This window comes from Poromitra crassiceps, assembly GCF_964638095.1.
Source record: "Poromitra crassiceps genome assembly, chromosome: 6".
Classification (NCBI taxonomy): Eukaryota; Metazoa; Chordata; class Actinopteri; order Beryciformes; family Melamphaidae; genus Poromitra; species Poromitra crassiceps.
In genome coordinates, this window is record NC_139627.1 from 27,844,352 (window position 1) to 27,972,603 (window position 128,252).

The 128,252-nt window shown below is 43.6% G+C and overlaps 5 protein-coding genes across 10 annotated transcripts in view; 4 read left to right on the forward strand and 1 right to left on the reverse strand.

Moving 5' to 3' along the window:
* Positions 1 to 2,759, forward strand: part of ankrd50l (ankyrin repeat domain 50-like) — a 20,368-nt gene extending 17,609 nt beyond the window's left edge. For all 3 annotated transcript variants that reach the window (XM_083638716.1, XM_083638717.1, XM_083638718.1), the window contains 2 exons: positions 1 to 519; positions 889 to 2,759. The exon at positions 1 to 519 is cut by the window's left edge and continues 3,085 nt beyond it. In XM_083638716.1, coding sequence (XP_083494842.1) covers positions 1 to 508 — 508 coding nt within the window. In that variant the 3' untranslated portion in view covers positions 509 to 519; positions 889 to 2,759. The remainder of the gene's footprint in view (positions 520 to 888) is intronic.
* A 22,222-nt stretch (positions 2,760 to 24,981) lies between these two features.
* On the reverse strand, positions 24,982 to 43,841 carry fhip1b (FHF complex subunit HOOK interacting protein 1B; the record flags this gene model as incomplete). Its single annotated transcript, XM_083638564.1, has 11 exons — positions 24,982 to 25,298; positions 29,445 to 29,607; positions 30,068 to 30,246; positions 31,048 to 32,478; positions 33,026 to 33,195; positions 33,415 to 33,494; positions 33,916 to 34,083; positions 35,410 to 35,655; positions 40,698 to 40,928; positions 41,690 to 42,094; positions 43,713 to 43,841. 11 exons carry the CDS (start codon positions 43,839 to 43,841, stop codon positions 24,982 to 24,984), a joined length of 3,519 nt encoding a protein of 1,172 aa, XP_083494690.1.
* A 6,774-nt stretch (positions 43,842 to 50,615) lies between these two features.
* cnga4 (cyclic nucleotide gated channel subunit alpha 4) lies at positions 50,616 to 64,564 on the forward strand (the record flags this gene model as incomplete). Its single annotated transcript, XM_083638180.1, has 9 exons — positions 50,616 to 51,159; positions 58,618 to 58,735; positions 58,982 to 59,092; positions 59,805 to 59,924; positions 60,117 to 60,223; positions 60,781 to 61,364; positions 61,947 to 62,192; positions 62,761 to 62,926; positions 63,831 to 64,564. The coding sequence occupies 9 exons, from the start codon at positions 50,616 to 50,618 to the stop codon at positions 64,562 to 64,564; spliced, it is 2,730 nt and encodes a 909-aa protein (XP_083494306.1).
* Positions 64,565 to 66,841: 2,277 nt separating this feature from the next.
* Positions 66,842 to 99,372, forward strand: trappc10 (trafficking protein particle complex subunit 10). 4 transcript variants are annotated; one of them, XM_083638355.1, is made up of 23 exons: positions 66,842 to 66,937; positions 71,608 to 71,689; positions 72,117 to 72,252; positions 75,517 to 75,716; positions 76,901 to 77,096; positions 77,226 to 77,337; positions 80,556 to 80,836; positions 81,021 to 81,167; positions 81,469 to 81,583; positions 83,771 to 83,847; positions 84,165 to 84,256; positions 85,509 to 85,661; positions 87,008 to 87,117; positions 88,038 to 88,567; positions 89,734 to 89,875; positions 91,061 to 91,219; positions 92,910 to 93,139; positions 94,286 to 94,386; positions 94,951 to 95,074; positions 95,685 to 95,849; positions 95,997 to 96,177; positions 96,711 to 96,905; positions 97,552 to 99,372. In XM_083638355.1, exons 1-23 carry the CDS (start codon positions 66,877 to 66,879, stop codon positions 97,797 to 97,799), a joined length of 3,837 nt encoding a protein of 1,278 aa, XP_083494481.1. In that variant the 5' UTR covers positions 66,842 to 66,876; the 3' UTR covers positions 97,800 to 99,372. The 4 variants fall into 4 exon arrangements, with proteins under 4 accessions (XP_083494481.1, XP_083494482.1, XP_083494483.1 ...); XM_083638356.1 differs by having other exon boundaries at positions 85,509 to 85,649; XM_083638357.1 differs by having other exon boundaries at positions 80,589 to 80,836.
* Positions 99,373 to 101,813: 2,441 nt separating this feature from the next.
* gdf3 (growth differentiation factor 3) lies at positions 101,814 to 107,853 on the forward strand (the record flags this gene model as incomplete). The annotated part of the gene is made up of 4 exons (XM_083638181.1): positions 101,814 to 102,084; positions 105,889 to 106,293; positions 106,759 to 106,967; positions 107,614 to 107,853. 4 exons carry the CDS (start codon positions 101,814 to 101,816, stop codon positions 107,851 to 107,853), a joined length of 1,125 nt encoding a protein of 374 aa, XP_083494307.1.
* Between the last annotated feature and the right edge of the window lie 20,399 nt (positions 107,854 to 128,252).

Sequence of the window (128,252 nt, forward strand, 5' to 3'; positions counted from 1 at the left end):
CAGCCAGCGGCAGCACAAGGGCAGCCCTCCCCCCACCATTTGCACAATTACTGCCATGGTGCACAACTGCGAACTGCCTCCGAAAGGTTTATCCTCTGACTTTGACTATCCCAACAAACTAAAGACCCCAAACTCAAACCTTATCAAAGCAGACAGAGCTCAGTATGGAGGGGGTAAATGGCACTCTGTGATGGCTTCACTTGGGGTAACACCAGGGCAAGATTGTCCCTTGAGAGCTGCTAAAAACAGAGAGAGCCCACCTCTAGGATACCCCTATCAGCTGCAAAGCCCACCTCAAGGGGAGGCTTGGGATTCTGGACCCCAGAAGAACATTCTGTCACCTCCTTGCTACAATTTTCTCCCAGTCCTGCCTTCTAGTGCCTTGACAGAAGATCCCATCATACCTATGACAACCACAGACCCCCAGCTCAATATGAAACAGGCCATCAAGCTGCAGTTTGAGGGCCCCACCAGTGCAGCCTTGTACAAGAGAGAAACACCCCTGTGACTGGTGCTAAAGTAAGTGACTGGATTTACAGTAGCTATCACTCTACTTTTTTTTTCTCTGTTAGTTTGTGGGTATTTAGATATGTCCAAAGATCAATTGTCTCCTGAGAAGGAGAAAAAATCTTCAAGCAATTGTCATGTATTTTAACATAATTATTGACATCATCATTGCATTGTATATTGTAGATGTAGATCCCTTCAGTATTCAATTATAGCCTATCAGTGTTACTTCTGTGAAGAGGCTTTATACAGCCTGCATTAAACCATGGCAGCTGCCTCTCTAGAGGGCTACATGCCAAGAGCCATAAACAAGCAATTGTCTTTGGAGGTATACATTTAGAGGAATTCCTGGAATTTTAATAACAGCATTCTTTGTTTTAGGTGGAGGTGGACATTTCTGCAGTTCAAGAGGCAGTTTAGAATGTGGATAGTGGCTTTCTGGGGTCAGATGAAAGAGTAAGGGGTCTCTCTCCACCATGTGCACCCCCACCCACACACCCCTCATCCTGCCTCCCCCCCGTCTGAGGATCTGAAGAAGGAGCAGGAAGACATCAAAGCTGTTTACAGTCCAGACTTTCCTCTGTGTGCGTGTGTGTGTGTGTGTGTGTGTGTGTGTGTGTGTCTGTGTGTGTGTGTGTGCGAGCGTGTGTGTGTTGGGCAGTTATTGTTGGACACATAATACTCACCTGTCTAGTTGCACACATGGAGACTTGTGCACTCTCTCTATCTCTACCTCTATCTCTGTTTCTGAAATCCATTGTTGCAATAGACATCCCCTGTTGGGATCCTGGGATCTGCTCTGTGACGTCACACTCACAAAAAGAATCACATCTTCAGCATTTCCCATCCATCTTATTAGCAACACATATTGATGATATCAACATATCATGCTGAGACAAATGTGTGTTGTCATAGACATATACAGTCGATTTGTTGTAAATGAGCCCCACCACCCCCACCTTCGCCTACTGACCTCAGAACAGCTATCCAGACGGCATGACAGCTGGCCTTGCTCCCTTGCCCCGCGTCACGGAGCCATAATCAATTAACTTCATCACAAGTGTCCAAAAACAGCTTTTTGTGCCATGGAGCTGCCATAAAGCGTTCTGCAAAAAGCTTTTTGTGCCATGGAGCTGCCATAAAGCGTTCTGCAAAAAGGGCTCTCGCAAGCAGACAACGTTACACTCTGACACAATGTTCAACGTTACTTGAACTGGAGACTTTAAAATATATAACACATTTTCCCATCTTCCCCATCACACTAATTGATTCTGCCCAGAGTCAATATGTTGAACATGTATGGAGTGCCGCACCCACTGGCAAGAAAGATGCAAGTAGCTGTATAGTGAAGATCTGTCTGTATGATGTAAAATTAAGGTCCTTGTTGAAAATGGCGTGTGCTGTGCTTTAAATTGTTTTCATACCAGCTCTGAATTTGAATTTCTTTTTCTTTTTCTTTTTCTTTTTGGAAGCGGTAGTAAATGGCCTTGTTTGGAGGGCTTTATTTTAAAACCTTTACATACTTGTGCGTCAAAGCCCTCGCCGAATGCACCAAGGAGAGATAGGAGAGTGAAAGCTATTACCAAGTATATGCACTACATTCTCTCCTTGGGCTAACTTCTAGTCATTGAAATCCTAGTGAAATCACACAATTTACTCAAGTATATACTCGAGTATATAGACGGTTTTAACTTGACAACAAAAACATTCTAAATTGAACCCCCACTCACTTCCTGTTGCAGTGTTTGCTATGGACATGAAAGAAAAAAAAAACATTCAAGTGCAGGACTGACCATTCCGTGAAAACCGTCGATACAGCTGGGCGGCGAAAACAAAAGTAACGATGTCAAGTGAATATTTCTGCAGTTTGCCGAATGCTGAGAAAAAGGAAGTGCTGTGGGGTTGCGCTCTGGTGAAAACCGTCTATAGGACTAGCTGGCGCCGGCAAGGCTCCACGTCGAGGCTGATGCACAAGCATGTTTCCCGCTTTAGTGGCCTTGGTCTTCATCAAAGCCTTTTGATATTCATTTAGAGTGTCAGCATGAATGAACCTATGGGGGCTGCTATCCAAACAAAAAAGTCAGCAGAAAACCAAGGCTGACCCCGAGTCAGCCACCATGTCTTCAGTGCCGGGTTTTGACAAACTATAAAGGACAGCCAGACGTATGCATCAGCTCTGCTCACTCACAGTGGGACTCTATAGGGAGGAGTGGAGTGCTGCTGTGGATTCAAAACTCATGCCTTGCCCAAGTATTCCTCCCTAGTATGTTGTTACCATTTTTCATCTGGTTAATATTTAATTACATTCTTTAATTAAAATGGCAAGCTGTGCCATAATCAATGTCTAACTCAGAGTCTTGGCTGCTGATTTGTGAATGTTAATGTATCGCTACTGTAGTTAAAAACTACACAAACTAGTACATTTGTCTATTTTCTGCGGAGAAATAAAAGACCTGCTACTCAGTAATCACAACCACCTGGGATTAAGACATTAATGCAACGCAGACATTAACACAACGCAACAGTCTGTGACAACGAAGGCAGACTGTTGCGTTGCCTGTGTCATCGGCCAAAAAGTGGTGGCGATAATACTGATAAGGTGATCTTTTTTGGTCACTATAATCATGATATGAAATTGTCATATAGCATTTCACTATGTCTTGTAAGCAGGGCCATAGCCAGGGATTTCGGGCCCCATGAAAATATATCACATCGGGCCCATGGATGCCGCCGTCCAAAGGGCGGCGGTGGAAAATTTTGGCCATTTGGGGGCCCTGTCAGTCAAGGGCCCTTGGAATCGTCCACACTTCCCCCCCCCCCCCGGCTACGGCCCTGCTTGTAAGGACCGCCTTGCTCTGACAAGTGTTGTGTTGTCTTGGTTACATAAGGCAACAGTGTATGCAGTGCTGTAATCAGCATAATGGTTGTAATTTGCCACGGTGGCAGACAGCAAGCCAGCACTGTTTGTATACATACTGTATGAACAAGTCAAACCATTCTATTCCTGGCCCTGCAGCTGGCTATCTGTGCTCCACTGCTCCTGCCTTTATTAGCACAAGCTGGAGACTCTGGCAGCATCTTTCAACACCCCCCCCCCCCTCTCTCTCTCTCTCTCCTTATTAATCCCCTTTGGCAGAAACACCACCCTACGCACTGCACATACTGTAAAAGTAAGCACACAAGAAAAGGTCCTCGTGATACATGTGAAAAGGCACACAGGCAAACATAAGCATTGTTTAGAGACATTTCCTTTAATATGCGCTCCGTTTTTGCTTATACAATTTTCCCTCGAATAACGAGCCAGTTGACTCCCCCGAAATGGAGCAGGTTGATCATTTGAAATGCACACCATCATTTGAGCACACAGGCCTGAGGCCAGCAGTGTAGCTGAGGAAACTCACAGGGACTCCTCACCTTATAACAGTCCTCTCTCACAGGTGCTGTTGCCTTCGTGCTGGGTTAATTGGGCACATCATGTCTGGCAGATTTACCTTGAAGCCATTTCTACCTTCCCTGCAGAAAAGGCAGAGGTGAGAGGAGAGTGTTGATTGCACACTTCGAGTGGGAGGACTGGAGGTGTTAGATCTGTGACTGGCTGCTTGGGTTTGAGAGCGTGGTGTGAATCTCTAGGACGTGCAGAAACCTGACTGAGAAGCCGTTATATTATACATCATAAGGCTATGTCTGAGATATGCTCCCTCAGTTATTTCTCAGTGTCGATCATGTTGCAGTCACCATAAATTGACATTTCACTTAAAGATCTAATTGTGTGTTGGAAATCGTGTCTCTCCAGTTTTGCCATTGTTACTGTAAGTGATGGCTGACATTCTATAGTGTCATATGTAGAAAATCAAATGTGTTATGACCCTGCCAGGCCAAAGAATTGCTACTGATTGTAAAATGTCCAAAAATGATCTGACTGAATAGTGCATGCTTTGTCGGGTAATTGTTTCAATTGCCACATGACCTCATGGTAAAATTGCCAGTGCATGTGAGAATTGTTTCAATTGTTGGGTCTAAAATTAAAAAGCCTGGTCTTCTACCTGCTCTATTTTGTAAAGCCCCTTGAGATAACTCTTGTTATGATTTGGCGCTATATAAATATAAATTGATTGATAGATTGAATAGGAAAATCAACCAGATTGTCTCTGTTCCCTATTGTCTCTGTTCCCTGAGTTTTTTCTGATACAATATGCATTATAGCAATGGTTGACCAACTTTTTCATGTCAAGGACCCCTAAACTGACACAAATTAGACCACAGACCCCCATTTGATTTGTCCCAGGGTCCCCCATCTGACAAGATGTTTTATGTTACAGAAAGTGTATGAAACCCATGACCAAAACAGTCATACATTCTGGCATTGTGTTACTTATGGATATAATTATAGTGAAAATAAATGATTCCCCTTTTTGCTGGAGACCCCCTGGAACCCCTGGGGGTCCCCGGACCCCACTTTGAGAACCACTGCATTATAGAACAGACCAGTACTGAATAACTCATGAGTAAATGAAAGGTAATGAATGGCATATCGTATCTTTCTTACAATAGTATGAGTTCATATGGCTTGTAATCTTGTTGTAATATTTGTATAGTATCCTTCTAAACTTTATTTTAGGATTTACTTATTATATATACTGTTTTTTTTCATGAGTGACATGAGTCTAATAGACAAGTTCCCGATAGTCTGACACAGTTTCAGCAAGCACATTTTATTGACTGTAGTTGTCATGACAGCAGATTTCCCTGATAACCAATGCAATAAACTACACAATCATATCTTCATCCTATATGCATTCAAACAAAAGCACCAACTGGAGAAATAGCTCCCACCAGGCTCCAAAGCCAACATCCAACATGTTCAATATCTCATGTCCAGCTCTTCACAGTCCACATATGTAGCCTACCTGCATCACCAATAGGTGACTCATGACAGCCTTGGTCCTATTGTTTGCTGAGAAAATCATGCCTGTAAGGCAAAAATAAGATGATGTGGCCAAGGAAAATCCTTTGACATGCCTTGTTGATGGATTCATATGGAGAGAGGGGGATGTTAATTCATCCTTAAATCTCACTGAAATACTACAATGTGTGTTAAATCCATATAAGTCTTCAATCTAAATTGTTGTGTTTATTAGTAATTGAAAAGGGTGAGCATAATTATCCTTCAAAGGAAAAGAAAGTTTGCACACTGCAGGGCTCCAAGTTTGAGTGTATTTATTTCACACCGGTGGTACCACCTTTTCCTTTTTCAGTTTCTACCTCTAGCTCTGCACCTGCCCTATTCAGGTTTGGATGTGCGTGTCTCTACTTTTTTTCATAATTATCCTTCAGTAATATAAATGAATTCTACATGTCCCATCCGACACTCTGCACAGTGATAAACCAGGATCCAATACACCCACTTATATCAAACATAATAAGGGAGAATGCAAATCAGTCCCTCCAGGAGGATTGTGTGTGTGTGTGTGTGCACGCGCGTGTGTGTGTGTGTGTGTGTGTGTGTGTGCGCGCGTGTGTGTGTGTGGATTGTTGTGATAAAGAAATGTTTGATTTTGCAGCGGCTTTTCTCAAAAGTTGCAACGTAATTTGCGAATTTTTATGTGATTTTTTGTTGTAAAATTGCGGGAACTGGCAAAAATTACATGTTGAGGAAGAAAATTGCGATTTTCTTTTCTAACTACTACCTAATGGCAACTTTTCTCAAAAATTGCAATGCAATTTACAAAGTTTTATGTGATTTTTGGAGGGTAAAACTTCAGCAACTAGCAAAAATTGTAAGTTGAGGAACCCTTTTCATTGGAATGTTGAAAAATTGAAAGCCCCCGCAAATATTGTGGAGATTGGTTGAATTTGCATTAATTATTGCGATTGCAAAATCACAATTTCCTGGAGGGACTGGCAAATGTAACGGTAGCCAGTGGTAATGCTGTGCAGTGAGTAAATCTCACTCTTAAGAGACGCTCTAGCAACAGATGCTAGAGCCCATGGGTTTTAGCCTCTTTGCTAGAGCGTCTGCCTCCCATGCCGAAGGTTCCCAGTTCGATCCCCCCAGACAAGCCATGGCATCCGGTGTGCTGAATGAGACATCTGCTATGAACAGATATCAGACACATTGCACCAAACTGAGACAGGAGGAGAATTTGGACCTGTGTTGAAGATTCCCCCGGCCATCCTGTCCATCCTGGCAGGCAGCGGTGTATCCGCCTGTTGTTGCAGGAGCCATATATCAGAGAGGAGGATATACATGACAGATCAGCACAACTGGTGAAAAGGCACAGAAGGCCAAAGGCCTGGACAGCCACTGAGCAACTCTTGTTGTTAGTAAAGAGTAGTGCCAGTGTGGGAAAATTAGAGAAATTGCTTCCAAGTTTCCTGAAATTATTGAGGCCAACGTGACCAGATTCAAGTCTACTTGAGAATTTAACACAGGAAACTGAAAGTGTTGGTAAAAAAAAAAGCTACTTTGACAGCCCACCTGAAAATTAACATTTAACATTGTAATAAACACAACATCATGGATACGTGTTATTGAATGGATGTAAATAATATTATCCAATAGAACCCTTTTCACAGCAACTGTTTTGAGGTGTTAAAGCAGGAAGCAACGCAGATGTAACCAATAACATTAATGAGTGCCCTGGCAGTGGAACACCTAAATGGAATGGAACCATTTTAATGGTAGGCTATTGGTTACACCTCCTTTAGAACACGGCTCTCTTGAATACTCGATTCTGATTGGTCAATCAACAAGATTCACCGGTCATTATTTCTCGACAACCGACCGCTGCTCTGCCACACCTGGATTAATCAGTCGATAAGAGCATTTTGTCTGCAGACACTACTAATTAGGCCAACCAGTTGCAGCTGTGGTGTCTTGTGTGCCAATTATGAATGAAACCGCTTTGTCGTTGAAAACGCTATTAAAAAATCTATTTGAATAATTATTTTTATCAGATTATTGAATGATTTAGTTGTAGGCCGTGTTCTAAGCGGGATAATGGATAGTGAGCCGGTGATTACTGGAAATAATGACCTTCAGGTGAATGATTAAGCCCTCCGCTGCGTGTCGGGCTCAATATCACCTGTCGGTCATTATTTCGCCAGTAATCACCGGCTCACTATCCATTATCCCTTACTTATGCCTACCCCACACTACAGGATTTTCAAATCCTTGAAGATTATAAAAATCTTGAGAGCCCACACACTACAGGATCATTTGGGAAGATTATCTGCCCGACGCGCTTCAAATCGGGAGCACCCCCGAGAAAATCGGGAGGGGGGAATCTTGGCCATAATCTTGCAAATTATCCTGTAGTGTGGGGTAGGCATTACTTACTGCTTTACCACCTCAAAACGGTTGGTGTGAATAGGGTCTATAGCCTACAATGGAAATGCTGAGAGTTGGTTTTCTCCGTGCTGACCTCTGCAGGCAACAAGCAGCATGTCCTGGAGAAAATAAAAGCACACATAATTCTACATTGCATCTATTCACTGAAAGATCAACATTAACTCACATAACAGACATATTGCAATTTTTAGTAAAACACACATCGTACTGACAACCCGTACTAGTTCAGGAAATTACTCAAGAGTAAAAAAGAAAGTAGCCTAATCAAGTAAAAGTACATTTGCATTACTTTAAAAATGTTTGATATTTTAATTATTTACCATAATAACTGCATTTCACACATCCAGCATGTTACCAGTGTTACCTAAGCTGTCTTTGTCTGTCTGTCTTGTCTTTCATACAGATGTGGCCAGGGATGCTCAGTTTCACGATTCTTTCCTTTGCCAGATGGGCTAGAGCTGCTAGCAGCAATATCACAATCAGATACATCCATTTTGCTATGGCTATGAGCAGTGTCAAATGATTCTGAACTAATGTGATGATGGGGATCATTACAATTTTGTGGATTGTGTCTACACCTGTCTAATTCTATTGGCCAATTTAATTTCATTGGCCACCAGTTTGGGCATCCTAAATGCGGAAGTGATTCTGGACCTGTTGGCGAGCAGTCCCAATGCTACCGTGCTGTTTTCATAGTGCGGTGTGCAAAACAAAAATCTGATTTTACTCAGTCACAGAATGTACATTAAAAGTATTGAAGTAGAATATTATTTGAAGAACCCCTAATGTCATGTTCTAGGTGATGTATATAAAATACTGTACTTTTAACTAATAATTTAAGTCGTTTTTTCCACACAAAAAGTTAAATTATCTTGTTAAAATGCTTAAAATGACTTCCCCTCCTTCAGTCTCATTAGAAATTACAGAATCTGTAAGTCTAATATAGTTGATTTTTAAAGTTTAACTGATGAATACTGGACAGGGATTGGCTCCAAGTATTTGTGATGTCACAAATGATGATTGTATGAAATTGCCTTTTCAGGGAGCACAGAGAAATATTCCACTTTCAGCAGATGATTTTGGATACAGCCTTCTAGTGTCAAACTGTTTGGGCTGCTGGTTGTCCTCTTTTATGTATCTTAATTTGTGTAAATTCTCATGGTCCTTTTCCGCATGTCATCTCTCTCTCTCCCCACCTTTCCTGTCTGCCTACTGTCCTATCAAATAAAGGCAAAATGCCCCCAAAATAATCTGAAAAAAGTACCAATCCTCTTTACAGCTCTGGTTCTATTCATTTGTTGTGGTGGTGTTTGTAGTAGAACAGCATTCTCCTCTGTCACCTGCTGCAATTGCACTAGTAAAAATGCATCAGTGAAAAAGAGATGTACAGACAGGAGGCAGAGATGCTATCAAGCCACTTTTTGCAAGTCCAAGTCAAGTCTCAAGTCTCTTGTGGTTGTAATGAGCATTCTATAATCTGCTGGATGCCATCCGGTCTGCTTAGAACACTGCATAGTCTCTTAAAACAGACTGTCTCATCTACATCCGGCGAATGCAGCTATACACAGTCTGTACGTTACACCCCCAGAACATGCACAAGGAAGTTGGGAAAAAACCTTCAGACAGGAAAGAAGTTCGACGGAATCCGACCAATCACGACACGTGTGTCCACGAAAAATGCGGCATATTGGATTATGATTGGACTAATGAGCGGAAGACCCGCCTTTCTGCGATTCTGATTGGACTAATGAGTGGAAAACCCGCCTTTCTACTTCCCATTCCGGTTGGTGCATGATTTTCCCCCACGAAGTACAGACGGTATGGCGGAAGCATTTGAAAATTGCGCAAGCCAACTCGTCTGTTCTAAGAGACTAAACACTGCATAGCTAAAACGAAGGAATTCAAAGCATGTAATATTAACCTTTATCTATTAGCATACAGTATCAGCATCGATTAGTTGACATTATTATTAGTAGACATTTCCTTAATGTGCCAACAATTAAAATAAAGATTGTTCACGAGTCACAAATCTCGAGTCTTTTGAGGACTAGTTTCAAGTCATTGTGTGTGACTTCAGTGCGACTCAAGTCCAAGTCCCCATCTCTGACAGAAGCGCACTGCGCACATATGCTCCTTTCATGCTAGCAGTGTCAAAAAACAACACTAAGCGTAAGCAGTCACCATAGCCCTGTGTGTCTGTAGCCTACACATCAGCTCACTGGTCATCCACTTCTAGCCCTGGCTTCACTTGTACTGGTAGATCTTGATGCAGTGATGCATGCTATCAGACACAACCAGGGAGCCCTCCGGCAGCAGGGCCAGGCCTCGCGGGCTGCTCAGCCCCTGGGTGACGATGGGCCAGCCCACACCCTGCGCTGGGTATAACACCACTTTGTGCTGCTCCCCCCAGTCCGCCACCAGCACGTTCCCATCTCCATCTATACAGATGCCCCAGGGGCAGGCAAGGACCGGCCCCATGCCAGAGCACACCCCCAGGACCCTCACTGTATTCCAGCCAGGCTCCAGCACTTTTACGCAGGGCTCACGGCCGGTTTCACTGCCCCTCTCCGACACAGCCACCATACCCGAGCTCAGGCAAGCGGCCACCAAGTAGGGCCGGTGGAATCCGGTCACCACTGTGCGCTCAAGGCGAGAGCCTGTCTTGGGGTCCAGTTTTAGGGCAATGATGGTGCCTTTGCGGATATCAGCAACCAAGAATTCGTCCTGCCTGGTTACGGTCACTCCCCTCGGGGCCTCCAGCTCGCTTTTGGCAGACCCCATCCCCGACCCCCCAAAGGTCTGGAGCAGGCGGCCATGGCGGCTGAACACAAGCAAGGCGCGCTCTGCTGCACAGCTCAGTGCAATCAGGCCCTTAGCATTGACAGCAATGTCAAAGTAGTTCCGGCAGCGTCTGGTTGAGCTGTCAGAAGTTGGGGAGGCCACTTGCTGGAGGATATTGCCCCGGGTGTCAGACACCTGTTTTAAGGTTTAAAATTTGTTTTAACATCATTGTCTTCCTCAACTGTCAAAAAGACAATGAAATGTACACATAAAGATGACAAAATAGGTTAAAAATGAACAGATTCAAGTTACAAGGAAATTGCATTTTGATGGTGTCTTGCTTATATAAATTGACATGTTTGTGGCTGTGTGGAGCAATCCACTGTGAAATACTTTGAGCATCATAAATTATAGATTCTTCAAAACGAATGAATTCAAGGAACGAGTGGTCGCTTTGAAAATTGATTGTTTTATACCGTATGATAGGAGTGGCGGATGGGGCATTATTTGTCTGTGATTGTATTAGGTTATAATGTGTGCCTACTGGTTTGCCATGAGGTCAGCACTAAATATACACCGTTTTCAAGTAAATTGAAGTAATGGGATTTTAATATAAAAATACTAGGACATATTTTGTACATTATACATTTTGGCATTCATTAGGCGTTCAATCACGCAGGGCTGAAACCATATTGTTGTTTTAAACCCTATTCTTGTAGATGCCAATAATGTAATAAGTATCAATAATGTAGTAACTGTGGATAATGTAATAAAGGAAGAGGATAGAGTAATGTGGGAATAAGAATAACACATTGAATCATAAATTAAACCTACCCTGCGTAATGACTATAATGGCTCACAATATATATGCCTTGCAGTGCGTAATGCCCCTTAAGGCTATTACGGCAAATAGCTAATAACGTGAAAAAGTAATCTTTGCGTAGAAATATCATATATATATACATTATATATATCATCAGCATATTGTATAATTTAAAGATGCAAACATAGACAAAAATATACACACATACCTGCACACGCGCATTTCCGCAATCCACTATAAAGAGTTGGCCCTGTGGCGTCGCATGAACTCCGCTGGGGAGAGTGAGGTCAGCACGACCCGAACCCTGCTTCCCAAACTGCCTGATGAGAAGATGGCCTCCAGTGTGGAGCAGTGGGAACTCTCCCTCCTCCTCCATCTCAACCAGGGTTGGCTCTCCTGTCTCCCCTCTGCCTCTGTTTGGCTCCTGAGACGAGCTGCTTATGACAGACATGGATAGAGACCTGGCCACCAGGGGGCGGTTTGGGGTGCCCACTGTGGTTCTTTTTTGCAGCTGGTGCTGAACATTTGGGTCTCTATATCCACGGCAGCAAAGGGTCTGTCCACCATCAGAGACTCTTGGCCCCCTGCTGAGAGTCGGGGAGGTGGAGATAGCGGTGCAATTGAGGCTGTTACGATTGACCCTCCACACACCAACGTGCTCGTTTCTCCCACCGCTGATGGACGGGCGTGTCTTGCGTGTCAGGTCCGCTGCAGACTTAGACAGATGGGACTTGTGGTTCAGATAGCCTCTGCCCGTGCTGTACTCGCGAGGTGAGCTGACGATGAATGTGTAAGAGGAGTCGAGGCTGTCCGCAGGGGAGGGTGCTCGGCCAGAGTCTCCAGGGGTTCCCAGAGGGTCGTCAGAGGACTGGCTCAGGTAAGAGTGAGATCGGCCCCTGGAGGTGAGGTCCAGGCAGCTTTGGCTGGCCAGAGGCTCTCTGGGAGTCATCCTGGGAGATGTTAGGACACCATGACTGTACCTTGAAACTCCCCAGTTTGAATCCTGACTCTCTTTTCCTCTGTCTCCATCCTGGCTGTCAATACTCCAACGGGGACTAAGCTTGACATGCTCCCGTCTTCCATGTTCAGGCGAGGGGGAGGGCTCCCGGCTGGAGACTTGGCCCAGGGTACGTGGTTTCCTCTGGTTCCTGAGTGAGTTCCGTGTACCATCAATATTCATCCTATACCCTCGCTCTTTGCCTTCAGTATCCCTGTTGTTAAGCACCTCAGGGACAGCCAGAAAGAGGTCTTCCCCTCGTGGTTCTGAGGATGGTGATTCCATCTCATCATCCTGGGATGACTCCCGGTCAGACTGCTCACGCTTGGGAGGCCAGCGGCCCATCTTTGGTGAGGACAGCTTCAGTTCCTCCTCTGACTCCACATCGCTCCGAGCCGAGAGATAGATCTTTCTGACCACCCTGCCTGTTGATGAAGTCAACCCCTGTCCTGGCCCAGCCCCATCCGGGGTGCTTCTCTCTTCTCCAGCACCTCGGTGGCTTGTGTCCCCACATTGCATCTCCCCTGAATGAAGAGCACACAGTTGCCCCTGAGGCCCACAGCCTCCAACAGGCAGGCACATGTTGTGTTCCTGCACACGCATATCTCCAAAGGTGACTGCATTAGGCTGGGAGCTTGGCTTGAAGCTCACCTTCTTCAGGGAAAGGGATATCTCCCAGGGCTGGAGGAGCTCTGCGACCTCCTTCAGCAGCAGGTTCTGGTTAGGCCCACTTTGGTCTAGACCTGAGCGCTGGCTCTTCTTTTGAATCTGCTCACGGAGGTGGACCAGTTTACGGAGCCTCTGGTCCAGCAGGGACTGGCTGACACGGGCTGCTGCTGTGTTCTCCCTCTGTACTTGCTCCAGATGCTGTTGGGCATCCCGGTGGTCCTGTTCCACCCTCTCCAGCAGGCGGCGTTCTTCTCTGCGTGCTCCCAGGATGGCCCGGTCCACACCCAGCTTCACTGTCTCAGTCTCGGTTGCATGCTGCTCTCGTAGGTGACGCAGCTCTGTCTCTGCCTGGGCAAGGTCGCACAGTGCCTGGGTGGCCCAGCATGGTGGAGGGGATGGGGGCAAGGGAGCAGGGGCAGGGCTATCTGACTGGCCCACGGGACTGGGGCTGTGCCCTGGGATAGGGGAGGTGGGATTGCTGCTTAGAGGAGATGCCACAAACATTGCAGAGAGGGATGAGTCCATGGATGGGTGGATGGATGATGGATGAATGGATAAAGAGTAAATGATAATCTCTTTTCTTTTCTGACATTCAATTTGAGTTCCTGAAGAAATAGACAGAAAATTAATGGACAAATTAAGATCCAGAAATCGGCAAAGTGGATGCAGAAAATGACAGTTGCTCAACAATGTGGGAACACATTTTGACTAATACCGAGATACCAAACCACCAGAGCATACACTCACCAGGTAATGAGATGTATAAGCACTACAGCAGTATTGTAGGAAAAAGCATATGGATATTTAATCAGAAATACTGGTTTCCACACAGTGATGATAAAGAACCGCACTTTACTGTTTACACAAAGCAGAGAATGCAATTAACCAAATCCAGAGTAACAACCTGGTAGAGATGATTGAGTAAGCGCTATGCTACCCTCTGCTGGACACCTGAGAAGCCATATTGACATCCAATCATTATACCTAATGTCACTTTTCAAGCAGACCAGGAAGCCCCAGCAGCACAGTATATAGACAGTCACCATGGTGACACCTGTTGATATCGGTTGCTATGCTACCAAGAGAACAGAGCTGCTTATGGAAAGGTGATAATAGCTGCCAAGGAAGGCAGTACAGTAAGAAAGAAATGTGGGTACAGACAACTAGCATAGAGGTAGGGGGAAGAGAGTTGGCATTCAGAGGTCTATTAGCATTTCAAATTGATGCAGACAGCCAGAAGCTTCCAGATAGGGAGAGAGTGGGAGGCAAAGACAGCCGGCCCGAGTGTCCCAATACTTCTGAAGAAAGTCCCCGGTTCAGCAGGCAGAAGCCCCTTCTTCCCTCGACACTGGGACAATGTGATGTGACACTAGAAATCATCCACAGGAGACAGTGATATTTTATTCATGAGGCAGAACAAAGCCATCTAGAGAAACGACAGTGAGAGATGTCTGTCCTTCTAATTGGTGTGATGTATTGTGACAATAATGGAGGCCCTGAGAACCACCATGTGATGAATATAAAGCAGCATTCTTAGGAGGAAAAAATGACAACTTGTGGACCAAAACTATTTTGGCATCCATGCCAGACAGTACCCTGGTCCATGTTCAACATTGTCATATAAAATAGGGCTGTTGAGCAGCTGGTATGGCGAGGGCGGCAATAACACCACAGCGACCACCTCTTGCACTCTCTCTAGTACCAAAAAGAATAATCTGTAATGGCTCACAGACTAGTGGAACATTTTCACTAATATACTATGGCTATTGGATATGATATGAAGAACTTACAAATAAGTAGCCTTCTCTCTGAGCCCAGCTTTTAAATAACTGACAGGACTATCCACGAGGCACTATGCCAGTCCCATCTCTTCACAGAGGCATGTCTCCACTCACATTACCAGACTACATTATAGATGAGAGGGGTCCAGTTGCTCTCATCTTGTGAGTGATAGTCCTGTGATAACTAGGCCATATGAGGAAGAAATTGTCAGAGACCAATTATACAACTCAATTTGACTACTGTGTGCCTGTCAAAAAATTACCTTAAAAAAAATAACATTATCTTGCCACAAGCGCTGGTGATTACATCTCCATGCAATACACCAGCAGTTCCCAAAGTGGGGTCCAAGGACACCCAGGGGTCCTAGAGGGGGTTCCGGGGGCTCCCCAGAAAAAAAGTGGGATAATTATTTTTCACTATAATTCCATCCATATTAACACAATGTTTATTTTGGTCATGGATTTCATACACTTTCTGTAATAAAACATCTCAGAGCAAAAATCACCAGATGGGGGACCCTAGGACAAAATCAAATCAAATGGGGGTCCGTGGTCTAATTTATGTGAGTTTAGGGATCCTTGATGTGAAAAAATTTGAGAAAACACGGTGATATACTGTATAATGAAACCAGGCAAAACTCCAATTCGATTTAACAAGGAACCCATGGAAACCTAATTATTAATTTCATCATACAATGAAATGATATATAACTACATAACTTTATCTTACCTGTGGTCAGCAAATTATCAGCACCTGCTACAAACCCATGATCTTCTTTACAGCAGCTCAGCACTCACTCGGTCTCATGGTGACCATCACCTCTCCCTCTCCCTGTGTGGCTCATGCTGCTTTTTTGTTCACTTGTTGGCTGTTGCTAGGAGACACACAAGCCGACTCCAATTTCCACTGTATGCAAATTGAGAGAAATGAGAGTGCATCCGCCAGAGGTGTGGAGTCCAGTCACATCTTGCACTCGGGTCAGGCACTAGTCACAAATTTGATGACTTTAGACTCGACTTGCAACATGACTTGGACTTCCAACACCAATGACTTGTGACTTCACTTGGACTTGAAAATACTTGATACCTTCCCCCAAACCCAAAGATTAATATATAAATATACATTAAGTTTGTTTTTGCCTGTTGATGTTACCATTGACGTGGTGTCCCACCCCCACATTGATGCTCTATTACTGCATGAAGAGGTATGCATCGAGCTGCAATGTATTGCTCTAAGCGTGCATGGATTGTATAGCCATAACCCACTTATAAGCTATGAAAAGTGCAATGTCAGCACTACTTTTTTAATGATTAAGTTCAGTCACACTTGTAACAAATAAGACACATTTTAAAAAGCATTAATGATTTGTGTAAATTTTATATATTATTACTCTGTTGTTAGAATGGCATTACATTTGGTGAAGAGCGCATTACTTAAGGATTCAAAAGTCAAAGTTTAGGACTTGGGACTTGTCAGTCTTGACTTGGGACTTGAGTGCAGACTTGAGACTTGCAAAACAATGACTTGGTCCAATGGTCCTACCTGTGACGGTTATGGCAGTTGTGCTTTATTTGACAGGCTTATTCTTGTGTTCCCCTTGGTAATAAAGTTCCAGTGTCTCCTGTCTGTCTGTCAGTGTGTGTTTCCTGTCTGTCAGTGTGTTTAGTCTGTCACCCTGAGCAGCGTGGGTGAAGCAGCAGCACCTCATCAGCTCATCAAGCTCGTGGCTGAGGGGGCACACAGCTGAGTGTCATCCCACCTCATCAGCTTGCAGCATAATCTACCCCTGCTTCCTCCAACTCCGACAAGTGGCATTTCCTTGAAGTACACTCTCTCAGTCTTTTCTCTTTGTGTTCATCTCTAGTGGCTTTTTCCTCAAGCTTTTTGATCCCTGTGTTAACTGGATTTTTGCCGGACCCAGGAGGGCCGGCCTAGAAGAGCCTCAGGGGCTCACTCACTCACTGACTCCCCATTGTAGAAACACGCATGCATGGGTGTTGACAGCTTGGCTGATTGATGACTCATCCTGTAAGGTTAATTATTGTTGTTCCTCGGACCCTCCAAGCCCAAACAGAGTAAATCCGTTCACCGCCAACGACAGGAGAGTCAGCGCCACAAACAGGCATATCAGCACCGGCACTGCCTGAACGTGGGGGCAGGATGGAAAGAAAGAGGCAGCCGGCAGCGTCCAGCTGCTGCCCGGTGGAGGTGTTCTGCAGTGGCTCGGTTTGGTTCACAGAGCCGAGCCAGGCACACGGGCCAGTCAGGTTGTGCACCTCTGTGGCCGTCATGCTGGGTGCTGTATGGCTGGGTATATGCTCTTGCAGTCATTTATATAGTCAGGCGAAGAAAGAAAACACAGTAGGGTGCCTGAAGAACATTGATTAAATCCTAAAAAACACTATGGATATCTAAATCAGATGTTCTCAAAAGTTTTTCAGCCAAGGACCCCTTACAAGATAGAAAATATACCGGGGACCCCCTCATTCTGATTTGTGATTTTGGGTTAAGCTTAAGTGTTTCCACGGTAGGCTACGGTAACGTGCTTGACTTTTAAATTGATAGGTTTGTTACATTAGAATGTAATCCATGAACCATTTTAGATTTAAAGCATAACATATTTCCGTTGAACTATGAAGCTTTTGCAATTTTATAGTTTATTTTTGTATTTCCTTGAAAACTTTTCACGGACCCCCATTTGAGAACCACTGATCTAAATAACTTTGATCTCCATGACGACCAGCATATTGAGGGCACTTCAGGATGCATTCGCAGTTTGGTGTGCCTCAATTTGGGTGTCTGGGGGGAAGGAGAGGTAGAGCTGAGTGTTGTTTGCATAGATAGCAGTGATAAGAAAAGCCATGAGATGAGATCACATGGCCAGGATATCTGATATAGAAAAGGAATAGCAAGGGGCCCACGACTGAGCCCTGGGGGACACCAGTGCTAAGAGTGCAGGATCTGGATAGTAGGGATCCTCTCTATAAAACCTGGTATGAGCAGTTAGATAGATAGGATGCAAGCCAGGAGTGTGCAGATCGTGAGATAACTAGGTCAGACAGAATGGAGAGAAGGATTTGGTTCTCAACTGTATCAAAGGCAGCAGACAGGTCAAGGATAAGGACAGAGGAGAGGGATGAGGCCTTAGCAGTGTGTAGGACCTCTGTGACTGCAAGGAGGGCTGTCTCAGAGTGAGCATTGAAACCAGGTTGCAAAGGGTCCAGCAGGTCATTCTGGGAGAGATAGAGAGAAAGTGGGTCGGAAGCTGCTCGTTCAAGGGTTTTGGAAAGGAATGAGAGAAGAGAGACACGTCTGTTACAGTTCTGGATAGCAGTAGGGTCAAGGGAGGAATTCTTAAACAAAGGTTTGACTCTAGCAGTCTTTAGAGTAGCTGGAACAAGACCTGAAGACAGAGAGGAGTTGATAAGGGTAGTAAGGAAGGGAGATATATCAGTGGAAATAGTTTGGAGAAGAGAGGAAGGGATAGGATCAAGGGGGCAGGAGGTGGCTCAGTTAGACCTGACAAGTTTAAGGACATCTTCGGGGGAGAGAAGGAAACGTTTTACTGTGGGAACCCTACTTTATAGGCAGGGTGGGGACTCCCGGACGTGGTCCAAAATCTTTTAATACTGTTTTTAATTCATTATGGAAAATCAACAAAAAAGTCCAGTGTCTTCAAGACCCTGGAAGGCCTTGATGGGATGATGTTAAGTGGAAAAAACAGCAGAATTTCTGGTGATCTGAAGATTTGTGGCTTCTGTGATACAGCTGTTGGTTTGTAGAAATCAACTTGTTACAAACTAAACTAAACAAAGCATTGCTGGTGCCTTATACTACTTTGCCCATTTAACCCAATACGTTGATTTTTATTCTACTGAAGACATTTCCAAAAGTGGTGGTAACTCTAAATGCCTGCAAACGTGGAGTTGAGTGAGTTCTCTTAACTTCTCTACAATTTTAGCATTCCTTCTGACAGCAGATAATGCCTATGTGTGATATGTGCATTTGCTGTGGATATTGGAATTTAAGGGATTTTCACACTGCATCCTCTAAGAATTGGGCTAATTACTTTTCACACACATTTGTTATCCCAGGTTAACCTAAACCCAGGGCTATATGATTTAGGGATGCACAATATCGTATCAGCCAATGTTAGTCTTTTTTTTAACACAAGCCTTTATTTTTGACGAAATCTTCCATAAGTTTATGAACAATTACAGGGTTGTGCTTTTGGCTTTAATTGAGTGGTCTGCACTGTAAATCCTAAGACAGGGTCCAAAATTAGCACAGCCACCAGCCAAATGCTGGTAAAAGTGGCTGGTAGATTTGCTTCACTCACCATCCAAAAGAACAATGGTAATCTATTGAGTGGCTGGTAAAATTTGAACATTCACTAGCGACTGGTGGAACAAAAAGTAAATTTTGTTGCCTTTATGGAGATACAGGTGAATTTATTTGCTATTGTGCCGTTGGCTTTGAGTGTTCAGGTGGCTGTGCTGTAAATCCTGTTGAGTCAGGTGAACGTATGTCGTTCTTATTCTGGCCTTAATTCTGCGTTTGTGTACTGTGAGGGGGGGCCCGTCATGTCATAATCCGCCTATGTGCGCGCGCGCACACACACACCAGGGGCGTAGGCAGAAATTCAATTATGGGTGGGCCTGGATAAAATTGGTGTGGCAATTGCATGACGAAATTTTGCGCGCAAAATTCCTAGATGTCATGAAGTCGTCATGCATTAGACTCTGGAGATGATGTGCCTTGTGTTTTTAAGCTACAAAACCATTAGCTAGCAAGGCAGCAGCAAGTTTGCCTCTAGAAAAGAACCAATTAATATATATATATTTTTTTTGGGTGGGCCAGGGCAAGAAGTGGGTGGGCCTGTGCCTAACCAGGCCCACCCGTAGAAACGCCCCTGACACACACACACACAATTGGAAGTAGAGCCATTGAGGATTGATATTCTGTACCCGCAAAGACAACCTGAACAGCAGTGATGCAGTCCATTTTGTAAGACGAGAAATAAAGAAAAAAGGCCAGGACAAATGTAGTATTGCTAGGTAAAACATTTATAAATTAATAAAAACATTCCCTTTTTAGTGTTTCTTACAGCTTTTCCCACACTGTATTGTTTTTCTTTAATGATTTTAAAATATAGAAAAATATTTTTGACAACATTCATCATCATTTTTCCATTCAGTCCTGTTGGTTAATTCATATGCACCTGCATTTTTCGACCCATTGGTTTATACATTATTTACACATATTTGTCAGTCCATCATCTCTTTCAGCTTCAGGGAAGAACAACGGAGCATGTTTTGCATAGATTCCAGGGGAGAAATCTTGAGGGGAAAAGTCTCAACTTTTCAAAGCAAAAACAAAGCGAGAAGAGGTGATGGCATACATACATACATCCCATGACAAATCAACAGACACCACAAATCAACACATACAAATTAAAAATCCAACATGGCACATGCTGTACATAATGTGTACAATCTAAAGAATTTAAAACAATTTGTTAGAACAAATTCTAAACTGATAATTGAACCCTTCAGATGAAGAAATGCAAAAGTGTGGCAGTGTGAAATAGTTTTGACAAAGGGAAGAGAGACTTGAGTGAAAATGGTGCGGTGCTGCTGCTTTCCATGAGAACGCCATTTCTGCATCTCCTTTTCAGATCAATTGTCTTTGGTGTGCATGAAAAGAATCAGACTATTCTGTACATCACAGCCTATGTATCATAGAAAAACAGTTCATTGTAGAGCTGCAACGATTAGTCGATTAATCGATCGACAGAAAATTAATCGCTAAATATTTTTTTATAATAGATCAATCGTTTAGCCTAATTTTTAAGAAAATAATTCTCTCATTCTAGCTTCTTAAATGTGAATATTTTCTGGTTTCTTTAATCTGACAGTAAACTGATTATCTTTGGGTTGTGGACTGTTGCTCAGGACAAAAGACGACATTTGAGGATGTCATCTTAGGTTTTAGGGGAAAAGTGATCGACATTTTCACCATTTTGTGACATTTTATATAGATCAAACGACTAATCAATTAGTCAGACAGATTAATCGATAATGAAAATAATCGTTAGTTGCAGCCCTAGTTAATTGACTAATACATTTAACTGATCAGTTACAATGTCTCATCAAGTGCGTGATACATGGCAAGATTTACCAACTAAAAGGAAGCAGGATGCCGGGCTGCAGCAAGGCTCTCTGGCCGTACTTGTCCTATAGAGCTCAACAGCCACGTGACTTTCCGTGATGTTTCCAGCCCCGAAAGAGAGTTCCCCATTCATTTTCTCCATAGACATTTAGAAAAATCCTTATATAACGAGTTTTAAGGCTGGAACCAAGCCAACCCGTGACCTGCTGAATCGTGAGTGACCATCATAAAACATTTCACTTGGAGCAAAAACAAAAAATAACAAAGAATTACAGACCCCCCCCCCCCCCCCCGCTTTTGTTTTTTGCTCCAAGTGAAATGTTTTATGATGGTCACTCACGATTCAGCAGGTCACGGGTTGGCTTGGTTCCAGCCTTAAAACTCATTACAGTACAGTATATAAGTATTTTTCTAAATGTCTACAGAGAAAATGAATGGGGAACTCTCTTCCGGGTCTGGAAACGTCACATGACTGTTGAGCTCTATTGAACGCATCAAGCTGAGAGGTCAGTGTGCTGCTGAAGACATGTATACAACAGACTGGGTGGCATTGGGTAATAAAACATCAAAGTGCTTCACCTCTCCTGTCCTCCACCGCTTACATTGCTGCTTGTGAGGATACAGGATGCCCCACTAAGCAGTAACATGACCCACTGCAGGAGTGACCGCTTTCAGCTCAACACCGTGGCACAGACAATACACGTACTTGTAGAATGAGACTTTATACCGCTGTGAGGAGAAAAAATCCAAGGCAATCAGGTACTGATTGAAATGAAAAAGCCTTTATTTAAAGTTGGCTAACCCAACAACATGTGTTAAAGTTGGCTAACCCAACAACACGTGTTAAAGCTGGCTAACCCAACGCCTGTCGGCAACAGACTGCCTTCATCAGGGGTGAACAGAGCTGAGTGCCTTGGACTTTTTTTTAGTAGGGCCCATTGCCTCCTTCTTTATTCACATAGAGGAACCCCACCTTCAATGAACACCTTTCCTGAAGCCAAGCAGCGTTCTTTTCCTCTTACAGTTTTTAGCAAATTGTTCTGTTACGCAACACATCTGGAAAATTTGTAGAAAAATGAGTTACTGCAGTAACATAGCATAATGTTCAGACAAGAAGACCATGGGTATGGCTTTTTGACAAGTTGACAAGGCATGTAAAAAATTATGGCATATCTAATTTCAGTTTTCAGAAATTAGATTTTGTATGATGGCAGGCAGTGTGCAAAAATTGAATCCTTTCAGAAGGGCTGGGTCATAGATGGTATGTCAAATGCAGTCATACAACGGATACACTACCAACAACACACACCAACTTAAAAGCTTAAAATGAATGCTCGATTAAGAAAAAAGCTTAAAGTGATTATAGTGTCTTGGCAAAAACTTCAAACACTATGGGTGCAACTTCTCTCAACTTCAAATACAAAAAAAATAAATACGCCGCCTACCTCACCACTGGCATGGTCAGAAGCCATACTGACCCCTCTACACCCTCAGACACACATGTCAATACTTGGTACCGAACAAATAAGTAAACGGGCTCATAGCTGTTAGTGTTACAAAATAGCAGCATGTTAAGTTCCAAGATGAATGACTGACTTGTCTCAACCAGTGACTTGGATTTGAGACAAATCTTTGAGGCTGTGTGAAATGTAAGTCGGCTAACGGAAATGATGAAAGCTCCCAAAAAGACTCCTTTGTAGCTCACTAGTTGAGTTTCTACACAAATGTTTCGCACATTTCAAACAAATTTTCAGAAAATCATCAAAAGAAAATGGGAAATAATGCATGTTTCCATCCACTGCTATTATGCGAATATAGAGCTGTCAATCACCTCGTGTTGGGGTTGGGGGGGTTTCCGAATTTTGCAGCATTTCTACCCAGATTTTTTATGCGCAAATTGAAAATTTGCATAAAAACAGGTGGATGGAAAGGGGAAACCCAACTACTGTTTGTAGACAAAGATCCACAAAAAGAAATCGATGAATGCCTCATGAAGAAACCTTTCCCAAGTGTCAGTTCAAAATTCAAATTCAACAGCGCCTTGAGATAACTTGATTTGGCGCTATATAAATATAAAATTGATTGATTGAAAATTAACAGAAATCATGCCAATGCTCCCTAGAAAGATGTCCTTCGCTCATATAGGGCCATACGAAATACGTTTTTAAAAATTTAGTTTTATTTCCCCCCAAAATTAATTTCCCCCCCTTTTTGATGACTTGGCTCTCTCAGACAGCATCTTTGACATTATGTTTCTCAAAGTGATAACCAAGTTGTGAGGTGACATAAGGGTCCCTCTTCAAAAGCGCCTTGAGATAACTCTTGTAATGATTTAATTGGCGCTATATAAATATCAAATCTATTGATTGATTGAAAACACACAATCAAAAACTAAAGAATTTCTCTAGGCCTATATGACAAAATATGTCACTACAATAATTAGGCCTTTTTCTTTTTCAATTTCAGCCAAAATGTAAAATTCAACTTGATTCCTCTTTTATTACCATTGCTGAAATCATATGGCCATACTCATAGCTCTCAGACTCTTTCAAAGACTAGGTGACAGACAAGTGTATGACAGCCTGAACAGATGGTATCACCTGTTAGAAGGGAGTCACTCTTTAAAATGAAATGAGTTAATCCATACACAACTATAATGAAAAACAAACTAATACTAAACTAATGCTAAGGACAATCGGCTCCCACATGTTGCTGATATGTCTAGAAAATGGTGTGTTTACAGCAAAGATGCTTCAAACAAAATATGAAGAGATGACATCAAATCAAATGATGAATTACCCCAAAGAAATTCCAGTACATTGTACAGGTATGGTAAAGTACTGATATCGGAGCAGTGGATGCATCGCACTCTCTTCTTCTATTTTCCAATTCTTTCCCCGTTGACCGACAAGTAGTCTCTCCAACAATGAGGTGATGTGTTTTGCAAATAAAAAAAGACCATAATGAGATGCTCCAAGGTTATTGGCCAATCCCACAATTTCCATTTCTCTATTGGATAGAGTACTTGATGGAGGACCATAAGCTTTGTCCATGGCTGAGGTGAGGCCAGTTTCAAGGGCCTTGGTCTAGTAGGGAGATGGCCAAAGATGACTAGATCCTTTCAGGAACAGCTCATTCAATAGCCTACATTGTCAGTGCTGTTTTCTGCAAACCAAGACAACAGTTTTTAGTCGTCTTGGCAAAACCCCTCTTCTCTGCTATGCTGTCTGCAAAATCTCAATTTGAATTCAAAATATAAAGAGTGCAGACTAGCACCAAGTGTGTGCACCTGTTGTGGCTTTACTTTAACACACTATACCATGGTATGGTATGTATATGTACACACTCCCAAACCTAGAGCATCTACTGAGATTTTCTCTGTATAGTATATATACATACATAAATATTATACATGATATGAACAGTATCATGGAATTTTACAGACAAGTTCCACTCAAAAGGGTATCCTATACTTATTTTTGATTTGATCTTCCTATTGTCTCAATCGTCGTTGACTACCTTTTTCAAAGCTGTGGCAGAACAAGCAGTCTCAGTGCTCCAGGCTGCCCTCAGGTGGTGGGAGAATGTCAGTGCAGATTTTCAGGTTGAGGCCAGAGCTAGTAAACTAATCCTCTGTTGACAGCCACACAAAGAGACCGCTGTTTTCACAGCAACCTACTGAGGTGGTAAAACAGGAACTAAAGCAGGTGTAACCAATAACATTAATGAGGGCCCTGGCACTGGAATACCTAAATGGAATGGAACGATAATTAATGGTATCGGTTACACCTGCTTTACTTCCTGCTTATACCACCTCAAAACGGTTGCTGTTAAATGGGTCAATAGAGGCTAAGAGCTAATGGGAGGGCTCGGGAGGGCAGGGATGGGATGGGGCTCCATCTACTCCTCTACCCTCTGGCTGTGAGGGAAGGGCACAGCGACTGCGTGCTCTTGAGCCAGGGCGGCCAGCTCCTTGAGGAACTCACAAAAGATGACGGAGCAGTAGACAGCGTTCTTCACGCGGAGTGCCTCCGCCTGTTTCTCCAGCCCCGAGGACCCTCCCCCACCACCTGCCCCGCCTCCGAACAGAGCACTGTGCAGCGATTGGCTGCCATCCCGTACGTGTGCCAGGGCCAGCTGAGCGGCGTGGCGAGCCCGGGTTGGGCTGTTGGTGTGTCGCAGGATCAGGTCGCCTAGAGACGGCTTACGACTCTTCACTGGAACAAGGAGAAAGCAGAGAATTTAGAAGTCAAAACAATACGAACAATGAACAATGATCCTTTGGCATGGTCGAAAGGTGAAGTGGCAATTAAAGTTACTGCAAATACAAAAACATGTGTGACAGGAACTGGTGTTTTGGGTAACAAGTAGGCCAAGGTCATTTTGTTGTTGTTGTGTAAACTAGGCCTAAAACTGTTGTTTGTTATATTGAGTGCGTTCTTCAACATCTAAACTTTTGCAATATGAGGGTGACTTTTTTAACAACCTTTCATCTTGATGTGTGCAATTTCACAGTTGCCTACTCTTTTCACCAGACCATGTCACATTTAGACAGTGAATCATCTGCAGTCATATTTCTCAGACCTAGATCATTCACTGAATCAGACACACCAAGAGGCATCCTCCTAATTCCTGAGAACATCTAATTGTCCCAGTGTGAGAGCTGAGGACACCTAACTGTCCCAGTGTGAGAGCTGAGGACACCTAACTGTCCCAGTGTGAGAGCTGAGGACACCTAACTGTCCCAGTGTGAGAGCTGAGGACACCTAACTGTCCCAGTGTGAGAGCTGAGGACACCTAACTGTCCCAGTGTGAGAGCTGAGGACACTTAACTGTCCCAGTGTGAGAGCTGAGGACACCTAACTGTCCCAGTGTGAGAGCTGAGGACACCTAACTGTCCCAGTGTGAGAGCTGAGGACACCTAACTGTCCCAGTGTGAGAGCTGGGAACATCTAACTGTCCCAGTGTGAGAGCAGATTGAATTTCTCAGTCAGAACTGATCAGCAAGTAGTCCTGGTCTGCCTGTCAGATTTTAATGAGCAGTCAGATATGACCAGCATATGACAGCTATTCTCTCTCCACCCCTCAAACTGCTGCCCAGGCCCATATCCACTCATTACCCAGACCCATATCCACTCATTACCCACACCAGACGCTACAGATGGACCAAATCTCCTAAATCAACTCAAATGGAAACGCGGCTGCATTATTCGTTCTACCCAACTATCTCATGGACTCTCAGGTGACTCCAACATAGTGTGGGTTTGTGTGTGGGTTTTTGCACAGTATGTTAATTTGATAGTGTGTATAGCAGGGGTGCCCACACTTTTTTGCTTTGCGAGCTGTTTTTAACATGACCGGCTCAACATGATCTACCACCCCACCCCCACCCCCCCACACACACACAGAGAATACATGAAAGAATGTAGTTTACATTACTGCATGGACCCGGCCTCCACAGGACAATACATTTAAATCCATCTCAGGCTGTTTTATGGTTGTTACGGTTCCTACCTTATTATTATACAGCGATATATGGAAGTTGGGACATGCGTTGTTGTTTGACAATGAAGCCATTTCCGTGCCCCACCATTGCAGGCGCACCGTCGGTGGTGATTGACACTAACTTAGATTGGGAGCTGTTTTTTTTTGTTGTTAAAAACGTTTTTGAAATGTCCTCACCCTGAGTGTGTTCTTTCATTGGTAACAGTGTTAATGTTAACAGTGAAGGCTGCGAAAAGTGCCGCTCCACGTTTCCTTTCTTTGGGATAGCGATGCTCACAAGGCAGATCAAACAAACGCACTTGGAATTGGACATGGTGAAAGAAAATCCCATGATGCAAAGCGCCGTTAGTTGTCATAGTAAGTAACCCAATGTAACACAGCTCTGAACAGCCGACAGACTGGTCGATCTTTATATCAATCAAGTGTCAGATGCCACAAAATGTGGAGGGGGAAAAAGGATTTTTATGAATGGCACTCGATCTACCAGCACGGCCGGTCGCATTGGGCACCCCTGGTGTATAGTACAGGTATAGGCTTGTGTATTGTAAACTTGACTTGTGTATTGTCAGCTGTATTTTGTTACCTTGTGTATAATGTTTGGAGGGTTCATTTTAAAATGTATTCCACTACAGCAGTGGTTTTTAGGGGTGCACCGATCACGTTTTTTGCCACCGATCGCCGATCGCCTATGGGAAATATCTGCCCAACCGATCATCGACCGATCACCGATTACCGATCACCGATATATAAACTCCTCAAAAAAAGTTTGGAAACGTTATTTCGGTCGATTATTTCTCACCTTTAATAATACCAATTGGCATTGTATTTTATATCATTGGAAAGCCTGATTAGTGATAGGGCTTTTTTAAATTAAAAATAAAGAAATAATAATAATATAAAAAAATATCGGTAATCAGCCGAAATATCGGCAATCAGCCGATCTCATATTTGAGGTCAAAATCGGCCGATACAGATTGCTTGCCGATCGATCGGTGCACCCCTAGTGGTTTTCAAACTTTTTGTGGCCAAGGCACACCAAATGGCAAGCCAAAATCTCAAGGCACACCTGTATTCATTTCATCTCCATGCAAAATAGTCTGTAAATGCTTTTCATTTACTTAACAAGCATATTTACTACTATATACAGTACATATAGTATACACACTATATACTATATTTATTGGCTGTGCGCCTCCACTGTGTCTGTGCAGCGCATGCAGCCACGCTAAAGATAGGAATAGTGCATTAATCTGTAGACAGCACAGGGGTATTATCGATTGAAAATGTTTTTTTTTATCAAGTGTTTTGGGCACTTTTGCACTCAATTCCGAGATTTAATCAGTTAGAATAATGACGTCATTTTTACATGTTTCATAATATATAGCTGTCTGAGTCACCAGTCACAGCACCAGGCAGCTCAAGGCACACCTGGACTTGCCTCACGGTGTGTAATTTGTAATGTATTCCATTAGAATACTCAAAGTAACCTATTGCGAATACTTTGGATTACTTTTTGAATACTTCAAAATAGTCTTGCTGAGCCCATTTGTCTGGGTCACTCTGAATGTAGTTAACACTTGCTTAGTTAGGAATGACCTTGTTACTGTCTTCAGAGAAAAGGTTATGCAAGTATGTAACACAAATGTGGTAGGTCTTGCGCTGCACTGCACTGCGAGCGCAAAACTTGCATCTAGGGGCGTCATGCAAGCCAACAATCTGAGGGGGCGAACTCTGGCGCCGCCCGAAGGGCGGCAAAAAATTTGGGGGGTTGGAAGCCAGATTTAGAGGAATATCTAATTTTAAATTAACAGACTGAACAGGTGTAACCATAAGGCTATTTTCCAAACTGCTCAGCCTCCTGGAAAGATCCATAATCACCAGACTAAGTACATTGCCACTGCCCAGGCTCAATGGACTTGACAAAAAAGGGAGACCACATGTTTCAAAGCAATCTAACACAATGTTTATTTTGGCTGGTATTGCCTTTTCAGAAGGTAGAAATCTTTCCTCTAGAGCAGGGGTTCCCAACCTTTTTTGTGCCAAGCACTGGTAGATACATGGGAAAAAAAGTTGCGGACCGGTTGTCAATTCTAATGGTTTTAGTTATATATATTTACTCACCAGGTGGCGACAAAGGGTAAATAACAGCCTTTTGTGTTGTACTGTATGTAGCCTATACAGTATTTATGTTTTTGTTTTAACTACAAACATACATAAACATAAACTTGAAACTATGTTTCAACTACCATACACAGCCTATAATATTATAGCCTATGTTTATTAAAAAAAAAAAAAAAAAATTTTTTTTTTTTTTTTTTTTACCTCTCAAAAATCTGAGGGGGCAATTGCCCCCTCAGTTACAATGGGCATGACGCTTCTGCTTGCATCATTCATAGAGCAAATAAAACAAAACAAAACAAAAAAATAAAAGTATCCGCTTCAAGTATTCTATGGTTAAAGAAAGTAATTGTATTCAGAATACCACCAGAACACCACCAGTTTAAACTGTAACTGTAATGGAATACAGTTACTCATATTTTGTATTTTAAATATTGTATTTTAAATACATGTATTCCGTTACTTCCAAACCCTGTATTTATAGAGTGCCAAAGTCACGCCCTCTTCCAGGTTAGGCATACGAACCAAGGAATTTCATCCTCCATTCATTTTTCACAATTTACATTTAGTAAAATGCTTGCAAAAATAGTTTTACTCGGTCAAAGCAAGCAATTCAGCTATATTTAGAATCAGAGACAGTAGAACATTTCACTGGGACCAAAGCAAAACTGATTAAAAAATTAAAAAACAAAATGACATAATCAACATTGTTATGTTTTAGTTTTTATATCTATACTCACCCAGTGAATCAGACCGCCGCAGGGGGGGGACCGCCGTAGCCAAGTCAGTCCAGTCCACTTTGCTCCGGGCTGCCAGATACCGCTGGGCCTTCCTCAGCATGGCAGGGAAGTCCTCATGGGAGGCCGCAAACGCCTCGATACGGTTCTTAACAGAACCTAAGACCTGAGGGAGGATCAGTATTTATGTTCTTTTGGGGGGGGCGCCCGGGTAGTACAGTGGTAGATTCCCTGCATGCCTACCAGCACAATCTGGAAAAAGTTTAGAGTGTCTATATATATACAGTATATATATATTCTCTAACTTAATCTCTCAGTCTATCTCTCCATCTATACTCATTTTTATCTTCTATCTTTCACACACGCTGCCCTCTGCCACACACACCCGCGCGTGTGTGTGTGTGGCAGAGGGCAGCAGAGAATGGTAGACAGATGGCAGGAAGTATAGAGAGATGTATAAAAACAAGATTATTCAGTATTTTGCTTTTGATCATTCAAGAGCCAACTGAAACTTTTTCCTGCACATTGCACTGAGCACCTGGTGAACCAGTGTAAGATGCTAAAATTCAAAGCTGGGGGTGTTTTCTAAGCCATTCTTTGAAGAGATGTCCAGGTGGGAGTAATACCTGGATAAGTGACTTGACGCTGGGCTGGAAGACCATGTTGGTGTTGAGCAGGAAGGAGCGGAGCAGGGGCTGAGGGTAGCAGGCCAGCTGGGCCACAATGCCCGTCAGCAGGATGTTGACATACAGAGAGTTCTGGAGCATGTTCTCCAGCTTGGCAAACAGAACCACCATGAACGGACCTGAGGACAGAAGCATGGAGAGATGGATGGATGGATGGAGAACAGGGAGCAGGAGAGTCAATTCAAAGGTTATGATGGCAGGAGGTGTATTGCTGATATGTTGATTGATGTGCACTGTCCCAATTAAATAAATGAATAATAAATAACTGTTTCCCTAGGCAGCAGGTATATAGGCTAGTTCACAATTCTATGGCAATGATAGAACATCATGCCAAAATGCCTCGCGCTGTGTAAAAGCACACGGAAATATGGCGGGGCTGCTTGGTTCTGTGTAAAAGGGCAGAGAGGGGCCTAATGACAGATCCTCTTTACACCTCTTAAGACCAATATTGTGGCATCTCTGTTTACAAGTGGCCAAAGTATGACAAGGGCACACCAGTGTTTCCCCTACCATTCTACAGGCCTGGCAGGCCGCCAGGCCAGAAAAAGAATTGCAAAAAAGAAAAAAAATATATATATATATATTTCTTTTTCTGCTCTCCCCAAAATTTCAATAAACCTGTATGGTATATTATTACAATACAGCAATACTGGTGTTGACAGTAATATAAGATGCCAAATCATTCAAAACAATAAGTTGTTGCCTGGGAAACGCACATCCCATAATAAAACTGTTCGCATCGCATCCCATAATAGTATGATGATACTTGGGATGCCATTGCAAACAGGTTAGCTAAAAGTTTAGCATTGCCAGCGAGGTGCGTTTCGAAATCCCTCCAGGCCTGAACATTTTTCTAGGGGAAACACTGCAAACTGACATGATTTTATATAAGATCATGAAATACTGTAAGTGTGTGTCACCTGTGTACGGTTGGGAGGCAGGCTGACCCAAAGGTCTTGTTGGACTACACAGCCCCACCACAGCGCTCTCTCCCTTGGCCTCTCCTCCGGCTCCCACAGCCGTCAGCTCAGCCTCCAGTGGGGGCTCCTCCTCCTGCCTGGCTCTGCTGCTCTCCTCCTGCCTGGCTCTGCTGCTCTCCTCCTGCCTGGCTCTGCTGCTCTCCGCTCTGCTCCGCTCCCTCACCCTGTCCTCCAGCTCCCTCAGCTCCTGGGTGAAGGCTTCGATGCTGATGCCCTGGCCGTTGGAGTCTCCGAGGAGCTGGTGGTCCCCCGGCGCCTGTTCCAGAAGCTCCTCGATCAGGCTCTCAACAGACTGCGGCCCCTGGTCTTTAAGGGCGGCCTCCGGAAGACCCGATGGGGCGCTGCGTAAATTTGAACCATCACCCATCAGCACTTTGGCGTCTGAAGTCGGCTGGGCGTGCGAGCTCTGAGAAGGAATCTTTTTAGGGCAAAGAGGTTTTTCGTCACTGATGTCAACATTATCCTCGCTGCACATCGGCTGTGGGGGACCGGAGTGTGGGGGGCGGGTGACCACCAGGGATCCGTTTTGATTTGAGTTTTCATCCAAATGCTGCTGCTCCCCCAAGTCTCTCTTCACCTTCTTCACCTCCATCCCTCTATCACGACTGTCCGAGCACCCGTCCGCCTGCCCCGATGTCCCGTTGAACATGGCTTGGTGGGGAATAGTGATGGCAGAGGTTGGGAGAAGAGGAACTGCAGAAGAGGGGGGGTGGGAGGTGTATTGGAGGGCGGGTGAAGTGGAGGAGGGAGGCAGGAGAGGAGGTACAGGTTTTGGGAGGAGCTCCTCTCTCTGCAGGCTGCGTTTCTTGGAGCGCGGCGTCAGGCTGATGCAGTTGTTTTTACCTATGGTGACATCCCACTCCCCGCTGTCACGCTCCGTGCTGCTCCATTCAGACCGTGCTGCCGCCACCATGGCCGCCCTCTGCTGGCCCGGAGAGGCATTACCGCTTCCTCCCTGCTGGAAGGAGAAATGCTCGGGGAACATTGCCAGGGAGGGGTTGGAGGCGGGGGGTGGCGGGGGCGGAGGGGCCACGCTCGGGGAAGGGTTCTCTCCGTCGTAGGGGGCCGACCAGTCTCGGCAGGCCCATGAGCAGAGCTCCACGCTCCGCCGGGCATCTCGGAGGTATTCCAGGTAACCCGACTCCCAGTCCAGACACTCTGTGGAGGCCTGGTGCTGGTGCATGGGGCTGTCAGGGGACCAGGAGAGGGAGGCGGGAGGTCCGGTGCTGCGGGGGGACGAGGGCACTGGTTCGGTGCCGGTGGGGCTAGAGGGACCCCCTCCACTGCTCTGCTGGCGGATGAAGAGGGCCAGGCGGGATGGGGTGCTGGGTCTGGGCTGGGCCGGAGACTCTGAGCTAGGGCTGCTAAGCGCTGCAGGCAAACACAATACAGAGGCAAACGTCATTATTATTCCCCAATAGGGATGTAACAATATGAAATTAGGTACGGTACAGAACGGTATCCACCAAAAGTATCACGGTATATGGTATTTCCCAATATGAATCCCCATGAATCCCCCTCAATTAAACATACTATGGCCCATTGAAAAAAACTAACCAGTATTTTGTTTTAAATAAAAACTAAATACTGACTTATTGAACTGAAATTGAATATGGAGAACATTTACACAAGGGTCCACCATTATGAACTTATTTGGAGTGGCGTGTGGGACCGTGCATGTTGCGCAACATATTGTGGACACGGTATTACAGGGGAAACTGATATCGCAGTATACTTTAATACAGTATATCATTACATCCCTATTCCCCAAGAGACGTTTGTCTCAGTCAGCAGTCAAAGCTACAGTAAACAGGGGAGGGAAAAAAAGACATACATAAATCACTTTAACTACCGTCATCATAGTTATCCTGTGTAGCCATTTTGCCCAACTTGTAAGCTGTCAATTGGGAAGACCTACCTTTGCCCCAGAAAGCAGTGTCATCCTCCCGATCAGCAGAGGGTGCTGTGCTCAGGCGGCAGCACTCTGGGATGAGTGACAGGAACTTGTCTGCTGACTTTCCATACAGATCAGTCTCCCTGACAGCACGGCGCTGACTCAGCATGACGTGAGTGCAGGGCAGCAGATACCTGAGGGCAACACACACACACCAGGCAGGCAGGAGTAGAACAAGTAGAATTGGTAGTCCAAAATGTCGACCCAACAGAAACCACAGCGGCAACAAAGACGTAGAACCAAGATGTCTTGGGCTCAAAACTGACCCAAGACCTTGGTCACATATCGCATGGCATCCTTCTCACTCCCAACCTTTCCTGTCTCTCTCTAATAAAAGCCAAAACGCCCCCTACCTGAGAACAAGCTGCAGCATGAGGTCTTCACAGTTTAGGGAGAGAAGAGTCTTGAAGAGGCTCAAAGACACCATGCAGAGCTGAGGGAGAAAGAGAGAGAGAGAGGGAGGGAGGAGAGGGAGAGAGAGAGAAATGAGGAAACAGAGAGCACAATACTGTACATGTATACAGGGTATCCTCCATATACATCTAGCAGCGACAGCACCCCCTGCTGGTAATCAGCTTCAAAATAACATGAAATGTCATGAAAAATGTTGTGAAGTCAGGGCGGCTACTTTAAAGAATCTAAAATATAAGATATCTTTGATTTGTTTGACTTTTTTGGTCACAGCATTTGGAGTATTCCATTTGTGTCATTTTATAGTTTTGATGTCTTTACTATTATTCTAAACTAGAAATTGAGCACGCTCCTTTCTAGTTGACCAGACTTTAACAAACTACTGTATAGGTATAAGAAAGAGAAAGAAAACAACAACAACAACAACACACAAACACACATACCCTTGAGTTGCTGCTGATGCGTGTGAGCAGTGTGTCGAGGATGGTGTCGTTGTCGTGGCGATGCAGCAGGATGAAGCGCAGGAAGGTCTTGAGCAGGGCGGTCTCTGTGACGCTGCGCAGGAACAGGTCCAGGTAGGCTGTGCTGGCTATCATCTCATCCACCGACGACTGCACACACAACCAACCGCACACACGCACACGCACGCACGCACACACACACACACACACACACACACACACACACACACACACACACACACACACACACACACACACACACACACAGAGTAGAGAAAGAGAAAACTTTGCTAACAGTATTGCATTCAATGGAAACACACTGTGGAGAAAAACCAGTACTGTCGATCAGTGGTTCTCAAATGGGGGTCCGGCGACCCCCAGGGGTCCTTGAGGGGGTCCCCAGTCAAAAGGGGGTAATTTATTTTTTGCCATTCAGTAACACAATTTTGGTCATGGGTTTTATACACTTTCTGTAATATAACATCTAAAAGCATCAATCTTATTATCATATGGGGGACCGTGGGACAGAATCCTATCAAATGGGGGTCCGTGGTCTAATTTTTGACAGTTTAGGGGTCCTTCATGTGAAAAAAATTGAGAACCACAGGGTTACACTGATCAACTGCTTATATGGATGATAAAGTTTGTGATAGAATCATTCCTACAGTACATGCTGTTTAAGGCATTTGCTATGCTTTATAGTAAACAAGTAGCCTGGTTAAAACCAGCCTGAGAACGTGATCTCACATTCTCTTTCTTCTACGCATCAGTCTGGACTCCAATCCGTCCACATCTCACCCACATGTCAGTGGGTGGGAGTACTTGCCTTGACAGACAACTCTTTCAGCCAATCAGCGTTGCCAAATCCAGTCCTTCAGCCAACCAGCATCTGATTCAGTCAAATTGAAATCCATTTGGAACAACGGCGAAAACGGCTTTTCCGCTGAGAAACTCGCTGGTGCATACTGTACTCTGGTTCTTGTTTAATTGTTATTAGGTCTATTTCTGCAATAACTGCACTTACGGCTGTTTACTCTACTAACGTTAACGTTACTGCTCGTTGCTTCGGGAGCCGCGTCCCTAATCGGCAGGTTACATTGGCAACTACAAGGCAGGTCCCTGATTGGCCTGTGCACTTTCTAATTTCTGAACATTGCTGGAGGCCAGATGGATCCGCAGAATGAGTTCACATGATCAGGACGGTTTACCAGGCTAAAAGTAGCCCGCTTACAGTGTTCACTTTGGGTCTTTTCATCACAACACACAAGTAGCTACTGGCATCAAGCTGCACTTTTGAAATGAAGGACAAAGTCTGCCTCTTTTTGTTCATATATTTCAGGTGGTGTAGCCATATGGGACTTCTATGGTATATGAATGATGCACAATATTGTATGGATGGACGCTCAATTCAGCCGTATGTTGTTGTCACTTATGGATAACGGACAAACTAATTAACCAATTAAATCCCATTCCTACCTTGTGCAGGGAAGGTCCCATGACGGGGACCAGGAAACCATTGTGGAGGTAGTCCAGGAGTTGGGAGCGGACCAGGGGGTGAGCCACCTGGACAACAGCATTGCAGAACTCCAGGGAGTTCATGAACAGCACCAGAGATGACACGCCCATCCAGTCCTCTCGCCGCAGAGCATGCCAGTCATCACCCCGGACCTCAATCTTCCTGGGCAAGGAGGAGTAGAGTGCACTGAGGCCTGTGGCCAACACCTGAGGGGGGAGAGAGAGGTTTCAGTAAAGACTGATCCTCAACTACTCAGCAGTGGAGCTGCTTAATAATAATAATATTAATAATAATAATAAAATTAATAATAATAATAATAAACAACACATCACATTTATATAGCACTTTTCTAGAACTCATTCAGAAATCAGGGAAAGGGATACTGAAGCCAAAAAAGTTTGAGAGACACTGTTCTAGAGACAGTAAATATAGGTTGGTTATTTGTTTGACAAATAAAACTATTTTAAATGGGGTTAAAGTACATTAGATAATTTTTCAGTCATCCAGAGGAGAGAAAGAGATAGAGAGAGACGTTTTAACTTGGCTGTGAATGATCTGAAAGAGAATAGCTTTCTATGCCATCAAATGAAAAATCCCAATTGACATCCCAATTAGGACGTGGCTCAAAATTCTAAATTCAGTAAGTACGGTAGAGAAGTGTGGGGTCCCCTAACCCAGTGGTTCTAAAATTTATTTTCGCTATAATTCCATTCATAAGTAACACAATGACTATTTTGGTGATGGGTTTTATACCCTTTCTGTAATAAAACATCTAAAAGCATCAAACGTATTATCATATGGGGGACCGTGGGACAATATCCTATCAAATCTTTGTCAGGTTAGGGGTCCTTCATGTGGAAAAAAAACACTACCCTAACCAGATTTGTCCAAATGGGAAAAACACCCACTGGAAGTGGAAGTTCTGCATGCAGAGCTGTGTAAGATGATCCTGGGAGTCCAGAGGAACACAGTCAGTAATGCATGAAGAGCAGAACTCGGTCAATATCCAATCATTATCAACATTCAGAAACGAGCCATCAAATTTGACCAACACCTCCAATCCAGCGACCCCCACTCCTCAGTATAAAACTCTTCAGTGCCAAGAGTCCAACAAAGACAAGAAGACTTCCTTCTGGGCACAAACACTAGGGATTCAGGAAAAATACTCACTATATCTGGACCAACCAAATCATTTTGAAACAGAAAGAAAAATATATCACCTATTGGAAATAAAAAACAAAAACACAAAGCAAATTAGAATTCTATCTGACCCTGGACAGAGAGTACAAGGTGGCAGATTATCTGACCACTGTGACCAACAGCAGATTGAGGAAATCCCGAACAAGGTACAGGCTCAGTGCTCATAAACTGGCTATAGAAACAGGCCACCACAGGCAGAACTGGCAACCCAGGGAGAGCAGGTTGTGTCTATTCTGCTGTCAGGGGGAGCCAGAGACAGAAAGTCACTTCCTGTTACACTGTGTGACAGATATAAAGATATCAGACAGACTTATTTTGAGAGGATATGTAGAATTTACCCAGAGTTCAATCATCTGCCTGATCCTCTCAAACTGCCCTACCTGTGTGGGGAGAAGAGTCAGTGTGCAGCATTAGCTGCTACATTTGTTGATTGCAGTCAAGTGAGATCTGTAAATAATATGAATGTATATGAAATGTATCTGAAAGCCGTTTTAATTGGCTAAAGTATATGAAAGCCCTGTTTTAATTGACTACGGTGATTTTTGTTGGTTTATGTGAGTGGAGGCACAGCAACACACATAATTGATGTATTGTAATTGTAATGATTGTGTTTGTTTGTATTAATGTTATTTTGTTTCATTAATTCTTGATGTTTTGGCAATATTGTTCACGAGACATTCATGCCAATAAAGCGAATTTGAATTTGAGAGAGAGAGAGAGAGAGAGAGAGAGAGAGAGAGAGAGAGAGAGAGATAGAGAGAGACTCATTGCACCAGCATTTGGTCCTTGAAGCCACTGGTCCTTCTAACTGTTAAGTAGGTCAGAATGAAGCTCATAAATTATTGCCTGTGTTTGAGGGTGGGGGAGAAGAGAAGAGCACTATAGAGGGTACGAACAGAGGGCGACGATGAGGAGGATGAGAAGACCGACCACAACATTACACTAATGGTAACGGTACAAACAATCCAATACAGTCAAATTAGCAGCTAATTTTCTCCCATTATTTTCCAACATACTGATGGATTCTTTCCGATTTCCCCCCCATTTTCTACCCAATTGTACAATTTCCCCCCCTGCTGCCCCAGTCGCTGATCCACCCTCTGCCAATCTGGGGAGAGCCGTAGACTAGCACCATGCTTCCTCCGCTCCGACACATGCACAGTTGCCAGCAGCTTCTTTTCACCTGACAGCGGGGAGCTTCACCGGCAGGACATAGCACGTGGGAGGATCACGCTATTCCAACCAGTTCCCTTCCGCCACGAACAGGTGCCCCGACCGCCCAGAGGAGGCGCTAGTGCAGCAACCAAATTCAGAAAACGTGAGCTTTTGAAGCCTAAATTTGGAAAAAGTCACAGAATGATGAGATCATAGCGTGTCCAGCAGTGTTTTAGAAATGCCAGGCAGCCATGCAGTCAGCCTTGCTCTGACTGATTGAATGTCTGTGCAGGCGGTCCTTGCAGTCACTCACTGCAGTGTTTATTTAGAGTAGCCTACATGTAGATATTATTATTTAGGATTTATTTAGAGAACTACATCAGAGAGGATAGGCAGCATGATTTTCTTGCTCATAGGTGCCCCAGTGGGCATACATCACCTCTGCTCTGTTCTGTACTGTAGCGGTAGCCTATCACTTCAATTAACCTACATAAACCAGCCAACAGGACTGGTCACAGCAACATCATGTGACCTACATAAACCAGCCAACGGGACTGGTCACAGCAACATCATGTGATGCCTCTGAGGAAGACTGCAGGATGCCCAGCAGTCCAAACATGTCAGGTATGACATACTGTACACACCTAATAAGTCTGTTTAAAAGAACATTTTAAAACAGGTCTATTGTTAACAGTTTTACTAAACATCCATCCAACACTACATTTATGTTCACTGAGTGTCATTTGCCTAGGTTAACCAATTAGCAACACAAGTCGAAGCAAACACACACACACACACACACACACACACACACACACGAAACAAGATGACAGACTGATACAGACTGTTAGCTTGCTAGTTCAGAAAATGGCCAAGAAAAATGACTGACAGACAGCTCTGTCTGACTCCTGCAAAAAATGACAGTTTGGAGAAAAGTTGCTGATGGAAAGTATAGCTGATAGGAAGTAGATAGGGTTGAATGATGAACCTGCATACAGTATCTGTATCTGAGTACACACTCATTTCCTTCCCCCCCGTTATCACACTATCACTGCCAAAACATCAGAAAGAACAAACTCACACACACACACACACCTCTCTTGCTAAAGAATAGTGTTGAAAGCAAGTTAAGATTGTCAAATTAGAAATTGCACTACATCATCCTATGTATGTACATCATCCTAACATTTTGCGTGGATCCTGTTCACACATTTACAACAGTCTGTAAAGCTGTGTTCACACCGAGATATTTATTTTTCTCCCTGTCGCTCGATTCAACCCTTTGGAATCGCTCTGTCGCTGTGTTTAAATCGTTCGTCAACAGGCACAATTCTCAAGACTAGTTTGGACCGGGGGGAGCTGAAAAATGTACAGTCGGGAGGAAGAAGTTCCGAGAACGGTGTACACTCACCAGCATGGAGAACGGTGTACACTCACCAGCATGGAGAACGGTGTACACTCACCAGCATGGAGCCAAGTCTCTGTCAGGAGCATCAAATCCAGTTCACGGGAAGTGAAGAAGTCATTCAGTAGGACGGTTTAGTTTGCTACTTGCTAGTGACCTAGCATTTAGCCGGGCCAAGCCAAGAGTTTGCTCCATGGCTAGCCAACGATTTTAGTTTCACGCACCAGTGTTTACTGCACTTTACTGCCACTTCCGAGGTTACGGCAGCCAATCAGCGTTGAGCAGCAAGCGACTGTTGGGATATTTCATTGCTCTGTCGCTGTCGCTCGGATGCCCAGCGATTTTTCACCCCGGCGAATATACGCTCAATCGCTCGTTTGCATTGACTTTGTATGTAAACTCGATGCCAGCGAAAAACTTTAATAGGTCGGTGTGAACGCACCGTTAGAACCCCAGCTTCCACCACAGCTAGACTGGACTCTATACCCCCTCACCAACACACTTAGCGGTCATCACTCCCTCATCTGTGAATATACGGGCGAGTGTATTCTGTGCTAAACTAACAGTATATGCGTTAACAGTTAACATTACAACATGCCACTTTTTCAACATCAAAATACCAATCAATAAATAAATATCCTAGGTAGCCCACTATACATGATCAGTCTGGTTGTGTCTGTGACCCTGTGTGTTCATGCCCAAATCCCCCGTTTGCAGTAAAGAATGATGCATTTTTTTTTTTTTATTATTATATTTATTTATATTTATTTATTATTATTGAGCAGATTGTGTTAGCTGGTGGTACCAGCTGATCTAGGTGTGAGGAGTGTGAGGGGGGCATTTTGCCTTCATTTGATAGGACAGTAGGCAGACAGGAAAGGTGGGCAGAGAAAGAGGGGATGACATGCAGCAAAGGACCACGGGTCGGATTCGAACCCGGGTCGGCCGCGCGAAGGACAAAGCCTTTGTGGCACGCGTTCTACCAAGTGAGCCATTGGGGGAGGGGGAGAAAATGAGGAGAAGTGAAAGGCCAGTATTCCTAACAGAACGTGGTAGCACATGGTAAATGGTAAATGGCCTGCATTTATATAGCGCTTTTATCCAATGCGCTTTACAATCAGTAGATAGTCTACATTCACCCATTCATACACCGATGGCGGCAGGCTGCCATGCAGGGTGCCTACACACCATCGGGACCAAGGAGGGTTAAGTGTCTTGCCCAAGGACACAGCGACAGCAGCTGGGAGGGAGCGGGGATCGAACCGCCAACCCTTGCGTCATTGGCCGACCCGCTCTACCTCCTGAGCTAAAGCCGCCCCCAGCACATCAGTAAGCAATGATTTCCCCCCCACTTGCCAACAAGGCTATTATTAACCACCATTATGCTCCTGTCAGACTAAATTGCCAGTTTTGTGAAGGAGATTTAGTTAATTGCAGAGCTATAATCTGCACTGGAAGCTCAAATAAAATAAAAGCACACACACTGACCGGGCAGAAGTATGAGTTTTGGGCGATGTGTCGTGCCACAGCCTGGTGGCTGGCTGAGGTTGCCATGAGGAGCAGGAGGGCGTCGCGGGCCTGCTGGCCAAGGGCTCCGTCTCGGTGGATGAAGGGAACCAGGAGGGAGAAGATCAGCAGGTTGGTGGGGCCCTGCTGGGCTGGGGCCAGCCGGAAAAACATCTCCAAAACCACCGGCTGACGGGCCATCGTCACACACACCTGGGACCAGTTCACACAGTCACAAAACACAGCAATTTAGAACAGTGCTAGGGATGTAATGATACACTGAACTCACGATTCACGATATGGAGTTCAGTTCACAATACGATTTTATTATATAAAATAAAATATTTATATTTATATAAATATATATATTATTATATTTATATAAATATTTATATGTATATACTATATATATATACTGTATATAAATGAAATTACAAAATAAGATTGCAGACAAATTATGACTGAAAAAGATTACTTTAATTATTTCTTAGACAAAAACCACTAAATACTGTATTCTCATACTATACTCATCTTTTCTTTATCAAGTAAACTATAGGTAAGTATGTGGACCGTAGGGACCTATGTACTATAGGTACGTATGTGGACCGTAGGGACCTACATAGACTATAGGTAAGTATGTGGACCATAGGGACCTACATAGACTATAGGTAAGTATGTGGACCGTAGGGACCTACATAGACTATAGGTAAGTATGTGGACCGTAGGGACCTATGTACTATAGGTACGTATGTGGACCGTAGGGACCTACATAGACTATAGGTAAGTATGTGGACCATAGGGACCTACATAGACTATAGGTAAGTATGTGGACCGTAGGGACCTACATAGACTCTAGGTAAGTATGTGGACCGTAGGGACCTACATAGACTATAGGTAAGTATGTGGACCATAGGGACCTACATAGACTATAGGTAAGTATGTGGACCGTAGGGAAGTATATGGAATGGGTGTACCTGGTTGAGCAGCAGTACCAGGCTGTTCTCCAGGGCTGAGGGGCAGCCAAGCTGCGGGTCGGCGCAGGCTCCCAGCAGCCCCAGCAGGGGCTGGAGGATGGCTGTGTGCTGCAGCAGAGGCTGCTGAGACTGGCCGATCAGCATCTCAAAGAGTTTGAGCAGTGCCCCCTGGCTGTCTGGCTCCAGGCCCCGGCGGAGGTGCCACTGGACCAAGCGCTCTAGAACGTTCTCAGTGACCACCAGCTCCAGTATGGGGCCCATGGGTGGCACGTTGGCACTGCCCTCTGAGCCCTCGGCAGGCCGTTCTTCTGCCAGCAGACACAGCATCTGGTCGGTGTGGTTCCTCACTGCCGTCAGGTCGTCACTGGAGGACGAAGGCTCACGCTGCTCCAACACCCAGGACACCTAAATAAGGAAGAGGACGAGTGCCATTATAGTGATAGGATGGTATATATCAAAATTCAATATATCGCAATACAAAAATGTGACAATATGTAGGGTCAGGGTGGGGCCGGAAAATGAATTTTAATCTATCATAATCACAAATGAGATGGCTTGCCAATCACAATTTCACAATCTCTGTTGAAATTATATTATTTGCACTTGGTAATGGCATTTTTAAATTGTTGTTTCCATTCTAGCAGCAAATGCCATTGCTAGAAAGATTTGTGGCTCGGAAATAAACATAGTTCAGCACAGTCAGACTTTGTTGCCATTGAACTTTTACTCCGTAGATCGTCTCATGGTTGTATTGAATCATGAATCCCATATCTCGCATCGAATCGTATCGTGAGATTAGCGCATTATAAATGTGTAACAATTTCGGGTCTCCTACTACGAGTAGCTGGATTCTGGAAAAGCATAGAACTTGCTACGTGCATTTCATTACATTTTCATTCAGTTCTAAAAAGGAAAAGTATATGATGTTCCTGCGAGGTGAGCTGGGCTTGTGTAACTCACCAGCAGGTGTTTCCTGATAGCTCTGTGAGCCAGCATGACTACAGCGACGATGCATTTGCTACTTTGTGGTCAGCCTGTGTAGATGGAGATCTGCTTGCTTGTAATCTAGTGACTTGCAGTGTGTGTGTGTGTGGTAAATGGTAATGGCTGCAAGCCGGAGCCCACCGGAAAACACTGCTCTAAGGTGGGAAGCCACGTGATGATGTTGCACAAAGCCAGCACATCCTTGTACGTACACACATGCACACAAACACAACATTACTCATCTTCTCATTATGCACTTAAAGCTAACTGACAAGTGCATCCACTCACCCCACCACTCCCCCCACCACTCTCAAAATCTATAATATCACATTGCACAGACAGAGAGAGAGAGAGAGAGAGAGAGAGAGAACGAGAGCATCAGTGTAGCTAGCCGCACTGGTAGGGTCAAAAGCATTGTGTATTATTGATTTTTCAATGGCGGGCAGAGAGAATGCTGGATGCTGATGATGGAGGGTTAGGGTTATTCTATATTCTACATAGCTGTAAATATGAAAATCCATTGTTGGAACCTGTCAAAGTAGGCAAACAATACAATCTGCACTTTGCTGTCAACCCTTCCACTAAAACCCATGCCAAAAAGTTGTGATGTTAGAATGCCATCCAGTATGTAAAGTAAGTCCCTATGAAATTAACTCCCATTTCCTTTACTTCCTGAAAAACACAGTATCTTTATATTTAATGGTGACCTCATGCTGCACCGGCCTCCGTAATAAAGCGTGGGGGGAGGCAGGAGGAGGTTAGGGCTGTTGGTCAGAAAAGAACATCTTTATCGCAATCCCTAACCTGAATGTCTCATTTGTTGATTAAATTTCTGATTATACAAAGCGTCTGTAGTAGCTAAAATATGTCATTATAGATCCGGCAAGTTCCTTCAGGTACTTCTTGGAATACAGGTACTTCTTGGAATACTTGGAAGCATAAACCGGAAACCGGATACAAATGACTGGATGCAGGCAGCGGTCTCTCTCAAGACTGGATCTCAAACTGAACAGTAACAGAAACACAAGGTTAATCTCACCTGTCTCCAGTGGTTCTCAAACACCATGAGGCAGGTCTCTGGGTCGGCAGTGCAGGGACTGGGCGGGGCAGCGCCCCGACTGGAGCGGCTCCCGGGACCCCGCGGGTTCAGCCTGCTCAGCCAGCTCATACTGGACACAGGACGGGACGAGCAATGGGGGTCACAGAAACTCAAAGGCCAGAGAGGGAGCTCTGGCACAGGGGAAGGATGGCTGGAGGGCAGGAGAACCAGAAGGAGAGAGAGAGAGAGAGAGGGAGGGGAGGGGAGGTGGAGGAGAGGGAAAGGGAAAGGGGGAGGGGGAGGGAGGAGGGGAGGACCAAGAAAAAGTATAGACGATGGTTTGAGAGATTGAGGAGGAGAAGTCGGCTGAGCAGCAAGTGGGCCGTCGCCGTCCACTGCTGCTTTAGATGGTGTGTGACCCTGCTCTCCCTGTAGACCCTGTCATCCAGTCTGAAGCCAACACCACTCCATCATTGGGCAGGACAGACACTCTGCACTGTGGGGGGGGGAGGGGGGAACAGAAATTGAAACATTTAGTTAAAGGCCCAATCAGTAACTTTTTCACCTTAATATAACAGCTCTTCGAAGGCCTTTCCTGGCACTAAGCATTTTTGTGCTGGCGTCCCGGAGACAGCGTGAGCGGCATGTCGCGCATTCGCTGTGTACAGCGGAAGAGCTGTGTTCAGCGCTGTGCTTCTACTCCACCCTGCCCTCAACTCAGGCAGGCACAGCACCCAAGCCGTTTGGGCACCACCTAAGTCAAATTCATATTGTCAAATCAATGTTGGTCCCCCAGTAGATTTAGCAAGTTTTATCTTTAAAGGGATAGTTCGGTTTGTTTGAAGTGGGGTCCTATCAGCTAGTTCGATAGACTAACTGAAGTAGGTACAGTGGTCTGCAGGCTGGGCGCATTGTGGAACAAGACCCGGCACTCAGACCAGCCCCCAAACCAGCCTTTTCTCTGTAAGTACGGGGGGTCAACAACTAAAACGTAATTTAGCCACCTAAAACACCTAAAACAACGCCCACCTAAACAAATCGATATCCGTGTACATGCACGCTCTATTTTGACAATTTTCAGCGCTTTACTTTTCCGCAAAACAGCAGTTTCATTCGGCACTGCTTTTTCTCCCAACCGTACAACTACCGTATTCCTCCGCTAAAAGCCTGCACAGAGCCGTAGCACTGGATTACTCCGCAGTTATTTGGGGGCATTTTATTTCTCTCGGTTTGTTAGTGAAGACACAACAAATAGAATACACAAACGAAAATATGAGTGATTTTGATAGCGAGGATAATATGCCATTCACCTTGGTGACAAGAGGATACAATTATGAACCAGAGAGAATACAGAAGAGGAACTTTTGCAGAGAGTGAACAGGCAGAGAGATGCGCCTCCTGTCTAAATGCCTGGGTGCCCTGGCTGCAGACCTTTTTCACCATTCCCAGGATAAATTGTGGAAAACGTCCCAGACCAGAGAGGCCAGGTGACTTGTTGTCTCTAAAGTAAGTCAGTGTTTTATCTCTCTTCTAAGCCTTCCTGTTTTGTAAACCGCGGCTCTGTGCTCTGTGCTGGCTTTTAGCGGAGGAATACGGTAGTTGTACGGTTGGGAGAAAAAGCAGTGCCGAATGAAACTGCTGTTTTGCGGAAAAGTAAAGCGCTGAAAATTGTCAAAATAGAGCGTGCATGTACACGGATATCGATTTGTTTAGGTGGGCGTTGTTTTAGGTGTTTTAGGTGGCTAAATTACATTTTAGTTGTTGACCCCCCGTACTTACAGAGAAAAGGCTGGTTTGGGTGCTGCTCTGAGTGCCGGGTCTCGTTCCACAATGCGCCCAGCCTGCAGACCACTGTACCTACTTCAGTTAGTGTATCGAACTAGCTGATAGGACCCCACTTCAAACAAACCGAACTATCCCTTTAAACTTTTATTTTATTTTATTATTATCTGCTCTGTATTTTCCAAATGTTTTTACACAGATATGGTAATAACATAACAATGCTACAAAAATTATGTGAAACAGTGAAATTGCATTTTTTTCTCCTCTTCTGTGTGTGTGTGTGTGTGTGTGTGTGTGTGTGTGTGTGTGTGTGTGTGTGGGGTGTGTGTGTGTGTGTGTGGTGGGTGGTGTGTGGTGTGTGTGTGTGTGTGTGTGTGGTGTGTGTGTGTGTGTGTGTGTGTGTGTGTGTGTGTGTGTGTGTGTGTGTGTGTGTGTGTGTGTGTGTGTGTGTGTGTGTGTGTGTGTGTGTGTGTGTGTGTGCCGTGCGCGTTGAGAGGCCTGAGGGGTGAGTCACCATTGCAGCACACAGGCTCCAATTGCAGTCCCAGTCCAAGTTTCTATGTATTGTATTTGGCCTCTCCCATCTCCTCAGGACAGAAAACACACTTGGTCACACCAGAGTGGGATTCCAACAAGCAGCATTACTCACATAACCACAGAGAGATCATCACACAAAAATTACCAGGAAAAATGCTAAGAGTTGTTCATAATGGTTTTTAGGTTGTTAGTATGGCTGCAAGATAACAGAGCCAATACTCTTCAAATTAAAAAATTATTTGAAGCATCAAGAATTAGATTCAATTATTTTGGAATTAACACAACTTCAATCTATGGCCACACCTGCCATAACCAAAGAAAACGCTTTGAGGAAAATGACTCCAGCTGGATTCTGTGTAACATAACAATGTCAGAAGCACTATGTCTCACAATACAACTCACTTCAAAATCATACTGTTGCACAAATGTCCAAAGTCCACTTGTCTACGACTGCTGGGAACAGCCTTTCTACATGTCAACCATCCTGGCCACACACCCTGGGAGTATACTGTATAAGCTGCCAATCAGATACGTACAGCACCTGCTGTGGTACATGAGCTTCCTCAAGGCCAGTATGACTTTTGAGTGCCACATTGTGACGCATCTAAAAAGGCTCGGTTTCCAGTCAGTTGCACTGACCTGAACATGGAATACAGGTAAATGGTGAGCTGAGTCTGACCACAATGACCACCACCAGTGATTGCAGTGTCAGGGTCAAGCGGGAAGGGGGGGGGGGGGGGGGGGGGGTGATAAGTTATAGATTCACTTGTACAACAAGACAGACTTGTCTGGCAATGTGCTCCAGATGAGGCAGTGAGTCTTCAAAGTGGCTGGAAGCAGGTGCGGAGTAGGGTTAGGAGCCAGCACTCGAAGATGTCCTTTTGAGGGTTTTTATTCCTATTTCAAAGCACAACGGGTTGTGCTTTGAAATAGGAATAAAATCCCTCAAAAGGACATCTTCGAGTGCTGGCTCCTTCTCCACTGCTTTATAGAAACTCTTGTGCCTTGCACCTAAAACTTTTTTTATCCGGTGAGTGTGCAGGCTGATAGCTCCCCAGCTACATTATATCTGCTTTGAGCGGAGTAGGGTTATTCATGAGCCCTGAAGTAAGGTAGCCTGGCCTTGCCAGCAGCTGAAGTTGCTCCTCCACTGGGAGCTGAGGTACATCACACTACTGGATTAGCAGAACACACGAATCCCCATGTTAGTTCATCTCTCACTCATCACTGGCATCAGAACTGAAAGCCTAGATAAGGAGCGGGCTGGAATGGTGATTGGTGACTCAGACTACCACACTAGGAGAAAGCCAACCAAAGTATACGTCTTGAACAATAGGAATGAATGACAAAGTGATACTAAATGCAACATATGCCATAACATCAGCTCTTGGTAATGGCTTTTATTCATACATGGGTGCCCCAGTGGCTATTGTACCACTAACCAAATATGTACACACAGCAGCGTCATTCATTGTAACTGCCCGCTGGGCTCCTGTTGTTTGATTTTGGTTCCCTTTTGTAATTTGTACTTTCACATTGTAAGGAGTTATTTGGTTAACATATTTACCTGTAAAACTCCACAAAATGGCCGACAAGGGGTATAGTATTGCCCCTTTATGTCATGTCAGGTGACTGGGAAACCCTGTTTTCTATAGGCCTACATCACCACCTGTTTTGGGTGGCCTCATTAGCGTGGTGATGGCAAAAGAGAGCACATGTAAGAGTTTGAGAGACTGAAACATACTAGAAGGAAGATGAAAGAAACCAAATGTAAATCCTTGGAGGTATGTAGAGTATAGCTAATTTGAAGTCAGATTGCAGTTGAGTTGTTTGTTTGTTTCAAGTTTGATGGTGACGTTTACTGTTTAATTTGTCAGTGTGCCAATATGATGTCCAAGATGCATCTGCAAACCCTTGATTAACACCAATAAAATAATATTTTACCTGGGCACTTCACACAGACTACCCGAAGTAAAGACACCGGAGCACTCCCTTCCGTCTGCACGTTTTAATAGAAGGGGCTGACCGACGTTTCGACAGACAAGTCTGTCTTCCTCAGAGTCTTTTTATTCCAAACCTGGCTGAAGCGCGCTGGACTCTATTACTACTGTACCTCGATTAACACCCTTGGTGAGCGGAATGAGGTATGCTCGATCAATTTGTTTGATATCAGCAGGCCACAATATATTGTAAGCGTGAATGTACTTCATTTGTTTTGGTCAAGTGGTTTGGCAAAGATTCATTGAGATGTATTGATTTGTCTGAATTTGTCATTCTTGTGTATGAATTTAAAGTAAAGTAAGTTTGCCTAGTTTTGGAGACAGTGTATTGAATTTAGTTTGTCAGCATGTAAACTAGGCCTACTTGTGCCCTTAATACATTTGTGTTTTAGTAGTCAAATTTTAGCTAAATAAATTGTGTATTTTGATAGTGATTTTAACTAGCTTAATAAATTGTTGTACGGTTTAATTCGATGTGGGAACTATATGTTGATTTTTGTATTGCTGTGTTTTATAGTTTTCATGGTGTCTACTACGGTGTGAAGTAAGATCCAATAAACCGTGGAGCATCAGTTTGAGACTCTCTGCCTCCTGTTTACACAAGCCAAGGGCCAGTTATATTCATATTGTTTGTTTTTACACAACAGTGAGAGTGCATGGAGATTCAAGAGGTAAGCATAATCTATGGAAACCAGAAATGGCAATGCAAAAACTCAGGTAGTAACAACAACAACAACAACAATTAGAAGGCACTCAAGACAGCAAAACCTCTGTCAATACTAAATAAGTCTCCAAATTGCTGTTACGCACAAGGACACCATTTGTATCACTTATTAGTTAACAAAAGAAAGCTAATCCTGTAATGGTAGAAATCCCAGATCACCAACACAAACTAATAAATTGTTCCTTGGCATAAAGTCGAGCTGAACCCAAACTTTTAGTTCAAATACCTGGGTATGCAGTGTATGCAAAAACAAAATCACAAAAATCTAATTTCTTTAGTTTTTCCACACTTTTTCACATCAAAAGTTCATTTTTCAAGATTTCATTGATAACAGTAATGTACAGTTTGCTGACGTCACCTAGTACTATCAAATTTCTACCCCATTTCAACCAATCATATCACGACATGCAGCTGTCAATCAAATCTTCATTTCAGGATAATTTTCTCTTCCAAATGAAGTAGAAAATGGCGCCTAGTGCCTGTCATCTAGCAGAATTCCTATCCCATAAACTAACTACTAACTTGGCCAATTGTTGGAAACATGAACAAAAAACAAAAACTATAATCTCTAAGAATGCAAAGAAATGTAACTGGCTCGTTAAAACGCGCATTCCAGGGATATCGTATTTACAGAAATAGCGTAAAAGGCGCGCGCTTGAGAGCGTGGTTGTCAGGGGTCTGCCCTCGGAGATTCCAGGCGGGCGGGCAGCACCCATGCATCGGATTGTCCGCTCGCTCCGCACGAAGCACCTGGCTGCCTGGTACTCCGCGGATCCCACTCGCGTAGCACGACAACACGCTGAATCCCACTCGATTTGGGGGTGGAACACGCCATGATTGACCAATGCCAAAGCCAGTCGACAGAATTGTCAAATCAAATCATTGACATGATACTATGACCCGCCTCTCAACTTGTCATCTCAGACAAATTATGTTTTCAGTCTGAAATGGACTGCAACGCACGTGACGAACGGGTTCAAAGTATAACTAGGGCTTCAGCCGGAGGCAGAGCACCTACAGTCTGGCTGCCTCTGTTGAGGTGAGCTCAGGCTGTCAGGGGAGAAACCAGGAAGAAGGAAATCGCGATTTTTAGAAATGCGTGTTTCACAAATACGATTAAGGCAGTTCTTTGTATGTACATCAAACACATAATATATGGTCATATCTGTTGGGGAGCAAGATGTATGCGGCTGGTGAGCTGTCCGCGCTGGTCAGCCTGGCTGCAGACATAGTCCATAGGGGTTGAACATGCAGAGAACGCAACATTTACACTTAATACACTGCACGAGGCGGGTATCCCGCTAGTTATATAAATAATGTGTTAAAAAAAACAATTAAAAGTCCTTCAGAGTGGATAAAGATGTATAAAAGAAAATATTTGAGGAAAAAAAAGGATAAAGAAGTTTTAAAATCTTAAAGAATATAGGATAAAGATGTTTACAACATTTTTGGAACTCGTTATGCTCGAGTGGAGCATACAACAATAATATAGTACTAATGGCAATAATAATGGGGGTGGGTGGGGGGGGACGCAGCTGTCTATATGTTCTCTGAGGGGAGGCTCAGTCTCCCACACTTTAAAAACCCCTGAGATCTATACGATTATTTGTTATGGTTATTTTTTATTTACACATGCACACAACACAGTAGACACACAACCACATTTTTGAGCATTAAATGTGTTAAATTTTAAATTTTGGTTTCTAAATTTTCTAAACGAATGAATGAATGAACAAATAAATAAATAGCCCTGCGATGGACTGGCAACCATGTCCAGGGTGTTTCTCTGCATTCTGCCCAATGCATGTTGGGATAAGCTGTAAGTAGGTAGGTACAGTACGTACTAGTAGGTAGGTAGGGATGGATGGATGGATGGAGATTGAAATAGGGTTGGGCAATAGTTTCCATTTTCATATCGTCCAATCGTGGTTGCTCAAGATCACCGGGGAGCAGGCAACCCCTGCCAGAAGAACATCTGCAGGCATCCTGACCTCTGCCAGAGACTGGCAGTTGTTGGTGGACCTTGAACAGCAGCTGAAGTTCCCCAGCCACATTGCAGTCACCACCCTGCGACCAGACATCGTCCTTGTGTCCGAGTCCACCAAACAAGCCGTGCTGCTGGAATTGACAGTCCCGTGGGAAGACCGCCTGGAAGAAGCCTTTGAGAGGAAGCTCTCCAAGTATGCGGGACTGGCCAGCGACTGTCAGCAAGCTGGATGGAGGGCGAGGTGCCTCCCAGTGGAAGTGGGCTGCAGAGGCTTCGCAGCCCGCTCTTTGGCCAGAGCCTTCAGTAGTTTAGGGATCGAGGGAGAGAGAAAGAGGAGAGCCATCCGCAGTACCACCGAAGCGGCAGAGAGGGCCTCAAGATGGCTGTGGCTCAAGAGAGGAGAACCTTGGAGTCATGGTAGCTAGCTAGCCATCTGGACACGAGCCAGGGTTTACCCCCGGCTGGGTCACCTGGAGGAGGGTGTATAATGTTGAAAGACCCGAAACACCCGTTGATCCCAGGAACATTACTGATGACGTGTCCAGAGGCATCAGCAGATGTATGTACACAACCGATAGTCGATCCAATCAACATAATCTATTAATTGGCCGTCATTAAAAAATATATATGATAATGAGACCTATTCCTATTTAATGGCATTAAAAATGTGAAAAACAATCAATCATAATATCATTGAATACAGCCTACAGAAGAACAAACATACATTATGCATTTTTAAGAGAAAAGATGAACAGAGACACCGACCATGCGTTCTGAAGCCGCCTCTTGGTGAAACTCTGCATGACTGGTTTTTTTCTGCACTCTACTTTTTCTTTTTTCATTTTGGATGATTTAACACCGGCTGTAAGGTAATGTAACCGAGCGTTTAGGCTTTGTACTCTTCGAAGAAAGTAACATCAAGGAGGCTGGAGTAAAGTTGGAAAGAGATGTCATCAGATTTATTCACAGCGTGTGCAATGACGGCCGCAGAGGCAGAGAGAAATGGAGAGAACGTCAAGAAGCCGGCACATAAACACAACCGCTTCCCTTTCTAGCCTTAAAAATAAAAGCCTGCAGTGCTCTGTAACTGCGTAGGCGTTTACAAAATAAACTTAAATCACTCATAGCCTTAACACATTCACTGCCAGACGTTTTTTTTTTACTGTAGGTAGGTTGTGCCAGAGGGTTTTTTTGAGGATTCTGGCTCATCTTTCAAGACCCGAGGATTCTTTTCTGCTAAGATTTTGTGAACACACAATATCTCAAAAGAACTAATAGAATGTGTGCTTTCTCTGTCTAAAAGAGTTAGTTTGTAGAGTTAGTAGTTATGTAAGCATTAGCAGTTGAATACAGCATGGTTTCAGCGTCAGAATTTTTTTTCAGAGATAAACGGCTTTTTGTGAAATTCGATAGAACAGTCACTTTAACCATTCATTTTTGGCATCAGTAAGACGTCAGACATCTAAACAATAGTTTTGAACAGTAATTTCCTCCATAACAGCAGGAAACCCCCCTCTGCTTCCAACTCCTCCCTCCGTGGGCGTTCTTGTTGGCTGCAGCGGCCGTGTCACAAGCTTGTCACCAGTCTCACTGCTTTGCTGCTGCTGCTGCCTGTCTGCGCGGCCGCTGTTTGAGGAAGTCTGGATGGACTCGCTCGCTTCTTGGAGTTTTGGTTGAGAGCTTTGAAGAAGCTTTTGCGATTCTGGTCATATTTATGCTGCCTGTTTCAAAGTGTGTTCCACCTGTAATCTATTATGCAAATTTGCAATCCCGCATCGCCAGCAATCAGCGCGAAAACGAAAGCGTTTTCACCAAATCCATTTTCATGAGAATGGCTGCTTTTTGCTTGCCTTCCTCTAGTCAGGAGAGCACTGTCGCCACTTAGCTGGTCGGTAAAATAGATTATACACATTCTCTTCCTCCAATATTGGTATAGGAGACGTAAAAGGGGTTGATCGATGTCCCACCGTCAAAAAAAAAAAAAAAAAATTTAAGCCGAGATATCTCGTCTTTGGCACTCAACGGTTGGATCCTGTAAGCCGAGATATCTCGTCATTGGCACTCAACGTGTTAACTATGGGGAACCTCCATAAAATAGTTTACACTTGTATTTGAATTTGAAATGTCTATTTTTAAAACAGGGACAGTGTACAAGAACATTAACCTAGAGCCATATGAAATCCGTTTTAATTTTTTCCAAATTCCATTTTATTTTTTCCTGAATTCCGTTTTTTCCGTTTTAATTGTTCTGAATTCTGTGTTTTGCTTTTTACGCTCATTTTACCATCAGAAATAGTGTCTAATATGTGGGGATGAATAAATGTCCACAATTTAATAAGATATAACAATCAGTTTACACAACAATGCACCATTTTTAACAAGTGATTCAAGTCAGAAATACAGTAGATGACTGTACAAAACATTCTATATAATTTTTATGTTTCTGAAGTGTTTTTAAGCTTCTCATTGTGTGCTTCAAGTAAAGAAAAAACAACTGTGAACAAAACTTACTTCAAACAACAGAAAATGCTTCAAATACTATTTTATTTTGAAAGTTATAACAGGAAGTGGTGGTGTTTATCTTTGCTAACTTGAACGTCTTAACGTGAGTAATACTCACGGAGTATTAGAGCAAGAAGAAATTGTGTAAAAACGGCATGTGTCAACTGAATAAGAAGACACAGCCACAATTGAAACTTTTCCAGCTTCATCATGTGCAAAAGTGGATATTTCGTCTTTCATTCCCTGTTGCCATCTAGACTACGGTCGGAAGGCTTTGACTGAAGGCAAGTAACATCAACAACACTTCACGCACACTTCAGACAGGGTTCTTTCTGCACGTTGTCCGAAGCTGGAATGCTTGGAATGCGCTTGTTAATGCGCTCGTTAAAGTTACGTTACGTTACTGCATAGTCCACTGAGGGCAGTCAGCTGTGTGTTTGGAAGAGAGTGAGAGATGCTTGTGGGTGACATCACCTTATTAACATTATATATTGAATTTCAGCCCAATTATGGCAAATTCTGCAGTATTCCACGTTTTACAGTAGATTCCATTTTTATTGGTCAATTCCGCGATTCCGTCCGCGATTCCGTTAACGCGGATTTCATATGGCTCTACATTAACCCTATAAAATAGGGAGAGATGCGTCATACCAGGTTATAGCAGAAATGCCATTTTCCACCCGTAGTCCCTGGGCAGGTAAAATACTACAAGCTTAAAACAGTAGGAAAATAGATGTGTATCAAAATACTTGTGATGTTGAGATTACATATGGAGTGAAACTAGTCTGTAAAGCATTACTCAAAATCAATATTAAGGTTAACGTTATACTAAGGGTTTTATTTTGAAAGCCTGCTGCACAAGACCTACTTTAACATTCTGGCTGACTTGACAGCAGTGAAGTTCGCTGAGGAGAGGAGAAGACAGTGAGACAGGAGAGGAGCTGCTGTAATGCATGGCTTACCCCCCACCCTACTCGTGCTGATTAACAGGGCTCTGTGGGTGGACATGCGCCCCCAGAATCATCTCTAAGTGCACAGTAGGGCGCAGATTCTAAATATTTGTATAACATCTTAAGATATAGTAAATTACCGTAGTTAAAATCGCCTTAATATCAGTAGAGGAAAAACCAATCGGCGATCATCCCTTCAATCGCCAATATACTGCGGTGTATTTGCTCCCTTTAAATACCCCCCCCCCCCCCCCTTTAAATATATAACTATTCATTTTATATGTATCTATACTGTATTTTGTATAGTCCCTGTGCCTTCACTTGTTGTCCTCCTGCATCTACCAGTGTAGGAATTATATTTGTAGGAATGATATCATTGATTAATAGTGTGGGCTGCTTTGACTTTACCTCACCCACTATTAGTGGTTTTTCTTTTTGTGCTGGTTTCTAACTGTGGTTTCTCTTTTCTGCAGACCTTTGGTGACCTTTTGTGTCGCCCAGGCTGCTTTTGACTTACTCCCTTGTGGTGAATGTGTGACCTTTTGAGAAAAACCTAGCTTAATAATAACCAGTTTTTAAACTTTATTTAGCCTTGAGGCCTACCTTGTCTCCTATTATATGTTTGGGGATTTGTTTATCCTCATTCTTAAATGTATTATTATTGATTCTTTTTTCTAATATTATGCTTATATATATATTTCTACATTGTTCTGATCTGATTTACCGTATTGTATAGATCTGATTGTTCTGGGTTTGTACTTCAGAATTGTGTATATGGTCATTTTCTTTGCAGCGAAGCCTTTAGCACTCAATACTTATATTTAGACACATAATGTTTAAACTAATTGGTCTATCTGTCTCTTGATTGCCATCAGTGTTTTCACCTGCTCTCTGTTCTCTCCACCAATGGGATTGAGTCCTCTACTGTATATGAGTGTTCCTCCTCCTTCCTGCTTTCATTCTGACGAAGATCCTTGGGATCGAAACGTAATAAATTGACCAGGAGCCTTAAAATCCAGTGTGCGGACTCTATTTGTTTTTCTTAAAATGACAGAGAAACAGCACATACACATACAGTACTAACCATCTTACCTGACATGTGGCTTGACACAGCTTAGGTTAGCCTGTCATGTTGGCTCTGCTCCACAGGTTCATGGCCCCAGTGGTTCCAGAGGTCAGCAGGGACAAAGTAGCCTGACAACAGTTCACCGTAACCTGCTGGAGCAACAGAAGAGTTTGCTTTTAAAGGGATATGCCAACATTTTTGGAGATTCGCCTATTTTCCATATTCCTGTCTTTTGCCGAATATTAAATGTAGAATGTGGATGCCTTTATCATCACTGTGACTGTGCGTGCAGTACAAACAGCAGAAACACCACTAACTGCTAATAGCTTAGCACTACAATGGCAGTATGGTACAACTGCCTAATATCCCCGTTCAGTTGCCCAAAATACACATTCCAACAGCACCAGAAACACTCACATGTACATGTTGTGACTCGTGTACTCACCACGTAATTAAATAATAATCCATTCCAAAGTTACGTGAAACTGTCATTTTCGAAGTAAATCCACACACCGAGAACTAACAAAGAGTAATCGAACTAACAATGAGTAACCAAGTTACTTCCTTGTTGGCCATGAGGCACATGCGTTGTACTGACTGCACACAGCCATGCCTTTTGATGCAAAAAGCTCAGTGCAACTGACCACTGAGGTATGAAATAAATTCCCCATGTGGACTGGATTCCATAATTAATTATTTAAAGTGTGACACTTCTGCATGAACCAAAGCCAAATATAATCTATCTATCAAATTACACATGAAAATTAAGCTTGCTAAATGTAGGCTACTTTTCCAGGGTCATCATGGGTACAGTTTGGCAGAAGGCAGTCTTTAGACAAACCTTCAACAGGGAAATTCAAGTCACATGCACACCATAAGAACACCAGTAAGATGAGTTCAAAGTTTGGCAGCAGACTGCTATGCAGGTAACACTGCAACCTTAATCAAAACAAGACAGTTGTCAAAGGTTGGTAACTGAACAGTACCAAATATTTTTGTTACAATCGCAGATAAATTCATTTCCATCTCTAACCCACACTCAGCACCTGCAAGCTGTTTGCCAGAAGACGATGACGACGAAGAACACTCAAACAAACAGCGCTGATGTTCACATTAGACTTTAGCAACTTTATGCGCTATTTTTAAGTGCCCACAAAATTGTGTAAATGCTCCAACTTTTTAGACAGTGGGGGCAAAAGTTGTCAGATCCCCCCCTACACTGGTCCTAGTAGTTTGCACTAAGCAAAATGCCACACACTAAAAAACGAGCCCTCTCCTCTCTGTGCAAGTCAAATGTATTGAGTGAGTTCATATCATATCTGAATCATATTATTTGCAAAAATGACTGTCCATGCATACTTGATGAGAATGTCAATTCAGCTGCCTAGTTATCCAATTATTGATGGGATTTGTTTTATTTGGAGAAAAATCAACCATCTACAGGCCTTTGATCAAGGAGATTATTCTATTAATAATTTGCCATTTGAGGTGTAACATTGCTCAAGAAAACAGTGCGACAGTCAATAACTAACAAGGCTTCCTTGTTAGTTTCATTGACTGTACTGTACAACAGCATAAACACAGTTTTTAAACAGGGAATCCTGACATCATGCATCAAAACTATAGAGATCAACATCATAAACAAAAGCTATGAAGTTAGGAACACAATCCCCGAAATAAATAGGTAATTTAAATAAGCTAAATAGGATTGGGTCATTAGAGGGCGAGGAAGAAAAGAGAGTTCATATCTTTTTGTTCTGTTTGCTACGATAAAGAGAGGAGTTTAGTGCATATGCCACACTTAAGTGTAAGGCTTTCATATGCCTCTGTCTTTGGCAGTGAACTTTGTCCACCACGCCAAAGTTATCAACTTGTGTCGTGAGGGAATCCAGGAAAGTCATCAATCACTGCAGTGTTGGAGTCAGGTGTCCCCTCTAGCCTGGGAGGCTGTTAACGTTAAGCTAACCTAGCTTGTGAGTGCAACACAGAATATCGTAGTTTCGGTGACCTTGCTTGCAAAATGCCAGACTGGTTTCCTAACTTAATGCCAGTGATGTTCTTGAAGTTGAAGTCATCATCTCGCAGCAGACAGACTACACACTTGCTATCTGCAGCTGTTTACATTCAGGAAAACAACAATAAACGCATTCCAATGCGCGCCGACTTAGCAAGCTTATTGGTATTGCTGCTAGGATAACTAACGTTAGCAGGTATAACAGTCACCGACAGTTTACACATATCTGACCGCCCTAACTATAGTGCTGTTATGCTTTAAAATGTAGACATTTTGCTGTCATCTCCGCGCATCTGTCATGAGTTACTCACCTCTCTGCAGGATTCAGCAGGCAGTTGATGATGCACTGATTTCCACAGCTAACGTTCCCTGCTACAGTAGCTTCTTGTTAAGATTCGCTAGCGGAACATAGGTCTTGTTAGAAGGTAGCGTTAGCTAACGGCTAGCTGCTAGTTAATTCCGAATTCCAGTGTCAGTACAGCAGTCGAATGAAAGCAAGTTGACTGCAATCATTGAGAGAAGCTATGCCATAAACCACTCCTTCGTTCGGTCTGCCACGCAGCCTGCTATCTAGGGATAAACATCACATTTGGTGATTTCACAACCACTCTTTTTCAGCCAGCGGCCATCTTTGACTCATCTGACACACGCCCACACGCAAGGGACGCTACGCCCTCTCTGCACCGCTCCTGTCCTGTCAGCTGCTGCTAGAGGACACTGCTGTGCTGTGCTGTTCTGTTCTACCTGACCTGTGTGTGTAGTAGCCTACTTGTTTACCTGGTCAGGACAGGTGCGTGTATGACTCGAGGGCCATCGTGAGTGCAATTTCCGGCAGACTATAAACCTACAGTAGCCTATCTGAAGCCTGTTGATGCACCTTGATCCCAACACACTATATTCATGTTACTGTTCATTTTACTGACTGGACATAATGCACTGCTCTTTATTATTATTACTATCACTCACGCTGCTGTATAAGAAAATATATAGGCCCCTACCTCACATATTTCACTCTTTTTACTAAATGGTAGGCTACTTGATAAGGATTGTAGGACAAGGCACATATTTGCAACACTTTATTGTATATAGGCTACTGTAGGCTACATAACTTCTATTTTATTGTTTTATGGTATATTTCTATGCCTTATAATGTTTCAATGTTTATATTTTTCCCTACCTGAGTGTGAGCAACTGTACCATGACTCAGTTCCACGGGGATAAAGTTATTCTGATTCAGATTTTAATTTTAATTTGGATCATGGGCTGAAAAACCTTTAGAAGTTGAGACCGATAAATCACACTTCCCTCAATAAGGTTCATTCTGTTGTTTGTACCTCTGCCAGGTAGTGTGGTGGTGGATGACCTCCAAGGATTTATAGGGGAAGGAAAAATCCCCAGAGGATACAGGGCATCTGTTGTGGTTCCCAGCCATGGTGACCAGCATCACCAGGCGATGCTCAGGTAGACTTTGTTTGTTGTTAGGTGAACCAAGCAATGCTGCCGGATACAAGTTAAGAGGCAGGCAGTTGGACTTTGCTATCTATGTCATCTATATCCAAGCAAGTACAACTCTGACGTAGAAGGGAGCACTTGATCAAAGGCAAAGGCCAACTTCACTTAGGAAAAAATGTATTAGTGGAAACCCCAAAGGAGCATGGATAAAACAGGTAATAGATTCCAAAATAACCGATGGCAGAGGCTGTTCAGGTGGCGTCAGATGCAGAAGCTGAACGAGGATGGAGAAGACAAGAAGGAAGAGGACAAGAGGGAAGAGGGGAATGTTGACAACAACCCTCATGAAGTGAAGCTCAAACTGGGGTGAGTCATTACTGATTGAGTTAGACATTTTTTGCAAGGATGAGAAAATAGCATTCAATATCTTCAGCTCATTGGAAGAACATTTCATTGATAAGGATTGTACATTACATTTGAAAATAGATGTACATGCACATGTGCATACAAATAAGTAAAATGCAACAATGCAGATTATTTGTGTTTGATGCCTCATTCCATTTGTCCCGGGAACTGGGGATTTCACGGTTCAAAGGTCATGAATGCCCCCTGTGACGTCACCTGCTCTCAGATTTCCTCTGCCAAACTCGGGGAAGCCTCCCAGCCCCAACCTCAAAATCCAAGATGGCAGCTCCGCGCTTCAATAGGAGTTAAAGTTGTAGCAAATACGGTTTATTAGCACTTCTGTCTTAGTTGTGTCTGATTAAAGCAGTCATCACAGTACTACTGGCTAACTTCTCTCTGTGGACACGTTGCTACAGTGTTTGTATACCGCAAAATGTGTTGTTTATCAACTGTTATTCCTACAGTAAGCCTGGCTAACACTGGCTGCTTTCCCGAAAGTTTAAATGGAATGCAGTGAACTCTGGCGTGACGTCACTCAATGGGGATATTCCTACTTTCCAATATAAAAGGAATGGCCCATGAGTATGCACATTCCTCATGTTTGATTGTTTTACATAGCCACTAATTTTCTGCCCTTAATTCTCTTTCACTCATTTTCTTCCCATTCTCCAAGTCACCATTTCCTAGCCAGCTGGAATGACTGGGTGATCGATCCATCAGAACAATTCTACTATATATGGCTGCAGGTCATGATCTTTCCCATTTTCTACAACTGGGTGATTATCATCTGCAGGTAGGCTATATGCATGGATGAATAATTAATAAGTCTCATATTGTACAATTTATTTAACTGACAACTTCTTCCATGTTTATAATAAGAAATGATTGTTTCAACAACACTGAAACGTGTGTTTTACATGCTGTCCTCTGCTTTTAAATGGAATTGTTGATTGTTGATTCAGCTATTAATTATGTCTCCCAATAGGACATGCTTCAATTCAATTGAGGTGACCTACCTAGCTGTGTGGCTTACATTGGACTATCTCTCTGACCTCATGTATGTGGCTGACATGATCATCAGAGTGCGCACTGGTAGGCTCAATGTTTTGCTCCAGTTACCTTTGATTCAGACTTTGCAATAGAATAGAGTAGAATACAATACAATATAATATAATAGGACAATCATGGTATCAGTCAGAAGGTTGTGGGTTTGATTCCCATCTCAAGACTCTAAATTGCCCATGCGAGTGGCTGTATTATCTGTGTTAGCCCTGTGATGATGCAGGTGTGCTGTGTGCCACAGCATCACTCAAATAATATGTGCATTATTAAGACAATCGAAGCAGACTTTTAAAAGTAATGCAAAAGTTACTATCCATAGTAACGGTTTACTTTTATTATGCAGTAATTTGTAAAGTAATTAAATTAGGCTACTTTTTGAGACAAGTAATTATAATTTATTAAACATTTTCTGTAACTTCTCCAACACTGTTAAAGTGTCCCCTAATCCAAACTGTTACCAAACCTTTTTGTCCAAACCTGTATTCTAGTCTATAATAATTCTGAATCATATATTTTGAAGTGAGTACATGACAGTGTGGGAGATGTGCACATTGTGAGCTTTGATAATCCTTTGCTGCCCTCTGCAGGTTATATAGAGCAGGGCATCCTGATCAAGGACAGAGCGCAGCTGAAGAAGTATTACCTGCGTTCCTCTCGTTTCTTATGGGACCTGGCTGCCCTGCTGCCCACCGACTTCCTGTACCTTTTCCTTGGCATCCACACTCCTCTGGTAAGGGTCAACCGTTTCCTGCGTACGCCACGACTCGGTGAGGCCCTGGACCGCATGGAGACACGGACTTCCTACCCCAACACCTTCCGCATCTCCAAGCTCATGCTCTACATCTTTGTGTTGATCCACTGGAATGCCTGTCTCTACTTTGCGCTGTCCAACTACATCGGCTTCGGAGCAGACCGCTGGGTCTACCCCAACATCACCAACCCCGTGTTCGCCTCCATGCGTCGCCAGTACTTCTACTGCTTTTGGTTCTCTGCCCAAATCTTCACTACAGTGGGTGACACACCCCTGCCGGACAGGGAAGAAGAGTACTTGTTCATGATTGCAGACCTGCTCATTACCGTGCTGGTGTTTGCATCCATTGTGGGCAATGTTGGCAATGTCATCACTAGCCTGAGGGACCGTGATAATGTCTTCTTCCCTAACCATGAGCTGGTGAGTTGGTGAGGAAGAATAGATAGACATGACATTGTGAAAGGGTAGATAGACAGAGATGGGACTCGAGTCACATGGCTTGGATTCAAGTCAGTCTCAAGTCACCACTTTTTGACTTGATGCATGAAGAGAAGACTTGAGACTTGACTTGATTTGGGTTCTGGTGACTTGGGACTTGACTTTGATGACTTGAAAAGGTTTCTTGACAAAAGCACTTGTCTTTCTGTAAATGACTTGGATTGAAAGTGATGAGATTCGTTCCACCAGATGACTGAATTGAAATTCTGTTTTCTCAATTTGTGTGAAATGATTTAATTTATAGTAGTTGAAACTTGATGATGCTCTGACCAAGTTTTTATCATATTAAAACTATTGATATTGATGATACTGGACTCTTGATTTATCGTTTATCGTGACTTGCTGTTCTATGTTAACACCAGACTATGACATCAATGACATGGACTTGACTTGGACTTAGTCATTTACATTTAGACTTGGGACTTGACTTGAGACTTGTGGCTCAAGTCTAATTTAATTTGCCCTCTGGGGTTTATGTATTTGTTCTTCTTTTTGCTATTTCAGGTGAAGGCCTACCTGCAAAGCCGTAAAATCAGCAACGAACTTCGCAAGCGTGTCAACAACTGGTACCAGCATCTCCACATCAACAGGAAGATCACACGCGAGAACGAGATCCTGCAGCAGCTGCCTCTCCAGCTGCAGACAGAGATCGCCGTCAGCGTCCACCTGCCCACACTCTCCAAGGTCACCATCTTCCAGAACTGTGAGAAGAGCCTGCTAGAGGAGCTGGTGCTCAAACTCACACCTACGGTAAAAGAAAGGGTCAAAAAGGGCTCATTGAATCCACAAGTCTCAGCCTTCCAGTCATACCCAATTTATGCAATTCCAATACTGTTTAGGGACCCCAGTATGCAGAAATATTCTAATAGAATAGGTGAAAATAACACATTCATACTGCATGCCAAAAAAGCGGCATGGTTTTTTACATGTCTGTAAAGGGGAGATTTATGGGTACCCATAGAACCCATTCTCATTCAGATATCTTGAGGTGAGAGGTCAAGGGACCCCTTTGAAAATGGCCATGCCAGTTTTTCCCTTGCTAAAATTGTGCCTAACTTTGCAGCATTATTTAGCGCCCTTCCCAGCAACCTAGCATGACATCAGTGAGTGCGTTTACATGCACACAATAAACTGATAACTGTGAATAATCAGTTTATGGCAATAATCAGATTTCTGCGTTTACATGACCATTTGAATAATCAGGTAACTCAGAAATCCGCTAATAAACAATTTATTGGTGTGCATGTAAACGCACTCAGTGGTACCAATGGATGCCTTAGGTGCTCTCTACTTGTCTGCCATCCCTCTCATTTGACAGGTGTACAGTCCAGGAGAGTACGTCTGCAAGAAGGGAGATGTGGGCCATGAAATGTACATCATCAAAGAGGGAACACTTGCAGTCGTAGCAGATGATGGGGTCACACAGTTTGCTGTGCTGAGTGAGGGGAATTACTTTGGGGAGATTAGCATCCTCAATATCAAAGGTATACTGAAGTACTCAGTCAATACTGCATACTGTGATATTGTCATGTGTTCACCCATACAGTATTTATGCAGGTAGTGAATGCTTTGATCAATAACGATAATATCAAGGCTCATGTCTAGGTAGCTTCGACGCGAGACTCAGCCTTGAAGGCTGAGTCTCGCGTCGAGGCTCATGTCTAGGGGTTAACTAGCACCAGTGACACCGTAACATGTAACAAGCTGTCATCAAATGAGAGACATTAGCTCACCTGGCTAGTTGTCTTGTTGTAGCTCAGGCGATGCATCTGCATCTCTCGAACAGCTCTGGTGGTGCGTGAGGGCTCCGTGATGATATTCCCTCAGTCAGCCAGCTGCATCAAGCCATGGGCTCACTACTCTCACTCATTCAGATAAACCTTCTGACAATCAGTTTAAACTGCTCCAGGAGCATTAAGTCCATCAGCTGCTGAACAATATACTGGAGAAGTCAACAATCAGCCAAACAGCATACTTTTTATGTATTTGCTACCTATGACCCCCCAAAAAACGAATCGCAATCTGACGCAGTAGTCTCGCATAGCAGACCTATTTCCACACTTCATTTTAGCCTTGTGCCAAGAGACATTGGAGACAGTAGTGCAGTAACTTGAAGTTACTTGGATTAGTAACTGTAATATAATTACTGTTTTGGAAATTGTAATCCCTTACATTACTTGGGAAAGTAATACAATTACAATAACTAAGTTACTGGCCAACACTGCCTGTGAGACAGATGTCAGATTGATGTATTTACTATTACTGTATTAAAATTAAAATGTGAGTAATAATAAAGAAAAATGTGGTGTCCCCAAACTTTTTGTATATGAAAACACAGATTATTAATTAAAATACATGTAGTAAATGATCAAATGTCTCGTTTTATAGGCAATAAATCAGGCAACCGTCGCACTGCCAACATCCAAAGCATCGGGTACTCTGACCTCTTCAGCTTGTCAAAGGAGGACCTGACAGACGTGCTGTGTGAGTTCCCCGCGGCCAAACGCCATCTGGAGGAGAAAGGCAGACAGATCCTCATCAAGATGGGCCAGCTGGAGGAGACCGGGGAGGGGGACGGGGAGGTGGGGGAGCCAGAGAAAATGGAGACTAAGGTGAGCAGGCTGGAGAGCAACTTGGATGCCCTGCAAACCAAACTAGCCCGGCTCATGATGGAGATTGAGTCCAGCAACCACAAGCTGTTGGCCAGGGTGGAGCAGCTTGAGTTGGAGTTGGAGGCACTGGAGAATCAACCGCCAGGGAAGGAAGGTGGAGAAGTTGGAGAAGGAGAGGTGGAGAGAGGTGAAGGGGTAGGAGGGGAGGTTGAGGAGGAACGAGAGGAGGCAGAGGGAGAGGAAGAGAGTACTAAAAGTTCCAATGAGGACAAAAAAAGTCAGGATGTGGAAAGAAGAGTGGTGAAAGGAAACGGATGTGAGGCGGAGGACTTGGGCGAAGGAAAAGAGAAAAGAGGGGACGATCAAGAAAAAAACCAAGAGAAAGGCGTTGCCAGACCTGGTGAAGACGGTGACATACCTGGTGAAGGCAATGACAGACCTGGTGAAGGGGACAGAGTTGAGATTGAAAATGAATGTGAGAAAGAAGAAGTTAGTGGAGAGAAAGAATGAGATCATGATGAGCGGAAAAATAACAGACAAAAAGAGGGATGGGGGAGAAGGTTAAATGGAGGAAATAAACATGAAAGATTAACATTAGTGACACAAAGAATACAACTGAAATAAGGTCTTCAATTGCCTGTATGCAGTTTTATTCATTAAAAAAAGTATTAAAAACTTGAACACTCATTATACCCTAGATGGTAGCAAATACCAAAGTACTGTATATCTGCATGGTTACCTCACCCACATCCCATCACATAGGCCAGTGGTTCTCAACCTTTTTAAGCCGTGCCCCCCAAAAAACTTTCGGCTGGGATTCGTGAACCCCCCCTCCCGCCGCTACCCAACCCAACGCAGTGCGCACGCATTCACACACTGATTTCACTCACTCACTGAAAACGTTTTTATAGTTTATACAGCTTTATAATACATTAAACCATTAGCATGGGAGATTTAATCATGGGAGGTTTTCTTTCTGCTTTGACAATACATCCTGCGACCCCCCAAAATAATCTCGCAACCCCCTGGTGGGCCCCGACCCCCAGGTTGAGAACCACTGACATAGGCTACTGTACACACATAATATATGCCAAAAGGCAACAATGGGGGGTGAAACTGTTTGTTGTTTATTTTGTATGGCTTTATTTCAGTAGCAGGATCTGTTGTTTAAAGTTCACTCAAAAATGTAAATGTAGTTATTATCTACTCACCCCATGCTGATTGACAGCAAAACACCATTCTCCTAAAAACAATTGAAGTGAGTGGTGACCAACTTTCAAGCATAAAAAAACAAACCCTCCATACTGCTCACTTGGCGTAATCCAAGTCGTATCGAAGTTGACTTGAAAAGACATCGTATAATTACATATTTTCAAGTCAACTTAGCATCTCAGGGCTTCTGGAGATTACACCAGATCAATACTATGGAGGCATTGTATGTTTTTGTATTATTTTTCTTTCTTTTTTTACATTTGAAAGTTGGTCACCATTCACTTCAATTGTTTAGGAGAATTCTGCAATGGTGTTTTGCAGAGATGCTCACAAGCCATTTTTTGCAAGTCCAAGTCAAGTCTCAAGTCTTTGAGGGGCAAGTCCAAGTGAAGTCTCAAGTCTTTGGTCACAAGTCCAAGTCAAGTCTCAAGTCTCTTATGGATGAGCGTTCTATTATCTGCTGCATGCAATCCGGTCTGCTTAACACTGCATAGCTAAAACTAAGGGATTCAAAGCATGTACTGTATTATCCTCACTCCTTATCTATTAGCATACAGTGTGCAGTTGATTGGATGACATCAGTAGATATTTCCTTAATGTTAATGCACCAAAAAAATACAAATAAAAAATAAAGATTGTTCACAAGTACCAAACCTCAAGTCCAAGTCAAGTCTCAAGTCTTTGAAGGACGAGTCTCAAGTCAAGTCTCAAGTCACTGTGTGGGTGACTTAAGTGCGACTCAAGTCCAAGTCCCAAGTCCAAGTCCCCATCTCTGGTGTTTTGCTGTGAGACACCACACATGTTTAGTGAACTAAATCGGCATGGGGGTGAGTAGATAATGACTGATTTTTCATTTTTGGGTGAACTTATCCTTTCATGTTCACCAACGTGTTAAATGCAACTTTTCATTCAAATGAATGGGAAGTAAAAATCTGTGTGTGTGCGTGTGTGTGTGTGTGTGTGTGTGTGTGTGTGTGTGTGTGTGTGTGTGTGTGTGTGTGTGTGTGTGTGTGTGTGTGTGTGTGTGTGTGTGTGTGTGTGTGTGTGTGTGTGTACATACATGTATATAGACCATAGATATAGACACAGTATATAAACAGCTGTGAACTGTGTAATTGCAATCAAAAATAATATACATACTGTAAGAGTAGGTTCAGTCAACTTAAAAATAAAATGTGTATAATAACAACTGCTTATTGTAACTACATTGCAATCAAATATATATACATACACCCTAAGTAAGGTAAAGTTAACTCTCTCTCTCACCCCCCCCCCCCCCACACACACACACACAACCCCCCCCCGCCCACACAACCCCCCCCCCCCCCCCCCCATATCTTTTATTGGAAAAAAATATGTTTTCTTCCAACTGATTTTAACATCAATATTCAACTCATGCAAATAGCATCAACTGTTTGCTCGGGCTATGCAGCAAAATAGGTATCCTTTCCCTTTAATGACGCACAGTTTACGTGCTTCATGAAGGTGTTCCAGGAAGTGCAGGGGGGGACACAGGCCCCATCGATTCAACACAACTGCATACATAAGCACTTACTAATAACAACGTTCAATTTGGATGTCATTTTCATGGGGGGCTACCGCTAACACACATGGAGTCACAAGAAGAGAAACCAATCATTTATACCATGGAAAACAAGCCGATTGTGACATGTGAGTGTTTCTTCGTGAGGAGACGTTGCAGTCTTATTTTTGTCAGTCTTGACACTGACAGCTAGCTCAGCTAAGCTAGCTGGTAAGATGATAGCAGCTAGCTCTGGCACACTGCGCTTGAGTGAGGCATTGGGTACTTAATTTTCAGCTTGTTTCATTAGACAGCGCTGCAATACCAGCATATTTTAATAGTGCGCAAAATACATAATTGTAAACGTTTCAATACAGAAAACTGTATCAGCAAGCTAGGTAGCTACATTGGCTATCAGGCCTGTGTCCCTACTACGTCACGGCTAGTTGGTGCAGTTTGGGCTACCTGTTCGCACCACGCAGGAATTCACCTTGCTGGACAGCCTGGACAGTGGACAGTGCTCCTGCTAACAGCACAGACAATGGTCGCCAGTCACTATTATGTTTGAGCAGGAGTTAGTCTACCCATTCTGTATAATCCTTGGATGACGTCTAGTGGAAGCTTCTTAGAAGGGTTATTTTAAGAATTGGCCCTGACGGTGGGGGCCAGCTTCGACTACAGGCTACTCCATTTTTAGCATTGAGTGGTCAGTACGGGTCAAGAGAGGTACCCCAGCACAGGAGTGGATAGAGGCTCTGTCAGGTCACAATATGGGCATCTCTAACGTTAATAGTTTTAGCCTAAGCATAAGCAATGGAGTTTATTGTCCGATGCAGTGTGCCATAATCCTCTATCAGTAGTTCCGAAAGTGGGGTCCAGGGACCCCTAGGGGTCTCTGAACGTTCCAAGGTCCTCAGCAAAATGAGTAGCAGTGCACTATTATTTCACCCATAAAGCATTTAGTGCAATGAGAGAATGTATGAGGTTGACTGTTAGATCAGACCTACCACTGACTGCAGTCGACAGTTAATGCAGATCAATACTCAATCTAAATCAAAACCAGCAGCAACAAATCTTTTCAGAGGTGGTTGCTTGGGACAAAATCTTATACATGTATAAAGTTGGGCAGCAGCGGCCTGATCCATTTCTATTTTGGGCTTCCTGACATGAAAATGTTTTTGCTTGTCCAGGCTACATAGGTTATAGATTGATTCAGCATGTAAAGCAAGGCAATAGGAATAATAAACCCATGTTTTGCAGGCCCACGCAGTGCAAAGTCTCTGTTAAATGTTATCTAGCTTCGAGTTGTGGCTACTAGGGTTAGTGTGTTAAGTGAAATGTACTAAAGATAATTACCATATTACAGCTTAGCAGCATGTGACATGCAGCAAAACAGACAACACAGAAACCTTAGCAGCCTCAAGCAGCGAAACCTCTACTATTAGTCTTCAAGGGATTCATGAGTGCATGTTTTGCAACCTTTGTTTGGCAGTTACATTATATGTTTATTTAGGCCTATGATACCATGATTTAATTTGATACAACAACAATACTCCTACTAGCATGACTTGATTTTACCAGGGACACTTTGGTTTAGGTGAGTACACATTACCTGCTTTTAATAGCACTGGACTTGACCCTGGACTTGACCAGGAATCCTAGAAGAGCTGTGGTGAGGGCATGTAGGTCTGTCAGTCATGGATGGTTCTGGTAACATCAATGGAGAGTAGGCGTGTAATGGTTTTTCGGTTTGCATCGCAGTTTTGGGGTTATGTTTCGGCTCAGTTCTGTACACTGTATCTAGTGCATGGGAGGGGTTATAATTGCAAATTCCAATTGTATGTATTTACAAAATCTTAAGTTTGCCTTTGTGAAAACATTTTTCACTGAAAATTACATTTTGGACTTTTCACTGTAAACACCCCAAGGCTTTGGCTATTGCTCTGAGCTCACACACACAGCGATTGCTCTGTGCTGTGCAAAGTTGTTTTGGTCCTTCTGGCTCTCTTCCTACTCTGCTTGTGCTGCCAGTGAATGCAGAGTGATGTCAGACTCTTCTGCAGCACACACCACGACAAACAATATCGGCACGGGCACCAGCCACAAAATCAAAATATAAACTGTTTCAACTTGACAACATAAACATTCGGAATTTACCCTAGTTTATTTCCTGTTGCTGTGTTTTCTAATAAAGTAGCTGACAGGAAATAAGCTAGGTTTCAAGAGTTTTTTTTAGAAAAGCATTTCTCTCCTAATGGAGAGTGGACATGTAGCCTGGTTGTCCTATCTGGATGTTGGTCAAAATTTTGGTGAAATGTTTTCGATAGACCTGTGGTAGAATCTGATTAGCCTAAGGCTGGGTTCACACCGGCGACCCAAGCCTTGCCTATGCCTTGCCTTTACCCACGCTTTTAAATAGGCGTCCGTTTTAGTCAACAAGGCTGTGTACACAGGGCGCCTGAGCGTGAACCCTGCATGTACCCACGCCTTGCCTCTGCCTTGCCGATTTTATCGTTTAGGCGTGAGTTCTATTTTCAAGCCGACTAGGCACGTGCAGGCAGGCTTCTTCTGTCAAGCCATGAAAGAAAAACGCGACAATATCCGTGGGAAATGGCAAAGTCAACTGAATTTCAAAATAAAATGGAGTTACTACAACAGTGTTTAGCAGAGAGAGAGAGATTGACGGGTGGCTATCACGTGGGGCTTTCTCCCTGTCTGCAAACAAATCTTCATGAGAGAGAATAGCGACCGAAGAAGCATGATGGACAATGTTGTTGTGCCAGCACATATTCTTGCAAGATCACCTCTCTAAAATGTCCGACTATAGTCAGACCTGGTTATACATATCCAGCATCAATAGAACATTAAATATATCAGATTTATTTTACCTACCCTAACCCTACCCATGATAATTCGGGACCACACGTGAAAAAATACAGTCGGGAGAGAGGAGAGGCGCTTGTGACTGGGCTCAGGTTCAGCGTGGAATAGGCGTCCAGTGTGATCGCAAAAGCGTGTAATAGGTTCACGCCCAGCTCAAGGTCTGCAGGCGTAGGTGTGGGTTGAGGCAAGGCAAGGCATAGGTTCTCTGTGTGAACTAAGCGTAAGAGCATCCTGATCACATGACCTCACATCCTGATCACGTGACCTCACATTCTGTTTACAGTAGATCCAGTCTGGACTTCCAGCCGGCCACATCGATTTCAGTGTGGCGGGATTACTTTCCTTGATAGACAAACTCCTTCTGTTCTAGTTTAATTGTTGTTACTGAGTCTATTTCTCCAGTAACTCCACTTACGGCTGTGTTTACTAACGGCCGGGACACACATCTTGCGTGTGCATGGCGTGTGCGTGTGCGTGGCGTGCTTGCTGCGGCGGGCACGCCCGCGGCATCCACACAGGCAGCGTGGCTGGTGCGTGCAGCTGCTGCCTGTCTGCCAACTATCTTCCTATAGAGTTTACCTTTTATTAAATTTGCTATAAACAATACAATGATGATTTTAACTGAAGATCGCTTGGGCTCACTTCAGAATCGAGGCAGTATGATTTGTGTGTGTGTGTGTGTGTCTGTGTGTGTGTGGTGGGGAGGGGAGGAACGAAGCCACGTTGTGGTTTTCAGAGGGCAGGAGAACTGCAGCTGTGAGCTCAGCTCATCCTCTCGTCTCAAATCAAAACGAGCCTTGATTGGCTGTGGCTGCCCCTGTAAACTATCATTTTAATGTCTTTTTGTGTCTATTTGTGTAGAGACACGCTAGAGACACGCGCGCTGTAAAAGGAAAAAATAGGCTTCGCTTCTATTCTCTAGATGACGCGCGTCTCACGCTCGCAAGACACGTGCTTGAGACGCGCGTCTGATGCCGGTGGTGTGGCTGCTGTAACCTGTTAACATGGGCGCCGAAATGAAAATGACACGCAGACGCCACGCAGACGCACAGCACACGCAAGATGTGTGTTCCGGCTGAACGTTAACGTTACTGCTCGTTGCTTTGGGAGATGCCATTGGTGTTTTGCCAGCGGAGTCTGATTCGCCCGGTTAAATCATCAACTACGACACCGTCCCTGATTGGCCTGGTTACTTTGTAATTTCAGGAAACCAACGTGGGTGGCTGGAAGTCCAGACTGAATGTGAGGTTGCTTGATCAGGATGGTTTTAACCATGTTAGAATCTGATCATCTCAAGCTGATTTCATGCTCACTTCTCTAATAGCAATAAGAAACGCGGTAATAAGATTTTGACCGTGGGGGCGGTTGGGAGTTTAGACTAACGACGAGCCACCAAAATCTGGCTGTAACATCCAGACCCATGAATACTACGCAATCTAATGTTACAACAGGACGTACGTTTTTCAGAGTATTTCATCATTCTTGGAATTTTATCTGTGTGTGTTTTTCGACTTGACAAGTGGAGTACGGTCTGACCAGGCATCACTAACATGTTACATGTTAATGCGCACAACATTATTGACATGATATGTCCTTGCGGATGTGTTTATTGCATGCCTTCATATCACAATGACAATAAATAAAACCATATCATACAGCCCTACTGTACATTTGCCCCAAATGTTTGCCATCAGAGGCACCTCTGCTGAACACACTGTATATCCCCTCCTTATCGGGCAAGGGACCGCTGAGACCATTACAGACTCACCTTTGTGCCAAGGTCATAAGTTCTTGCTGTTACTCTTTGTTACATGTGACTGCTTCATTCCAATATCTGAAGACAATTTCTACTACTGAAGTTGACATGGCTTTCTACAGTACGTGTCACGCACTTACTGATCTTCTCTTGCCTCTCACCATTGCCCTTTTCTCACAGGTGCTGGAGACCAGGGCTTGTTCACGTCTCTCTATACCCCACTGGCCCAACAGCTTCCCAGGGAGCCAATGGAATGGAGGAGGTGAGTAGTGAGTACTGTGTACTGTACGGCTAAATCATGTCAATCACCATCAATACTATGGACGTAGCTACCGCCATGTCACCCGTTGGTTTTTGGACTCGCGTTTTGAAGCCTAGGAATAATGGAGTCAGGATCCTGATATGAACAAGAAGAACATTTCATTCTGAAGTAATAAGAACTGTACAGTACAACTGTGTTTAGAGACCAGAGCCACTTTGCCTTCTGTGATGATTTATTATATTAATAGAGATATCATATTAGACGACATCAGATGTTTGTAGCATTTCAAGGCTACAATCCTGTCAACCCCCACAGAGGTATCCTCGTGGTCATTTTGTGCTATAGGGCAGTAAAGGATCATACCCATCACATCTTAAGCACCATGTATTTGCTTGTATAATAAGAGACTACTTTCTTTCATCCACAGGACTTATGGCCGGGCGCCAAAAATGATTCACCTCGAGGCTAATTTTGTCCAATTTAAAGAGGAGCTCCTCCCCAAAGAGGGCAACAAAGCTCTTCTCACCTTCCCCTTCCTCCACATCTACTGGACTGATTGCTGTGTGAGTAGCTTTAAAGTTCTGTGTGTGTTCACATTTCCTGGTTTTACAGGCTACATTAGTACCGTACATTATAGTAATTTTCTAAACTTACCAGACTGTTCTAGCTGTTCTATTATTTGTCTTTACCCACTTAGTCATTATGTCCACATTAGTGATGATTATTTATCAAAAATCTCTGTGTAAATATTTAGTGAAAGCACCAATAGTCATCCCTACAATATTGTCCCAATATCAATATCAAGATATTTCTACAGAGATATGATTTTTTTTGTCTATATCGCCCAGCAGACAATGTAATTATGCATGAAGACTTATAGAAGTATGAAGTTCCCATGAATGACATAAATGATGAGTTTTACAGATTGATGTCTCAAATCGTCCTCATACTATTTTGACACATTCTTTGTCTATTCAAATTAATAAAACAGAATATTGGACATGGTATTCAAAGAGATACAGGGGTCCAAAGATGCACGCTCCAAAATGGCTGCCCTCTCAGGGATGCAAAAGTTTTATCTGAGTGTATCTCATTACATAAATGAAATGATAGCTGCTCCGCAGTGGGTGGTGAGTTGGGCTGGGCATTTTGAGGAGCAAGAGGAAGAAGATGACTTAGAAGAATAGGAGGAAGACAAATGAGAAATAAATGAGGGTCCATCACTAGAACTTTCCCGACCAAAAATATACAACACACCACTATCACTGCAGGTGTTGTATTTGTAGATACACTCACTGCCATCACAGTATAGTCATTTTGTGTCAAATCCTTTTGATGGAAGTGCTACCATACTGAACTGGCACTCACTCATTCTATTTCATTCCAATCTCAGTGGATTTCTAGTGCTTGAGCCTTAGGGAAAATATTCTCAAGTCATCTAGGCCAGTGATTCCAAAACTGTGGTCCGGGGACCACTGGTGGTCCACGAGGCTCCACCTGGTGGTACTCAAGAGCCTCGCTGACTGCCATCAGCCTATCAGCAAATAAGATGTTTATCTGTTTATGTGTTGGTTATTTGCGGTCTGACTTGCAACAGTAGCCTATTAGTATTTAGCCATTCTGATGCCTATTGTATGGTTAAATCAGTGATTTTGTTTTATGGAGAGAAAAAACAGTTTGTAGCCACAGTGGTAAGTGGTACTTGAGAAATGTGGTTTGGTGCATGTGGTACATGGTCTGAAAAGTTTGGGAACCTCTGATAGGCTATACCATTCCCTCTTGTGCACAGTTGAAGTATATAACACTTTATTCCCCAAAAGAATGCCTACATGAGATGAGTGCATCTTCTTAACTATACTGATAATAATTTTACTTAAGCTTGATCGTGATTAACCAAAGAACATTCAAAAAATGGTTATTCAGAATTTCAAGTTCCGTTCAAAGGGGTATTATTAGCGACAACAACAGCAGTACATGCATGCCTTACTTATTTCATCTACAACCTAACAACCTAAAGTGCCTGAGCAGCACTTCTGCTCTGTTAGAGAAGTAGGAGAAGGCAGATGGGAGTAGAACAGGAAGGCCAGCAGGAAGCTGGTGTAGGCACTGATATAGTAGGTTTGGCATGGGAAGCCATTTAGTTTAAGGAAGTGCTGTCTGTCACAACTCGTGACCTACATGGATAACATTTCCCAACTGCCGTGGCATTTGTGGGTGTGGGAGAAGTGGGCCTGCTCAATGATCGGAGGCTTTTCTGTTGGTTGGTTTTTGGTTTGTTGTTGATTTGGTTTGGGATAGTTACTCACAACTACTTGTCTAGTACTACTACTACTACTTGTCAGCCATCTACATCTACAGAATGCATGCAAAACATCCATTAAATCTGAGGCATTCAAGATTCAAGATTCCGAAATATGAATAGCTGTGCATATTGAATGGCAACTGATGTTTTGCTCTGGTCTAGTATTTTGTGGGAGTAGTTTTTACAGTAATTTGATGCTGTGAGTTTGAGCAGTAACTGGAGAGCTGCTGTGATTTCACAGGTCGTATAAACTTCTCACTGTATCTAAATCAAGTCCCTGTCGGGGATATACAGTGCCTTGCAAAAAATATTCGACCCCTTGACTGTGCTATTAACTTTTATTTGGCATTTCTTTCATTCTGTCAAAGAGAAAGCTAAATGAAAGAAGTGTATGTGAATGTGTACAATTAAATTAGCAAAGACATTTTGCACAAGTATTCAACCCCTTTGCTTCATTGGGGCTGATTTGCTACAGGAGCTATGATGTGAAACATTTGGAAAACACTTTCTTCATTAGGTTGAAATTTGTCTTCCTTGCTAAAAAAGATGAGAATGGGTCTTTTACCTAGACTTAGGGTATAGAATACTTACATGTATCATGAGATATATTCTTAATTTATGGATGGAGACTCAAAGTCACAATGAAACAGCATTTTGCTGGTCTCTTGCTTCTGCAATTCAATGTATTTCTGGCTGAAACAGCATGTTGGGGTGGGACATAACATAGGGAGGTGCTGTTAAAACCTTGATTCACAACAATGACATAACCTTGATCTGTCACAAATTCTGATTCTTCAAAATGAATACATCCCAGACACCAAGACAACTGTTGTGCTGGGGCTGAACACCCCAAAAATTTTATTATTGGTTGGAATGTTTATGTATGCTAATTGGTATGTCAAGAAATATAATTCCCAGGAAGTAAAAGTAGTGAGGTTTCATACCAAATTTCAATCAGAAGGCTGCCATATTTGCATAACCTGATCAGCCCGTGACGTCAGTCAAGTTTAAGTATGACATCAGTTATGACGTCAGTTCATCCTAGTACATAGCGAGGGTTCTACGTCACCTCCCTCTCTGGCTGGATCATAGCAGCAGCTGGCATCACGGCTGTTCATCATCCCCTCTGAAGCTGTCATTTCGCCCCACCCACCTCCCCAGTCCACCACCAACGAGTCTTGACTCCCAAAGAATTCCCCACGGGGGGGATTCTCTATCCTAGCCTGTTCAGATGCCCTCCTCTCACCTCAAGAGGAGCGCCACCTGACAAGGGAGTCATATGCCAAAGTAGTTGCCATGCTTGCCTTTTGCTAAATAAAGCCGCTTGTTAAATCTTACCGACTGGCCTCTCATGATTGAAATGGTATTTGATATAATAATAATAATTTTACTTACCCAGAGTTAGACGATCTCGTGGATGCCTTTTTTTAATGTCTCTGTGTACAATTTTCCCATTATTTTAAGACCAGGAAATTGTTCCCACATTTTCCAGAATGAATAATAAATATCCTTACCATATTTGTAGGACACAGAGGCGTATAAGGGCTCGGTGAAGGAGGACATGATGCGCTGGCAGAACAGCCTGCGGGGCCACGGCTCAGCAGACTGGGTCATTGTCGTTGTGGAGACCAATGATGCCAAGAAGAAGAACAAGACCAACATCCTGCCGCGCTCCTCTATTGTGGACAAGATCCGCAACGACTTCTGCAACAAGCAGAATGACAGGTGAGGACACACCGCTTGCATGGACGATGGTTTTAGGCCGTAGCATCTTTTTTTGCACATTTAGCACTGAATACCCAAAAGCGACTTGAAAATAGGGCTGCCTGCAGCTATCGATTATTTTAGTAATCGAGTATTGTAATGATTAATCGAGGAATCTGATGACATTATGCAGTTGCGGTTCAGGCTGAAAACACAACGCAACGTTAGCAGCAGCGGTAAACTCTGGAGGTGGAAACACGACCGAGTGATTTTTTATTTTCTTTTAAACATAGCAGCCAGACTTCTTTCCTGGGATCCGGTAGCTACCCAAAAGCCCAAGATCATCAAATGTCTTCTTTTGCCCTGACCTACAGTCCACAACCCAAACATGATCACTTTAATGTCATAGAAGACTAAAGCCAGAAAATACTCACATTTACATTTGATTTTTTTTCTTTTCTTAAAAATGTGTCTTAAATGATTAGAAAAACAGTTGACGATAATGTTTTTGTCGATCAAATAATTGACTCATCATTGCAGCTCTACTTGAAAAAGCTGTCTAGCTCACTAACGTATTACTTCCCATTGATTTCCGGATTTAATTTGAATTGACATTTGCAAAAGTGAATAATGAAAATTTGAATAATAAAAATAATCGCAACCAATGGGTGATGTCACGGTGGCTACGTCCATTATTTGTATACATTCTATGGCCCTATGATGCAATAAAAATATTTTCTTAACTAAATGTAAGTTCAGGTGGGTTCCAGTATGTTTTAGTCCCATATTAAGAGTTTTAAGAATATTTTGATGATTATGGGGATAATATTGTTAATCACAATTATTTTGGACAAGATAATCGTGACATGAAATTTTCATATCATCATTTCATATGGATGAATAAAGGTTGTTGCCTCTCTCAGGGTATCCGCGGGGTCTTGAAAAGTATTAAAAGTTGATCAATCAATTTTGGGAAAATTAAGGCCCTTAAAAAGTATTCAAAGGTGTTAATCACCATTTGATGAGGTATAACATTTTGTAGCTAATTTTTTCAATGTTTTGAAAACTTGTGATTTACACCCCTATCTCCGATGTGACGGAAGGGGCGTTGAGGTCTTAAAATATATTACCAAGGTCTTAAAAAGGTCTTAAAAGGTATTGAATTTAACTTCAGGATTCCTGCATATACCCTGCTCTCTGAACAGGTGTGTGGTGCTGTCGGATCCTCTGAAGGACTCGTCTAGATCTCAGGAGTCATGGAGTTCGTTCCTGCTCAAGCTGCGAACCCTCCTCCTCATGTCCTTCACCAAGAACCTGGGCCGCTTTGAGGACGACATGCGTACACTCAGAGAGAAGCGCACACAGCCTGGCTGGAGCTTCTGTGAATACTTCATGGTTCAGGTGCATGGAAAGACAATTGATGTGTGGGCTTAGTTTTTCTAAGGATCTTGTGTAGAGAAAGAGGTGGAACTTAGTGTTGCCAGATTTCTTTGCTGTTATGTCACAGTTTGTGTGTTTGTGTGTGTGCAGGAGGAGCTGGCCTTTGTGTTTGAGATGTTGCAGCAGTTTGAGGATGCCTTGGTCCAGTATGACGAGCTGGATGCTCTCTTTACCCAGTACGTCCTCAACTTCGGAGCTGGAGGTACTCAACCAACACCCAACATACTGTTTCACTCATTCTGAAACCAACACCCGATTTGGGATTGGTGTAGAAAAATGTAAGCTAGTAGTAGGTATGGTAATAAATGTAGGGATGCACCGATATCCGATACTGGCCTAATTTACCGTACTCATACTCACCTGATATTAACACGGCTGCGTGCCCAATACCACTTTACGTGACGTTAACCTGAAAGCAGCAACAGGCTCACAGCACTGCAGAGAAGCTTGGGTGTTCATTATAGCAGCCTGTTTTGCATGGAGAAGCTCTGCCTGCCTGGAGCGCTTTGTGAGGAGAAATAAAAAGCAGGTCAGATCAGAGGTCAGTATCAGCTGCAGCCTGCAGCAACACCGCAGCTCACTCTCCCTCGCTCGCCCATTCACTCTCTACACTAGCTTACAGTTAGCCATTAGCCTGTAACAAGCTAACACAACTTTCTCTTCAACTTACATTGTGTTGTGGAACAAGCAAAGGCTTACCAGATAGTTGCAGTAGGCTACATGTGCCTTGTAATCTATACTGCCTTTACAGTAACATTAACGTAAACCCCCATCTAAAAGTAGATTTCCCCACTAACACAACAGCCGTGGTGCATTCAAGGTCCAGACTCAGTAAAGTTGATGGTGTATTCAAGGTCCATTCAGTAAAAATGATGTGTTCAAATGTAATCTTGTAAAATATAAATAAAGAAAATCACTAAAACCCATAATGTTGAAAAGTTCTCTTTTAATTAAACATGCTTAAAGGCAAAAGAAATTCCCTGTCGACCCCTAATTAAGTACTCGCATCGGTACTCGGTTCACTCGTACTCATTCTGCAAAAAAGTGGTATCGGTGCATCGCTACATAAATGGTACTGGACCCTCCTTTCATGTAGGTTTCAGAAGATACTTCCTTCCTGTTGAAAGTCAGTAAAACACAGGCTAACATTTCCAGACTACTTCAATGCCCTGTGACCTAATGTCTAATTTACACTACAAGATATACAAGTTGTCTAGTGCAGTGCTATTCAACTGGCGGCCCACGGGCCAAATCCGGCCCGCCAATCAAGTCCGACAGGCCCGCGAATGAGTCCCCCCCCCCCCCCCCCCCCTACAATTAAACCTCATTTACTTATTACACTCGACTGGTTGTTTTTCAGATGTGATGTGAATCTAAAGTGAACTAAACAAGTCAGATCCACTATAAATGTTTTTCAGTAGATGCTGTGATGTAGCCACAAGAAAGGTGCAATATTAATGTTTTTCAGGAGATGGCGATGTGATGTAGCTAATCAAGAAAGATGCATTATAAATGGTGTTTCAGGAGATGTGTGATGTTGCTAGCTATAGGTTCTAAACAAGAAATATGGTTCAAATGTTTACAGTAGTTTTCCTTTCTTGCTGCACTACAATGTTACAGTGCTGTAACATTGTAGTGCATTGTAGTGCCCTTGCGGGCAGCGTCGAGATTCCATTCCTTACAGCACCCCCTACGTAGTAATAGTTCCAGCGCGGCTGCGAAAATGTGGTGGCGCATTGTGTCAAGTGTACATATAATGGCTCGGGGAACGGTCCGGCCCCCGGTCCCTTAGGTTTCTGACAATGTGGCCCCCTGAACAATTTAGTTGAATAGCCCTGGTCTACTGTATCGGCAGCTTAAGCTGTGGCATGGACACTGGACTGGAGTGCTCTGAATCTAAGAAAAGAAAATGGCCAGCACTCTCAATGTCCTTTTTGTCTTTAATAACACTGGGTCAGATCTCAAGACAACGCTGATGAAGGCTGCTTGCTGAAATGCGCACGTTCAAGGATAATTTAGTTTTTTTTCAACCTGGACCCTATTTTTTAAGGGACTCATCGTGACAGAATTTTTTCAAATTGGTTGAGTACTTACCGAGATAGCCTTATTTACAGCTCGAGCAATATCGTCAGTGTAACCCAGTCGGGCAATTGCGCGCCGTCATTCCACGTTGGCTAAAACTGCTTGTTTTGCCGCTGGGAGACTCAAACTGTCATTATAGTGTCTGGCAACATGGAAACGACTCTATACATGAATATTATTCTCTGGGGTTTACTGTCTGTCAGACAGAGAAAATGGGCGTGAACAGGCGAGGAGAGAGAGAGAGAGAGGAGCAGAGCAGACAGAGGGGCAGGGAAGCTTGTGCTGTGTCAACACGGAGGATTCCCCCTTTCATATCAACAGCGCGGTGCTGGAGACAATTCTGCTTCTCTATCTCTCTCTCCTCGCCTGTTCATATGTCCATTTCCCTGTCTGACAGTAAACCCCGGAGAATAATATTCATGTATAGAGTCGTTTCCATCTTGCCAGACACTATAATGACAGTTTGTGTCTCCCAGCAGCAAAACAACCAGTTTTAGCGAACGTGGAATGACGGTGCGCAATTGCCCAACTAGGTTACACTGACGATATTGCTCGAGCTGTAAACAAGGCTATCTCAGTGAGTACTCAACCAATTTGAAAAGATTATGTCACGATGAGTCCCTTAGACACATACAGTGTGGAAAATAGGGTCCAGGTTGAAAAAAACAACAAAATTAACCTTTAACGCTGATGAAGGCTACGTTGCGATCTGACCCAGAGTTATTTAAAAGACAAAAAGGACATTGAGAGTGCTGGCCATTTTCTTTTCTTGTTCAGTTGCCTTTGGCCATGCACATAAGTTGTTTTGTGATTGAGTCTACACATATGGATATGGGATGCAAATAATTTCAATATGATTAATTACTGGTCCAGTGAAATCCAATAGTAAACAGGGGTAACGACAGTCTTTGCACTGCACTCAGTTTAGCAGTTTTACACATCTCCATTTAAGACGTATTACTGTTTACAAATTCCATGGGAATTTGGAGCACATTTTTTTATGTTTCACTTTGTTTTCCATAACAGGAGGCTCACTGCGAAATTACACTTATGACGTGATATCTACATATTAGGCGGGTTAGAGATTGGTTTAGATACATTTTTATACATTGACCGGGCAGCCATGGCGATATTTTGGCAGTGCGCCACAGTGAGCCTGTGCATACGAAAGTCACACATGCGTGTTTCACCAATGGGGAGTCAAGTCAGTCAGTCAGTTAGGGACATATACTATTATAGGCCTATAATAGACGACTAGTATAGGAAAAAGAAACTATGAAAATGCCTTAAATGGTAGATCCTTACTATGGAATCTAAAGTTATCTCCTTGTTTATAAGGTACCAGTCTGACTGGTATGTGTCCCCCCATAGACGGAGCTAACTGGCTGGGCTCATTCTGCGCCCCCGTGCGCAGCTGGAGCGGCTTGTTGCTTCGGCGGCCCATCGACATGGAGAAGAGGGATGGGATCCAGCGTGGGGAGGCCAGCCTACTGGATCTCAGGAGCTACCTATTCTCTCGCCAATGTACCCTGCTCATCTTCCTCCAGAGGCCTTGGGAGGTCACACAGAGAGCCCTGGAGCTGCTCCACAACTGTGTCCAGGAGCTACGCCTGCTAGAGGTGAACCCAATCACACTGGTGTTAAGTCTTAGCATAGTTTTGTGAAGAAAACTAGAAGCGCACTCGGAGAGAGCAGACCTCTTCTAAGGCCAATACTCCAGGCTGCTATGATATGCACATGTGTGATCACAGCCTAAATAGATATGCTGTCTATTCTAACATGTTATTGTTTGGTGGTGTTCAGGTGTCGGTCCTGGAGGGGGCGCTGGACTGCTGGGTGTTCCTCAGCTGCCTGGAGGTTCTCCACAGGATCGAGGGCTGCTGTGACCAGGCCCAGCTTGCTGCCAACTGCTCCCATACCGTTGGGCTCTGGGCTTACGCAACTGACAAGGTAATAGAAGATCCTATGTTATGTAGCTTTAACTTTACTCACTCGAGTCACCTCCTCAACTGGTATTTGCCATGGGCGATATGCTATTTTGAAACATCTTGAAAAAATTTAGATTCTGGAACAATAAAACATAAATGCAAGGGCTACAGTGAAGTTTTTATTGCACCGGTGGTAACGTTTCGAGCAGACTGTTCTTCCTCGTCTATATATATAGTAAGTAGTAGCTGTCATGTAACGTTTTTCTGCAAAATATTTCTCCAAAGTGTTTTGACATGTACAGTACTCCTTCATATTTGTTCAGCTGAAGTCTCTGGGGGAGCTTTGTGGTCTGGTGTCAGACAAGGGGCCAACCTCTGAGGACCTGAACAGGACTGTGGATCTGCTTGCTGGCCTTGGGGATGAGAGGCCTGAGACTGGTAAGACACACACAGACAGCGCTGACTAGTGGGATTCAGGCCCTGCAGCAAAGCACTTGAAAAGTACTTGAAACATACAGTAATAGAATGGAAAATTTAATAATAAACAGAAAACTACAATATTTCCTAGGCGGGGAATTACCACACACTTTCAGACAGAAAGTACATTAACAAGTGTTGGAATGCAGATATTATGTCCCTATATATTGGTGACATAAATACAGTTGACCACATTCTTTCGCCAGTTTATCAATAGGCCCTTTGAACAGCAAAAGTTTTGAGGTGGTAAAGCAGGTGTAACCAATAACATTTATGATGGCCCTGGCACTGGAATACCTAAATGGAATGGAACCATCATTAATGGTTAATCTATTAATCTATGTTCACTCCCCCTCGAATGTCCTCCCTCTGATGGAGGCTGCTCCGCTGCAGACTCAAGCCACTTTCTTGATTTGGATTTCCCATAATTCTTTACGAATTAAAGGTATAAAACATGTTGAATATTTTCTTGGCTTCTGAGTTCAGGTGCAACTTTATTGTCGTGTATAAATACAATGAAATTCTTATGCTCTGGCTGCCTCTGCCTTAACACACAGACATAATCATGAGAGATTATGGCCTTGTGTGTTATGGATGGAGGCAATTTGATTCAAATTGCTACTACAGAACACATTGCTTTCTCCACAATATTATGTCCAGTACTTATGGTTCTCCATGGCAATAGAAGATGAAGTGACACAGATATGATGCTATTCATTCCCAGTTTTATAGCGTTTTACTCCTTGTTCACTTTTCCTTTCTATTTATTAATTTGCACATGTTTAAAAACAGAATCAAACAAAACGAAATTACAAGATAATGTGCGGGTAGAGACAGGAAACCCTAGATGGGCTTATACAGGGGCTCTACCTCAGAAATAAAACCAATATTCATAATAATCTGTACAAAGCATACAATATAAACAAACACAATAACTAAGGAAAAGACAAGCAACAGTGTAAAAAAAGGGAAAAAGGAAAACAATGTGTGAGTAGACAGACAAGTAGACAGTTTAAAAGGCAGTGTGAGGTGTATCTGTAATGTATGTGGGCTATGTGTGACTAAGTTTGGGTTTAGTTCCCTCCATGACATACATAATGCATCACACAAAACCAATTTGAGCTAAGGTTAACTTTATACAAATTACCGGCAACCACTTGCCGATAGGGATTTGATTTTCTTCACGCTGTAACATCTCACTTTCTATTTAATTTCATATTGGATATTTTTTCCATATCGACAAATGGGAGAAACGGATTGCTGTGGTCTCCGATTTCCAGGACCTTTATGATGCGTCATTGTTAGTTGTATTATATATAAACTGAGAGCAAAGAACCTGATCAAATTCCTTTGTGTGTGAAAACAGACTCCGCCAACAAAGTGATTCAGTTTGTTATTCACTGTTTTATTTTACATCTAGCAAAGCTGTGCATGTAAGAATAAACTTGTCACACAAACACATACACACAAGCAATGAGCATCCTATCTCTGAAGGGCTAGTCTTGCTTGCCAGCCTCCCGTCCCTTCCGTGAGAGGAGTCTGGCTGCATGGAAAGACGCTGCTGCTGGCATAATCCCTCCCCTGCTCTACAGCTGCTCTCCCATTGGAGGCGTCAATTTCAGTCGCTGCCGGATTTCCGCTCCCCGCTTACAAGCTCTGTCATTGGCTCCGACCATGTCAATCAGAGCGGCTTCGGCTCCCTCCTTATGTGTCGCTGTAAATGTCCCTGGCCGCCGTAATGAAAACAACAACACTAACGAGCTAGCAAGCTAACGGCAGAAACCTACCGTATATGCTAGCTCGTTGCTACATGCTGAAAATGGCAAGTTTTTATGAAGATTTGGATTGTTGGAAACTATTTTCCAAGGGCACTGCCGCTAAGCACGTTTTCTCTTGACCTTTAAAAAAGAAAATATCTACAGTCTTGTCTCAAGTTGTTTGTGCTTACAGTTGAAGACAGAGCTCTCCAAAGATCATAGGGAGAACATGTGAATTGTGTTTCAAGGTAGAACTTCGCTTTAACAGAAAGCAGCACTTGTTTGGTCAGCTGTGTTTGACTCACTAATGAAGAAATGGTGCCTCTCGTTTGCAGTACAATAAACACTTTGTGTGTTATCTTACCTTACTTTACTTTGTCTTCTTCCCCAGTTAACAGTTTGCAGAGCCCTTACAAAAAGCTGAAAGAAGCCTTATCATCTGTGGAGGCCTTTGAGAGGCACTATCTTGTAAGTGCAAATCTCATTGCCAACTGCTTCTTTTTTATTTGTATTTTGGGAAAGAATTAGAGCAAGTTACTACACATTATCTTCACTCTTTACCTAATTGCCCAACAGTGATCATTAAAGTTTCATGTCATCGAATGTAATCTAATCTTCTGGAAACTTCCATTAATGCATTGATGTATAATTGCATAGTATTTCCTCCAGTCATTCCTCTCCCTCCCATCCTTTTTACCTTGCCACCATAACGCCCCAGCCCCCCCCCCCCCCCCCCCCACACACACACACACACAACTTACTGCCTTCTGCCTCCCGTCCATCAGGAGCTGTCTCATGCTGCGATGGAGATGTACAGGGCCATCAGCAGGCTGAGGTCAGCCAGACTGGTGGGGAAAAGCCTGGCCGAGTTCTACATGTAAGGAAGAGAGAAGCTGCTAGTTCAGGTCAGGGTATCTGCAGGTCCTCAACGTCTTGACAAAGTCTCAAAATGAATCACTACAATTTTGAGGCGTAAAGCGTAAAAAAAAACTCTGACGTCAAAGCCCTCACCGTGCTCGCCGTAGGGCTATGCCAAAAATGTGACGGACCGTCAGGTCGACACAGCTCACGCGAACAGTGCAAGTATGCTATAATGTCGATGGGAAGATAACAGGGGAGAGTGAAAGCTATGACCAAGTATATGCACTACATTATCTCCTTGCGCTAACTTCTAGTCATTGAAATCATAGTGAAATCACACAATTTACTCATTTTGCTGAGGACTCCCCTGGGACCCCCTCATCAAGCTAAGTATGTACAGTATGGCTAGCTGCCGCCGACAACGTCCCAACTTGAGGCTCACATTGAAACATGTTTCTCACTTTAAAAAGTATCAAACTGAGCTAAATAGTAAAGTAATATAGCCCCAGAGCAAGAGCAATACAGAGGGCATTTGATTGACATGGGGGTAGGGGCAGAAAAAGCACCATGGCAGATGCATATAATAAGCACGAGCAAGACAGCACACCACAACAGTCTGACCCACCAAAATTAAGAAGATTATTTCTTGAGTATTGTTAAACAGAACATCAACAGAAATAGGGTGAGAGGGCATCGACGGAGGTCCCAAACTGTGCCACCGCGATGCCTCACCCACCAAAATTATATTTTTCAAAATTATGAATCATTAAAGGGGCAATAATCAGGTAAGCACAATTCAGAAGTGGCTCTCTGCTAAAAATACACGCCCAGTCTTTTTTATTTTTTTCTGATTTTCCCCCATTTTCTCCCCAATTCTGCCCCGTTCGCTGCTCCACCCCCTCTGCCGATCTGGGGAGAGCCGTAGACTAGCACCATGCTTCCTCCGAGACATGCGCAGTTGCCAGCTGCTTCTTTTCACGTGACAGCGGGGAGCTTCACCGGCAGGATGTGGGAGGATCACGCTATAGACCCTTTTCACAGAGGCCATTTTGTGTCGAGAGCACAGTGTCTAATTTTGCTACTGACCATTCATTACGATGTGATACCAGTTTTGAACCTGCAGATAACCTGTTGATACCCCCACTGCTTTTCTATAGTCTGTCTTCTATAATTGTCTGACTGCAGAGCAGATGATTGACTTTTAGAAATGTTCTTAGAAAAGTCAAGGTGATGAATTTGTATAATGTATGTGTGTGTGTGTTTATCAGGAGGAAGGGGGATCCTGAGCGGGCGGAGGGATTTTTACAGGATGCTCTGAGGTCATATGTATCAGAGGGGTGGAGTCTGCCCGTCACCAACACCAGGATACAGATCGCCGAGTGTCAGAAACTACTGGGGCGAACCGAGGAGTATCCTTTAAAGTACCAACACCGACAATGATCTTAGATTGATGTTCTTTTTTTTTTTTATCAAATTTTTATTTTATTGAAGGTATAGCAGCATGAAATAATAAGCAGTGATGCATAACAAAGGCATAGTGCTATATTACATTCAATAACAAAATGTGTGAATAAAGTAGTACACAATAATAAACAGCTAAACCAACGAAAAAGACAGCCAAAACAAACAACAAAACAATAGAAAAATAAAATACCCCCCTCCCCCCACCCACCCCTTGGGGATTTGTAGATGCTGGGCATTACAGAGAAATGACAATCACTTTAAAAGACCTTTAAGGTGTTGTGAAAAAAGATTCCAAATTTCCAATGTGGGCTCTTTCGCCCCATGAACACATGCCGTTGACAAGTCCAGTTATACGATGTCTAGATTCATAAGAACCCACACTCTAAAAGAAATAGTGTGGGGTGGTTTCCACTGTGTGGCAACCAATTGTTTTGCCACCGTGAGCCCGCCTAACAGAGCATGGTTTTTAAGTGGAGTCAAGCCCAGGGCAGACAAATTAAGTAGCAATATGACAGGCGATGGAGGCACTTCAATCCCAAATATTACAGAAAGGTTGTGGGCAACCATCTCCCAGAACTCAAACACTGGGGGACAGTCCCAAATCATATGGAAGAATGTGCCGACAGTATCTGTGGAGCATAGTTTACAATTGGGATCAGGAATAATCTTCATTGAACAGAGCTTCCTAGGTGTCATATATGTTCTGTGTACAAAGTTGTAGTGGATCTGCTGGTGATCCGGGTTTCTCGAAGCTAACAGAATATTACACCAAACTTCATCCCAATCAAAATCTGTATCGGGGTCAGGGATATCTTAGATTGATGGCAAAGTATATAAAACTTCAATTATACAGAGACCCCTCTTTAGAAATGCCTTACGGTCAGGGTACAAAATTGCATTCTGCCATGTGTCAAATAGGGTTAGGCAATTGGAATGCCAGTAACTAACATTAAATGAAACTTAACGTTATACGCCTGTGGCGACACACAGCAAAATTTGAAAATGATGAAGACAACGATGTATATTCATTATTTTGTAAGAAAACAATCATTCTTGTTTAATCATCTTTTGAGTTTACTAGCCCTTTGCAGTAGATCCAAAGAGTTAATTTTGGACACCATGAATGTTAGAAAATAAATAATGAAAAATGTGTCTTTTGAGCAGTGACAGTCTAGCATCACCATCTTTCCACTGAGGGGTTTATTGGGCTGGCCCATCTAGAGTGATGCGAAGTGTTGGGCTCTGACGTGCCATCTCATTGATCATTTAAGAGCTATTTGGTTTCCTTGACACCCCGTGGTAGCTACCTGCAGACCAGTGCCTTGTTGGCTGGAGATGTCAATCTGACGAATGAGGAGAGGAAGCACTTTTGTCAGGAGATCCTGACCTTTGCCAGCAAATCAACAGACAAGTGTACGTGATTATGTTCCTCACCAGGATCACACCTCTTAAAAACTATGCCCTCTGATACTCTTTCTTTTTGTTTTTATTTTTTTATCATCAAGTATTGTCATTTAGTTATCTGGTGTTTACACCTTCCCCGAACCTGCCTCGTCTACGTCAGTGATTTCTTAAAGAGACAGTTCACCCCCAAATCAAACATACATTTTTCCTCTCACCTGTAGTGCTAATTATCCATCTCGATCATTTTGGTGTGAGTTGCCGAGTTTTGGAGATATTGGCTGTAGAGATGTGTGCCTTCTCTTTAATACTACAGTATGGAACTGGATGACACTCGGCTTGTGGTGCTCAAAGCGCAGAAAAAATACATTTGAAAAACTCAACAATAATGTTTCTTTCCAGAAATCATGACCCGGTTACCAAACTTTCCTACTACACCTATTTTCCGAGCTACACCTGCTAGGTGTAGTTCGGTCAAAAGAAAATAGTTCCTACATGAAACTAAACATCAGGTCTGTGGATTATCTTGAGTAATGATGATTTTGAGCACCACAAGCCACGTGCCATCCAGTTCCATTGTATTTGAGAGAAGGCAGACATCTCTACAGCCGATATCTCCAAAACTCGGCAGCTCACACCAAAACAATCTACCGTAGATGGATAAATAGCACTACATGTAATTTGGGGGGTGAACTTCCCCTTTAAATTTCCCAAAATGGCTTTGACAACCCTCAGAGAAGGTGTGTGAATGTGTTGCTTTTTATCCAAGGTGGGCATATAGACATCAATCAACAACCGACAGTTGTATTATTGTGGACATTTAACACCTTAACATTGAACCCCACCCCAGTCCTTTTCTTGTATTCAGAAACTGGAACTGTGCAGTCTGTCTGTACTATTTAAACACTGAATCATGTTTGTTTCTTCCATAGGTCAGAAAGTGACTCTGAGCATGGGTGCATTTGCTCAGTTGACACAGCTGCAGTTCCATCCAGCAACAGCTTCTGTGCACTCCGGCGCCACCCTCCAGGTGGAGCTAAGTCTGCGATGCCTGATGCCGGTGTCAGTGTGCATCCAGCAGCTAGCTGCTAGCATTCATTTTAGCCTAGAGCATGGCGGGACTCATGGAAGGTCAAAGGGAGCTCAGAGACTAACGAACCCAGGGACCATAGACTTCAGCCAGGGCAACTCGTCAGCGGGTCCCTCCTCCTCTGCTGCCGGGCCTTCTTTAGAGCTGGATGAGATTCAGGACAGGAGTCCCTCGGACAACTCCCTCAACTCCACGGGTATGGTGTGTAAAAACACACACCTGGTCATGCGTCGTCATGACAGCAGCTCGTCGCCAGAGACGCCCAACTGTGTCAGCCCTCCCGCTGTTGTCGTGGACGACGGAGCACAGATGCTGAAAGTGCGAGATATAACATTGGAGCCTGGGAGTAACAGCATTGTTTTCACAGCACCAGTAAGAGACACCTCTCTGCTGCTTTTGCAGACCGTCTCCTGTTGAAATGGAGCAATGTCATTGAGTGTTTACTAGAGTTGTTCCGATACAGATACCAGTATTGTAAATGCCTCTGATACTGCAGAAAATGCTGGATCGGGTATCGGCGAGTACGTGTGTCTATGACCGATCCAATACCCGAAAAAAGAAGTTTCATCCTGATAGAACATCCATTTTCCCAGAAATGAAAGCAGTGGTTCCCAACCTTGACCCTGGAATTCAAATGGGGTCACCTGATTTTTTTTCCCTTTATTTCTTCCTTTTTACTTTTTACACCACACACAATTCAAAACTACTGAAGAGCATTAGGGCCACTTGTGATTTTTTTCTTAGTTTTGAGTTTAAGTCAGGATTCTGAGAATAGAGTCAGAATTCTGAAAATAAAGTTAGAGTTCTGAGTTTAATGTCAGAATTCTGAGGGGAAAAGCCTGAATTCTAAGTCAGAATTCTCACATTAAAGTCAGAAATCAGAGAAAAGTCAGCATTCAGATTTTAATGTCAGGATGCTGAGGCAAAAAAGTCAGAATTCTGAACTTAAAGTCAGAATTTGGAGAAAAAAGTCAGCATACATGTGACATAACCAATGATGATATTACCAATGTTGTACCGGAATTTGAATGTCAGGTCCCTAGATTTTTGTGATGTCTAAGTAGGGTCACAAGCCAAAAAAGGTTGGGAACCCCTGAATTAAAGGGTTTAACCTGAGCCAGGCCATACAACAATGATAGCAAGCAATCGTATGACATCCCTACAGGGTTTGTAGTATACAGCTCTTAAAAATATATATATATTTTTTTTTCTGCTCGCTGGTATCGGATCAGTACTTGGTATCAGCTGATACACAACTTCAGGTATTGGAATCGGTATTGGGAAGGAAAAAAGGGTATCGGACATCTCTAGTTTTCACCATTCATTAAAAAAAATGAAGTTTGGAATTTATATCTCTATTCCACTATCTCTCTCCCAACCACGCCTTGTTTCTCTCTTATATAAACCTCCCTCTAAACCTCTGAATCTCTTCCTTTCTGTCTTTTCCGCTGTCACTCTGGACATCTCTCATCTCCTTCCATCCTCCTTTTTCCCTTCTAAAAATCCATCTTCCTATTTCTCTCTGTTTCTCTATGTAGAGTGGAGACCCGGGTACTTATACAATGCGTCAGCTGTGTGCTACGGTGGGCCAGGTGCAATTTGTTCTTCCTCACATCTACCCATCAGTCCAGTATGAAGTCTATTCTCAGGAGCCCCAGCTCACCGTGGAGCCTCTCTCAGGTCTGACTGCAGCACGCTCATCGTCTGGGACACTGACATTAACAGCTCAGATTTCTCCACATTTTTGTGTCACCTTAATAATGCCACCCGGGCATATAGACCCTTTTACAGCCGACGTCACGGGTAGTTGCGCACGCATTGCGGTATGCACAACTCTGCGGAACTCAAGCCGAAACGAGGGAGATCTCCGGAATACAGGAAAAAGACGTCTTGTGTCGTATGCGTCTAGACGCTGGACATTCCCACTAGGAATATGACGATGTCTGGCACTGCAACTTTGGCGATGCCTTGGCTTCTAGACCCATCCTGACAGTGAGTACGGGTCAGGAAACCTCACCCCATTGAAAGAGTTTGCTTATTTGTGTAAGGTAACCTGTCTGTTGCTGGCGAAGCTTTAAAATACATGGAGGAGGCGTCGGGATCTTCCATATTTTAGTTGTAAAGTTGTAACTTTCCAGAACGAATTCGGCTCCGCCCACGAAATACGTCATGCTGTTAACAAACTGTAAAAGGGTCTATTCACAGATATATTTGGTGTCCATTAGCCTTTTTCACTTACCACCCAATTCACCCATTTTGTGTCTAAAAGCAGGAAGTAACACAGGTGCAAGCAAAATATTGACGAGGGGCCTGGCACTGGATTGGAAGCTGGAAACCCCCATTGAAGTTTTGCTTGCACCTGTGTTACTTCCTGCCTTTTAGACACAAAATGGGTAAATTGGGTGGGAAGTGAAAAGGGCGACTAGATTACAATATTTCAATGAAGGTGAGAGTAAATTGTGATGTTAATCAAGGAAGTTTGTCATTGACATGGAAAGAATTGGTCAATAAAATCAGAATCAGAATTATTTTTTATTTGCCAAGGTATGTTTTCACAAACTAGGAAAGGTCTTGGTGTTGTTGGTGCTCATCTAACATTGATAAGAACAAATATAGAAGACATAAAACAAATAAGATATAAAGAATCTAAAAAGATTATAAAACAGTATACAAAGATTTGGATATTAACAGATATAAACAGTATTAACAGCTAGGTGATGTAGCCCAAGTTTGCTGTTTACAAAATACTGTATGTACAGGGTGCATCAAAGGTAGCAGCAGTAATGAGCTTTGTGTTGACATGGTACAATGATAAAGTGCATGATGGTAGCAGCAGAGTAATGAGCTTTTGTATTGCAATTTCAGAGCCGCTGCTGGCCGGCTTGCCTCAGATGGTCAAGTTCACTCTGTTGACTGGCCACTATGCTGTGAAGAAGGGAGATGCTCTCCAGCTCAGCAACACAGACACCATGCCCATCCTGCCCTCCACAAGCTGCACCGCCTCCATCCACAACCCTGCTGCTGGTCTGCACACACTAACATGCACACACACATAGGTGGATAGGTACTATATATGGGTAGATGTGTACAGTACCATAGACAGGTGGATAGGTACTATAGATAGGTGGCTAGGTTGGCCTACTGTGGACAGGTGGAAACGTACTATAGCTAGTGGATAGGTGCTATAGATAGATCGCTAGGTAGACCTACTGTGGATAGGTGGAAAGGTACTACAGCTAGTGGATAGATGGCTAGGTAGGCCTACTGTGGACCAGTAGCGTAGCCAGACTTGGCTCATTGGGTGTGCCACAGAAAGCCAGGGTATGCCAGGGGGCGGACCATTTGGTGGCGGCCGCAAGTCCGCCGCCGTCATCTTCTTCCTCGTCGTCAATGCGACGTTTCTTGCCTTTGCCGAAAAAGCTTAAAAGCGAGCTTTGTTTCATGTCTTCTTGATTTGGCGCTGGCGCTGCTGCTGTGCGTGCGTGCATTTGTTTACTTTACGTGGACGACAGCTTAACTAGTTTCCCATGATGCTCCGGGGCACATATGGCAGCGGACTGTTGGACACAGTGCATGACAGCGTTGACATGTGTTTTGCAGACAAAACAAAAAACTTTTTTTACCCCATTTTTTTTGGGTGTGCCAGCGGCCTGTCTGGGTGGCATTTGCACACCCTGGCACACCCGTGGCTACGCGCCTGCTGTGGACAGGTGGAAAGCCGGGTCCACTCGGGTCTTATTGAACCCGGCATTTCACTGTCAGAGCCCGAGACCCGTGACAATCGCTACCGGAACCGACCCAGACCCGGAAGCACTTCTTTTGAATGGACCCAGACCCGGCCGGGTCCGGGTCGGAACCTCAGGTATTCGGGGGGTCGGGCATACCCGAAGACCTCTAATAGGTACTATAACATTATACAGTAGTGCAGTGGCGAACTGTCAGGGCCTTCTAGGTATTCACTGAATACCCAAGAATAAAATTTAAAATTAAAATGAAAAGAAAATGAAAAGAAAATAATTTCCCCCTAATAAATTATTTGTATTTGTTATTTATTAGTTTTATTAACTGAAATAACAGTAATATTGTCGCTAAATTGTTCAGATCTTGGACTCACTTTGTTTCAGCAAATATGGGGTTAAATATTTGGACCAGCCTCCACCGGCAAATGGTATTGATTGACAGCAACCCTTCGCGAAGACCGACTCTAGTCATGACATGAGGATGACATTTTTGATGACAGGTGTCTTAACCAATCAGAATATCATTTAGTTGTAGCGTTAGCCAATCACAATTAGTTGAGTTGTGGGTGGGATATGTCGTGGTTACCGCATAGAAGGCCCGGTTCTGATAGGCACGGTTCGCCACTGCAGTAGTGTAAACTTTTGTTTAAAAAAAAACTAGTGTCAAATGTAAAAAACTACTGTAAAATGGCATACTATCTATATAGTAGAGATAGATTGATATTGTAGATAAATAGAAAATCAACAAAATCAGATACCATTTATACAGTAGTTTTTAATTAAAAAATATAAACTATTTTTAAATATGAGGGCACTGGAGCGCACATCATCTTGAAGTTCTTTATTTTGTGCAGATCAACACACTGACGTTTCGACAGCACAGTGTCTTCTTCAGATACTTTTTCTAAGATCACGTAAAATACATATCACATTTGTAATTCTTTTTTTCCCTTTTTTTTGGTAATCTTATTTAGAGGTGTTAGGTGAGAGCATCCTGTCCATCCAGTCATCTGAGAAGGTGACCAGCATCAGTCTGCCCCCCACCCCACCCTACCACACCCTAGAGTTCCAGCTGGAGGTTTTATGCGTCATCCCGTCCGGTTTGGAGCGACCCGCCAATGAGAGGCTGACCAATGGGGAGGTCCGCCACCGGCCACGCAGCTACAGCCACCCAAATACCCCCATGACCGCCATCGACCAGAGGGTGAGGCCAGGACGACAAACACACTTTAAGAGGATGAGATGGCATTCAACCTTAGTGGTCCACATGGGGAACATTGGGTCATTGCAAATGTTAAATTGTCACATGATACAGCAAAGGAAAGTGTTATATACCGTAAATTCCGGACTATAAGCCGCACCGGTGTATAAGCCGCACCTGCAAAGTTGACTATTTTTTTCTTATATAAGCCGCACCGGACTATAAGCCGCGGGTGTTTTAATGGTATTTTTTTTATTTTTTTTTATTTTATTTTTTTTATTGTGTTTTAATGTTTAATTACCATATGTAAGGGTTCATGCACAGAGGGGATTGTCGGGAAAGAGATGGCTGTTTGAGGAAGCTCCCATTTATTAACATTTCAACAAAACAACATAACACAACACCACCTGTGTTGTTTTTTACAGTGCACACAGTGTCATACAGTGTCATACAGTGTGGTGAAAAGAGGGCAAGAGAGGAAATTAAAACTTATTATAGTTATATAGGATTTATAGTTAGAAAGAGTGCTAAAAAAGAGAGATTTTTTTTTTTTTTTTTAAATCCATAGATAAGCCGCACCGTTATATAAGCCGCAGGGGCCAAAAAAGGCCAAAAAACGGGAAAAAAGGTGCGGCTTATAGTCCGGAATTTACGGTAATAAGAATAGGGCAAATTGTGTAGTGGTAAATAGTATCCTGCAGGGTAGGAAATTATTATTATTATTATTTCCGATAATCTCAACGAGACTGTCAGGCATGTTATGTAATGTACTCAGCAAAGACTTTTCAGATAACATGTGGACAGTACATACTGTTGCAGGCAGGCGGGAATTGTGCAGGTACGGCTGCCTAGCTGGCCATTTTTTAGTCACGCTTTGCAAATACAGAGTAACATTAAAATACAGAAAGTTAACTCTTTATTTTATGGGCGCATTCGAAGGCCCCCATTATCCCAATTCCAATGGCAATTTTAGAAAATTATTTTTTACGGGCAATTTGTCCTGAGCCCCTGTTAATTTCCTACCCTGGTATCCAGTCTGTTATCTGTACATGTACAGTAGTCGTCAGACTTGAGGTAGTTTAGCCGTGGTTTTTTCTCTTGATTCTTTGAGCAGTTAGATAGGGAAGTCATGCTGGTGTCTGTCCACAGATGTCTATAGACTGCCCCTGGTCTATCTACTCCACCCTGCTAGCCCTCACCTTCTACATCCCCTTCAAGACCAAACACTCACTGCTCTCTGCTGGCAACAGGTGAGTCTGCACCCACAAAGCAATGTATTCCTCTCAGTATAGGTTACCGGTTTCAAACAAGAATTTACAAATCAGCAATTTAATTACAAAATCACCTCCACTCAAACTTGAGGTTTTTTCTTTTTACCATTTTAGACCATATAGTCATGTTTTATGAGCAGTGTTTTTTTTTATGGAAAAGTAGCTCTTTGTAATGAAACTCAACAAATTAACGACAAACATAATTAACGGGTAAATGCGGTAATGACGGATAATGCGGTAAATCTATGATTTATGGGCTTTTCCAAATGTTTTGGAAATAAAGAAAGACATTACTTTTTCAAACTCAGCGTTTACATGTTTTTCAGTATGAAGAACATTTTATTGTCATAGAAACTTGTTTTATCATATCGACATCTGTAAGTATCGGTTATCGGCCATAACAGCAATGTTAATATCGGTTACCATCAAAATGTTCATATTGGTGCATCCTTAACATACTGTAGGAGCCTGTTTACTTATTTGAATGTCCTTTCCATTCTATATACCCCCACCTGACCCGTGACCTTTGACTTGATCCCACAGGAAGTACATCCAGGTGTGTGTGCAGAATGTGTCAGATGTGAACTTCCAGCTGGCAGAAGTGAAGCTGACAGAGAAGCAGCATGCATCACTGGAGCTGCAGTCCCTCAACACTAAAGCAATACAGGTGACTGGAAAAGCCACAAGAACACTACAATTGTCAGTAACTGAAGGAGAAAATCTCAAATGGACTGTTTATACAGTACAAGTATTACAAATGCTGATGTTTGTGTCATTGGCATGATCTAGCCTCATATAATTAATGTAAAATAATCAAAATTGAAACAGTATTGTTCGCCCTCTGTGTATATCATTTAGGGGATGCGAGTAAGTGTTGTCACACGAAATTGACATTGAACATTGTTTTTTGGACGTTTGAAAGTTGAGAATAGGAAATCCCGCACACTGACTTCACTTAAGACTTTTATTTAAATAGAGCAACATTTCGGTCACACGACCTTCATCTGGCAAAAGGACGTTTGAAAGTTGAAATTTCTTTCGAACCCGGAAAAAAAGTCCTCGATTGAATGTATGTGCATTAACCGTGACTGCTATTTTCAGGTGTTGATCTACCTTAAATTGAATTCATCTTGCTGTCTGGTGTTTGTGTGTCTAGTTGGTTTGCATTTAGGCAGTGTGTTGAATTCACCTTGCTGTCTGGTGTTTGTGTGTCTAGTTGGTGTGCACTAGGCAGAGTGTGTTGAATTCACCTTGCTGTCTGGTGTTTGTGTGTCTAGTTGGTGTGCACTAGGCAGAGTGTGTTCTGCTTGTGGGAGGTGAGATGGAAGGCTGAGCTGCCCTCCTGTCTCCAGTGCATCTTCTCTGCCAACTTCTCCCCACTTAACCAGGACATCTCTGCCTTCAAACCCTTCCACTACCATTTCCAGCTGGAGAGAGTCACTGTAAGTAGACTTTACTTTTTTGCACTACCCCCCACCTCTTTTTTGCACTTCCACATTGGCTTCATTTTTCCAAGACGGAGGTTGCCTATCAGTCCCCTGCAGATGTATTTGATTGTTCGGCGGCATTCTGCCATTCGATCTTCTCAGACCTTATACACCGTGCGAGCTGATATCCTGCCGGCTGCCGGGGAACAGCACTGTCGCTCCGGCACCCTCTGTGGGCTGGAAATGTGTATTACCCGACTGACTGAGTCTGGTGAGGGTGAGATGGGAGAGGAGAGCAAGATTGAGACCGACAGCCTCAAAACCACCAAGCTCATGTATGAAGGTAAGTCTGAAGCAGTTACTTATTTATTTATTTTCTACATGTTTAGGTTTAGTTTAGTTTATTTAGTTTCCCGTTTCCTCAGAATCAGAATAACTTTATTGATCCCCGGGGGGAAGTTATGTCATGCTACAGTTGCTCACTAATATAAACATCGAGACATTATACAAAGCATAGAATAGACAAAAAAAAACTACACACACAACAATAAAAATAGAATAGAATAGAAGTTAGGTAGCCTTTATACATGAAAGTGTCACCAATGCGTGCCGCCTCCTACAATCCTTGTCAAGTATCATTGAGTAGAAGTGAATATGTGAGGTACATACTATTATCTTATATACAGCAGTGTGAGTGAAAGTAATAATACTAATAATAATGAACATAAATAATAAACAGTAAGGTGCATTAGGTCCACTCAGTAAAATAACATTTGTACAGTGTGGATAGTTGATTATTGCACAAATTGCAGTATTATCATTAGTCTTCATCTTAGTATTTTTGGACTTCAGCCCATTGGTGTGTGCTCTCCACAGTGGCTGACAGCAGCAGCAACTGGGCAGTGTGTGGCAAGAGTTCAGGGATGGTATCCATGCCCATGTCGGCCAACGCCACCCACAAGGTGCAGATTGAGGTGATGCCCCTGTTCGCAGGGCATCTGCCCTTTCCCAAGATCAAAGTGTTGAAGTATCTGCCTCACACTGCGGCTCCTGCTATCCAACCAGATCCCGGTAAGACAACGCGCTCACGTGCACGCACACACACACATGCATACATGTGTTTGGGGGGGGCACGGTGCCGCAGTGGTAGCACTGTCGCCTCACAGCTGGAAGGTCCTGGGTTTTATTCCCACCTGGGGCGCTGAGGAAGGGGGGCGAGGACGCATCGGGGTGATATAACGTAGGGTGACATAACTGGGTCTTCATGCTTGAACCTCGGTCGGAGACCCCACTTCATTAGAGACCAGTGGGATTTAACAAGCAGCTTTATTCAGCAAATGGCATGGCAACTAAGTTTGGCGTATGACTCGATGATATGATGACGCTCCTCTTGTGGTGAAAGAGGAGGGCATCAGTGCAGACTAGGATAGAGAACATCACCTGGGTGGGTGGGTGGGTGGGTGGGTGGGTGGCCCTGCATGCACGTGTTGTAACCGTCGTGTGACAATAAAGACAGGTCATTATCATGACCTCTGCTGACTGTGAAAAGTTCAGCTGTGGCCACTGGCCAACTTCTCTCTCCCAACGAGCTTGGAGCTTGTTGTTCATCCACACATTTGCCGAGTTGCCCTGGTTGCTCAGCTAGATAGGAATTTAACAGACTTGTTGATGTTGCTTGCAGTATGAACGCACACTAACTACTCCTTGCCATCAACAGACAGTTGTGTGGAGAACGACACCCTCTCCCTGCTAGACAAGGCCCTGGATGACCAGGGGGATACAGCCAGCATCCGTAGCCGGGGGAGCGTTCACTCTGCGGGCAGCGGGGAGCAGCAGCCGAGGGGTCTGGCTATGCCGCGCCTGGAGCCCTTCAGCCCCGGACAGGTCTTCAACCACAGCCACGCCCGGCAGGTCCTGGTGCTGCCTGCCACCGACGACCACATCATGGAGGTCAATGCTACGTGACCCTGGTGGCAAGACTGCCCACCCCTTTTACTGGCACCACTACCACCACCTCCCTCCTGACGGCTCAATCCAAGCCCTGGAAGGACTCTGCTGGGCTTGAGCTCCAGGGCAGATTGGGTACACGGGACAATGTCCAAAGCTGTTATGGGCTCTCTCTCTGTGGGCTCTACTACCCCCCTCCCCCGGTCTGCCACTGTCTCTCTCCCCTAAGCATGGAATGTTCACATCACTGGAGACATCAGGAACTAGAAACAGTGAAGAACCAATGCTGATCAATTTAAATCAAGATTTTTGATCCTCCTCAGTTCTCTTCGCCATACTTTGTACATAGCTCATTGGATGGATCTACAGTTCTATATATGGACTGATCGTTCTGGTCGGTACCACCTCCTGCTCCATGGAACTCAGAATAACACTCCTGATTGTCCAATCATGCTTTGCCAAACCCTGTTCACTCACTTGCTGTCAGAACGGATGCGGACACAGCGCCAGCCTCCCCTGGAAATGATGGTTACGTTATTGTAACCCTAGTTATATGATCACCAGTGGAGCCTAGTGGCACCATTTGCCTCAGCGGTGTGTAGGAGAGGATTCATGCCCTGAAATGTACATGCAGGTCAGTCACTAGCCAATAGGATGAGCTCGCTTGCCGGCCTGCGTAGAAGGCAGAGTAGATGCTGCCCAATTCCACACCGGTCAATCAGCGACACAGGACCGGCAGGTGTCTAGCCACTAGGCACTACTGGTGATCATATAACTAGGGTTACAATAACATAACCATCATTATATTTATCACCAGTGGAGCCTAGTGGCACCATTTGCATATGAGGCAGAGCGCTGACTAGTACACTCCTGCTGCGATTATGCCAACACTACTGTCATGTAAGATTGGCCAGCGGTTTATTGGCTAGTGGCTGACGTGCATGCAGATTTCAGTGCATGAATCCTCTCCTGGAGCAAATGGTGCCACTGGGTGGAGCTGGTGAGAAATATAATGACTGTGTTCATTGAGATGCACCAAAGCCCTAGATGTGTGTACACTTAGATTGACTACTGAAGTACTGTACCTCGACTGGGTGTGTCCACTGTATCTGTGTATCTGTACATTTGTAGTTTTGCGTGTGTGTGTGTGTGTGTGTGTGTGTGTGTGTGTGTGTCTCCCCGTACGTATGACGTACATACGAGTCTGTTTGACCAGGTGGCACTTTGAAAAATGATCAGTCAGTGCACAATGTCTATCTATTGTCTTATGTATCAGTCGTATGTTCATATACATGTATATCTATTCTGTCTGTGTGTGCGTGTGTGTGTGTGTGTGTGTGTGTGTGTGTGTGTGTGTGTGTGTGTGTGTGTGTGTGTGTGTGTGTGTGTTGCCGAATCTGTCTAAGCTATGCACACATACCATAAGTCTTGAATAAATGAATGAAATAACTCAGTATTGAATTTATTCATTCATTCATTCATTTGAAAGAATGAATGTGACCATCCCCTACCTACATCTTCTACCCTCCCAACAAAAAAAACCCAACAAACTTTGGCCACTGTACATACTGCTCTGTAAATAAATGTGATTTAAATCAAATCTTCTTTGATTGCCAACTATATTAAATATTCATTGGACCTGACATTGTCTTATAGTATTTTATAACTATAGTTTATCTAAAAATATTCTTGGCATTTATAATATGTTTGTTTACATTGTATGGTCGTGTATTTTTTCACTTCTGGTCACCGGGCTCAACAAGGCTTGCGCATTTGCCCGAGGCAAGTTAAATGCCACGTCGGGCAAATGGATCTAGCAATTTGCTTGCCCGATCAATTAATAATGGTCTTATACAGGGCTTTGCTGGACGCTGTACCAGGCTAGCATCACCACAGATACAGAAACGCATCCCAGAGTGCCTCTGCATATCTGACAGCCAGCTATGCTGATAAGAGTTCTCTGGTGATAGTATTCCCAGAGCCACAACATTAACACACACACTTCCTGACAGAAACAAAGGAAGAGACATTACATCATACCGATGTTCTATGGGCCCATCAGACTTTGGTGCCAGTTCTATTAAATATGTTACTGACTGATTTTTTTTTCTGATGTTAAATGTTCACTTGCTGTGGGTGTCCAAATAGTTAATTTGACTCAGCATGAGCCCTGTGAAGTGTGAAGTATGTGTCTATAGTTGTGTTTGGATACTATTTGGAGACCAACAGTGCTAAACGTGCACATTTGAAAAAATCAGCCGGTAGCCTATTCTCTGAAGTGTGTGTGTTCTTTCATTTGGTAGAGGCATTTGTTCACCAAAGGTCATATGGCGACGGCGTAGATATGTTGGGTTTTAGTGTGCTTCTCCATGCATCTCCCATAGACTCAATAGACTTTGGTGCCAGTTCATTCCATCATACCAACGTTCTAATAGATTCTATTGGGGTCGGCAACCTTTCAAAAGAGATGTTTTTGACCAAAAAGTAAATAAGAAAATGCATTTGGAGCCAAAACATATTTGAGCCTCATAAATAATGATTAACAAAGCCTATTCATCTAAATTACTGATAGGTCTAGATGACCTATCAGTACGGGGTGGTACGGTGGTGCAGTGGTAAGCGCTGTCGCCTCACAGCTCGAAGGTCCTGGGTTCGATTCTCACCTGGGACGCTGTGGGCGCTGGAGTTGTGACCCCCCCATATCTTCAGTGCCTACTGCCCAGGTGGGCTATCTCGTCGAAAGGGCCTTTCTGTGTGGAGTTTGCATGTTCTCCCCGTACCCCCCAGGGGGTTCCTCCGTACATAACCCCCCACTAAAAAACATGCAGAAGATCGTCATCCGACCAGTGACGACAACATCTAAAGTTGGTCCAATGATGGTCGAATGAAGGTCCCCGGGCGCTGGAAAGAAATAGCAACCACTGCTCCCGGCCTGCTCCCTGGAGGAAACGACAAGCCTGGATGGGTCAAATGCAGAGGACATATTTCACCGGCCACCGTCAGCATGAGTGTGTGTAGTGGCCGCATGCATGTGTTGTAGTGTGTTCGTGTGACAATAAAGACGGGCTGCCGTCTGAAATCGTATGAGCATGTCTTTGATGGTCTTGGTGGAGAGAGAGAGGGCCGGCCGGGGCATATCTTTAATTTTCTGAACTGTCCCAGTTTTGTTGTTGAAGTGTGAGAATACTAATGCTCTGATATTTTAATCGACAATTCTCTCATGTAGCCTATTCACCGTCTGTGAACGGCTTTCCATTCCTTACAGTAGGCTATCTCCTCGAGCTGCCACAAAACTAGCATTACACACATTGTTGACTGAAATGTTGAAACTTTTTTAATTCAGTGTATACATTTACAGTTGGAGAATGTAATAATAGGTTTAGGCCTACAACAATGATAAGTAAAAAAAAAAAAAAAAAAACATTCATCATTCAGCCCCTCACCACTGGAGAGGGGCTAAAGAGCAGAGCCGCAGGTTGCCTACCCCAAATAAAATAGAACGTTGGTATGACGTATTGACTCTTCCTTCTTTTATAGATTCCTTGACAGAAACCCAGAGGTGTGACTTTGCTGATAAAGTTGATCACCAGATCCTGGAGCTGTCTTGATAAAGATAACGCCCAGAGGGGATAACAAGATGAAAGACCATCTCTACCAACTCAGAATTCCTTAAAATAACCTTACATTTATGAACTCACATAATCCATGCACAAATGCCCTTAAAATGGGTTAAGGCCGTTATTAACAGTGTTGGGATATATATGGCTGTTGATAAAGCACTGGTGGTGGTCCCATAGCCTGCTGAAGACCTGACGATAGAGCAGACCACCGCCCCCCACCGCGTGTCCCATGCAGATGCAGTCTTTTATCTGGGCCCCTGTGGCCGCTTCTCATTAACATTAAGCATTGAGGCGCCCTATTGGTCAGTCAGCGCCAATCAATCAACTACAGGCGTGTAGCCTATAGGTGAGGAGGTGAGAGCTTAGGAGAGGTGCGGCTGTGGAGAGTTCTGTGTTGGGGCAAACATCAGACATGACGCCTCTGGTTCTAAACGCGTTCTTCTTTTGGAGCGTGTGCGCTCTTTCCACCGTGGAGGAGCTGCAGAGCCGGCAGGAGCGCTTGTTTTTCAGCTCTCTGGGGCTGTCCGGGCGGCCCAGGCCTGCAGAGAACCGCCGCAGGGTGCCATCCATGCTGTGGAGGATGTTCCGGGGGCGGGATGACAGCCCGGCCGCGGACAGAGACCCCTGCACAGTGTCAGAGTACGGGGTGCGCGGCAACATCATCCGATACGTGCAAGACCAAGGTAGGCATGCAGCCTGTCCTGACCTCCAGTCCATACCACATTATTAGCTATAGCCTACATTACAAGTAAATGATCATACTTTTTTAATGGTAGAAAAATGTTTGCCTGGTAAACCAGCCGGTCACGTGAACTCACATTTCATTAGAACCAAATGAAATGTGAGTTCACGTGACCGGCTGGTTTACCAGGCTAGAAAAAAATACTAACCAGGGTTCATTAAGTGCTTAAAGTCCTGTAGGCCTATTTTCAAAATGCCTCCTCCTGGAATACATGGAAAATAGCCTGTTGTGCTTAGAAGAGCTTGACATAAATAAGCAAATAATTAATTAGGCTACATAAATAAAACGTTGCCTGTTTGGCAGAATGCAAATCAAAACAGAAAAAAGACCAATGTATTCTCAGTCAGAAACACTACTTAAAAGCATGTGAAATGTGAACCTGTGCCTGCCCTGTGATATGAAATGCAGAGCCCTAAGCTGTATAGAATTGCTTCTTGCTTTTGTGATGTGCAGAGTCCTTATGAACAGAAACAAATAGTGCTGAAAAAAGTAATTGAATTTGAAATAATATTGTCTGTGTGAACCCTGGATAACACTGTTGCAAACTGGATCATCTGATATGTATATGGTGAAGTGAACTGAGGCAAAGTTTGAGGTGATGCCAGGTTAGCCTTATAAAGACGCTTAGCCTAGATCGGGATTCAGAGCTGCAAGATGGTGACACCGTTTAGGTAGGTTTCATTTAAAATCTGGGAGACACACTCTTATCTGGATCAAACCCTGAGCAGGAACTCACACTGACATACTGTAGGAAGGTGGTTCTCAACGTGGGGTCTGGGGACCACCAGGGGTCCTTCAGAGGGTTCCAGGAAGCAAATTGATGAATTGTTAAACTTCATCATTATTTAATTCGCAAGAAGTTAATGCAGAAGAATGACTGTTTAAATCAGGAGTGTCAAACATACGGCTCGGGGGCCAAAACTGCCCCGCCAATGGCTCAAATCCGGCCGACAGGATGACTTTGCAATGTGAAACTTGCACTGAGAAGTCGTTCAATCCAATGTGATGCAGTTGTGAAGAGGTACCAGTTTTCAGGAGCAAGTTATTATTTTAAGTGCCATGTTTTCTGTATTCATCACAAAATGGTAAACTATATTGGCACAGTTGCCATTCATTTGTAATGCACAGTTGGGGTGGCTGAGGCTCAGGAGGTAGAGTGGGTCATCCACTAATCGCTTTGGATGAAAGAGTTCGGTGGTTTGATCCCCGGCTCCTCCAGTCTGCATGTTGAAGTGTCCTTCGGCAAGACACTGAACCTATTGGTCACTGAACCCTATTGGTCCCCATATTATGGGCACAGCCATATTATGGCTGTGCCAGCACCCTGCGTGGTGGCTTACCACCATCGCTGTGTGAATGGGTGAATGTAGGCACATTCTAAAGCGCTTTGGATCAAAGTGCTATAAATGCAGTCCATTTACCATTGCAGTTACAGACAGTAGATTGATAATTTGGTAGATGGTAGCTGAGATAACCCTACGTGAAAATGTGTTCTTAAAATGTAATGTCATTTTTTACAATACTATGCATCTCGTGCACTACGCACACTCGACTCGGGCGCTGCGCGGCCTCTCCCACCCTGCAGCTCGCCAAGCTGGCTCTGCAGCTCGCATACAATGGCAGGTGCACAATGTCTCCCTCCCTCAGTCTCTCTCCCTCAGTCTCTCTCCCACTCCTATCTCTCCCTCTCCCTCAGTGTCTCCCCCCCTCTCTCTCCCTCTCCTCTCACTGAACTATAGCCTCAGCCTTAGGGCAATCAACCTTAGGGCAATTAATCTGCCCTAATTAAACAAAAATCCAGCTCCGTCAGGTCACCCACACGGGTGCTCTTTACACCCCCTGAAAGTTTCAGCCCGATCACACGTAAAATGGCAAAGCTGTGGCTGGCCAAAATTCTTGAAAGACAGACAAACAAAGTCCATATTTCCAAATTTATATATAGATAGATAGATAAGAAACAGGCACATTTGGAGGTTTTCTCATTTATAGGATTTTTGATTTTATTTGTCTGGCCCACTTGAGACCAAATTGGGTCGGATGTGGCCTACTCATGGAATTCTGGACAAAATCATACCTGAGAAAAAATATTCTCAGTTTTGGGTCCAACAGACGGAATCTTATCAGATGGGGGGTCCATGGCTCTAATGTGGACTAAATCAGGGGTCCTTGATATGAAAAATGTTGAGCTAAATGCCACTTTGCTGTACTTCACTTCAACAGCAAGTCTGAAAGAAAAGTATGCAGTATGAGTACAGAACACATTGCTAAACTGAAATGCAGATGGAAATATGAAAGCTGACTGCTTAGTTTGTTGACTTAATGCCTTTTTATAGGCATTTTGATGGAGATTCAAACAATAAGAACGGTCCATGTTTTTTTGAAGGGGAAGGGGTGTTTGCGCCTGTGACCAGGGTGGGAATTTCGTCGTTTTAGGGGCAAGGCCATCTGGCCTTCGGCATCACAATATTTTTTAGGGCACAAGGCCACATGCCAGAGCACAAAGGCCATTGCTCTATTGACATCGTGAAGGGCGATTCTTCTGAAATGTGTGTTAAAATGAGCCAAGTACACATTCATTGCATCGGGCAGGCTACATTAAACTGAGACCATGATGCTTTTAAAGCAACTGACAATAGCAGGCTGGTCGCAGGGCACTGCCAAGGTGGCCTTAGGGATCTCAGGGCATCACGGCCAGAGGGAGGGGCAACACAGGCCATGGCCTGATGGCCTCCGTGTAATTCCCACCCTGCCTGTGACCAAAGCCAACCACACTGAAGTAGACCACAAACCCCCCATTTGATCAGATTTTGTCCCAGGGTCCCCCAGCTTACCACTGCAATAGAGCAGTGGTTCCAAACGTAGGGTCCGGGGATCCCCAGGGCTCCTTGAGGGGGTTCCAGGGGGTCCTAAGCAAATTGGTGAATTATTTTACTTCAGCATTATTTCATTTAGAATAAGTTAACACAATTAGGCCTACGCAATGCAGAAAAATAACCTTTTGATCATAGTTTGACTCTTGTCTCGACCTACAATAGTCATGGAATTCTGGATAAGATTCAAGATTCATTAATAGCCATAGTGAGTAATCATATTACAAACGAGAGATTTGACTTCGTGCAGTATGCAGCGCAGCAATCACATCAATAACAGAAGATGGAGCAAACAGAAAACAATCTCAAATGATCAAATGCAAAAATCATATCTGACAATAAAAAAATATTCTCTGATTTGGGTCAGAGCGACAAAATCTCTGTGAATCTAATTTGGACTAAATTAGGGGTCCTTGATTTGAAAAAGGTTGAGAATATCAGTGCAATAAGGTCTTTTCAGACCAAAAGCAAATAAACTGTACAAAAAATTGCATGGCAATAAAAACGAGAACAAACCCATTCATCTCTATGAGCCTATCTACAGCAAATCAGAAACTTCGATATTTCGCGCTGCAGTTATTATTTTTTCTGATTTGTGAATAGTCCCATAGAGATAAATTTATTATTATTATTATTATTATTATTATTATTATTATTACCTTTATTATTATTATTATTATTTCCATGTGATTTATTCACACAGATTTTTCATTTTTGGTCTGAAAATACCTTTTAGAGGGAGGAATGATGGGGGGTGAGGATTCGTCCTTCTCATATTGACCACGACATACCCGCTAAATCTCCATCTTTGATTAACAGTAATGGATGAATGCCACATGCTGATGTTAATTTCCTCTTCATTACATATTGTGCAGGTAGGCTGGTGCCTGGCCGGAGCAGCAGCTGTCCTGGCTGTCTGGAGAAACAGCTTTTCTTTAACATGTCCGTGGTGCAGTCTGTGGAGCAGCTGTCTCTGGCACAGCTGGAAGTCAAGTTCCACTGGGAGTTGTCCCGATCTGCAGACTTCCTCCTGGCCCCCCAGGCCCTCAGCGTGTCTCTGTACAAAGTGACCAGAGCCACACTGAGGGGAGCCAACCACCACACCAACCGCAGACTGCTGCTATCCCAGTCTGTTCAGCTCCGCCCTGAGCCTGCGTCCCTCACGCTGGACCTCACCTCTCTGGCGGAGGACTGGCGCCAGCCGGCCCACAACTATGGTCTGGTTTTAGAGCTGTTGCCACACAGCACGGGCCCAGAAGAGCTGCTTCCTTTCCACCCAGGTAACCAGTGTTGAGAGTAGCTAGTTGCAAAGTTACACATTACTGTAATTCCACTACTTTTTGCAGTAACTACATGTAATAATCTAACTAATTACTTCTTGAGAGAAGTAACTAGTAGGCTAACTGTTACAGTAAACTGTAATCTGCTGTGTTTTATTGTTCCACTACTTAAGGCTACTTTCCATCAGAGTGATACTGTAATGGGTGCACTGATGGATCAAATTTGACAGTTGTCTTATCCCACACTGTGCCACAGCAACACTAAAATTATGTCTGCGCATTAATAAGAGAATTCAAGCTAAAAATAAAATGAAACAAAGTAAAGTAATGCAAAAGTTACTTTCCCAAGTAACTAATTACTTTTATTTATGCAGTAATTTGTAACGTGATTCAATTACTTTTTGAGAGAAGTAACTAGTAACTGTAAGAAGTTAATAATTTTCAGTAACTTGCCCTACACTGTAGGTAACTTCCTCCCGCTGGAACCCAGCTTTACACTGCCGGAGATCCAGGCCTTGCTGGTGGCCGTGTCCCTCAACCCCCAGCAGTGTCACTCCAGACGGAGGAGGAGTGCCGTGCACCTCCCCGTGACGCCCAGCAACGTGTGCAAGCCGCGCCGCCTCTACATCCACTTCAAGGACGTGGGCTGGCAGGACTGGATCATCGCGCCGCAGGTAGAGATGAAGCCATTACTGCTTGCCTTTATTGATAATGCCTGATCAAATGAGTTCGTTTTAGCCTACCGTTTTCAAATCTTAATTATAAAGCGGATAGTTCCAGTCCTTGATTGGGATTGTCTGAGCTGCGTTCAAAGCCATTGTAAAATACTCTAAAGACACAGCTGTGACGGGCCGCATCACAGTCTTTTTTTTTTTATATTATTTTTATTCCGTTTTAAATCATACAACCCAACCGCATCACAGTATTACTGCACCAAACGGTGTCTCTGCGTTGCTGCATCTGTATGTTGCTTGGCAACCATTCTGCTATGTCGCAGCTGAAGGACTAACATTGCATGGCGGAAGAAAGATTAAATGTTATCAATATTGCATTTTTTATTGCCGTCTGTTCATTTCTGGGTTTTTTTATTGGATCAGACAGTAGATAGACCGGAAAGGTGGGGCGAGAGAGAAGGAATGACATGTGGCAAAGGACCACGGGTTGGATTCAAAACAACTTGGTGAAATTATTTCAGTAATTGTATCGGTACTTTTTGAGCATTTAACAATACCGTGATAATACTGATAACCATGATAATTTTGGTCATTATAAATCGTGATATGAATAGCGTTTTTCATAGCGTTTAATCTCTATCCACAGGGCTACATGGCTAACTACTGCCATGGTGAGTGCCCGTTCCCCCTCAGCGAGAGCCTGAACGGAACGAACCACGCCATCCTGCAGACCCTGGTGCACTCCCTGGACCCGCGCGGCACGCCCGAGCCCTGCTGCGTGCCAATTCGTCTCTCGCCAATCTCCATGCTCTACTATGACAACAATGACAATGTGGTGCTCAGGCACTACCAGGATATGGTGGTGGACGAGTGTGGTTGCCGATGAGACCGCTGGACATTTCTGATTGGCCCTTAACTATCAAATCGTCCACCACTTCTTCTCCAGGAACAGGATCAGAGGTTGAAATTCTTTAGGTCATGGCTTGTTTGTTGAGATGCATTTTAACTTAACACCACTATTTGTTTTTAAAGATTGTTTTTATGTGAATGCTGATGTCCATAATAAAATTGCAATAAAGCCACTTTGTTGGATTGGATTTAAGGTTATACAGGTTTCAGTAATGTCAGGTCTGCATTTAGATATTAGGTATTTATTCCTCAAACTAATTTGGATGTGATTAACAATCCACACTAGAAATGAATGTTCATGTGGTGCACACTTATGGTGCCCTCTTGTGGCCAGAGTAGGAAGTGATCTGCCCAAAGATTGGATTTTCAAAAAAATGATTGTGCAAAATAGCCTGTGTGTGTGTGTGTGTGTGTGTGTGTGTGTGTGTGTGTGTGTGTGTGTGTGTGTGTGTGTGTGTGTGTGTGTGTGTGTGTGTGTGTGTGTGTGTGTGTGTGTGTGTGTGTGTGTGTGTGTGTGTGTGTGTGTGTGTGTGTGTGTGTGTGTGTGTGTGTGTGTGTGTGTGTGTGTGTGTGTGTGTGTGTGTGTGTGTGTGTGTGTGTCTGGACCTTTCGTATAATATAATTGTATAAACAAAAAAGACCCTGTTGGAAGATTCATAATAGCCAGCTAAAAGGCTACAATATTAATGTGTTTATTCAGGTTGAAGAATGTATTTGAGGGCGAGTATGCCCAAACTCCCGATGAATCCCTGCTGTGGCAGCCAGGGTTCAATGTCCGGACATTTGGGGTTGAAAATGGATCATGTATCTTGTTTTTCTTTCTGCAGTTTGACCAGACACGCTGTTTTTACATGGAGACCAGTGTGGAAATATGGGCCACATCCTCTTTCTTTTCAACACAGTCTCCAAGACAAATTTCCCAGATGTATTTCACCAGTGAAGTGAAGCCCCACCCCCCCTGGACCAACCAGAGGAGGCACACTAGTGTAGTGACAAGGACTCATACCCCACCAGTTTCCCACCCGCAGACACGGCCAAAGGGGCCTGTATTGATGCCCGACCAAGCCAGAGATAACGCGGGGGCTCGAACCTGTGACCCTTGCGTTGGTACCGCTGCACTACCCTCACCCTTTGTGTGTGTGTGTTTTTTACTGTGTGTTTTGGATTGGTTTCATGGGGGCAGATCGTGTGTGTGTGTGCAAGGCCAATTTAAAGTAGGCATGGGCCCCGGTGCTACGACTTTTTCAAGGGCCCCAGAGAGGCTGTTGAGCACACTCACTGAGTGCGCTCAACAGCCTGCCCCGTCCGACTCAACAATTGCCCCGTCCAACCTGCACAAACAACTCTGGTCTTTGGGAGTTTCGTGCCCCTGGTAATCCTGATACACCAGAGAGGCTAATAGCGCAGGTGAGTGCTCTTTACGCCGTCAGCCTACCCCTTGCAAACCCCTTGTGTGTGTGCGTGTGCGTGTGTGCGTGTGCGTGCGTGTGTGTGTGTGTGTGCGTGCGTGTGCGTGAGTGCGTATTCACCCCTTTAAATGATGAATAGGAGTGTGTGAGAGGAGGACTCTGCTTGGAACCCAAGACACATCCATGCCACATGCTTCCATCACTAATCAATGGAGATGACACCACTTTTTTTTACACACTGTCATTGCCAATCAATGAGAATTATGCCATGCTTTATAACTGTCATTGGTAATCAATGAGGGTGGCGCCATCATCTGCATGCCCTGATCATTATAGTCAGGGATCCAGTCACCCAAAATTTGAGAGGACCTGACATGGCATGCTATACTTTTTTTTTGTGTTTTATCTATTCATTTGGACATTAAGGTCCACTGAATGAGAGGTCTGCTCTGCCGGAAACCTCGCGAAAAAAAGTTGTGGCCATTTTTGTATATGAAGCCTTTATTTTTTGACCGAAAAATGTGAAAGAGTTTTTTTTCCTCAAAGTCCTCAGTGGGTTGCGTAGGCTGTCAATAAATTCATCCCAGGTACACAGAACATGTGTGTTGACAACACCAAGTTAAGAAATACACTTACAAAACCTTTCCAAATGATTTATAGCCATTTTCTATTACAAAAAAGCACTCGTTTTTTGAATTTTCTCCAATATTTTCATCTTTACTTTGTTAGTAAGCAATTATATCCTGAAATATGACATCAGCCAATGTGTCATTCTTTTCAGCAGATATTATAGTCATTCCACACTAAAGATGATTAAAATCAACTCAAAATCAATGGATCTGTGGTGATTTTATTACCTTTATGCTCGAAATTCCTCGATACATGTTTTTAGTTTTAACAAAACCCTGTACCCCAAAGACAATACTTGTAACACAAGAAATTCAAAACAACAAAATTATTTTAATCACAAAATGTACACTGGATGACAAGCCAACAAAACAATTATTGTTGCAGCTTTGGATAGATTGTGACCAGTATCTAGAAAACATTAAATTAAACATTAGCTGAACAAAATTATTGAACACAACACATTAAAAAAAGAAAGAAAAAAGACTGGCAACAAGGTCTATAATATAACAAAATTAACTTTGCAATGAACAAAATAACTCAATCACTGTCACTGTCTTCAAGTGTGAGAAATAACTCAATCACTGTCACTGTCTTCAAGTGTGAGTTCAATCCTTGAACATTTGTTGGGGTCCCCAGTGCAGAGACATGCGATGACACACTTGACATTGGCTCTCACACAAGAGCATCCTCGGGCACACATGCTTTTCTTGCAGTGACAGTATTTCGTGTGTTTGAATTCTGCAGGTTTTGCCTCCTTCAGCATCATGGTTGCCATCAGCTTACCACTGACAAGCTCTCTGCCGAAGTCAATGGCAACAGGGTAGGTTGGTTGAGACATGTGTGCTCGCTTGCATACAGCCAACTGATGCAGGGCTCGGCGAAGGTGTAACTGGAACGAAGGCATCTTCGGTAGGTGGAAGGCAACGCATGCCTCCTTTGATATTGCCAAAGAGATGGGCTCGCAGTGCATCCAAATTACCACTGAAGTCACTCCTCTCATACAGTGACACCATGTACCGCCTAGCCGCTGTCACAACATCTTCTTTAACATCCAGGCTTTCCCCAGGGTTACCGTATCTGCACAGGGGCAGAAGGTCTTCCAGGTGATCAATGGCAGTTTTGTAGGCGTGCTTTTTTCCTCTTCTGTAGAGCTAGCTGTAGAGATAGCTCACTGTGTCACAGCACAAGCTCAAGGTCCTGGGACTAAACACAGCAATGTGTGACTGGATCCTGGACTTTCTGACAGACCGCCACCAGGTGGTGAGAGTGGGCAACCTCACCTCCTCCCCACTGACCATCAGCATAGGAGTGCCCCAGGGATGCGTCTCCAGCCCCTTCTGGGGGCCCCTACACCCACGACTGCATGGCGACTCAAACCTCGAACACCATCGTGAAGTTTGCAGACGACACAGCAGTCGTGGGGCTGATCTCCAGGAGCGACGAGACGGCCTACAGAAAGGAGGTGGAGGCCCTGGAACAATGGTGCCAGGACAACCACCTCTCTCTAAATGTCTCCAAGACCAAGGAGATCATTGTAGACTACAGGAGGGGGGGGCGCACACCCCCCAATCACCATCAATGGCACAGTGGTGGAAAAGGTGGACAGCTTCAAGTACCTGGGAGTCAACATCCACCAGGACCTGACATGGGCCACACCGACACTGTTGTCAAAAAGGCCCAACAGCGACTACACGAACTCAGATGCCTGAAGAAATTTGGGCTAAGGCCAAAAATCCTCAGGGACTTCTACAGAGGCATCATTGAAAGCCTGCTGACTGGCTGCTTCACCACCTGGTACGGAAACTGTACCACCATGGACCGCAGGGCACTAAAGCTTGTGGCATACTCTTCGCGCCCAGCCAAGCGCATAGGCCGCACGGCGATTATGACGTCATCACACGGGGCGTGTCGGGGGGCGAGGCCTGAGCGCAGCGCGGCGCGTCCATGGAGATTTTTCTATCAGCGCGTCGGGTTTTGCTGCCTGTGCCTGTGAGATCTCCGTGGTAGGCTATCAGCGGATATCTGCTGTGATTGAGTCCTCACCGTCGTAAAGTTGCCTTTGAAGCATGGCGTTCGATTATAATGAACTAGTTGTGTGGCTTAGCCTTCCCAAATGTTGAGGGTCGTTTTTTATAATTTAATACATAGAATTGGGAATGTTACATTCAATTTCATTCAGACTGCCTGGAGCCTGGAGCTGCACACTGAGTATGTTCTGTTTTGGCCCGCGCAGAGTGCGCGCGCCCTCCTCGGAGCCCCGCCTCCAGCGCGTGCGCGAAGAGTATGCCAGAAGCTTAAGAAGAGTGAGGCGCACGGCCCAGCACGTAACAGGATGTGAGCTACCAGAACTGCAGGAACTGTACAATCAGCGGTGCCTCAGGAGGTCCCTGAAGATCATTAAGGACACATACCACCCCCACAACAGCCTGTTCTCCCTGTTACCCTCAGGGAGGAGATACAGGGTCCCAAAAGCAGGAACAAATCGCCTGAGGGACAGTTTCTTCCCGCAGGCCACGAGACTCCTTAACACACACAAATAAACAATCATGTAGCAGCTGCTACCATTACATATGATAATTATGCCTATATTATTTGCACCTGTGCAAACAGAATGTTTATTTATGTTTTAAGGTGTCTACGCTAGAAAAGAAAAGGAAAAGTTTATTGTTATTGCTTGCATCTATATGCCCTGTTTTTGCACTGTTATACTGCACTATGTTGTAACAGAGCCTACAGCACAAGAATTTCACACGTGATACTTGTACTACGGAGTGACAATAAAAATCTTGAATCTTGAATCTTGAACCCAGTCAGTATGTAGGTGCTGAGGAGCATGGAGGAAAGATCTACATCTTGAACATCATAGTTCACTGCCAGGGCGTCTGCGATTGCATCTTCTTTACCCACAGCTCCTGCAGGCCATCCATGTAATTTTCCGTGATCCTGGTCGCACTGTTCTGTTAAAAGCAGATTGTCAGGTTGAGCTTCCAGAACTATCCTGTGAGAAGCATGAGGAGGCAGATACCAGGATGTTTGCCCACATTGCATACTCATTACAACATCTGCACCACAAACGGGCTGTAGTGGTGGCTACTGACACAGACGTGATCATGATGTGTATATACTACATTGCACACATGGATGGCCTGCAGGAGCTGTGGGTAAAGAAGATGGATATCTACCTGCTCATGCAATCGCAAACGCCCTGGCAGTGAACAATGATGTTCAAGCTGCAGATCTTTCCTCCATGCTCCTCAGCACCTACTGACTGGATGTGACACAGTGAGCTATCTCTACAGAAGAGGAAAAAAGCACGCCTACAAAACTGCCGTTGATCACCTGGAAGACCTTCTGCCATGGTCAGTGGGGAGGAGGTGAGGTTGCCCACTCTCACCACCTGGCGGCGGTCTGTCAGAAAGTCCAGGATCCTGTCACACATTGCTGTGTTTAGTCCCAGGACCTTGAGCTTGTGCTGTGACACAGTGAGCTATCTCTACAGCTAGCTCTACAGAAGAGGAAAAAAGCACGCCTACAAAACTGCCGTTGATCACCTGGAAGACCTTCTGCCCCTGTGCAGATACGGTAACCCTGGGGAAAGCCTGGATGTTAAAGAAGATGTTGTGACAGCGGCTAGGCGGTACATGGTGTCACTGTATGAGAGGAGTGACTTCAGTGGTAATTTGGATGCACTGCGAGCCCATCTCTTTGGCAATATCAAAGGAGACATGCGTTGCCTTCCACCTACCGAAGATGCCTTCGTTCCAGTTACACCTTCGCCGAGCCCTGCATCAGTTGGCTGTATGCAAGCGAGCACACATGTCTCAACCAACCTACCCTGTTGCCACTGACTTCGGCAGAGAGCTTGTCAGTGGTAAGCTGATGCCAACCATGATGCTGAAGGAGGCAAAACCTGCAGAATTCAAGAAAAGCATGTGTGCCCGAGGATGCTCTTGTGTGAGAGCCAATGTCAAGTGTGTCATCGCATGTCTCTGCACTGGGGACCCCAACAAATGTTCAAGGATTGAACTCACACTTGAAGACAGTGACAGTGATTGAGTTATTTCTCACACTTGAAGACAGTGACAGTGATTGAGTTATTTTGTTCATTGCAAAGTTAATTTTGTTATATTATAGACCTTGTTGCCAGTCTTTTTTCTTTCTTTTTTTAATGTGTTGTGTTCAATAATTTTGTTCAGCTAATGTTTAATTTAATGTTTTCTAGATACTGGTCACAATCTATCCAAAGCTGTGTAACAATAATTGTTTTGTTGGCAGGTCATCCAGTGTACATTTTGTGATTCAAATCATTTTGTTGTTTTGAATTTCTTGTGTTACAAGTATTGTCTTTGGGGTACAGGGTTTTGTTAAAACTAAAAACATGTCTCGAGGAATTTCGAGCATAAAGGTAATAAAATCACCACAGATCCATTGATTTTGAGTTGATTTTAATCATCTTTAGTGTGGAATGACTATAATATCTGCTGAAAAGAATGACACATTGGCTGATGTCATATTTCAGGATATAATTGCTTACTAACAAAGTAAAGATGAAAATAATGGAGAAAATTCAAAAAACGAGTGCTTTTTTGTAATAGAAAATGGCTATAAATCATTTGGAAAGGTTTTGTAAGTGTATTTCTTAACTTGGTGTTGTCAACACACATGTTCTGTGTACCTGGGATGAATTTATTGACAGCCTACGCAACCCACTGAGGACTTTGAGGAAAAAAAACTCTTTCACATTTTTCGGTCAAAAAATAAAGGCTTCATATACAAAAATGGCCACAACTTTTTTTCGCGAGGTTTCCGGCAGAGCAGACCTCTCATTCAGTGGACCTTAATGTCCAAATGAATAGATAAAACACAAAAAAAAAGTATAGCATGCCATGTCAGGTTCAACCCATTTTCTTGAGCTTTTGGGCCTGTGGATCCCTGACTATTACAGCTGGTCATCAATAATAGAGCTGGTGCGGGATGACATGATAGTGAACTGGGGGACGATTGGGTGTGTGTGTGTGTGGGGGGGGGGCGGGGGGGGGGGGGAATGAACATGTGTGAGGGGCAGACAGACACAGAGACAAAGGTGACTGGAAAGAATTGTATTGGAATTGAGGAAATGTGTGCAGTCATATTTTAAACAATCATTCTGTCAAGGCTGACACACACACACACACACACACACACACACTTGAACTTCTCTTGAACTTTTGTTTTAATAGTAAAGGCCTAACCAGGGACAGGGGTTGCAAATTAGCCTTGGCTAGAAACCTGTATGCATGACATCTCTTTTGTAGGTCATATGAAATAATGTTCTATGCATTTGTCCCTGCTCAATAAACGAATAAATAAAAAATAAATAAACACACACACACACACACACACACACACACACACAGAGTACAGTAGATGCAAAACCTCACACCCTTCCTTCCTTGCTGCCTATCTAGGTGTGGTGCTCTTCACAGTGAAATGTGGACCATGGGGGAAAACGTGCGTCTGCAAGACCCTCATAAAATGTTCATATAAGGGGGAAAAGGCTTTTACTCTAGAGTCTAGAGCATAACAAGACTTTCCATTGCAAACAATACTGATGATATTCTAGGCAGCTCTTCTCGACTGCGTGGCTTAACAACCTTTCTATAAAGCACTCCCAAAACACACACGCACGCGCACGCGCACGCACACACACACACACACACACACACACACACACACACACACACACACACCACACAGCACACAAACATGAAAAATTTACAGTTTCTCTCCCAGTCCCAGTCCACGCAAATGACCGTAACACTGATTTATTTTATTTTCCTAACCGGAATGAACTTTTCAACTGTGACCAGCATCCTGAAGCCGCCCTGACTGTTTTACAATTTTTTACAACTGGTGAAGCTTCCCGCCAATTAACCTTTCATCTTTCTCGCACTGTTTTTGTGTATGTTTGTCTGTTATGTGTTATCTCTCTCACTTCCTTATTTTCCTCAGTCTGTGAGATGTTTCATACAGAACAGCATAAGTCTCTCTGTCTCCCTCGCTCCCTCTCTCAGATAGCGAGGCAGGCTTCTTAACGCTCTTATTTTAACCTTCATGACTGACAGCTCTTTCCATACAGCTATGGCCAATTGCGTCTCCTCGAACCTTGAAGACGCGTGGAGACTTATTCCCTCTCTTCCTGCTTCGCATACCAGCTTGAAGCCACTTGATGAGAAATTACTTTTAAAATACCACACACACCCTTCTTTTGTTCCTGTCCACGTACCAAGAGATAGAGAGTCCAAACTGACGTAGAGTGGAGGGAGAGGGATGGAGAGGAAGAGGAAAACAGGATTGGAATAGAGAGGAGGAGGAAGAGAAGAGCAATGCAGAGTCAGACAGACTAACAGAGACAACATAGCAATCATAGCAGTCACAGACCATCACCAAGAGGTGAGCAGGCCATCTGTGTCTCTGTCCGCCTGGAAAATGACTTGCCATCAAAACAGGAAATAGCCAATATCTCACTAACACACTGAGGAGCAGACAGAACACCCTGTTGGACATCTCTCATCGGGCACTACCCTGTGTGTGTGTGTGTGTGTGTGTGTGTGTGTGTGTGTGTGTGTGTGTGTGTGTGTGTGTGTGTGTGTGTGTGTGTGTGTGTGTGTGTGTGTGTGTGTGTGTGTGTGTGTGTGTGTGTGTGTGTGTGTGTGTGTGTGTGTGTGTGTGTGTGTGTGTCTTGGGTGTGTGCACGCTGTTACAGTGGTTTATGGAGCAGGTTTCTGTACCGTATGTCTTCAGGTCTGGACAGTCTCACCATTGCGACAGCAATGTTCAGAGCAGCTTGTAATGTGCTGCTGACCACATTTGATCATGTAAAGGTTTTCTTTCTGCAAAAGTTAAGTAAAAAACATTATTGTGAAGTGAATTATCTGAAACGAGGGTCATCACTTCTAAATGTGGGCTGTAACTTCAACATGTGAATAGTTGATTTGTAGCATTGACCTGATAGTGGGGGGAAACTGTCTTTGATCAATTTATGTGTAACATCAATGAGAATAACTTCAACGTACAGTAAGATCACATGCAATGACTGCATTTTCTATCTTTAGTGCAAACTGTGTACTGCATGGCTACTGTACTTCACCCTCACACAGATAGAGTTTGGTTTACTATATTATATAAAGCAAGAGAAAAACAAATAGACAGCTCAGCTGTGTTATTCTGCAGACTCTGGGGAAAGTGTGTGTTGTGCATGCGTATGTGCATGCGTGCACGTGTCTGTGTGCGTGTGTGTGTGTGTGCATGCGTGTGTGTGTGTGTATCGGTTTGTCTGTCATGATTTGACTGTTGATCATGAGCGATGATGGTAATCAATAGCTGCCTTGATCCTTGATCACTGTGGAAGGCTGAAAGTGATCAATATCACACACACACACACACACACACACACACACACACACACACACACACACATACACACACACACACACACTTCTTCGTCCCTTTTTGAATCATCAAGAAATATCCTACAATAAGCATTTATGTGTGTCCTACAGAGACAAATCATTCTCACTGTGTCCTACAGAGACAAATCATTCTCACTGTGTCCTACAGAGACAAATCATTCTCATTGTGTCCTACAGAGACAAATCATTCTCATTGTGTCCTACAGAGACAAACAAAGCAAAACCATGCAGGCCCTCTTGTGATTGATAAATTCCACCTTAAGTTCCCCGCTCTTCTTATGCTGTCCTCTACCTCTAGGTGGCACTGTTGAATCAGTGATTCACAACCTAGTCGAGCATGTCTTGAATTGGTTGCTAAATAATGCGAATAACTCTAGTATCTGACTACATTACTCAACTTTTTACACATAAAGAATGATGACAGGATGGGAGGAGCTCTGAAATACATTGTGTCTGTATCTTGTATGCCAGGAGAGTCATTCATTGTACAGCATTGATTCATTGACCCTCAACCATCGCCCTCAACCCATTGCTTGTTTGGACAGAGATCCAAGGAAATAGTGGAGGGTATTCATTCCTTTTAATCTGTCGAAAAGCAATGAACCCACCTTCTTAGGTTCACATTAATCTTTACAACATAAATTCATTGTACAGTACACTTCATATTGTATAGTATCAAACTACTGTAAGATGTATCTACACATAAGCATTGATATTGGTAGTTTTGCCTCGTGATAATCACTATAGTGTGGAGAGAATTTAGTAGTTGTAATACCTCCCCCTAGACGTAGGGGGCGCTATTTGCATCAAGCTGCTCTCTGTCATAGGATTTAATTTGCAAGGCTATAAAAGCATGTGAGTGGGGGAAGTTCGGGGTCAATCCCCAGAGACAGGACAGGAGATGGGGGTTGAACCAGAGCTCTGTGTGACTTTGTTTTTGTAAATAAATCTGATAGTTGTATTGGTTTTATTAAGTTAGAGTTATATTTTACCACAATAGTTCACTGTTAAGGAATTGTAGAGATGACCGACGACAAGAACATCAATATTCCCAAAGAAGTCCCATTCACCTTGTCTCATGTCCCCATCAATCGAAATGTTCAGTTCAATGTGAATTATAATGCTAAATAGGTTAATCTGGACTGGAGATGCAATACCGAGGCTGTCTACAAGAAGGGGCAGAGTAGATTTTATTTCCTGAGGAGGCTCAGATCCTTCAACGTGTGGAACAAGATGTTACATATCTTTTACCAGTCTGTGGTAGCAAGTGCTATTCTCTTCGCAGCCACCTGCTGGGGCAACTGCATCAGAGCCGGCGACTCTAACAAACTGAACAAACTTTTTAGGAGAGCAGGCTCTGTGCTGGGGACCACTCTGGAGCCCCTGGAGGTGGTTGTGGAGGGAAGGATACTACAAAAAATACTCAAAATCATGGATGACAAGACACACCCCCTACACGACCTGCTGGCTGGACAACGGAGCGGTTTCAGTCAGAGGCTCCGTCAGCTCCCCTGCAGCAAGAACCGTTACAGGAGGTCTTTCGTGCCCACCGCAATAACAATATACAATAACTCCTGGACATGCCGAGAGAGGAGGGCCCTCCTCTCCCTACCCCTCCCTCTCTACCCCCCACATCCCCTCCCTCCCGTCCCACCCTCCTACAATGACCCTCCTGAATGTTGAATCCATACTGCACATGCACAGTGCACACTCATGCCCACGTTGCACTTTGCACACTCACAATGCATAGTCATAGCTATATTACCATGTAATACAATACGCCATACAGGGTACGGCATAGTCATTGCAATTATAATATAAATAATCAAACAGTGTACAGCTTTAGTCATAGAAATAATAGTATTATTTAATATACTTACAGTTTCCGGGAAACGAAAGATGTAACGGCGGTGGAGTAAAGTTGTATATATTGTAGTTTGCATATTTACGTATTGTATTGTTTACTGCTTCTTTCTAGCAATATGTTGATACTGCTGTTTTTGCTCTGCACCTTACCTATGGGAATTTGTGTAACTTTTCATTTCATTGTTGGGGCCGGTGTGCATGCACAGCAGGGCCCTTACATTCGACTCTGTCGCTGCATTTGCGCACCCATCCTGGCCGAGTAAATGTCTTTCCAGTCCGGTAGGTGGCGGTAATGCACCTCTGGCTAATAAACACATCGTTGCCTTGAACCAAGCACGGATCCTGGCCGAGTAAATGTCTTTCCAGTCCGGTAGGTGGCGGTAATGCACCTCTGGCTAATAAACACATCGTTGCCTTGAACCAATGGTGACTGGTGAAAAGTGAAAAAAGCTCTCTCTAGGCTCTTTCACACACAGATCACGCAAAATTGTAGTTCGGGAAGCCCGTCAAGCCTGGCAGCCTCGCCACAGAAATTGTTTTCACACAGAGCCCGCAGCCCGGCCACATTCCCGTGCTGCTGTGTACTTTCAGGTGAAATCCCCTGCTCCCGGATTGAAAGGCGAGCAGAGGGATTTCCAGCTCCTCCTAGCCCAAATTAATATTTTCATAGGTTAGTGTAGCCTAGGCTACTGTATGATGAACGAATTCAATTCAACAACAGACTTTCCTCCTTCTCCTAGTCCGCTGAGGCGATCTGTATCGGCATTTTCATTGGCTGTTTGCCGATATCATAACTTAATAAAAAAATGCGCTAATTTGCGGCTGCTGCACCTGGAAGAATCCTCTCCTACAGTAGTTCTGTGTCTGGAGCAATGTCCCGCCCACAGCGCTATCTGATTGGTTACACATCAAGCAATAGCCTATCAGAGGGCTCAGAGATGAAATCTTGACACCTCACCTCAGTGCTCTCTGTTCAGCGCAGCCTGCACTAGACAGGGGGACAGTGCGAGGCTGCCTGAAGCGAGAGCAGCGGACTAGTTGGCTGTTGTGACTGTAACAGTCACACTGTGTTAAGGTAAAGCAGCAGATATTGCCATGCCAAAGTTGTAATAAAGTTAATATACATTACATAATAATTACCTACGCTGACATTGCAAAAACACCACGATCTTATGAGCGATTCGTATGAAGCGCTGCCTCGCACAGTGCAAAGTGTGGTGTGTGGAGATAGGTCTGTCTATCAGTCTACTTTTTTTACTTTCACTCGTCACTTTCTTGATACATGAGGTGATTTCCCCTGTCATTTTTTTATGAATGAGCTAACCATTCGCACCTTTTCCGACTCGCTGCGACAACCTTTCAAGTGGAGGCGGGTTGTCCGCCAATACGGCGATGTGACAACCTTTGGTGCCGGGACAAAAGGCGTACAAGAATTACCCACCAACGCGCGTTCATGCCTTTCACATCGGAGCCGCGAATCCTAATTTCCGTGCATTTTTCGGCTTTCAAGGCCGGTGTGAAAGACCCTTCTGACTCTGTCTGCTTCATGTGTGGGCGTGCCGACTCCCGACACACAGGAGGACAGACACAGCGAAAATGGCAGCGGCTTCTAGGGATGGGCATTTTAAGCAATTTAAATAGTCTATTATGAACGAGTGCTCGAGCACTCGCGCGGGGGGCGCGGGCTGTGTGATTACTATGGTAATGTCTGAGCAGGGGTAATCTGCTGTGTATGGGGCTGTTCACACATAACGTTTGCATTTTTGCATGGAAAAAGCGCTACCTGGAGCATTTTTTTGTCAGGAGAGGGACTGACTGTGATGATATTAGGTGACGCTAAGCTAACATCATTCTAAAGCCTACCTTTAGACAGTATCTCCGGTTGGAGTAGCGCTTTGGAGCAGACAAGTTGTGAAACAAGCGAAGGCATTTCATTTCCAATACATGTCCATTGTTGCTGAATAGTGATCACCATGATGCGATTGTCTCCCAAAAAGTGATTATTTCTCCACATTTCTTGTGACTAACGTTATGGGAAACGACAGTGTAGTCAGTAAACTAGTGCAACGTTTTGAATGAGTTTTATCGGGCGTGCGCTATGAAGAAGCGTGCTTCTCATTCGGGAGAATATCTCCAGGCAGCTTTTTTCGGGAAGAGCTGGAAAACTTCCGGTTAAAACTTTCAAAATAATGTTACTTAAACAAAAGTAAATAGCTTATTGATGCACGTTGGAGGAGAAAAGGTATTTCAATGAATGAAGCAGCAAACCTTGTATCAAAATACTCGTGATGTTATATGGCGTGAAACTGTGGCTGTAACGCATTACTCAAAATAAATAAGGTTACAATAAGCGTTTTATTTTGAAAGCAACAAAGCGGATGACGTACTAGTACATTCTGGCTGACTTGACGCCCGGCCGTGCAGTTGCTCCTGAAGTAAAAGGTGCTTCAACGCGACCAAAGCGAAAGGCTCAAACACATCGAACCTGGCTAAACATCTTGCCGACAGGCACCCCGACCTGTTCAAAGAGTTTAAAGACCGACAGGTTAGCGAACGTGAACGATAAACATACATGCCCTCAAATAAGTCAAACGACTATTGTGTGACAAGCAAACTTGTTTCACTGAAAAAGTTCGCTTGTCACAATAGCCTACTCGTTTACAGTGAAACACGAGGCAATGTGCTCGAGCACAGATCTCTGCCAAGGAAGGAGCAAGTCATGACATGTAACGTTTAGGGGAGGGGACATCAGATGACTGCATACCATGTACAATATTTAATAACACTATGGGCCATTGTGTTATATTTGAATTTTGGCCCATAGTCTATGGCCCTCAATTCCAGTGTTATTAAAGCTTTTACATGGTAAGCAGTCATCTGATCTCACCTATCCTAATATTTACAATAATCCCAATTATTAATGATATACGAATTCATTGTAAAAAAAACACCTAGCCTACACGTATGGGGGGGGGAGGCTGGGAATACACCACATAATAAGCCTACATTTCAATAGCCTATATTTATGTGTGAAAATAATATATATTACTAGATTAACCATAAATCTGGCACTTCATGTTAATTAAGCTTAAACCCAGGATTATTAACCCACATAGGCTACACTACAGCACAGGCACACTACACAAATGACTCAATACAGCTTGGCAGAGTTCTGCACTTTACTGAGCACACCGGCCCTATGCCAGGTTTCGACCTGGCCTTGTTTAATTAGTTGTTGATGTCATTGATGCTACTGCTGCTGTAACGCCAGAACTTCCCTACGGGGATGAATAAAGTACTCTATCTATCTATCTATCTATCTATCTTAAGAAGGCTGTAGAGTTTATGTTGCTACTATGAGGTAATGTTAGTGCCACTGCCAACCAGAATCTAACCAACTTTTTTTTAATCGGAGGCAATCACATCATTTTTAAAACAATAAAATAATTTTTAAATCAATATTTTGTGTCAAATTATTAAGTTATTTACTAAGTAGCCATGTAAGCAGTATAAAAATTTAGCCAATAATGACCTGCTCGCTGTATATTATCCCTTACATAAAGTACTGATGCAAAACACACAGCGGTAGACGAGACATATAGTCATTTATCATTTTCACATTTAGGGTGTGTGTCATTTTGTATGCACCATTCAACACACACACACACACACACACACACACACACACACACACACACACACACGTCATATTAGTACTTTACCTGCAGATAATGTCATAAAGAGAGCAGACACACAAATGTAGATCAACACAACAACAACAACAAAACAAACACACACACACACACACACACACACACACGCGCGCGCGCGCACACACACACACACACACACACACACACACACACACACACACACACACACACACACACCATTAGTTTAGCCTGCTGAGCCTCCATGCATACAGACTGCCTGTTTAAACCAATCATTACATGGCTGCTGGCTGTCCAACCCCTCATATGTAACACTAGGGAGAGGTGGGCAGAGGTAGATAGATGGGCGGAGGGAGGGAGGGAGGGAGGGAGGGAAGGATGGATTGCCCATAAACAGAGTTGGTGGTAGAAATGGGTATGGATGGTTAAATGCATGGTTTAAAACTGTCATTTCATGGCCAAAAGCCATCAAAAGCATTCATGTCCTCCTGTATGAGACATGGTTAGACAGCTGGCGACAGAGGGATGCTGGGACAGAGGGATGAGACCACAGACTAAACTGTCTATGGATGAGACAAAAGGAGAATGGATGGAGAAAAGAAGAAGAGGTTAAGCTACTAAGCATGCTCTACATCCAAAGCAAAAGCCCATTGTTTAGTATTCAGTATAGAGACAAGGTGGTGGAGGAGGAGAGTGATGGATGGAAGGAAGGAAGGCAGGAATAGAATAGAATTCTTATAGGCCAATGTATGTTTGCACATTCAAGGAAATTGACTTGGTGCACAAGTTACATACATAGGAACACAATAAGTTAAAAAAAAATACAAATATACAAGATATAAACGAATATAAGATATAAAAGATATATAAAAAAGATTCAAAGATATATATTGACAAATGTGAAGATAAACATTATTATCAACCAGTGGTAACCTAAAAAATTGCAATTAAACAAAATATGTACAAGATGCATAAGAAGTAGCAGCGGTTATATGCTTTGTATTGCACATGCATTGCTGATATTGACAGAATAGCATAGTATATGGTGAGCGTTCTGGTGCAAACTGGCTGCCGTGCATCACCCAGGTGGGTGCTAGTGTCATTGGATGACTTGAGTTCCCTCCCCCCTCCCCTGATATGTAAAGCACTTTAGAAGGTCACTATTATTATTATTATTATTATTATTATTATTATTATTATTATTATTATTACCTTTACCTTTATTATTATTATTATTATTATTATTATTATTATTATTATTATTATTATTATTATTATTAGCAGCAGCAGCAGCAACAACAACAACAACAACAACAATCATCATCATCATCATCACACAAGATATTCATATGGCCTTTGGACCATTTTTTTTGTTTTTTGTTTTTCTCCTTTTTTGTTTTCTTTTCTTATAAAGATTCACACTTGTTTTTCTTTCTTTGTCATGTGCTGTATGTGAATAGGGTGGGCAAAATAAGCTTTTAGCTTCAGCCCATACCTTTTTTTGGTCAAGATCTATGTAAAATGTGTTATGTCTATTGTTTTGATTATATGAAATAGAGGTATTGTACATAGTGTTTGGATGACCAAAAATAAAAAATCTGCAAATCAAATCAATCAATCAAATCACATTGACAAGGGATTGGAGGTGTTGAAGAAGAAGTTGGTGGAGAGAGGGAGGGAGCAATGGGGTGATAGATGATGGAGACAAGTGGTGCACAGCATCTGACTAATGATGAAGCAAGTTGGCAGAATGGAAGGAAAGAGGAGTTCAAGAGAAGGATGGTGAAGCCTGGATGGATGGTGCGGATATGTCATGCCGCCTAACTAATGTCTCCCAGGCCTGTAGTTCAATTCCTTTTCTGAATTAAAGCTCAATCTATCACCCTATCTGTCTCGTTAGCAGCGCAACCCCTACCAGTCCCAACACAACCATTTTAGCATTTACATCTAAAGTAAGATAGACGATTAAACATTATCTCTCTAATCAGGAGAGACCATAGCACATTTCACCAAAACTGAAAAAAAACGTTTTTATGTTCTGTGGTCTATGCTGATTCTGAATATAGCTGAATCGTTTTGTTTTGCCAAGTAAAACTCTTCTTTTTAGAATTTTTTGAAACGTCTTTAGAAAAATGAATGCAGAATGAATGAAATCCCTTAGGCCCAGAGTTGGGGTCCGTTACTCAAAAAAGTAATGTATTACACATTACACATTACTTTCAAAAAAGTAATGCCTTACTTTACTTGATTACTCCCTGGAGAAGGTAATTCGTTACACTACTCGTTACATTACTTTTGCATTACTCCGTAACATCGCCTGAGATGCATTGTCACGTAATTTGCCAGTTAACAATACAACATTAAAGCTTACATATGCCCATATATTAAATCTCTATCGTAATAAGGTAGGTTGCAAAACTTTTCCTGTCTGATGGTGGCTGTCCGTTCCCTGCCATCTGTATTTTCCTCAATATGTTTCTGAAAAATGGCGATTCTACTGTTGAAACCATAGGTTGAAACTGGCAACATTTCCTCTACCATGTATGAGGCAACAAGCCTGTCCACCTCTGATTTTGATGTTACCTGGTGAAAAGCAAACTTTTGCTGCTTGCTTGGGGTCGAGGCGGGCGACTCAGCTTGGCTCTGCGGGTCTCTCGCAACCAGCTTTGTGTTAGCATGTTTCCTCTGCAGATGCTTTGAGAGGTTTGATGTCATGTTACAGTAGCAGTGGTAGCTAGCTGCTTCTGTCCAGGGCAACATTTGCAGTGTCACATTCTTGTCCTTCCGCGCAACAAATTTGAAGTAATGTGCGTATCTCCACCACTCAAAAGTTGTTGTAGAAGACGCGGGTGCACGTTTTTTGGCAGATTGCAATCCAAATACTGCGCCCACTTCACTACAACACCTTGGGCTCTATCTTCCGACAGGCGCTATCACCTAATAGCGCTTTGCGCCAGGGGCGGTTTTAGCATCAGAGCTTTGGGTGGGCTTTGGGTGGGCATGCCCCCCCGGAAGAAGATTTTGTACAGTTTCAAGTAAAAATGGATCAAACTGGCGCAAGGCAAGCATTAGCAATCTTAAAGGAACCCTCCGCCAATTTTCAACCAGCTTTGTATCATCATTACAAAATCAGTAGTAGGTTTGAGAAAACTGTAAACGGTTTTGTAGTCATTCATTTAGTTTGACAGTTATTGAGAGTTGATTTGAGTAAAGTTGTGGACCAGTGATGTCATTTGTGTTGTACAATACTGTTGGCAGTTTGCCTCAGTTTCACAATCAGAATTTCATTCTTTAATGGAGTTTGAACAGCGAAACTTTGCATTACAGCCAGGGTGGGAATTTCAGTGTTTTAGGGGCTAGGCATTTGGCCTTCGGGGGGGCATATTTTTATAGGACAAAAGGCCACATGCCAGAACACAAAGGCCATTGCTCTATTGATATCAGGAAGAGTGATTTTTCTGAAATGTGGGTAACGCTTTAGAATACAGCCCGCAAATAAGCATGTAGTTATAGTATAACTACGGGGTACAAGGAGTGCAGTTACGGGGTACAAGGAGTGAATTCGCTTTAGAATACAGCCCGCAAATAAGCATGTAGTTACACTACACTCCTTGTACCCCGTAGTTATACCATAACTACACTCCTTGTCAGGGGCGGACTGGGATCACAATTCAGGCCGGGCATTAGATACCAAGCAGGCCAGGCCGATACGGGCCGACGCGCGAAAAATTTGGGGCGTTTGAAGCTCAATTTGGGGCGTTTGAAGCCCAATTTGGGCCGTTTAAAGCCAGATTTGGGTCGTTTAAAGCCAGATTTGGGCTGTTTGAAGCCCGATTCGGGCCGTTTGAAGCCCAATTTGGGCCGTTTGAAGCCCAATTTGGGCCAAGTCCAATTTTACAATGAGATGCACCCACTTTAAACCTGAATAAAGTAATAAAACCACTAGTAAACCAGTAGGCGGCGCCTGGCCTGCTGTTCAGTGAGTGGCCTGGCCTGGCCTGCAAAAAAAAAAAAAAAAAAAAAAAAAATTTTTTTTTTTGCCAGGCCAGGCCAGGCCAGGCCAGGCCACCGGGCATTTGCCCGACATGCCCGATTATGCAGTCCGCCACTGCTCCTTGTACCCCGTAGTTATACTATAACTACACTCCTTGTACCCCGTAGTTATACCATAACTACACTCCTTGTACCCCGTTGTTATACTATAACTATACTCCTTGTACCCCGTAGTTATACCATAACTACACTCCTTGTACCCCTTGTTATACTATAACTACACTCCTTGTACCCCGTAGTTATACCATAACTACACTCCTTGTACCCCTTGTTATACTATAACTACACTCCTTGTACCCTGTAGTTATACTATAACTACACTCCTTGTACCCCGTAGTTATACTATAACTACACTCCTTGTACCCCGTAGTTATACTATAACTACACTCCTTGTATCCCGTAGTTATACTATAACTACAGATCTTGTTACCCTCTAGTTAAAGTCTAAATTCACTCCTTGTACCCTGTAGTTATACTATAACTACACTCCTTGTACCCCGTAGTTATACTATAACTACATGCTTAGGCTGTATTCTAAAGCGTTACCGAAATGTGTGTTAAAATGACTCAATTACACATCCTTTGCATAGGGCAGGTTACATTAAACTGAGACCACCAACTGACAGTAGCAGGCTGGTAGCAGCTAGGGCACTGCCAAGGTGGCCTTAGGGATCTCAGGGCATCACAGCCACAGGGAGGGGAAACACAGGCCATGGCCTAATGGCCTCCGTGTAATTCCCACCCTGATTACAGCTAATAGGACCTAGATATATGCCAATCCAAACACGATCTGCCACGCCCACAGAGTCTTGATCTGGCCTGCACAGCAAAATTAGCTGCTTTTGAACTAGGTTTTCTAATAGTTATAAACGTTTATTTTCACTCAGATGTTTGTAGATGCTTAATGTGGAACTCAACTTTGATTATGCATTTTTACCATGCTCAGCGTAGCTTCAATGTGGTCTACACACGGCAAATTCAGGTGAGTCACTCTGGGGGGAGCGGATACTGGGGACGGTTACTGGTGATGTGCTTCATCACATGGCCTCTAGAGGGCGGCATTGATAAGACTCCGTCTATGGCTGTACACCATAGCCACAACCCACGTAACCCTGCCCCCTACTGTATAGGTAGGAACACAGCCCGTTTTCTTGTACAGGATCTGTGCTTGTTAATATTTCAAGCCACATTTCCAGAGGCTTTAAGAGGAATTGCTGCAGAGACACACTAACTTCTGTCATTAACATCATGCACCAAGACACTTAAAAGCAGGCAGGTAGGCGGACTAACAGATAT

Bases quoted from the DNA above. Each gene is read 5' to 3' on its own strand.
- trappc10 (XM_083638355.1), top strand. From the start codon at position 66,877: ATGGAGTCACAAGAAGAGAAACCAATCATTTATACCATGGAAAACAAG. The intron at 66,938-71,607 runs GTGAGTGTTTCT...CTTTTCTCACAG, and splicing joins AAACAAGCCGATTGTGACAT to GTGCTGGAGACCAGGGCTTG. The intron at 95,075-95,684 runs GTGACTGGAAAA...TTGTGTGTCTAG, and splicing joins TCAACACTAAAGCAATACAG to TTGGTGTGCACTAGGCAGAG.